Consider the following 144179-nt stretch of genomic DNA (forward strand, 5'->3'; position numbering starts at 1 on the left):
ACCATAAGGCTGAACATTTATGCCCCCAAACTTTCGTGGTTAGAGGCACTGCGCGCACAGGGCGGCGTCATTGTTGCCAACATATGCGGGCCCTACAGGCGGGGACGGTGCCAAGGTCCCTGCGCTGGGTGGCGTTAGAGGAAAGAAAAAAAATTTAAAAAAGAAAAAAGCAAGAAGGGTCATAGAATAATTCACTGTACACGGAGGATATGATCATGGCACATTGTAAGAAATATGTAATTTAGAAAAAACTCCTACTTAAGAATAGAGAATCATTTTAAGCGCAGCAATAAAACTATTACTAAAAAGTGATGCATTTAAGGACACTTACAACGGGAATGCTCACGCCTAAGTATGTTTTTAGCTCATTATGAATATTCCTAACAGTACTGAAATAGCGGGGCTTCATTGATAAAATGAGTGCTTCCCAGGTTATATTATAGCAAATGCTGGCCTTTTGCCCTGGCCCTTTCTGTTTCTCCATTCTTTTATTTAAAAAATGCCACCCTCAAGTGGTGGACTGTGTTAAAACAGAAGTCTCAGTTAGATGATGAGAACAAAGGTGGCTGGTTTTAAGAATGGGTTTATGGTAAGTGCAATGACCCAGCCAGCATGACCTGATGAATGCAAGACATGGGGGTATCTGATAAACAAGAGAGACATGAAAAACATTTCGAGGACATAAACAATCTATAACAATTTGGATCATGTACAACAACTAGTAGCCGTTTAAAACAACAACACAGCTCACTCATGTTATTTGTGAGACTTCAACTAAACTAAGAACACCGAACCCTCATGAAGCACGTGACACGACATCTGAAGCTACAACACTCAATTTTACTAGTAAACTACTGCCCTGATAACATGGCAAAACACTAAAGTTTATAGTTCTCATTTTAAGTATGGAAAGTATACTATTACTGCTTCGGTACACTGTAATGCCCAACAGCTTAGTAGTACCTCTTGTTAATAAAGTATAAAATAGACCCTTATTACACAGGCGGCAGCTGTACATTTCTAAGGCCATCACTCAGAATTGAGGACCATCCTAATGTTTGCATGATTTAAAAGCAAGGTCTTAAATTGGGATGAGCCAAAAATAAAATAGTCATGAGATTCTGTGTCGCAGCATAAACTGCAACAATATCTGCAACTTTTATTTATACAACGCTTACTACACCTGACAAGGCGTTAAAGCGCTTTTTGGCTTGTTGCACACTACCCAAGTAGCCAAGGTGGATTAGTAGAGGGAAAATATAAATTGTTATTGGAAGTGGAGGGCATATGTGCCTGTTAGTTGGATGACTAGGAAAACGGTGGGAAGAATTTGGAAAGGGTTATTTGGGAGTCCATAGTAGCAGGAGACGTTTAGGACGAGTCAGAATGTGGAGGTAGGGGCATAGTTTGAAAGACGCTTAGGATGATTAATAAAGTAGTGGTTAGGGTGAACATTATTTTTTCCTTCACAGTAGGTGGAAAATATATAAACATATAGATACATATCCATACATTCAAGGTAAACATACTTAGAGATGTAAACATATTAAACATATGCAAAAAAATCTGTTTGTTCTACAGTATATAAGGACCAATATTTACATGCATCAATAAATATTTACAAACAGGCACTTTATTTTCTGCTGTTGATACATTTTGTTTTAATTATATATGTAGATAAATAGTTTAGCACTTACATATGTTCCGTGTAGAATGTACTGATATTTGGAAAAAACAAATCTATGTACATTGACCTGCATGTGTATGTTAAGGCTAAGATAGGATTACAGATATATATCACATATATGACAACATGAAGTAATGTAGATGCTCACAGGAAACCTTGGCGCATTTTGCGAGGTTGCTTTCTGGCCGAAACGCATCATGGTGCTGGATCATTAAATGGATTTCACAGCAATTTCACCATGAGTGAGTGTCTACATTTGTTAGTGTTTGGCGTTGAGATACTTGCTGGTGTGCTCCGCCGGTGCAACACTCCACCCCTTTAAGGTACTGGAGGTTCCAGAAGAGCATTGTTTCACATACATATATATATATACACATATATATACACACATATATATATATATATATATATATATACACACAGACACGCACACACCCTACACTTTATGGTTTAATTTAAAATAAATATATGAACTTCTGACTTGGTGGTGCTGCCGGTTCTTTCTGCGACCGTTTACAAGTATAGTGCAGTGACCGTATTGCATTGGATGTGCACCCGGAGACGAGCGTGGGTCACGGTGTCTGGGTGCAGCATCTGATTGATTTACAGGACCCTACTCTACTTGATTGGATCTGGCATGCTTTTGAGGAGGCAACTGCGGGAGCAAGTCTCTTTGAACCTGACAAGCAATGTGTTACTTGGGCAGTTGTGGCGGACTGCCAGTGAAGGAAAACGCCAGATGACACTGACTTGAGTGGAGCTACCCCTGCGGCTACGTGGTGTTCGTGGTTACCAAGTACATGAAATCCCCATGTAACATGGTGAGCGGGAAATTGAGAAATGGGTGGTTTAAATGGGGGACCTTTTCTGTAACGCCTTGGAGGAGAGACATGGGGCAAGGGTGTACCCACCGCTCCTCTTTCCTACAATTACCGACAGGCATTGCCAGAATCTAAGGATAAATTGTTAACATAAAGAGAGAAGGATCGAAATTTGACCGTAAACAATGGCAGAGAGGCTGACAAAAAGTGAACAGGCATTTAAAACCCTATTTGATAATGACAGCATAAGGGAATGGATGGGGTGCTTATGTCTGGAAAACAAAATGTGACCCCCCCAGTAAACTATTAATGGAACTGGAACAAGCCAGAATAATGGAGGTTAATAAAAGGTGGGAAAAACTACATGGAGGAAATATATAGAGTGTGGGAGAGTCCCCAGGGGTTTGAGGATCTTTGTCTTGCCAACATTAAAGAATATGGATCCAGACATAATAGCAGGTAGACACAGTGGAATGCTCCATGAAATGAATGAATACACATTGTACAAGCAGAATGTAAATTAGAAAGAACACTACAGAGGATTAAATAAATTGAAAATGCTTTGGAAACATGACCGATCTCCGAGGACGTGAAGAATGCATATGGGTTATGGATAAAAGGTTAGAGAAACATGAAAAGGAAGTACAAATGAAGAAATCAAAGAAATGTAATAGAGACAATACAGATTATGCCACAGGTAGGATATACACATTTGCGAAGAGGTTCGACACCTTTACTAGACAAACTATGGATAAAACCATTGAGCAAGATAAAGCCCCCTCAAGTTCTGATAGTTCAGGTCACAGTTCGGGGGACGAAGTTTCAAAATCAATGGAACCAAAATTGGACTTTTCAATAGAGATGCACCTTTACAATATGGAAACAAGGTGGTGTGGGAGGAGAACACAAAGCATGAGCACAAAGAGGAAGAGGAAAGGGCAGAAGAGGAGGAGACAACGAGAATTAAGGAAATCATGAAGATCTGATCTACAAATTGGAGGATAAACATATTAATTTGTTAAATAAAGGACTGAGTTTCTGCCCTGTGGCATGGATGGATCTGGCGGTGGTCAGAATTGACCTGTATAAGTTCTCCAGAAAATAAAAACTCAAGGAATCCTATGCATTAAAAAGCCAGAAGCCCCATATCCTGAGCCACCAGGATATCTCCTCCATTAGTACTACGGATATGGCCTACTTGAGAGCTCTATCAAGTTTGGAGGAGGAGTCTGAGGGAACCTCACAAACATCAGCCCTGGGGAATCTATCAGATCAGGAGTTATGTCAAGCCTTTGTAATCCAAAATCACATTTTTGTCCCCGACTACCTGCTGGGAATAAGATAGATGTGTTCCGAGAGGTAGCAATAGAAGGATGGACTAAAACTGCCCTTAAATCACAGATCTATGATTACACCAATATAACAAGAGGATTGGTCTGCAACCCAAGACCTGCAAAATGACAACACAATCATAATAAAAGCATTTGACGAGGAAGGCAACATAGTGTTTGGATAGTCGTACACATTAAATCAAAGAAGCCAAACGACAAGTTGGTGACACAGCAAGTTACTTAAAATTGGAGAGGAATCCGATGGAGGTTTATACCAAGATATATCATCAAAAACTACAAAGTTGGTTTGAGAAAGGTCTGTTAGAGGAAGAAGAACTAAGATATCTCAAGACAGATCATCCAATTACCCCAAAGATATATTTCTTACCATAAGTACATATAGATCACTTTAATCCACCTGGATGACCAATTGTGAGCTTGATAGGGTAATTGTTAGAGAACACCTTTTTATTTGTGGATATCTTCATACTCCCCCTTATGTTCCCAACTTACTAACCTACCTCAGGGACTCAATGGATTTTCTGAATAGAATTAACAGCATATCATGGTAGAAGAAATATTTAATGGCCGCAATACATGTTGTGTCCCTTTACACTTCTATCAAACCTAAGGATGGGTTGAAAGCCTGCAGATATTTCCTGAGTTCCAGGTCCATAATTCTATTAGAACACAATGAAATGTTAATAGAAATGCTACAGTTGTGTGCAACGCTTTATATCTTTTTGTTTGATGAAAATTACTATCTACAAAAGAGAGGAACTGCGATGGCCACGTCCTTTGCCTTGACATATGCAACACTGACAATGGTGTGGCGGGAGGCAGAGACTGTTTTCGACAGAGGATAATCAAAGGACCTTGGAATGCGTGGTTCTATGGGCACATTATATCAATGACTTATTTTTAATCTGGAAAGGGGAACAAAAAGATTTGGTAGAGTTTATTAACAACAATCCCCAATGTCTGAACTTCACCTATGAGATACGTGCAACAAACATCAATTATCTAACACTGGAATTTATATAAAAGATGGTAAGATATGCACTAAAATCCACAGGAAACCAACAAGTTGTAGCATGTGTTACATGCCAACACCAGACACCCCCGGGGTTTGAAGTGGAGTGTCTTATATGGTGAACTTTTGAGAGCCAGACGTAACTGCTCAGAGGATGAGGAATTTAAGGTACAGGCCACAGATATGTGTACAAGATTCACCTGCAGAGGATATCCCACATCAGTACTTGCAGATGCCATGACAAGAGCTAGGAGGCGTAAACGAGGTGAATTATTGATACCAAAATCAAAGCTTGCCAATGATACAGACTGTGACAATGAGATTAAATATATTATGTGTTCTGATGCTGTGAGACAGGAAACGAAAACTGTTGAAAATAAACTCAAATTTACTATTAATGGATGAGACTGTGAGAGAAATATTGCCAGACTACCCATTGATCACCTATAACAAAAGCAACTTCATTGCGTGATTATTTAACAAAAAGTTATATAGCACCACAAAACAAGAATGGCTCAAACTGGTTAAAATAAAAACTACTGGGCTTTTGGAGATGCTTTAAATGTAAAGCTTGTTTATTTGGCAAAAAGGTGGCAATGTTTAAATTACGTAATGGACAGGTGATGAAGATCAAGAAATGGATAAGCCGTGAGATCTCGTACGTGATCTATGTGTTGGAGTGCGGTTGTAGAAAACAGTACGTGGACAGCACAGTTAACAAATTGAAATTACGCATACTACAGCATCTCAGAGCCCTTATCAATAAAGACACAACCCACTCCATGGCTAAGCACATTTGGGAACAGCACAGTGGTGATGGATCTGGATTAAGGTATTATGGCATTGAACATATTACCACAGACCCTAGAAGAGGTGATTGAGAATTACTGTTACTCAGATTGGAATCAAAGTGGATGATCCTGATGGGGACCAAAATACCATGGGGACTTAATGTACATTTATAATGGCAAGGGGAAAACTAATGATACCAAGCTATAATGACAGGAAAACTCCCAGACACTTCAACATGGGTGTAGTTCAAATGGGTGTATCTTGAGTAATTGTTGGTACCATACTTTTTTCGTTTTGTAAATTTTGAATCAGGATATGGGAGCTGTACCGAGTCCTTTAGCCTGGGGGCTGGTACCACCGGGTGAAGATCATATGTGCCATTTATCCTTCATTTTCAGTGCATGCTGATTTCCTGAACGGAATTAAGGACATCAACAGTATAACATGATTATGCATTTTTTAACTAGAGACTGTCCAAGATATTGGTGTTGTTGCAGCAAACAAATTGGGTTATTACGGAGTAAATAGTAATGATAAATTGGGTACTTTACCAATAATCCGCCTAATGTAGAGTTTTCTTTTGTTAAAAATGCCATTGTGAAAAGAATATTGACACCAGGAATGAGTTGAAATGAGAATCACATGTTGATGAGTACTTTACCATGATTTAGTTTGCAATTTCTGTTCAATTTCCCTTGAATTTTCAACATGTTGATATGCGCATACTTTTCAAGCATTGGGTTACGATGGGAAAATGGTATGAGGAAATGTGTACTTTCCCAATGATTAGCTTATTATGCTGTTCCCCTTTATGAGTAATTGTAAAAAGATTGATTTAGGAAATAAGCAGAATTTATAATCATGTGTTGATTGGGTACTTCACCATTATTATATTTTCTTGTTTGAATGTCAAAATGTTTACAGTATTTTAGTGTACACCTATGCTTGGCATTCATTTGGAAACCAAATTAGTGAAAGCTTAGCGGTCTAGTGCTAGCTGTTTTTTAATTGGTGGTTGAATGAACTCCACTGTTTATAGACACTGTGGAATTATGAAACTATGGATAGTTGAAGGCTCCGGCTGAAACGCGTCGCCATTTTTCCTCGCACAATGTACTTTATGGTTTAAGTTGAAATAAATATATGAACTTTGGACTTATTGGTGCTGCCAGTTCTTTCTGCGACTGCTTCCCTTGGGTGAATTAATGGGAGGAAGTTGTGGAGGTACGAATATCTATCTCTATATCTCTGTCTATAAATATATATATATATATATATATATATATATATATATATATATATATATATATATACCCACACACACCCTAGCGGTGGTTGCCACTAGGTAGTTATAGTTAGAACTATGTTTCCATAAAAACAGCATTTTTTGACTTGCCTACATCTTTGGCACTGTTTGACGAATCTTCACAAACTTTTCCCCCCAAAAAGTGTGCCAGCGATTTTTGATGTGCACAGAAAATTTGGGGGTGATCCGTCAAGCGGGGACCAAGAAAAGGGGAGAGGGGTCAAAAAAGTTGTTTCCCATGTTAAATCCCATAGGACTTTTGAACACGACTACAGCCCGAACCTCTAGACAAAATTACACCAAATTTGGCAGAAATGTAGCTTTATGTACGCAGATTACTCTTTCGCTCATTTGGTTTTAAGTATGCTCAGTAGTTTTTGAGAAATTTAAGGAAATCCAAATTTGTATATCTCTGGCCACAACAACTTTGAGAATAATGACGAGCTTATGAAGGGAAATGTACAGCTCTGACTGGCTGCCAACACTTCAACCAGGAAGTGTTGGCAGCCATCTTGGGACTCTGTTTCAGCTGAGTCCCTCAAAAAAAAAAAATTTGAAAAAAAGAAAAGGGGCCAGGGTAGAGACACAGTGACCCCTCAGCTCTGGTGCTGGGGTCTAGGGCATAAAAAAAAGCATAAAAAAAGAAAAAGTTTTTAAGCAAAATTTGTGGCAAAAAAATAAAATAAAAACAAGTGCAGGCTCCAGTGGTTGTTTTTTGTTTTTGAAAGCCCCAGGTGGGCCAGGTCCCAGGGGCAAAATAAAATATAAGGAGGGTGTGCATGGGCCCACCTTCCTGGGCTTTTCAGTGCCCTGGGGACCGCCAACTCCCCGGGGCTTGATTTTATTTGAATGCAGGGTGAGGGGTGCGGGCACTCTGCCCCCCACCTGCAGCCCCCGACAGCCCTGGGGTCCACCACCTCCCAGGAGTTGGCGTGGCCCCCCTCGAGGAGCCTATGATGGCTATGGGGACCATCACCACCCAAGGGCAGTTCCTGCTATGTCCGCTTCCTAGTGATGGAACATTCACTTTTCTTTCCAATCACATCCGTGGGTTGATTATGATAGGTATGTCTGGAAGCATCATAGTAAGGAGTCTTCTATGGCCTAAAAGGTTAAGGTCACAGACCCTCATGCTGAAAGTTGAGGGCTCTAGTCCAGGAATGTCCCTGGTCATTTTCCTTCTTTAATTTCTTTTAAACTTCAAAAGTTTAAAAGGTTCATACTGAGAGGTGATTTCACTCATTTTAATTGCCAAATAAATTTTTCTTTTCATTTTGTTTAGAAAAATCTCATTCATCAAGGCCTAAAAACTCTATCTCGCTCCCTCCCTTTCTCACTCTCTCTCAATTTCTCTTTTTCAATCTTTCTCCCACTCACACACCCACTCAGACCCTTGCACACCCACTTACAGACCCACTCAGACTCTCACACACTCACTCACAGACCCACTGAAACTCACACACCCACTCACAGACCCAGACACTGATGCACATACTAAGACTGTGTTGCACCCACTCTAACCCCCCAGATACACCCTCTCACACCCAGAAAGACAGGCTGTGGCCAACTCCCGCCGCGCATGGCCAAAGGGCCGTGTGCAGTATGGGGTTGGCCGCAGTGTCTGGCCACAGACCTGGCCTTACAGCCAAACCCCGCCGTGCCCGGCGCAAGGTTGGGTGCTTACAGGGGTTGGTAATAAAAATTACTATACGTAAAAAAAAAGTAGAAATTCACAAAAAAAAGAAAAATAAAGGTAACAGGAACGTTATACTTACGCTTACATTTTGCACCGTGCAAAACCATGGAAATTCACCTGTTAAGAGTTATCTCTAATTAGCCCACAAATTATGGCACTCACGACATCTTTGATAACATCATTGATAACGTCAATATAATATTTGCAGTAAAATGTTTGGCCAAAACACTGTGGATGGCGGGGGCACGAGTTATAGTTACCTTAGGGCACATGTTATAGTTACTTGAGATAACCAACTATAAAGTGAAAGTTTGTGGTTTTGTACGTTTAAAATGCAAACCTAACTATAACATCCATGTAACTTGTGTTTTTTTCCCAGTATACATACATATTACATTTGAGGTGAGCAAATCTAGAGTGTCGCTGGTGTTGCAGGGTGCTCCTTACTAGAGCTGCTCTCCACCTAAACTTAGGAACTACCCAGAGTTCTCTATTCTTTTTTGCATAATTTATGCATCACTCTAACCCTGAAAGGGATTTGTTTTGACTTAAACTGGGTGCTCCCTTGTGTCTGGACAAAGCTAAACGTCTCTGATGAGCTCTAATGAGAGCGAAACACGTGTCAGGGGTTGCTTTTATTCATTCCAGATTGGCTTGGACGGTACTTTACCAGCCTAATACTGTGCCTGGAGTGGTAAATGGCTTTTGTCATTTTACAGCTCGGCAAGGTTGACACTGTGTCAAGCCTATGCTTGAAGACTTTGCTGTACAAATGGCAAAAGACTTTGTCACTATCTAGCTCAGCGTGGACAGCACTGTGCTGATCCAATGCTTAAAGACTTTGCTAGATAAACAGACATTTGAGGTGAGCAAAGCTAGAGTGTCGCTGGTGTTGCAGGGTGCTACTTACTAGAGCTGCTCTCCACCTAAACTTGGTAACTACCCAGAGTTCTCTATTCTTTTTTGCATACATATTAATATATATGTTCGGTGGCATGAGTAGCTGCAGATACACATGATGTGCACAGTCCGCCGTCTGGTGTTGGGCTCGGAGTGTTACAAGTTGTTTTTCTTCGAAGAAGTCTTTTCGAGTCACGAGACCGAGGGACTCCTCCCCTTTCGGTTCCATTGCGCATGGGCGTCGACTCCATCTTAGATTGTTTTTTTTCCGCCATCGGGTTCGGACGTGTTCCTTTTCGCTCCGTGTTTCGGGTCGGAAAGTTAGTTAGAATCTCGGAAAAAATCGTCGCTATTGTTTCGTTCGGTATCGGGTTAGTTAGAACAAATCGACACCGAATCTTGAAGAGCTCCGGTGGCCCTTCGGGGTAATTTCGATCCCCCGTCGGGGCCTGGTCGGCCCGACCGCGTGCGACTTCAAGACTGATGGAACGGACCCCGTACCGCTTCTGTCCTAAATGCCATAATAAATATCCGTATACGGATCAGCATCTGGTCTGTAACTTGTGCCTGTCCCCCGAGCACAAGGAGGATACGTGTGAAGCCTGTCGAGCGTTTCGGTCGAGGAAGACGCTCAGAGACCGAAGAGCCAGGAGATTGCAAATGGCGTCCACGCCGACAGGACAACAATGGTTCGAGGACGAAGAGGAAGCGTTCTCCATCCACGAGTCGGATTCCGAAGAACTCGACGCCGAAGAAACGTCAACCGTGAGTAAGACGTCGAAACAAAAAGCTCACGAAAAGACTGACAAAGCCCAGGGGACGCCACCGCCAACAGGCCATGGCTTAACCCGAAAAGTAGGTGACCGTCCATCGGCACCGAAAAAGGGCGAGCTGGTGTCGAAGTCATCCGACTCCGGTCGAGATACAGGCACGCAGCAATCTCGGGCCCAAGAGAGTGGCGCAGAAAAGATTCGGCACCGAGACAGCGGCACCGAGCTTGGTCGGCACCGAGAAGGCACGACGCAGAAAAGAAAAAAGATTTTGTCGGAGCCGAAAAAATCAGTAGAAAAGGTTTCGGTGCCGAAACATCCGGCATCCGAACCGAGATTTAGTTCCTACTCAGAGGAACAAGGACTGTCCTCTCAAATGAAAAAACACAGATTTGAAGAGGAATTACAAACAATAGAGTCAGATCACACGCAAAAAACAGCTCTTTATTCAAAAAGATACAGGGAGGATCAGCACTCTTCCCCCAATCCAGATGAAAAGGAAACTTGCCTTCCAACAAGGAGACAAGCAACCACAAGCAAAGGTGGTAAAGAAAGTAACTCCACCACCTTCTCCACCACCATCAACTCATGCATCACCAGCGCAAACTCCACCATTAACACACTCACCAGCTCATACCACAATGAGCCAGGATGATCCAGATGCATGGGACCTCTACGACGCTCCAGTATCGGACAATAGCCCAGAGTCGTACCCAACTAAACCGTCTCCACCTGAGGACAGTACATCATATGCACAGGTGGTCGCTAGGGCAGCCGAATTCCACAATGTATCACTATATTCAGAACCTATTGAGGATGACTTCCTCTTTAACACTCTGTCCTCCACCCATAGCCATTATCAAAGCCTTCCCATGCTCCCAGGAATGCTAAGGCACTCGAAACAAATATTTCAGGAGCCAGTTAAAGGCAGAGCCATAACTCCAAGGGTGGAGAAAAAATATAAGGCACCTCCCACAGACCCTATATTTATTACAACACAACTGACACCGGACTCAGTAGTTGTGGGGGCAGCTCGTAAGAGAGCCAACTCGCATACATCAGGCGACGCACCACCTCCGGACAAGGAGAGCTGCAAATTTGATGCAGCGGGAAAAAGGGTTGCAGCACAAGCAGCAAATCAGTGGCGTATCGCCAACTCGCAAGCACTCTTGGCGAGATACGACAGGGCTCATTGGGATGAAATGCAACATTTCATCGAACACCTACCCAAAGAGTTCCAAAAAAGAGCGCAACAGGTGGTGGAAGAGGGACAAAGTATCTCGAACAATCAGATACGGTCTTCCATGGATGCAGCGGATACAGCTGCAAGGACAATAAACACTGCAGTCACAATAAGGAGGCACGCATGGCTGCGCACATCTGGGTTCAAACCAGAAATACAACAGGCTGTGCTCAATATGCCGTTTAATGAACAGCAATTGTTTGGGCCGGAGGTGGACACTGCCATTGAAAAACTAAAAAAGGACACCGATACAGCCAAAGCCATGGGCGCACTGTACTCCCCGCAGAGCAGAGGCACATTTCGGAAGACACCTTTTAGGGGAGGGTTTCGAGGTCAACCCACAGAAACCAACACCTCACAAGCAAGACCACCTACCTACCAGGGACAATATCAAAGGGGAGGTTTTCGGGGACAATACAGAGGAGGCCAATTCCCAAGAAATCGGGGAAAATTTCAAGGTCCCAAAACCCCTCAAAATAAACAGTGACTCACAAGTCACACAACCCCTTCACACAACACCAGTGGGGGGAAGACTAAGCCAGTTCTACAAATCTTGGGAGGAAATAACAACAGACACTTGGGTCTTAGCAATTATCCAACATGGTTATTGCATAGAATTTCTCCAATTCCCTCCAAACGTCCCACCGAAAACACACAATGGGGGTCATTCTGACCTCGGCGGTAAAAGCCGCTTACCGCCGGTCAGAAGGCCGCCACAATACTGCTGCGGCCGCGGTCAGCCGCCACGGACATTCTGACCCACAACTGCAAAACCTCCGAAAATCCGCCCTCCACTGCAGTCCGCCACATCAGCGGCCAGCGGTAAACTGGAGAAGACCAAACCTCCACCGCCACGCCAACAGAAATACGCCCATCCCATTATGACCCGCAAATCGACGCGGCGGTCATTCAACCGCGGTATTCCATTGGCGGTACACACCGCCGCGGTCAAAATACACACACCTTTACAAACCCCTACCACATTGGACAATTTGAAAGGCACACACCTGAAACACATACACACACCACTCCCACACATCCAATACCATATAAAACACACACCCACATCACCCACAAACCCCTACCAACAAAAACCAGAGACGAAGGAGAGAGAGACACATCAGAGAATAGAGAGCCAGACACACAGAGGCACACCACAACATCACACACACCACATAGAAGCAAAAAGCACCACACACCAACACACACATCATCACATACACCACCCCACACCTCATACACACCACCCCATGGCACCACAAAGGCACCCACGCTTTTCAGACCAAGAAATCCGGGTCATGGTGGAGGAGATCATAAGAGTGGAATCCCAGCTCTTCGGCTCACAGGTCCAGCACACCACCATAGCAAGGAAGGCGGAGCTCTGGCAGCGGATCGTGGACAGGGTCAACGCGGTGGGACAGCATCCCAGAAATCGAGAGGACATCCGCAAACGATGGAACGACCTACGGGGGAAGGTGCGCTCGATGGTCTCGCGACACAACATCGCAGTGCAGAAGACTGGCGGGGGACCCCCACCCACTCCACCCGAATTCACAACATGGGAGCAAGAGGTACTAAACATCCTGCATCCTGATGGCCTCGCTGGAGTACACGGAGGAATGGACTCTGGTAAGTACAAGGCCAACCACTTCACCCCCCCCCAGCATGCTAACCCCCACCCTCACCCCCAACCCCCCAGCACACATCCTCCCTGAGAATGTCTCCCCAGCACAACCCACCCAACACCAACCCCTGCATGCCACCCCCAAACTATGGACACCCATCACCTAAGCATGACCACTGCACATACCCATCCCCCCCCCCACAAAACACCCTCACAACACCTCCCCCAAGGGAATGCCAGCACTGGGGGACATGGGCACCCATAAAACGCAAGCTAATGCACACACAGAAACAATAACCATACCCTCTTACCCCATGCAGGACCCGAACGACAACACACCGGTCAGGAGGGACCAGAAATGTCCATCCCACCCCCGGAACAGGCCCCTAGTGATGACAGCAGCTCTGTCGACCTGGAACCTGACGACCAGCCCGGACCATCGGGGACCTCTGGGCAGTCGGTTCCCCTCACCCAGACACAGGCCACTGCAGACCCAACCCCCTCTGGGAACAACAGCACAGCTCCCACCCAGCGGGCCCATGCCTCTGTCTCTAGGACAGGTCAAGCAGCGGTGTGTCTACCACTACAGGGCCCCCAGGGTAACCCACCAACCCAACAACAACAGGGACCTGGGGGCAGTGGGAGTGGGCACACCGTCCAGGGGACAGAGGCCCAGAGAAACAGGGCAACTCGGAGGGCTGCTGTGCGACAGGGGGGGGAGGAGAGGCCCAGGGAACCCACTCTCCAAGAGGCCCTCACCACCATCATGGCAGCCTACCACCACTCACAAGAGACGATGGCGACGGTACTGGCCAGGTTCCAGGAGATCCAGGCACAGCAGGAGCAACGCTACATGGGGTTCAGCGACCAACTCAGCAACATCTCAACCGCTATGGGGAGCATAGTCCAGGCCCTGAACCGTATAGAGGACACGTTTCGGGACCATGTGGCATCACACAGGGCCCCTGTCACTAGCCAGGAACAGGAACAGCCTACCACCTCCGCCGGCGCTAGTGGACAGGAGGCCCCACCACAACGACAGCCCACCAGAACCCCACCTCCTGCTGAACAACAACCGCCCCGCAAAAGGAGCCTGAGATAAAAAAAAACGACAGAGTAGGATGTCAAGTCCCCCGCCAGCATCACATACCCCCGGAAGTCCTCCCACTGTTCCACATTGCCACCCTGTCAAACCTTGAACTGCCCCTGCTCCATCCTGCCACAGGCATATGGACAATGCACCTGTGAGACTGAGAACTGGACTCCGCCATGGACATTACTCCACCCCCACCCATCACTGTTTCACTATCATGTACCAATATCTATGCACTAATAATAAATCACACATTGCACTGAAATCAATCAGGACTCAGCCTGTCTTATTTACAAATGTATGACACATTGCATATCAATTACGTATTATTAACATTGTGAATTACACATACCGAGGTAACTTAGCATTAGTCCATGGGCCAACCAAGCCGAGGTCACGCAGTGGCTCATACAGCACAGAAAAGGGAAGGGAAAATCAAACATCATGTTTATAGTTCTGGGGGGAAATCGACAAAGTTGAGATGCAGGAGGCTTTCAGGAAATGTAAAATGGCATGGGTGATTATTACCTGTGTGCTACTGGAAATACTGTTCTATTACTCTGTCCCTGTTGTCTGTGTCGTCCTCTGAGTCTTCCTCCTCTTCACTCTCCGCAGGCTCCACAGCTGCTTCAACACCACCATCTGCACCATCCTCCTGCAGGAAAGGAACCTGACGTCGCAATGCCAGATTGTGAAGCATACAGCAGGCCACGATGATGTGGCACACCTTCTTTGGTGAGTACATCAGGGATCCCCCAGTCATATGCAGGCACCTAAACCTGGCCTTCAGGAGGCCAAAGGTCCTTTCGATGATCCTCCTAGTTCGCCCATGGGCCTCATTGTACCGTTCCTCTGCCCTGGTCCGGGGATTTCTCACTGGGGTCAGTAGCCAAGGCAGGTTGGGGTAACCAGAGTCACCTATTAGCCACACACGTTGTCTCTGTAGCTGCTCCATCACATAGGGGATGCTGCTATTTCGCATCACGTACGCGTCATGCACTGACCCTGGGAACTTGGCATTTACATGGGAGATGTACTGGTCAGCCAAACAGACCACCTGGACATTCATCGAATGATAACTTTTTCTGTTTCTGTACACCTGCTCATCGTCTTTTGGGGGTACCAAAGCCACATGGGTCCCATCAATGGCACCAATGATGTTGGGGATATGTCCAAGGGCATAGAAATCACCCTTCACTGTAGGCAAGTCACCCTCCTCTGGGAAAATGATGTAGCTCCGCATGAGTTTCATCAGGGCAGACAACACTCTGCTCAAAATCTTTGAAAACATAGGCTGAGACATTCCAGATGACATGGCCACTGTGGTCTGGAATGACCCAGTTGCCAAAAAATGGAGGACTGACAAAACCTGCACCAGAGGGGGAATCCCTGTGGGTTGGCGGATGGGGGACATCAGGGCTGGCTCCAGCTGGGCACACAGTTCATGGATAGTGGCACGGTCAAGTCTGTATCGAAGTATTATATGGCGTTCTTCCATTGTCGACAGCTCCACCAGCGGTCGGTACACGCGAGGATTCGTCCTTCTCCTCGCAAGTCCCAGCGGACGGTGCCTAGGAAGGACTACATGGAGCACAGAGTCAGGCAAACCACAGGTACGTACAGACAGCTTGCACAGTTAAAGAATGGCAATGGGTTGAAAGGCGTGTATGTGTGGCAATGCAAGGCCTAGGCCTGTGTGTCGCAGTCAAAATTAAGCCATGTAGGCCCTTGAAATGGCGGCTGCCTGACCTGTGAAGTGGGACAATGGGATGTGAGGTCAATGCGCTGGCGGGGCACACCGTGGCGGTAGGCGGTCGAAGACCGCGGCGCAAAGCCGCATTGGTTAACATTGAACCCTATGGGTTTCAGGAGCCAATGACGATGTGCGCCGGCGGTCGCGGTACGCACCGCCGCAGTACGCACCGCCGCGGGCGTGACCGCCATTTCCTAGCTGATTGATCACTCGAGACCTGATCATCCACAGGAGAGGACCTATACTGCAAGTGCTGCTGTGACCTTGGTCTGGAAGTGACAATGGCTGCTGCGACTGGGGAAAGGGCCCCTGCCTTCACGTCTGAAGAGTTGGAGAAGCTCGTGGATGGGGTCCTCTCCCAGTATGCGCTACTCTACGGTCCTCCAGACCAACAAGTGAGTACACCGGGTGCACATGGAATGGGCTATGCCTGTGTGGATTGGGGTGGATGTAAGTTGGTGGGGTGGGGGGCGAATGAGGAGTGCAACGCCCAACAGATGAGAGCATGTGCCATATGGCAAAGTTGGTGGGGGGGGCCAATCACATCTAACATGCAGGTCATTGATGATTTCCTCCTTTCCACCCTGTACATGTCAAATAGGTCAGCGCCCATCAGAAGATCGAGATTTGGCGTGTCATCGCCAAGGAAGTCCGGAACTTGGGGGTCCACAACAGACGGGGCACCCACTGCCGCAAGAGGTGGGAGGACATCCGCCGCGGAACAAGGAAGACCGCAGAAACACTGCTGGGGATGGCCTCCCAACCTAGGAGGGGTGCCAGTCGCACCATGACCCCCCTGATGTCCCGGATCCTGGCGGTGGCCTACCCTGAATTGGATGGGCGCTTTAAGACATCACAGCAGACACAAGGGGGTGAGTATCAGCACATTCTCCTATCTTTCTGCGCAGTGGAGGCGTCTGGGTGGGGAGGAGGGCTGTGGGTGACATTAGGCCAGGGCGCTTTCTGTAGTGTAGTCCTCTCCCTTAGGCATGGCCCTGTGCCCCCGGCCCCCACCTCTGTAGGGTGACAAGTACAGCCATTGAAGGTCCAGCATCTCCCATGTGCGCGTTTGACGTCTCTTGGCCTGTTGTCCTAGTCAGTAGTACTGAGTAGTGTACCCCGAATGCGCAGCTTAGTGCATTATGCTCCTGTGTCTGTCCTCTCCGCCAACGGTGTTGACATTGCATGCACTCAACCTGGTCTTCTTTTTTCTCCCCCCACCCTTTCTCTTCATCTTCTTGTGCATGTGTGCATTAGCATCATCAGGCGGAGGAGATTTGGCATCGGAGCACGAGGGAGCTGCAGGACACAAGGCCCCGGTGGGCCCAGGAACAGACACCAAGGGCACCAGTGATCCGGAGGGCGAGGGGAGCACCACGACGGGGACCGCTGGTGAGAGCAGCGACACGTCCTCGGATGGGAGCTCCCTAGCGGTGGCGGCAACATCCGTGCCCCCGCCTCTACAGGTACAGCCGCCACCCAGCGCACCAGCCCCGCCCTCCCAGCAGCCCCTCAGTCTTCGCTCCGTACCCGTTCGCCCAGGAAGGCGCGCGTCTCCTTCGCCCCAGGCACCTCAGCCCCTGCCCCTGTTGCCCCTGCTGCCCTCAGTGCGGAGCTCATTGACCTGGTAAGGACGCTCATTGTTGGGCAGACGACCCTTTTGAATGCCATCCAGGGTGTGCAAAGGGAGGTGCAACAGAGCAATGCGTACCTGGAGGGCATTCATTCGGGTCAGGCTGCCCATCAACGAGCGTTCACTGCTCTGGCCTCAGCACTGACAGCAGCCATTGTCCCTGTTTCCAGCCTCCCTCTTCTTACTGCCTCCAGCCTTTCTCTGTCTCCTGTTCCTCAGCCTATCCCATCCACACCATCAGACCAGCCTGCACACACCTCAACACCCAAGAGCAGCTCATCCAGACACAAGCACCACAGATCCCACAAACACTCACCCAAGCAACACCCAGATGCAGACATTCCAACAGTCACAACCACCTCTGTGTCCCCCTCCTCCTCGTCTCCCTCCTCCCTCCCTGTGACGTCTACACTCACACCTGCATGCACCCCAACATCAGCCAGTGCTTCCATCACCACCTCACCCTCCATTACAGTCCACACTCGTGCAGTCACCACCCCCACTGCCATGTACACGTCCCCTGTGTCCTCTCCCACTGTGTCTGTCACCCCCTCTTCCAAGACACACAAACGCAGGCAGCCACCCACCCAACAGACATCCACCTCACGACAGCCTACAGCACCAGCACCTTCACCCAATGACAGCACACCTGACTCTCCTACAACCACCTCCTCTTCCTCCACTCCCATCACCACTTCTCCTACCCTTTACCTTGGCCCTAAAAAACTTTTCATGGCTAATCTTGACCTCTTTCCCTCCGATGAGCTCCCCCCTCCATCTGCAAAGAGTCCCAAGAGCACCGCAGCCACCACCAGCCCAGCTTCGCGTGTCACTGTTGTGCATGGGATCTGGAGTCCACCCTTTGCCAGCAGTGACACATCGATCAGCAGCAAGGACACGTCCAGCCCCCCCCCCCGGCAAGAGGAGCCGCAAAAACAAGGGCCGCCATGCGAGGACCGACAGGGCTGCCCCCAAGGAGCAATGTGCGGCCACTTCACCAGCCACACCATCTAGGGGAGGCAAGGGCCCGAGAGCCCCATCAAAGGAGCGGAAGGGCAGCAGGAGCGCGGAGAAGGTGGACCCCACATGTCACATCCCAGCTGGGAAGGAGGACACTAAGGAGGCCAGGAGTCCGTCCCCGAAGGGTCCAGAAACGTCACGGTCCGAGGGGGACTGAGCAGGGAGTCCAGGCCAGGTCTGGCTCCCTTGACCTGCTGGATGAGCAACGCTGAACAGGGCCCGCCGTGGAGAAGAGCACCGCTGAACAGGGCCCGCGGTGCAGAAGAGCACCGCTGAACAGGGCCCGCCGTGGAGAAGAGCACCGCTGAACAGGGCCCGCCGTGGAGAAGAGCACCGCTGAACAGGGCCCGCGGTGCAGAAGAGCACCGCTGAACAGGGCCCGCGGTGCAGAAGAGCACCGCTGAACAGGGCCCGCCGTGGAGAAGAGCACCGCTGAACAGGGCCCGCCGTGGAGAAGAGCACCGCTGAACAGGGCCCGCGGTGCAGAAGAGCACCGCTGAACAGGGCCCGCCGTGGAGAAGAGCACCGCTGAACAGGGCCCGCCGTGGAGAAGAGCACCGCTGAACAGGGCCCGCCGTGGAGAAGAGCACCGCTGAACAGGGCCCGCTGTGGAGAAGGGCACCGCTGAACAGGGCCTGCCGTGAAGATAGGCACCGCTGAACAGGGCCCGCCGTGGAGAAGAGCACCGCTGAACAGGGCCCCGCGGTGCAGAAGAGCACCGCTGAACAGGGCCCGCCATGGAGAAGAGCACCGCTGAACAGGGCCCGCCGTGGAGAAGAGCACCGCTGAACAGGGCCCGCCGTGAAGATAGGCACCGCTGAAGAGGGCCCCGCCGTCTCAAGCACCGCTCCGCTGGGCCCTTCATCTCAAGCACCGCTCCGCTGGGCCCCGCCGTCTCAAGCACCGCTCCGCTGGGCCCTTCATCTCAAGCACCGCTCCGCTGGGCCCTTCGTCTCAAGCACCGCTCCGCTGGGCCCTTCATCTCAAGCACCGCTCCGCTGGGCCCTTCATCTCAAGCACCGCTCCGCTGGGCCCCGCCGTCTCAAGCACCGCTCCGCTGGGCCCCGCCGTCTCAAGCACCGCTCCGCTGGGCCCCGCCGTCTCAAGCACCGCTCCGCTGGGACCTTCATCTCAAGCACCGCTCCGCTGGGCCCTTCATCTCAAGCACCGCTCCGCTGGGCCCTGCCGTCTCAAGCACCGCTCCGCTGGGCCCCGCCGTCTCAAGCACCGCTCCGCTGGGCCCCGCCGTCTCAAGCACGGCTCCGTTGGGCCCCGCCGTCTCAAGCACCGCTCCGCTGGGACCTTCATCTCAAGCACCGCTCCGCTGGGCCCTTCTTCTCAAGCACCGCTCCGCTGGGCCCCGCCGTCTCAAGCACCGCTCCGCTGGGACCTTCATCTCAAGCACCGCTCCGCTGGGCCCTTCATCTCAAGCACCGCTCCGCTGGGCCCTTCTTCTCAAGCACCGCTCCGCTGGGCCCTTCTTCTCAAGCACCGCTCCGCTGGGCCCTTCATCTCAAGCACCGCTCCGCTGGGCCCCGCCGTCTCAAGCACCGCTCCGCTGGGCCCCGCCGTCTCAAGCACCGCTCCGCTGGGCCCCGCCGTCTCAAGCACCGCTCCGCTGGGACCTTCATCTCAAGCACCGCTCCGCTGGGCCCTTCATCTCAAGCACCGCTCCGCTGGGCCCCGCCGTCTCAAGCACCGCTCCGCTGGGACCTTCATCTCAAGCACTGCTCTGCTGGGCCCTTCATCTCAAGCACCGCTCCGCTGGGCCCTTCTTCTCAAGCACCGCTCCGCTGGGCCCTTCTTCTCAAGCACCGCTCCGCTGGGCCCTTCATCTCAAGCACCGCTCCGCTGGGCCCTTCATCTCAAGCACCGCTCCGCTGGGCCCTTTATCTCAAGCACCGCTCCGCTGGGCCCTTCTTCTCAAACACCGCTCCGCTGGGCACCGCCGTCTCAATCACTGTTTATGGTTCACTGTGCCCACCATGCCTCCTCCTTGGCCAGTGGAGACTGTCATCCACCTGATGGACTGTGGCTTTGCACTCCCCAGGATGGTACAGTGGGCAGCCCACCCACTGTAGAGACATTGAGAGACTGTGGCTTTACAATCCCCAGGATGGTACAGTGGGCAGCCCACCCACTGTAGAGACATTGAGAGACTGTGGCTTTGCACTCCCCAGGATGGTACAGTGGGCAGCCCACCCACTGTAGAGACATTGAGAGACTGTGGCTTTGCACTCCCCAGGATGGTACAGTGGGCATGGTGGCTCCTCGTGGATCTGGCGTCGTGGACTCATGTGGCTGTGGTGCCCCCCCCTTCCCTTCCCCCTGAGGTGCCTGTAGTTTTTACATCTGATGCCCCTGCAGTGTTCTCTCCAAAGGACTCAGGTCTCCTGTGTGGGCTTTGCCCTTGTTTCTCAAAACTTTGCCCCACGGACATGATGAATTCGTAGGATGTGCAGGACTTGTTACTTCAGTTATACACTGATGTGTATGTCATTTGTTTTCTTGTGAATATCTTTCATGGTTGTACGATAATTTTCAGGAGCTTTTTGGTACATAAATATTTATTCCAATTTTGATTATGTCCTAGCATTTTTCAGGGGTGTTTGGGTGGTGTCACTGTGACTTGTTGCTCTGCATTGGTGTGTACATAGTTGGGGGGGTCGCATATGTGTGTGCCCGTAACCTTTCGTCCTCCCCCCTCCCGTGTGTCGTAGGTGCAGTACTCACCGTTGTCGTCTGCGCCGGACTTCGTACTCGTGGTAGATGAGAAGGTAGACGAGAGCAGGTAGGATGTTTAATTCGGGTTCCACGCTGTCCTCCTTCCTCCTGGAGTGCGTAGTGGTGTGCGTTTTCCCGTTCGTAGTCTGTTTCCACCGTGTTTTTATCGGCGGTGCTCCCGCCCCGGAAAAGGTGGCGGATTGGTGAGTTGTGATAGTGTGGGCGGTACATTGTCTGCCGCCTGGCTGTTAGCGCTGACCGCCGCGCTGTTTGTTTGTACCGCCGTGGCGGGCGGAGTGTTAAAGTGGCTGTCTGTGTTGGCGGTTCCCGCCAGGGTCAGAATTCCAAATTTTTTACCGCCAGCCTGTTGGCGGGTTGGCCGCCGCTTTAACACCGACCGCCAGGGTTAGAATCACCCCCAATATGTCAAAACAGCATATAGATCTTCTAGGACTAGAAGTTCAAGCATTACTGCAAAAGGACGCAATAGAATTAGTACCAAGTCTACAGAAAAACACAGGAGTTTACTCACTGTACTTTCTAATACCAAAAAAGGACAAAACTCTGAGACCAATACTAGATCTCAGAACACTAAATACCTACATCAAATCAGACCACTTTCACATGGTCACATTACAAGACGTAATCCCACTGCTCAAACAGCAAGACTACATGACAACATTAGACCTAAAAGATGCGTATTTCCATATACCGATACATCCTTCACACAGGAAATACCTAAGGTTCGTATTCAAAGGAATACATTACCAATTCAAAGTGTTGCCATTCGGAATAACAACCGCGCCAAGAGTCTTTACAAAATGCCTAGCAGTAGTAGCTGCACATATCAGAAGGCAGCAAATACACGTGTTCCCTTACTTAGACGACTGGTTAATCAAAACCAACACGCTAACAAAGTGTTCATATCACACAAAGTATGTCATACAGACCCTTCACAAGCTGGGTTTCTCCATCAACTATGCAAAGTCACACCTTTTGCCGTGCCAAACACAGCAATACTTAGGAGCGACAATCAACACAACAGACGGGATAGCCACTCCAAGTCCACAAAGGGTTCAAACATTTCACAAGGTAATACAGGCCCTGTATCCAACACAAAGATACAAGCAAAAATGGTATTAAAACTCCTAGGCATGATGTCTTCATGCATAGCCATTGTCCCAAACGCAAGGTTACACATGCGGCCCTTACAACAGTGCCTAGCATCACAATGGTCACATGCACAGGGTCAACTTCTAGATCTGGTGTTGATAGACCGCCAAACATACATCTCGCTTCTATGGTGGAACAGTACAAATTTAAACAAAGGGCGGCCTTTCCAAGACCCAGTGCCACAATACGTCATAACAACAGATGCTTCCATGACAGGGTGGGGAGCACACCTCAATCAACACAGCATCCAAGGACAATGGGACATACATCAAAGGCAGTTTCACATAAATCACCTAGAACTGTTAGCAGTATTTCTAGCGCTAAAAGCATTTCAGCCCATGATAACCCACAAATACATTCTTGTCAAAACAGACAACATGACCACAATGTATTATTTAAACAAACAGGGGGGGACACACTCAACACAGTTGTGTCTCTTAACACAAAAAATATGGCATTGGGCGATTCACAACCACATTCGCCTAATAGCACAATTTATTCCAGGGATCCAAAACCAGCTAGCAGACAATCTCTCTCGGGATCATCAAGAAATCCACGAATGGGAAATTCACCCCCAAATACTGAACACTTACTTTCAAATTTGGGGAACACCCCAAATAGACCTATTTGCAACAAAAGAAAACTCAAAATGCCAAAACTTCGCATCCAGGTACCCACACCAGCAATCCCAAGGCAATGCTCTATGGATGAACTGGTCAGGGATATTTGCGTACGCTTTTCCCCCTCTCCCTCTCCTTCCATATCTAGTAAACAGATTGAGTCAAAACAAACTCAAACTCATACTAATAGCACCAACATGGGCAAGACAACCTTGGTACACAACACTACTAGACCTTTCAGTAGTACCTCATGTCAAGCTACCCAACAGACCAGATCTGTTAACACAACACAAACAACAGATCAGGCATCCAAACCCAGCATCGCTGAATCTAGCAATTTGGCTCCTGAAATCCTAGAATTCGGACACTTAGACCTCACACAGGAATGTATGGAGGTCATAAAACAAGCAAGAAGACCTTCCACTAGACACTGCTATGCAAATAAATGGAAAAGATTTGTTTGTTACTGCCATAACAATCAAATTCAACCATTACACGCATCTCCAAAAGATGTAGTAGGATATTTACTACATTTGCAAAAATCAAATCTAGCTTTTTCTTCCATAAAGATACATCTCACCGCAATATCTGCTTACCTGCAGATTACTCACTCAACTTCACTATTCAGAATACCAGTCATTAAAGCGTTTATGGAAGGCCTGAAGAGAATTATACCACCAAGGACACCACCTGTTCCTTCATGGAACCTCAACATTGTCTTAACAAGACTCATGGGTCCACCTTTCGAGCCCATGCATTCTTGTGAAATGCAATACTTAACGTGGAAAGTTGCATTTCTCATTGCCATCACATCTCTAAGAAGAGTGAGTGAGATTCAGGCATTTACCATACAAGAACCATTTATTCAAATACATAAAAATAAGATAGTTCTAAGAACAAATCCAAAATTCTTACCAAAGGTTGTCTCACCGTTCCACTTAAATCAAACAGTAGAATTACCAGTGTTCTTCCCACAGCCAGATTCCGTAGCTGAAAGAGCACTACATACATTAGACATCAAAAGAGCACTAATGTACTACATTGACAGAACAAAACTAATTAGAAAGACAAAACAACTATTTATTGCCTTTCAAAAACCTCATACAGGAAATCCAATTTCAAAACAAGGCATTGCTAGATGGATAGTTAGGTGCATTCAAACCAGCTATCTTAAAGCAAAAAGAGAGCTGCCTATTACACCAAAGGCACACTCAACCAGAAAGAAAGGTGCTACTATGGCCTTTCTAGGAAATATTCCAATGAACGAAATATGTAAGGCAGCAACATGGTCTACGCCTCATACATTTACTAAGCACTACTGTGTAGATGTGTTATCTGCACAACAAGCCACAGTAGGTCAAGCTGTACTAAGAACCTTATTTCAAACTACTTCAACTCCTACAGGCTGAACCACCGCTTTTGGGGAGATAACTGCTTACTAGTCTATGCACAGCATGCGTATCTGCAGCTACACATGCCACCGAACGGAAAATGTCACTTACCCAGTGTACATCTGTTCGTGGCATTAGTCGCTGCAGATTCACATGCGCCCACCCGCCTCCCCGGGAGCCTGTAGCCGTTTAGAAGTAGATCTTCAACATTTGTACATTTGTAAATATATTACTTTAACCTTCATTTTGTACATACGTATTCATTCCATTGCATGGGCACTGTTACTAGCATACACAACTCCTACCTCACCCTCTGCGGGGAAAACAATCTAAGATGGAGTCGACGCCCATGCCCAATGGAACCGAAAGGGGAGGAGTCCCTCGGTCTCGTGACTCGAAAAGACTTCTTCGAAGAAAAACAACTTGTAACACTCCGAGCCCAACACCAGACGGTGGACTGTGCACAGCATGTGAATCTGCAGCGACTAATGCCACGAACAGATGTACACTGGGTAAGTGACATTTTCCATAAAATCATTTTTTGTTATTTAATAATATTATTTGTTTTTTTTTATTTATTTATTTAGGATTTATCTATTTAGGACACATAGACCCAGAGCCCAGAGACCTTCGCTCTGCCACCATCACCCTTATACAGACCCTCCGCATCCGCGGAGACCACAGCGGAGGCAGTTCCTTCACTCACCTTGCCGCCAAGTCCTGGAACAGCCTTCCCCTTCCATCTCTGGACATCACCCTTGCTGGATGAACTCAGGAAGAGACTCAAGACCTGGCTCTTCGACTGAGCCCTCCTACCTAGCGCCTCGATACCCTCACCGGTGATTAGCTACCCTATACAAGTCCTGATTGATTGATTGACTGATTTAAGTAATAAGTGTTGTGAATAGTTTAACATTTACAAATACTTTCTGTAAAATCGTATATATATGTTGTGATTTGTGCTATCATAATAAAACAGAAACCTAGAAGCCTATAGTGAAATACTTATATGTTATCTATGCAATGACCTTTATACATATATATGTCAACCGAGAGCTCGCAACACAACATCTGGTGCTTGCCTGTACTCTTCTGGTCCGGCAGTATTTCTCGTACCACCAAAGGTCAGATTAACAAAGATATTAGCAGATAGCCTCAATTTCGAGTTAAGCATGAATTTACACTAGTCAATGGATTTACTCACAAATAAAATGACAATGGTGTGAGTAAATCTCCTCTGGAGTGCAGGAGTATGTGTAACGTTTTAGGGCAGAGACAACTGCAAAAGCTGGTGATCAAGCAAAACTTCTCATGTTTGTGTCTACTAAACCATTTGCATGTAGGTCCTGTCCCAAAAAAGGTCAGTTCGCAAGCAAAAAGTGAAGGAAATCTGTTTTCAAGTTGGGAATGGATATGGGCTTTTATGCATTCAAATTAATAAAAATGCACTGGCTCCATTCAGTTTCATAATTTACACGTGTATTTCTCGGATGTGGCAACACTTGCAGCTCCCAGGAGGAATAGTGCCGTTCTTTCTCAACTCCTAGAAAGTTAGAAACTTGTTCCAAACATGGTAGCAACTCTATAGGTTAATTTTTCAACCTTCGTTGTGACACTGACCAGTCTGCTGGAAAGAAATGTCAGCAAATCATGATCTGTAATATTAGGTTCTTTTCTCAATCAGATTATTAAATAAAGGACAGAATTAAAGGATAATGTATTAATCATAAGTGATTATTTTGCAGTAGGAAGAAACCCTGGAGGGAATCTCCCACTTACATCATGTCACCCCAAGACTAGCGAGGAAACCAGAGTGCACCACTGAAGCTGGGAGCTACCTGTCCCTATGGGTGTCAGCTAGCCAAGCCTGGCTACTATTGCCCTTGCCATGAGACCGTGAACTTCCTCTTGCTCCAGTTCCTCCACCTACCTCTTCGTCTCTCCCTAGGCTGAACCATCGGTCACCATTCCCTTGCCTCCTCTGACCATCCTTAGCCCCATTTTGCAAGCTGTCCACTATGGAGTCCAGTTAAATGGCGAAGGGGCAAAGGTCAACTTCCCTACTTGGTCCTGCTAGGGCCAGGTATAGCTTTGGGTCTGAAAGCATTTGCTTTCTTCATCTCCATCGCCTATCCATTCCTTGAACATCCCACGCTATTAGATCCCTCACCATCTTATTAAATCTATTCACATTATTTCCAAATGTTCTCTACACCCGCTCATACACTAGTATGGCATGTGATGTAACGTGAGGTCATTAGCAGTGCAAGGGTGGCAGTTATGGTTGTCCAGCGCTTCTTTGTTTTCAGTTACTTTTTAGTGTGTGGCAATAGCCAATAGGTCAGCAGTCGGCCGTTCCAACCATTCATCACTCTTATTTTAATGGCACTGAAGGAGAGCCAGAACACATCATAGCGTCCATTTGTGAGGTTTGTGGCTGTAGCTTCCAAATTCCGTTTAGTACTCTCACCTACTTTAGGTAAACGCAGGATGGTGCCAAACTACATCTCTGGTGCCGGGCAAGCTAGGGTTGTTGGCACTAACCTCCCGTGGGTGGCAATGCAGAGGAGAGAAGACTGCGAACCAACACCCCATAATCCGGACAAAGTGTTGAAGCAACCCGATTTCTCAAATTGTACCTCCCCACCTTTGGGTAAGCCAGGGGTGATGATATGGGGAGATAATAAGCAGCACCATCCTTCGGAAAGGATGGAGTGCTGGAATTTAACCTGTCACCTGCCACACCTGGATATGCAGGCAGAGTAAAGGGGCTAGCACATACCGCATCTACCTTTCAGCAAGGGGTGTAAGAAATTCAAACCTGCACAAAATTTCCAACTCGCCACCCTGCACTTGCAACGTGAGGGAAGGGGATCAAAGCTTCAAACCTACTCTTGGACAAGGCTAGCGCTAGAGGTGAGGGAAATAAATGTACCTTCACCACCACTGAGCAAGGCACAAGGGTATTCTACAAACTACCAATAACCTTAATTGAAAAGGGAAGAAAAATATTTATTCCCGATTGTCCAATAAAGAGGCACAAGACCCCTAACGCCCCTTACGAACCACACCCACCACTTAACTGAGGGCAGGGTCCACCACCAACCTTCTTTGTCGAACGCCTTTGTAGGACAATAACCCTGGCCGTTGTCAAAGCTGGGCAGAAAGAAAAAAAAACATTGGCAAAGAGAAATAAGTTACTTCCCGCCAGTAACTCTCTTTCTTGTGGATACTCTCACAGGAGATTCCTCACCTCTACAATACCCCCAAGCACCAGCTTGGATCTGGAAACCCTCACACAGCAGTGATCAAGCACGCGGCTCCACTTTGACCTGTCTACAAGTGACAAAAGCAGCCACACATAAACGCCAACCCTTCAAACTGACTTTACTAACTTTATATACTCCCTCGGATGCAGAGCCAAAAAAAAAAAAACAACCACTATGCAGATCGCCATCTTCAGACCTTTTTAGATGGAAAAAGAGCATTCCTCAGAATGGGAAAGTGGGAGGGAAGTAAGGAATCAGCAGTTATCCACCAGAAACAATGTTACGGAAGGTAAGTAGCTTGTTCTTCTGATGGATACTTCTAACCACAGATTCCAAAACTTTAGAAAAGATACTAAAGCACTACCTCCCACAACGGCTAGTCTGTGGAATGGGCTGGGACCAAAATTTCCTGCAAAGGCCAAATTGTTGAAATATCTTTCCCATGGGCCTCACTGTGAAAGTAGCAGTGCTTTGTGAACGTTCGTACTGACGTCCAAGCTGTGGCCTGACAAGTGTCACAAACAGACATTCCACATGCCAATACAGAAGTAGCAACCTTGGCCATTGTGGAGTAAACTCACAGTCAGTCTTTTCAAAGTCTGCTTCTTGGCCAATTTGTGTGAGATCTTAATGCAGAGGATCGTCCACCTTGACAAAGTCAGTTTCTGCTCAGCCTTCCCTTTCTTTTTCCCGAGAACTCCACTTGATGGTCTTTGGTGGGATTGATGTAGAAGTGCAAGTTTCTTTTGAGGCCCAACCCAAGGAGTCTTTTCTCCTCTTTCCAGGGGTGAGGCAAAGCAAAGAACATTGGGAGGATGATAGACTGCCCAATGTCGTTTGCAAAAAGGGCGTCTAAGTTCTCAACACCTATTTGTCTGGAAAAAAGGTGGTGTAAGGTTGCTTCATTGAGAGAGCCTGAAGCTCGCTCGCGCAGCAAGCTGAAGCGATCGTGACAAGAAACACAGTATTCAGAGCCAGAAGACACAATAAGCAGCTGTACATCGGGGGGAAACATGAGAAAGTTAAGACATAATTAAAATCTCACGATGGCATCACAAAAGATTTAAGGAGAAACATAGGAATCAAACCTTTTCGAAACCTCATCATAACAGGCGATTTAAACAAGGAAGGCCAGTCAAGCAAACAGAAAAAGGCCAAAACCACTGACAAACAAACTTTAATTCTGCCACTGCAATTCCTTGCTTGGCCAAAGACAAAACTAACAATAATACATCAGACAGTTTGGCTGGTAACAGGTCTGTGTTGCAGACCCCACATCAGGCCACTGATTTATCCCAGTGCCCGGTGTAAATAGACTTTGCAGAAAGTTGTTGTGCAGCAAGGATTGCATCTACAACATTAGGAGGGCAGTTGAATGCAGTAAAGCCACTCATGTGTCTGCCCAAACTCCATGCTTGAAGGTGTAGATTGTACAGGCTTGGTTACAGAACCCTGCCATGCTGCTGTGACAGAAGATCCTCCCAAAGAGGAATCATGATCAGGGGACAGATACTCATGCCCAGAGGTTCTGGGTACTAAACTCTCCTGGCCCAATCCAGAACTAATAGGATGACTTGGGCCAAGTCATTCCTGATTATTTTTAGAACTCGAGGCAATAGAAGCAGAGGTGGAAAGGAATCCCGTGCTCCACTCTAGTCTGAATGTGTCTTCTAGAGAGAGTGTTCATGGAAACTCCAAAGCGCAGAAGTTTGGACACTGGTCATTCTTGACGTGAAGGGCCTCTTGGTATGGAAGCCAGGAACCCACACCACCCTGCTTGTTGCAGTATCACAAGAAGATGGTGTGGTCAATGAGGATCTACACCAGCTCGCCTTTGATGGATGACAGGAAGGCCTTGCCACAGGCGATTGACCCGCAACTCCAACAGGCTGATGTGGAGTCGGGGTTCTGTCTGAGACCACAGCTCTCTGATCTCAACCTTGGCAAGATGACCACTCCAAACCAGCAGCAGAGGATCCGCCACTACTGTTAGTTGGGGGAGGAGGGAGATGGGTAGAGGTGGGGGAAGGTGGGTAGAAGGGGTCTGCCGCTGGTTCAATTACAGTTGAGAAGCTAACACTGCAGATCTTTTGCAGTCTCTTTCAGAACCTGGATGGAATCTGAAAAGCTCCCATGGTGCTGGGCCTACTGAGACTTTAGGTTCCACTGCAGAGCTTGCATAGGCCAATGAGCAGGATTCAGGAGACCAAAAAGCCTCAGAGCTACTCTCACTAAGACTCAGGACCAAGGCTGAAACATCAGGATCATAGCCCGAATGTTTGGACTTGTTGTGATGGGAAAGATATCCAAGATGGCTCCAATATATGTGCGCTTCTGCAATGAAGTCAGGTGTGACTTTGGCATATTGTGAACCTCAAATATATCTATAATAATAGGACAAAAGCTTTCTTTCTTGTTTGGCACAAGGAAATAGCAGGAGTAACAAACAGTCCTTACTTCTGAAGCCAGTACACTCCTCTATGGCCCTTAAGGCCAGAAGAGCCTGCACATCCTGAAACAAAATGTCAATGTGTGCCTCAAAGTTGCTTTGTTGTGGGTTGACGTTGCAGTGGGTTGAAAAGGAAAGGAAGGGCCACAGTCCGTCTGAATGACTTGAAGGACCCACCTGTCGGACATGATCCTTCGCCACCCTAGGAAAAAGTGTTGGTGTTGCATCCAGGCTCTTACAGAGGGGTTGTGTACCTCCGACGGGCAAGCTAAAGTGGCTCAGAGGCTGCTGCAGGGTTGGGGAACTGGGATGATCACTGTCCCTGATGACCTGTACGTTGTCTGCCCAAACCCCCAGCCAGGAACAAGTGGGTTGAATGTTGTGGGGCTGAGGGGTGCCTGGGCCTGTATGCCAACCCTGTGGAGTAACAAAGAAAGTAATGAATTTGCTGTGAAAACTGCCTATCAGGCACTGAAAGGGCCAAGAAATCACTCTGTGGCTCAGCTCTCCTTTAAGCATTTCAGGGGCAAGATCAGTCAAAAGGTATAGCCATAAAGGATGCCTGTACATCCCTAAAAAAGACTATGGATCTAATCCAAGCATAACAACAGAGTAATTAGTACCATCCAGGCCACACCTAATGACTTTTTTGCCTACATGCTGACCATCCTTAATGGCCCGCAAGTCTTCAGATATTCCTTGCAAGAATTTTCTGATCATATCTCAGAAGGAGTGAGTATATTGTCCAAGTAGGCAACTGGCATTGACGGTTTCAAGGCTAGCATGGCCAGCAATAACATCCATTTCCTTAATGCCTCAATTCTTTTTGACTCCCAGCCTGTCGGGGTCAGGGAGAATGAACTGGGGTTCACATAGCTGGTAAAAGCTTGAACCACCAGGCTTTCTCGAGTTGGAGGTCAAGTCAGAAAATTATGATTGCCTGGTGCCAGTCTATGGCTAACCTGTTTGAAGGGCAAGAAGTCTTTCCACAAGTGTCCATCAATGTGTAAGGGCTTCATTGAATATTAGTAAAGTTGCAGAAGAATCCGGCCCAGGCTGTAACACCTCTATAAGGGCATTAGTCTTTATCTCTACAGTAGAGAGTTGTAGGTCCAAAACGTCAGCTACACGTCTGCTCTCCACAGCAAAGGGAGCACTTTCTTCCATTGGTGGCCCAGGAAAAATCAACCCAGTGTCAGGGAAAGTATCCAGACCACTACCCTCCTGCAAGGCCATGTAGAGATTGCTGTAATCATAATACAGGGACACGTTATCTCCATCATCTCCATTGTCATCTCCAAAAGCTGTGTGACTCTGATCAGACAAAAAGTTGGTGGAGCACCAGAGGGCCTCCCAGCGGCAAAGGCAGTGTTCTATGTGATTCTAACAAAGAGTACCGGGTGCATCAAACTGTATTTGGGGCACAACCTTAGTCCAGTCTGAGACAGGTTCAGCTTGGAGTCAGACACCAGTATTGGTAGAGGGACCTCCACTGGCAGAGCAGGCGTCAGTCGAAAGGACTGGAGCAGAATTTGGCATCGGAGTGGAGGTTGGCACCAAAGCCGGTTTGGAACCCGAATCAGGCAACAGAGGCACACACAATGCAGAGTAAGGATCTGCCGAAAGTAAACTGAGTGGAGGCCCCGGCATATCCTCGGGCCCGAAAAATCACTAAAGAGGACCAGAAAAATGGTAAAGATGCACAGCATGGCATCCCTAAAGGCTTCAATTTGTTGCAACACCACAGATTACACAGGGACCTCTGTATGCATCAAGACCAATTGCGGAGTCAGCATCTTTGTAGAGCAGGAGCAAGACAGAGTGGCATGTTGGCACCTTTGCAATTTCACTGGCAATAGAAAGTGGTGGGATAGGGAAAAATCTCACCTGGTTTTTGTGTGTTCAACTTTAATTTGGACTTACCTGCAGATTTCGGCTTTAATGAGGACGCACTTCGACAGACTGCTAACTCTACTTTGAACAGGAGCGGGAGTAGCGTGGTTTCACCCAGCGTTCATCAACATACAGCTTTAGTTCCTGTTTCGGATTGTATTCATATTCATAAGGGTGCATTCTTCATACAACTTGAAGTAGTGTCCTGAGCCCAAACATCAAAGGCATGAATCGTGCAGGTCTATTATGCATATTTCTTTGTGACACTCCCAGCCTATTGTTTTCGAGGGGACATAGTCCCTTGCACACTGGTTAAGATTTTTTTTCGAAAAAAACCTCGGCAAGTCGGCAAGGGAAAAAAAATAGAGTGGAGCTCTAGATTAGTTTTCAAAGACGTAGAAGGAAAGGAACTGGTGTCAGCGTGCACGGATGGTGCTCATATGTAGCTCCATTCATCACTTCCAGACAAAATGAAGTACGCATGGCACCACATATCAGCACGGAAGAGAAATTCTGTGTAAAAGTTTCCAGATCCAGTCCGGCGGCCTGGGACATTCCAAATGTGAGGTCTCTACAGTCAGAAGTATCTATCAGAAAATAAGTTTGATGACTGCACTAGAGTGCTGACAAATGCAATTCAAAAGCCTATCGCAGTGCAAAATATATATTTTTTAAATTGCATTTTGTATGGCTGAGATAAAGGACTAATGTGAGATGACTGGTTGTATGTTTCAGGAATAAAATGATAAAACAGTCTAACCTGTATTCTGGTGATGGCAGAAGGATAAAGCTAACAATACACCAGAAAGAAGGGAAGACTAAAATAATCTTCAGGGCTGATCCAAGATGTGATTGCCAATGTCTCAAGTCAACGGCTGAAAATTGCTCAGTCAAAGAAGCCAACAGCTGAAGTAGGATGAACCAAAGTCCCTTGGTGAAAAAATGCAACAGGAAATGTAAGCTATGATTTCAGCAAGTAACACCACACATTAAACCTACAACTCAGAAGAGATATGTTGAAAATGGCACTCTTTTCAGGGTCACCCCAAACGTTTTGCCTTCATCTCCCTCTTTATTGACCTCGTTTTTGTTGGCTTTAGGACTCTGAGCACTTTACTGCTGCTAACCAGTGCTAAAGTGCATGTGCTCTCTTCTCTAAACATGGTAACATTGGCTCATACCTAATTGGCATATTTCATTTACGTATAAGTCCCTAGTAAAGTGCACTACATGTGCTCAGGGCCTGTATTTTAAGGGCCTCATTATGGGTCTGGCGGTCAACAAACCGCCAGACTCGCCGTGGCACCCATGACCACCAAATTAAGAGTTTGGTGGTCAGACAACCAAACGACCTCAGTCTCCACCGTGAACAATGTTCCTGACGGGCTGACAGTGGTGAAGGTTGGAATCAGCCAGGGAGGCGCTAAACACACCACCGCCCTGCTGATTACAACTTGGTTCTCCGCCAGCCCCTTCATGGCGGTTTCACTGCCATGAAAAGGCTGGTGGAGAACAGGTGCAGGGGGGCACAGGGGAGCCCCTACACTACCCATGGTATGTGCAGTGCAGGGGTCTCCCAGCCCAGCACCCCCGCAATGAACACCGTCTGCTGTGCAGACAGTGTACACCATGAGGGTGCTGGTGCCCCCTAGAGGTAGCAGCACTTCCGCCGGCTCGATTCTGTGCTGGCAACAATGCTGCCACCACTTTCCTGCTAGGCTGCCTAGTGGGAAAGTCATAATGCACCAAGCGGGGAGGTCGCCAGTTAGGCGGCAACCTCCCCATCGAAAACTCGTCCGCCGAACTCGTAAACGGCCCCTAAAATGTTACTAGTGGGCCTGTAGCACAAATTGTGCCACCCACTTAAGTTGCCCCTTAACTATGTCTCAGGCCTGCTATTGCAGAGCCTGTGTTTGCAGTTTTAAGGCCTCCTCCAAGGCCCAAACCTTCCTTTTTAATATATATACACACATCACCACTAAGGTAGGATCTAGACAGTCCAAGTGCAGGGTGCAGTGTATTTAAAAAGTAGAACATGTACATTTAGGTATTCCAGGTGCTAGTAGTGAAAAACTCTTAAATTCGTTTTTCACTACTGCAAGGCCTATATCTCCCATAGGATAACATTCAGATTGCCTCATTACATTTTATAAGATTCATTTTCAACTGGGAAGACTGGGACCCACAGGTTTTGTGATTTGAAATTGTGATTCCAGAAACACCACTTATGAATAAGTCAGACTTTAAATTGTAATTCTGAAAAGGCCACTTTTAGAAAGTTGGCATTTTCTTACTTTAGTCATTTGGTGCCTACTGCCTGTCTCCAATACACATTTGGGGTGGGGGTGACAGCTGGTCTTGTGCATACCCTCTAGACAGCCACACACAGAGGGAGCTTAGGTGTGACTGATGGGCCATCCTGGGCAGGATGGGAGGGACGGACTGACATCTGAAAAGGTTGTTTCCTGTCCCCACACAAAGACCTGCATGCCCCCTTGTAGTGAGTCTGGGGCCAGGACAGGAAGGAAGGACCTCTGTTCATTCCAAAGACCTTTCTTTAAAGTCTCCCCCACTTAAAAGGCACAACTGTGTTTAAGTACTGGACCTCTAAAATCACCAACTCAGTACACTTCTAGATCTGTGGGTAATCTGCCAGGATGAAGGACTGCTGCTGTACTACAAGGACTGCCACTCTGCTGATATGCTACTTGCCTGGGAGTGCGAAGGACCAGACCTACATCTCTACCACTCAGAGAAACTTCAAGGGCCAGATAACTGGTCTGCTGTTTTCTGAAGTCTCAGGGACACAAAAAACTTCAACTCATTCTGTTACAGCACCTGGACTTTGCATTCTGCAAGTCATGCCCTGCCAAGTGGTGCCAATCCAGGCCCTTGGAAGTGGGTATAAAGTGCTGCTTCAACCAGAACCCCTGTATCATCATTGGAAACACTGCAACTTCACCTTTGCGTGAGTCGGGACCCATGCATCCTCGTCGTTGTGGACTGGACTTGGTGCATAGACCTCAAAACCAGCGCATCGCTTTTGGAATTGAAGCATCGCCTACTGCGGCAGCAGCAGCACCAGCCTCGCATTTGGAACCAGAGTGTCGCACTTGGAACCGACGCATTGCTACAGTTGCATGGAGAAAATCAACACATCTTGTCCACTGTGTGGCTCAACACCGATGCATCACTTTAAGTTGCATCTTCTATCCTCGACGAAGCATCCAGGATCAAGGTACTTTGGTTCAGTGGGCCCAAGTGGGTCCCTGTATCCTGCCCATGCTCAATCCCGGTCCAGCATGACCCGATATACCATTTAAGCACTCATTTCTTCTAAGCGCTATTTTACTTTTTTTCTTTAATTTTATTCTTTAAAAATTCATTTCTCAACTTCTACTTATTGGATTTTTTGTCTTTTTTTCCTTGTTTTATTTATTTAATCAAGCTCTATTTTTCTAAACTGGTGTCAATTATTTCTGTGTGGTGTTTTCACTGTTTGAAGTGTTGAACAAGTACTTTACACATTGCTTCTTAAAGCCTGACTGTGCTGTGCCAAGCTAACAGAGGGTGAGCACAGGTTAACCAAGGGTGTGTTTGTGAGTGGCCCTTACTAGGTTTGTGGTTCCTGCTTGGACAGTGTGCATACCTCTGTCAACCAGAAACCGAATTTCTAACAAGCAACATTTCTAAAAAACAGAGAACAATAAGCGTAAAGGATAGGTATGACTTATTGGGTGTAACAGTGGCTACATCACAAAACCCGCAAATGACACAAAATTCACACGCAGAGGTATGTCCTTAATCTTAGTTCTCAACTCTGCCATACTCACCTAATTTCAGTTCTAACCCTGCCATATACTATTTCAGACATCAAAAAATTTTCACACATGCAGTGAGGCAATAGGTATTGTGAGATAGCCTGAAGTTAAAGTTAACACCTCTTTCCATAAGAAAAACATTTTTCAACCTGAATAACTTCCCACCTACTCAACCAATTCGAATCAACCAAGGGGAAGTGGCCTCAACATGCAACCACGTACAGTGCCAAATCTGGTGAGGTTGGCTAAAGGGATCAAATCCAGTCATTTGTACATGGAATTCACTATATGTGAGATCTTGAGCAAAATAACACTGAAGAAAGGCACACCGTATTTTGCAATCATATAATGCTTAACTACAGTGCCTTTCTTTGGTTTGGTGCATTTATGTTTAACTATGCTTGAGTTATTAAGCAAAATCAAAGTGACAAGTGTGCACACTCCAGTGTGGTATATTTCCGTAAATATTTGTGACACTGATAAACACATCATGAAAAACAGGTTCAGGACATTGCACATGCACAAATCCTACGCAAGTGCTTTGTATATTTACTGTAAATGTCCACAATCGTTACTTGTTACAGATATTGCAAATGAAAGTGTGCACAATGCATACATAGCCCTTAGCACAATCATATAGGGCACCAGGTATGTTGGTTTAGGCTAAACCAATGTTCGCGAACATGAAAGAAAACAGCAGTGGAGGGCCCAACTGATACACCTACCACATAAACATACAGCCCAGAAGTTATCCTGAACTCTAAAAACAAATATTGAGTGGACTAAAATGACATACTGCTTTACAAGTCATGTTCTGTACCCATAAAAACACTAATGGATGTTCCCAAACTAAGTACCACTGCAAATGTGGAATGACCTAAGCACATGGGTGGCTCACGTTACACCCATAGCAAACATGTACAGTTCTGGTGCGTTTAAAAAAGTGAACCAATTTTTGCAACCAGAGATTATAAAATATCACTATAGTGTGTGCCAGCTTCTAAATGTGCACCACTCAAGGTGTTTATGAACTCCTTGTATAGGAAACAAATTGCAATACTGACATGTTTGCAAACATCTGTTTGAGAAAAAATAAAAAATAAACAAATATGACGCAACACACAACCATTAGAAGAGCTGAAAAACGAAATTTAATGGAAAGCTAAGGCTGACTTCGTGTTAATATACAGTACAACACAAAAGCTACAGAAGGCAAATTACAGTTATGGTATTACTTCAACATTATCACTTTCCCTCCTCGTAACAGAAAACCTATTTTAGTATAGGTAGTATCATTAATAAGCCTTATACATGGATTGAAAGCACCCTTTTTAGTACAAAAAGGTGTAACATCACACAGAGCATGTTGTAATGCACAATATCATCTCGTGATTATAGATACATAACACCAATCACGTCTTCATCACAGACATTTTAAAAAATCCAATACCTTCTCACACAAATAAATGCACAATCACATCGCTCTAGCTACTCTGCCAGACAATCTTACAAATCTTACAGACTCAGGGGGTGATTCTCACCCTGGCGGGCGGCGGAGGCCGCCCGCCAGAGTTCCCCCCTCCAAAATACCGCTCCGCGGTCGAAAGACCGCTGAGGGTATTTTGGGTTTTGCACTGGGCTGGCGGGCGACCGCCAAAAGGCCGCCCGCCAGCCCAGTGCAAAACACCCTTCCCACGAGGACACCGGCTCAGAATTGAGCGGCGGAGTGGGAAGGTGCGACGGGTGCAGTGGCACCCGTCGCGTATTTCAGTGTCTGCAAAGCAGACACTGAAATACAAAGTGGGGCCCTCTTACGGGGGCCCCTGCAGTGCCCATGCCATTGGCATGGGCACTGCAGGGGCCCCCAGGGGCCCCACGACACCCCATACCGCCATCCTGTTCCTGGCGGGCAAACCGCCAGGAACAGGATGGCGGTATGGGGTGTCAGAATCCTCCATGGCGGCGCAGCGAGCTGCGCCGCCATGGAGGATTCATTTGGGCAGCGGAAAACCGGCGGGAGACCGCCGGTTTTCCGCATCTGACCGCGGCCAAACCGCCGCGGTCAGAATGCCCTGCGGGGCACCGCCAGCCTGTTGGCGGTGACCCCCTCAGTCTTTCATTCCATCTCATTTTCACTTTTCACTTCCGGTGTCAGGGTAGGAGCTCAGGTTAAATCTGTACATTACTTGGGGAATTTGCTATTTTTCGCCTTGTGCCAGAAGCAACAACTAGTGAACCTTGACTTACCCCAACTACCCAAACACACACAATTTGTAAGACTTCAGCTGGGGAGGGCCGCGTGAACTAGGTGCATGATCTAGGAGCCGTAGTGACCGTCTCCTCAGACCTGGGTCAGCATTAAAAACAATGTGCAAACCATAAATCTCTATTCAGCAGGAATCCTCACCTAAGAGGCTTAATTCTGTCAGTAAACGCGAGAGCGAGAAACCGCTGCAACGTCTCTGGGAAAATCCGCTCATTCAATTTAAATAAATTAGCAGCAGTTGGACAGATATTGTGCGATATGTAAAATCCGGAGACAGTTTTCTTCCAAGACAAAGCACATTACCAAAATGCTGTTCTCTGCAACAGTACAAAAGCGCACAAGCTACAAAGCAAGCTTTATTCTTGCCCCAGACACATCTACGCTTGGAACTGAAATGGAAAGGTTATGCTTTTAAAAATGTGTGAACTCACCCACAACGTTCACACAATGACAGCAGGTTTATTTTATGTTATCATGTTACCCATATATGCACACAGGGCACAAGTCATAAAAAAAAAAGAAGTGGGAGATCTAACCAAGTTAGGCAGTATGCAAGTGACATCATGGCATGTGACATCACGGTGTGTGACATCGCACGCTGCATCACAGGAAGTGGCAACACAAACCATGACTTCAAAGGAAGTGACATCACAAAAAGTGACTTCAGATCTTAAGACCCCACACATATGTTTTGCCAATCTATCATGAGTACATTTTAGTGCATTACAACTATACGTGCAAACACTCCTGATTTAGGCAAGAGACTCATACTTTTGTAAGCTACACATAAAACAATGTTGTCTTTTGTCAGCGTAAAGATTCCTTTACCCAAGGATTAAATGAACTAGCTCCGCACCAGCCTACTCTACCAAGCATAATACTCCATATGCAGCACATTTCCATGTAGATATCATTGCTGTAACTGCCTGCACTCTCCAGAGGTGTGACTGCTCTCCAATGCAAAGTATGCTTACCGAGTGCTAATCCACCACTTAATGTGTCTGTGGTGTGTATCTGCACTCACTTTATTAAAGGAGTTGGGGGCTCATTTTTCACCAATAGACCATGACTCAAAGCAAGATAGAAAGACATAAAGGGAAGAAAGAAGAAAACAATAGGAAAAAACTGATGAAGTCTGAAAAGGGGATATAAAATAACCAACAAGAATAAACAAGTGTAGAGTGGTGCAAGAAAAATGTTACTGGAACCTTTGCATTTAGTAATAGAGCTGTAAGAAACACTTTGAGACTGTGCATTTATGTTTTTACAAATTAGGAACTGCCTCCAAAATGTCACCTCCACATTTAGCAGAAGACATATCTTGTGTTCATATTGTTTGCATAACTATATCTAAACCACTCCGACATTCGCCATTGCAACCTGAAATCAGTACAATGAGAATATCCTCATAAAGACTGGACCATACATTTCAAAATAAGAGGTATCAGCTCCACACCAAAATAAGGCTGTCACCCAGTATCCAAGGATGAGAAGGAAACGGTGATAAAGTCAACTCACAAGAAAAGGGCATGTGCAATTCCAGTCCAGACTAGCAATTTCAAGAAAATATTGTCCTTCAGATGGACACATTGCTAGTTTGTGTAGACAAACGACTGAGGTGGAGAGATGTAAGAGCAACTAGAAACACCACAAGTCATGGCCAGCAATCCGAATCTACACTAAACTACACTCACTAATTAGAACTTTGCATATTCTAGACATGTTACACTGCCATCATAGTGCACTGGAGACAGCCCAGTTGACCTTCTTGTTTATAGAAACACTGACTTATCAGCTCTTCTATTCACTGTAACCTTACCCTAAAGGAGCCAGTCCTACGTAAGGTTACACAATTTTTCATGTCATACATAGCATATGTCTGAATTACATCAGTCTCCCAGACCTAAGAGCATCGTGACAAAGCTACCATGTGTTATTGTGTTCTAATACAGTACATCACAAACTTCGTAGCATCTCTGCAGCAGGTAGTGAGAAGGGCATGGAACAAGACCATCCATACCGCATCAGGGTAACAACTAGGCAAAAACCTAACATGGGCATATCCAGTACTCTCAAATTGCCAGATCTACAAAAAAAAAAAAAAAAAACATTGGCTTCCTTTCACAGAAAACAGCTCTTCTACAATTAGTGATTAGAACTGGTAAATAGAGCGCATCATTTCAAATGTTTGGAATCATTTTTTGTTGTGGTGTGAAAGATTTAGATAGTTCTGCACAAAACTGAAACATCTGGGTCTTGGAGGAGCAAACAGGATTATGCAAGGCAGTCCTTACTTGATGTGAAAAATGCAGTTGCATAATGAATGAAAGAAGACGCAAACTTGATTTCTAAAAGTTGGCAAATAGGTGTGCATCAATATGTGGTACTAACCAAACAGGAAACCATCAGTTCAAGCTGAGAAGGGTAACATACATATATCAGTAAGTGGAAGCTGAACTGAGGCTTAGCTGTGAGTGGTAGGTATAGAACTCTTTTGTGTGATTTAATCAATTATAATTTTGTTCCATTATAAGTTGCACATGTCAAGTGACCTGTATGTGGCTTCTGCCTGCCATCCATGATCCAACCTCATGCGCTAAGAATTAAAGACAAAGCATTAACCTTTGATGTTTAACAGGAGTAATAAAGAGTTGTCTATCTAGTGCTGAAATGAACAATATGAAATCAGAAACCCTGGGATCAAGCCCTGCTCCCCCTTGACTACAATGTTTGATCCTAGGAAAACCTCTCTTGTGTTTGATTTAATAGGCTGTAATGTTGCACCACGTACAATAAGAATCTAGGCCACATATAGGATGCACTTGACACTTAAATCTCATGTGGCTTCTGCCTGCCAGCCACACTCTAACATCATGTGTCAAGAATTAAAGACAAAATATTAATCTTTGATGTTAAATAGGAGAAATAAACAGATGTCCATGACTTCCGTATGCCAGGAGAGGACCACAGTGATGACTGAGCGTTGCGCCCAGGTGCACTGCTCTATCAAGACAGCAGTCACCCTGTGCAATGCTGTGACCTAAAGGGGTCGTTTCCCTCTGTGTGCTGTTAGGAAACCTGTATGCCAGTAGGGGGCCCTGATGAAGTGAGAGGGCTGTTGCCCTGGAGCAGTGGGCAGTCATGAAGGAGAAGCAAGCCATTATCACTGCTGGGCCACAGACACGTTCCAAGGCACTTCGAACTACCACTCCAGTGAGAGTCGGTAATGGGCCTCCAGGCCTCAGGAGCATCTTGCTCTGACTGACACGCTACGGTGCTGAGGAACTATGACTTTCTCAAAGCCATCATGTAACTTTTAAGGCTTGAACTCGCTAGCAGAGCCTAGCTGGAATGTTACCTCACGTAAATGGGGAATAACCATGATCCTTTGACCGGGAAGTGGGACTCAAGAGTGACCCAGGAAATGCTTGTGTGCCTGCCTTAAGAAGCCTGTATATATAACTTGTACACATAATATGTAGGTGGATGCACAAGAACGCCCATGCACCAGTGCTTAATTTGTGCTTGTTGTTTCGGGTGCTGAGCACCGGCACTTATTTTCGAGGGCGGGCTTATTCTTCTGCCTCAAGCATTTGCTGCGAGCAAAAGACACATATGGGAAAGGCTGAGGAAGGGAAAAACTAAAAAGCGTCACAAAGGGAGCAAGTGGAAAGCTGCAAGAGAGAGCTGAAGGGACAGGAAGTGGCTTCACATGGATTGAAGAGGCCTGAGATGGCTTCAAGATTACGTCGCCTCAGTATTCCGTGTTCACACATTTAATTGCAGCAGCCGCATGTTTCAGAGGAGGGCTTTGGGCACCGGCACCTACTTATTTACAAATTAAGCACTGCAATGCACCACCCATGTAATGCCCATCTGGTGTACAGTAATGTTTACAAGTCTTTGTAAATATGGGTTTGTGTCAAAATACATAGGTATATGCACAGGAACGTCCAGGCACCAGCCATGTAATGCCTACCTGATGCAAGGAAATGCAGGCAGGGCAAATTGCTGCCTGGTGTTCGTTTTAGTTCTTTTTTTTTCCTCATAAACCCATACAAATGGGATTTGTACAGTTGTAAATCCCCAAATAGATTTGGTGTCACGGTTTTGCCAGAAAAATGAAGCAATCCCTATTGTAAAATCTGTGCCTCAACTTATACATTTTTTTTTTTTTTTAAACACTCTGCCACAAAGAAATTGGCATCAAGGAGAAACATGACAGTAAATCTGTTCTGCTTAACTGGTTACAAAGCCTGAATGAAAAAATATCTTATGGGGTGAAGTCACCTGCTGCAAAGATGTTTGTGTTACCAGGAAACTGAAGGAAACAATAATAATGGCAAGGTAACTCCGGTGGTTTATATATTTGATGGAGCGAATTGTGCATGGTCCAGTCCCAGTCTTGACTCAAAGCAGCATAGGGAGTTAGGGAATCATTAGGACCTTGGCGGTCCAGCACCGCCACGCCTGCGGTCCCGGTCAGACCACTGACAGCGTGGCAGTGCAGGACCACCAAATTGTGACCATTGCAGTAAACTGGCTGCACCACCTGTACCGCCAGGGGGATGGGACTACCTGGCCGAAGGTTGACCAACTTCGGCCCGGCGGTCAACCTAACACCACCCGCAGTATAATAAGTATCCTTACTGCCAGGAATTCCGTGGTGGCAGCCCTGACAGTAAGGATACTGGCAATAGAAATATTGGTCACCACTACAGAACTCCCCAAATACTCCATGTAGGAGACCCCCTCCAAGTAGTGACACCCCCTACCCCCTGATCCCAGTACTGATCCCCTCTCTCCCGATCCCCTTACTGACCCCCCACACGCACACATACATACAAGCACACATCCACGCTCACTCATTCACACACAGACGGCCACAACACTCCCCCGGACCACTGCATACACGCATGCACACAGACACTTGCGCACACAAACACATACACACAACACCCCTAACCCTCTCCATTCTCACACACACACACACACCCATTTACACACACAACACTCAACACCCCCTCCCCTGTCAGACGATCACCTTACCTGGTGGTCACAGAGGTCATTAGGGAACAGGGTCCATGGAGCTTGATCCGTCGCCAACACAGCACCGTCAAGCCATTTACAATGTTGTAATATGGCGGGCGGTGCTGTGGTGACGCGGCGATGGCGACTGAGCAAGCTCCACTAGATCGCCGACCGCCAGTATGGCCGCTGGCGGCTTCCCCACCAAATAGTGGCAGAGAGCAGCCAGCAGCCGTAATATGGCCTTCTGGTGGCGGGCGTGACTTCGACAGTCTACTAAAAAGACCGCCAAAGTCATAATGAGGGCCTTAATGTGTCTCCTGCAAAGCACATTATGCAATATGCAGATGAGAGATTTTTATTTTCTGTAGATCGTTAAGTAGGCCACTGCTTTCAACAGACACGTGCAGTTAATAATTTGTAATCCTTCTAATATTGCACAGGGTGATAGCAAGGATGATTTGTGACTCCAATATTGAGTAATCCTTATGGTCCCAGGCAACACATCCCGTACACCGATCTACACATACATACGATCCACCGCCAATGCAACATGTATGTGTGATGTAAAGCACTCCAACGCCCTGCACTGGGATGAGTAGCGCTATAAAAGAAATAAACAATTGTGTTATTTAAATTGGTATTTTATGTGAATACTGGGACAGACCAGCACAACTGACATTCTTACAGTGAATGCATATCTCTTATATACATGGACTGAACAAAGTGTGCCTCTTAAGTAGGTGTGAAAGGCTAACAAGATATGTGCCTTTGTTTCCCCTCCACGCAACTGCATCTAGGCTCCAGATAACTCCAAGCCAGCTCCAGATAGCTCCCAGCCAGGATACTTAACAAAAGGAAGCCTGGTGGCCCCTTTACTTAGACTTTTGTTATAGCCCCAGCTAGAGTCTGAAACAGGAAAGCCCCCAAGCAGTTTATTCACGGTTCGAAAGCAGACAATGTGCAGGATCTGCTGAATGTGTCCCGGTGTTTGAAAATTATACCAGGATGAGGTAAGCATATTTAACAGTGGGGTCCAACTTCTTGGCAGGGTTGACGGCGTCCACCTTGTGGAAATAGTGGGTGGACGCAGTCCATCTGCATGTACTCCTAACTTGTGCCCCTTATATAAAGTGCCTTCTACCATTAATAGGACACTGAAGCAGTTTCTTAACCTGGGTGCTTTATTCATATGGCATAGAAATTTCCACTGACCAGTTGTGTATGTCTGCTTAGTTATCTATGGTTAGTAATGTTAAATATCTAGTTTATCCCAATGGTTCAGATTGGTTAAGGAGAAAGTGAAATGAGTTTGATCCTGCTAAAAGTCTTTGCAGTGTGTTGTGTGTATGGATGGGTATACAGAAAGACTTTGTTCAAGGTCGGCTTTAGCGCTAGTGGTGCCTTGAACGACAATCATTTATGGTGCCCCCGCAACTACCTCCTCCTTGGATTCCCTCACTACCACCCTTCAAGAGCACCCCTCATCTCTCTATAGCCCTTCTCTCAACTGCATTTCATTTGTTTTATAGTGCTACTCGTAGCAGCGCAGGGTATCAGAGCATCCAACATCACACACACACTACACAGAAACAACGAATCGTACATATGCAAACCAGCCCATAGGAAACATTACACAAGACAATGAGGATCACAAGGTGTAAGAATCACATGTCATCCATACGGGTAGGCAGTATATTTTTAAGAGTGTTCAGTTTGGAGAAGCACAAAACCAGGATGTAAAACTTACCACAGTGGTTGGGGTTGGCTTTACTGTTAAGAATGTATTTCTACGTAAACAAACCCTTTTTAGCACCTTTGGATAATAAAAGACTAGGGAAAAACATAACGTTCTAGCTTATACCAAGCAGTTGGCATGCAGCTCTGTGATTACAGTTCATAGCTCACTATGCTATATTAGGATTCTAACTTACGAACTGCAAGTAACAAAAGGATGTCTGTGACAAAAGCAGCAACCCACTGAGCCATCGACACAAAATTCAGTCCTGTGATCTGCATGATACAAATTCTTTGCACCAGGCACTACTTCATGATTAGTCAAAACTGCCACTAGACAAAACTTCGATCTCTCTCCAGCAGGAACACTAATCACCAGAGTTAGCTTTATATTTTATTGTTGCCTGAAAACTGCTGGACACACAAGGGACTCTGCATCAGGTTTTTTTAAACCTATACGTTATTTCTAAAGATGACGCTAAACCGCCACCCCAAAGCTCAGCACCAGGTGCAGCTGCACCAGTGGCACCAACCTCAAGCCAGTCCTGATTTTTGTTGAGCTGCGTGGTCATACAGATTGTCTTCGAAGTAACATTGCTAATCAGGCTCAGATAACTGAATCACTACAACGGGACTCAAGCGCAATAAACTTTCACATAAATATTTTGTAGGAAATATTATGAATTTCAATTGTGGTTCTGTTGCAACGATAAGAATATAATCTTTCTTTTTTTTTAAAATGATTCCTTTCTAGACACAGAAAACCTCTCACTTACTTACTTAAGTAAAGCGTGCCGCCAGTGGACTCCAGATTTCATTTGCCATAGCTGCTTACTCCTTATTTGCAGCTGTACCATCTACTGCATGTTTTGTTTTAGTTTGTTCTCCGTTAGTGCTCAGTAAGTCAGTTATAAGATCAGCTGCCAAAATAGTTAAAGAGATATCAAAATATTCTTTAGGACTTCATGAAAAATGCTAAGATCAGACAATGAGGTTATTTGCTTCCAGAGGTGTCAGGCATTTTTCTGCCATGATGTCAGAATTGAGGGTGCGGGCCTTTAACTTCTGGTATAACCTGAGGCAGAAGGGCTATAAGCCTATTAGAAAATTCCACCGACTGAGGGTAGACCGTTCTAAACTAAAAAAAGTGAGAAACAAAATGAGAATCATTGGAATGTTGGAGCTCCAGGCTGACACCAGCCACAATGAGCCCAGAGCTACTCCATTGTCTTCAGAGGAGCTCCCTACATTCCAATGTTCTGATTCCCTTTAACAAACAAAAGACGTTCCTCTCTGCTGTCCACAGCCAATGAAAGCCTTGTCTATCCAGAGATATAATGTCACATCCCCAACTCCTTCCCCTTATGGCCTGCAACTGCCAAGCACATTACTAAGGACTGGGATGAGGAAGAGTGGACTAACCTTCATAGAATTACTGGTAAGTAAACCAAATATTACCTCCTTGTCCAGTCAATACTTTATGATGAATGCCCAAGCATGTAAAAAAGCAATCTAGGCCTACATGGGTATTAAGAATAATAAAAACAGAAAGAGACCTTCGTCAATGACACCCATGACTCTGTTGTGTTTGAAAACAGAAACAATCTCCTTTCTAAAGCATATCAGAAAGAAGTATAAACCCAAAATCACCACAATGTAAATCATTACTCTGGATATGATAATGTTGACAGTAGTGCCCAAGTAGCAACCCTTAAAAGTTTCAAAATGTATGTACCATAAGGCTCTGCCCATACTGCTGGCATGCCTCTGGTTGATCAGGTCTGAATCCTTCCAGGACAAGGCAATTCCCTTTTCCTGCAAACTGTAGAAACAGTGAAGCAGCCCCAGCAGCCCAAGGAATATACAGAAGATGTTAAACCTTTTCATAGAAGGTAAAAGTTCACATATAAATCTACCGTTCTCAAAGAGGCCACGCTTTCCAGATTGAACCAACCAGCTCTTCTCACAGATAGACCATGTTGAGCTTCCTGTTCTGGTATAGAAGGAGCGGGCATGAGTTCAGATAGGATAATATCCTGATCCAGATGGAAAAGAGGGATAAACAAAGGACCTAGGCCCTGATTTAGATATTGGCAGGCAGATCACTCCATCAAAATGGTGACGGATACCCCATCCGCCAAAGTCTAAATTTCATCATGTCCTATGGGATTTTGATTCCGGCGGATGGGAAATCCGTCACCGTTGTGACAGAGTAACCCGCAAGCCAAAATCTAATTCAACCCTTAGACCCAAAACCAGTACATCCTGGAAGATTCCTGTAAGTGGAGGTTTACAGGAAAGTTAACATTGTTCACTCTCTGAGCAGGAATTGTGGCCAGAAGAAAGAAGTCTTTCCAGGCCAATAACCAAAAAGGGACTGTTTGTAAATGCTGAAAAGGATGACATTAAAGAGCAGACACAACTGACAAAAAACCCTAATTAGGCATCACATTACTCAACAAAGTATGAGACAGATAAAATATCTTCAATAATCTCATTACATGAGGCTCCTACGCACCAGCCTCCCTTGAAGGTTCTCTTGATGCTTTAGTGACCGCGTACTGAAGTGTTCGAGTGATGGCAGCCAAGACAGAAGCAAACCCCATCTCAGAAACAGTGATAGTGTCTTCTTTGTTGCATGAAAAAAGATCCACCCCACTCCACACACCGCTTCTATCTGCCAAAAGGGGATCATTGGAGAATATAGTGGGGGTTATAGCAGAACCGTCTGTCTTGCAGTATTGCAGTAAAGTGTTTATTTCTTGTCTTCTTGCCAGTGTCCTGAAAGAAGATGCACAGATTTAGTACTTTTCTATAAAAGCTGCAACGGTTTAATAATCCTCCCAGGTTTGGAGACTGGATGTTGGCAGCACTCATGCAGTAATGCTACCTCGCCAGTATTAAATCCTTCTGTTTGTACATTGAGGTGCAGGTGTAGTATTTTTTCTAATTTCTCTGTGATTTTGTTTTTGAAAACTGTTGGAGGCTCGTGGAATGGTGGCAGTGAGGTACGAGGAGGTTGTAGAAGGGGTAAGCTTTGTTGCTGCATATTTATACTAATATGGCTGCTGATAACAAAAACAATCACCATATAATTTGCTTCTCTCTGAATAACGACAACCACAGCCTCAAACCAATGAAAACTGGAAAAAAAGAAATTCTGAATGTTAACTGTGATGATGGAGTAAAGAGGTCATTCTGTGGTGGCATCTTCACCACCTTGTGGTCCTTGCTGGAGACAGGTGATTTAAACGTGTATGTGGATGCAGATTAAACATAGGAGGATCAATTTTCACCAGCTTCTTCCAGTGATAAATCAGCACAAAAAACCCTGTGAGAATTCTCCACATTTTGCATGCCTCTCCTCATAATATATTTAAGATTTCTCCTGGATACCCAACACAAAACACAGTTGCAGACATTCCCAGTAGTTTGCATTGAAAGCTGTGCCAGGCACTGGTTTCGAGGCTTCTGAGAATGTCTTGTGACTTGTAACCCGGTTCCTCCATTTTGCCAATGTGGAAATGTATATAGTGTACGTTTGCACGCTGGGGGAATGCAGACTGAGGATCAGATGCACATTTCTTTTAGTGTTCCTTTTTATCCACGCAAAAAACATCCACTGGTGACACTTCTTCTTCTACCCCTTCCAATGCTTGAAGGAGTCTTTAGTTCTTTTCCTGACACAATTCCCTACCATTTCCAGGTAGGGAAATGTTTGGTTTGCAGTTTGTGAATGCCCACACCCTCAGAAATGTGTGACCAAACATCCAGGGCAAAGCACACCTTGACCTGCTCACCCCCACCCTTTGCATGTGTTTTTACACTGCAGGTTTCTTGTGGCCACTATGAATTTCTGAGATTTATAGCTGCACATTGCTTTCTGACTTTGGCTTAAACTAATTACCAAGAAAAAAGCTGCGTACGTTGCTGTTGAATTTCTTGTGAATCTTTCTCAGCAAGGATGACAGTCTTTAGTTTTGATTTTTTTTAAACAGTTAGACTTTCAGTTGCCCACCGAACAAGCCAATGGAATAGTTAGACTTGGCAACCAAGTATTTCTAATTCAAAGTTGTTTTTCAGCGCTCTAAACTAGGAGGCCCCTCTTGAGATTTAAAGCACTGGGTGTTTTCCTAGTTACTAAGGCACTTCGCATCACTACATGAAGCCAAGTGAATGAGAGGAGGTTAGGAGGCTGACAGCTTGCTCCTGAACTTCTGCAATAGATTCATCTGAAATTCGAAATGGAATTTATTGTTTTCGACTAACAAGCCATGACAACATTAACATATACACATACTATTCATAAAAGTGGTAGCACCACATTGACAACATACAACCAAAGACCATTACATGTTTTTTACACTTTACAGGCTGATTCACATAAAAACATTCTTAGCTCATGTTTATGATTCTCCATGCTGCCCACACGTGTTGTTATGCTGATTTTATAGGACCCTCTGGCCCATGAGGGTACCCTGGCACTCAGCAGTTATGCAGGGCTTACCTCCAAGGGCCTTACTCTAAGGACCAGGTCTTCAGCTTCTTCGGAATTCAAGAAGCAGTGATGTGGCTCTAATGTGATGTGGGAGGTCCTTCCATGCTTTAGGAGTGATGTGTGCGAGGGCACGACCTCCTGCTCTGTGTGTGTGTGGTATGTGTGCTAGAGTCCAGCTGAGTGGGGGTGCCTACAGGGATTGGTAGAACTGTGCCCAGCTGTTCAGGACCTGTGTTGTGTAGTACTTTTTATGTGTGGGCAGGAGCTTGAACTGTCTTCACTGATGTATAGTGAGCCAGTGTAGTTCTCTTCGGTGCGGTGACATGAGACTAGCATGGGAGCCTAAGGACCAGTCTGGCAGCTGTGTTCTAGATGGTATGAAGCCTTTTTGTGAGTTGGTTGGGTATTCTTTCATAGATGTTGTTCCAGTGCAGTCTCGAGGTGATAAGGGTTTGAATGACGATTTTCTGGTGTTATTGGATGTAGCCACCTGAATATCTTTTTCCGCAACCTAAGGTTGTGGAAGCAGGTTGAGGTGCTGGTGTTGATCAAGGTAGTCATGTGCAGCTTATTTTCAATAATGCTATGAGGTTTCCTTCTTGTGTGTGAGTAGTGTGGGTTGGGGGTTAGTTCCTTGGTCCATCCGCCACCAGGAGGAGTTCCACAGCACGGCATCCTTTGCGAAGATTATCAGTTGTGTCTTGCTCATCTTAAGTTTGAGGCTGTTGAACTTCATTAAGTTAGCCACTTCAGTCATGCACAAGGTGAATTTGTTCCTGGAGTTGTGTGGAATTGGTATAGGTGAGTATGCCAATGTTGTGCGTGCAGATGACGTTAGTCTGTGGCACCCTGTAGCTGTTTAAATAGATTCGGCTTAACGACGAACCCTGCGGGACTCCACAAATGAGTTTCCAGGCTTCTGGGAAGTAAAGTGGCATGTTGAATTTTTTGTTCTTCTAATAAGAAATTTAGCTATCCACTGAAGGGTCCCCCTTGGATGCCAGCTTTGTGAAATCATCTGATCATAATGGAATGGGATACTGTGTCAAAAGCTGTAGAGAGATTGAGTGATAATCTAGTTACCATGGCACCGACGAGCACTAACCATTGCTTTAATGATAATCTTATTACCCTGGCACCGACGAGCACTAACCGTTGCTTTAATGATAATCTTGTTACCAAGGCACTGACGAGCACTAACCATTGCTTTAATGATAATCTTATTACCCTGGCACCGACGTACAATAACCATTGCTTTAATGATAATCTTATTACCCTGGCAGCAACGAGCACTAACCGTTGCTTTAATGATAATCTTATTACCCTGACACTGACGTGCAGTAACCATTTTTAATGGTAATCTTATCACCCTGGCACCGACGTGCAATAACCATTTCTTTAATGGTAATCTTAGTACCCTGGCACCGACGTGCACTGACCATTGCCTTAATGGTAATATTATTACCCTGGCACCAACGTGCACTAAGGATTGCTTTAATGGTAATATTATTACTCTGGCACCGATGTGCACTAACCATTGCTTTAATGGTAATATTATTACCCTGGCACCGATGTGCACTAACCATTGCTTTAATGGTAATCCTGTCACCCTGGCACTGACGTGCAATAACCATTGCTTTAATGAGAATCTTATTACCTTGGCACCAACGTGCAATAACCATTGATTTTAATGATAATCTTGCACCCTAGCACTGACGTGCACTAACCATTGCATTAATGATAATCTTAGTACCCTGCTACCAATGTGCACTAACCATTGTTTTAATGATAATCTAATTACCCTGGCACCGACTTGCACTAACCATTGCTTTAAAGCGATTTTTATTACCCTGGCACAGACAAGCACTAACCGTTGCTTTAATGATAACATTGTTACCCTGGCACAGACGTGCGCTAACCAGTGCTTTAATGATAATCTTATTACCCTGGCACCGACGTGAGGTAACCATTGCTTTAATGATAATCTTATTACACTGGCACCAATGTGTACTAACCATTGCTTTTAATGGTAATCTTGTTACCCTGGCATAATTATTGCTTTAATGATAATTGTATTACGTTGGCATCGACGTGCAATAACTATTGATTTTAATGATAATATTGTTACGCTGGAACTTGTGTGCGATAACCATGGATTTTACTGGTAATCTTGTTACCCTGGCACAGAGGTGCAGTAATCATTGTTTCTAATGGTAATCTGTTTGATAATTGTTTAAAGAATGTGATATTATAAGAACGTGACAGTTAGTAAGAAAGAAATTCCTAAACAAAGACACACAAGTGCAGCAGACTGATGGCTTTAATCATGAATGCAAACTTCTTGAGGAACCTAAAGGAGAGATGCCAAAAGACAGGCCATCTAGACCCACGCATGTACTTACAAGAGGTACACTAATTGTACGGGGATACACGTCTGTGAATTGTGCCAACTTTATATTGATTGTTGAATATCGATTTGAAAATGGAGACTGACGACTAGGTTCAGGAATGTAAGCTCTGGGTAAGGTCACCCAACAGGAATCTTTTGACTTATCTGGTAGCAGGAACCCCAAGTGCTCCTTTCAGCTAGATTTCAGTTTTGCTCACTGAGAGTTTGTTGAAGGCCCCATGAATACATTTTAGCAAACCACTCTCACTTGTGGTTTTGATCATGGAGATTTCAGTGAGACCAATGGCCCCCCTCAATTTCCTTGTTTAAGGTATTACACCTTTCTGCCTGTCCCAATTCAGTTTGTTCACTGACTGAGGCAAGTAGTGATACACGAATGTTTTTTTAAACAGTGATGAAGTGCACAGGTTTCTCAGAATCCTCCCTGTATTTGGAAACTGTGGGCATTACAGAACATTTATCATATAAATAATCGATTGATACACCCACAACTGGGTGACCCCTCAATAGAGGGCGGGTGGATGTTTTGGTATTTGCTTGATGGCACCCCAATCAAATTAAATTAATAGCTGCTTGTGTTTTATGCAGCAAGGCTGGTGGATTATGGATATTGCTTTTAATGATGTTAACCATAAATTCATGCCCCTGCCCCTTCCTTTGTTAGGTAGAAGAGCCCCCAACTGTTTTTATTTACACTGGCCTTTGAGATCCGCCTTTCGAGGGTAACAGTTCTACTAGATTATCACGCGAGGATCACTGCTGCCTTCTGCCCACAGATGGGCACCTAGCCACGACCTCCACAGAGGGTATAGGTCAGTGGATCACAGAAATGTCTGCAACTCCCATTTTCCCATCCGAAATGATGACATTGGTTACTTTGCATGAGGCCTCTCCATAATTGTGTTGCCACTCTTGTCAGCCTCAGCTGTAATCCTTCTGTAATGAGGTTTGAATGCCTAAAGGTTCTTGCAACAAGAAATAACATTTTGTTTCAACATTAGCGATGAATATGCAGTTGTGATCTATTGCACATTCAAACCATAACAGATGTTTGTGGATTGATTTTGAATTTCTATTTCTGTAATCTGAAAACCCAGAACTAGTTTAGATCTGTAAATGTTTGAGCTATGAAAAAGCTTGAACATCCTGTGATGGACAATGTTTACAAATGTGCTGGATAAGGTGGAGTGTCAGCTGTACAGGTTTCAGGGCTTCAAGGGCTCCCATGAATCTGGCCCAGAAACATAAAAATGGCCGTCAGAGAGAAGGACCATTATTAGGTGAAAAGGGCCTGGAGTTGTAGCGGTCAATGATGTCTGGATGTAACATGCTGGTGGGTACAGAATGTATAATCCAAAGGGGATGTGATCAAGTAGGAAGGGGTTATCTGGGGTCATGAGGACACCACACAAGGTGGCACAATATTCACTGTAATTACATGAAGGTTAATGCCAATTAAGACCCACTTCCTGTTCCTTCTTCCTCTTGTAGCACTGATTCAACAGAAATGACTATGTCCTCCCCACCACCAACATCAATGGAGGAGGACAGAATACAGCAGATCGTGAAAGAATATGTGAGTGATATTATATCTTCCAAGGCTTTTGTTTGCACTTGAATATCTGGAGAATGTTGGGAAAAGGGAGGGCAGTACTACTTTCACCCAGCAGCAGTCCTGTGAGAGAGCCTGAGATACAGAAGGAGACCACAGGGATGGGCCTGAGAGGCAGAAGGAGACCACAGGGACGGGACTGAGAGACAGAAGGAGAGAGACCACAGGGGTGGGCCTGAGAGGAAGAAAGAGAGGGACCACAGGGGCGGGCCTGAGAGGAAGAAAGAGAGGGACTACAAGGACGGGCCTGAGAGGAAGAAAGAGAGAGACCACAGGGACGGGCCTGAGAGAACGAGAGAGAGAGCGAGCACAGGGAGGGGTCTGAGAGCAAGAGAGAGAGAGCACTGGGAGGGGTCTGAGAGGAAGAAAGAGACCACAGGGAGGGGTCTGAGAGGAAGAGAGAGTGCACAGGGAGAGGCCTGAGAGGAAGAAAGAGAGAAACCACAGGTGCAGACCTGAGAGAAAGAGAGAGTGAGCACAGGGAGGGGTCTGAAAGCAAGAGAGAGAGAGCACTGGGAGGGGTCTAAGAGGAAGAAAGAGACCACAGGGAGGGGTCTGAGAGGAAGAGAGAGTGCACAGGGACGGGCCTGAGAGGAAGAAAGAGAGAGACCACAGGTGCAGACCTGAGAGAAAGAGAGAGTGAGCACAGGGAGGGGTCTGAGAGCAAGAGAGAGAGAGCACTGGGAGGGGTCTAAGGGGAAGAAAGAGACCACAGGAAGGGGTCTGAGAGGAAGATAGAGAGAGAGCACACAGGGAGGGATCTGAGAGGAGGAGAATTAGAGAGCACAGGGAAGGGTCTGAGAAGAAGAGAGAGAGAGCACTGGGAGGGGTCCGAGAGAAAGAGAGAGAGCATGGGGATGGGTCTGAGAGGAAGAGAGAGCGTATGGGGAGGGGTCTGAGGGGAAGAGAGAGAGCATGGGGGCGGGGTCTGAGAAGAAGAGAGAGAGCACAGGGAGGAGTCTGAGAGAGAGAAAGAGAGAGAGACAGAGAGTGAAGAGAGAAGGCCTGCAAGGAAGAGAGAAAAGACAAGCTTAGAGTGAATGAGACAGGATAGGTGAGGGTAAAAGATTGGGGAATGCATATGGAGAGAGATTTGATAGTGATAGCACAAAGAAAGACATTGAAAATGAGGGGATGCAGGAAGAGGAAATAACAATTAGGAAGAGAATTGGAGCTTATCAGAGTGGGAACGGTCGAAAAGAAACGGGAGGATATGAAGAGATACAAATAGAGAAGAGGGGAGTATTTGAAAGAGCATGTGGAAGAAAGAAAAGTAGACAAGAGATGTGATGGAAAGTCCTGGTGAATCAGAAATATTATTAAGCATTTGGGCAAGACAATAAATAAAAAATGGATGAGAGATGAAAATGTGGAGAGTGGAAAGGCAAAAATGATATAGTTATAAAAGAGAGACATTGGAGTAAAAAAGGAAGAATGGTGAGAGAAAATGGAGGAGAGAAACAGAAAAGTGAGTAGAAAAGGCCGCATCCAGCAGACCCACCACAAATGGCAATGTGCTTACAACTTAACACATCACAAATGAGTATCATGCTGATGTCCTATGATTCCACAATACATTGTTAGAGCAAATACTTGCTATGGACATATTTAGTACATTTAGTAGTTGCTGTGAATGGCAATTTATGTAAATGTTCCCTTTATAATTTACTATTGAAACAGGTTTTTTGATAAATGGGTAGGGAAGGATACCCTCCTGAAATTGCTTTTAGGTAGGTGGGTCTGTCTCACTCCCTTGCTATGGCTGAGGTCAGGTATTAACCCCCACCACACATTAGATACTTCCTGTCCCATAGAACAGCCAGAGGAAACACAAGGACACTGATGGCTTTGAGGGGTGAGCATAAAGGCCCTCGGTGGCCAGTGGTGAAAGAGGGCATCACCAGTGATGGGAATGGGCACGGCTGTGGAAGTGAGCAGCACCCCATTTAATAAATTGTGGGTATCAGCCAGTCACCCTTTTTTACACAAATTAAGCTCTGCATTTCACCGGCCCACCCCTCTGGTCAATGAGCCACAAATGATGTGAAGATGTAGCTCAGCAGATGTACAACCGAGGGAAAGCTGTGGACATGTTTCAATTACTTGCTGATGAGCCCTTTCCTCTTTATTTCAGTCATTAAAACATGAGGAAAGCCAACCTTTAGTAGTGCTCAGGTAAGTTGTTCTATAATAAGGGCTACACCAGTTGTTAAAGGACCTAAACCTGAGTTACAGACCCGAGCCTCAGACAAGTGCCTATAATGAGGGTGAGGGCCTTTAACTTCTGGTATAACCTGAGGCAGAAGGGCTATAAGCCTATTAGAACATTCCACCGACTGAGGGTAGACCGTTCTAAACTAAAAAAAGTGAGAAACAAAAAGAGAATCATTGGAATGTTGGAGCTCCAGGCTGACACCAGCCACAATGAGCCCAGAGCTACTCCATTGTCTTCAGAGGAACTCCCTACATTCCAATGTTCTGATTCCCTTTAACAAACAAAAGACGTTCCTCTCTGCTGTCCACAGCCAATGAAAGCCTTGTCTATCCAGAGACATAATGTCACATCCCCAACTCCTTCCCCTTATGGCCTGCAACTGCCAAGCACATTACTAAGGACTGGGATGAGGAAGAGTGGACTCACTCTCATAGAATTACTGGTAAGTAAACCAAATATTACCTCCTTGTCCAGTCATTACTTTATGATGAATGCCCAAGCATGTAAAAAAGCAATCTAGGCCTACATAGGTATTAAGAATAATAAAAACAGAAAGAGACCTTCATCAATGACACCCATTACTCTGTTGTGTTTGAAAACAGAAACAATCTCCTTTCTAAAGCATATCAGAAAGAAGTATAAACCCAAAATCACCACAATGTAAATCACTACTCTGGATATGATAATGTTGACAGTAGTGCCCAAGTAGCAACCCTTAAAAGTTTCAAAATGTATGTACCATAAGCCTCTGCCCATACTGCTGGCATGCCTCTTGTTGATCATCTCTGAATCCTTCCAGGACAAGGCAATTCCCTTTTCCTGCAAACTGTAGAAACAGTGAAGCAGCCCCAGCAGCCCAAGGAATATACAGAAGATGTTAAACCTTTTCATAGAAGGTAAAAGTTCACATATAAATCTACCGTTCTCAAAGAGGCCACGCTTTCTAGATTGAACCAACCAGCTCTTCCCACAGATAGACCATGTTGAGCTTCCTGTTCTGGTATAGAAGGAGCGGGCATGAGTTCAGATAGGATAATATCCTGATCCAGATGGAAAAGAGGGATAAACGAACCTAGGCCCTGATTTAGATAATGGCAGGCAGATCACTCCATCAAAATGGTGACGGATACCCCATCCGCCAAAGTCTAAATTTCATCATGTCCTATGGGATTTTGATTCCGGCGGATGGGAAATCCGTCATCGTTGTGACAGAGTAACCCGCAAGCCAAAATCTAATTCAACCCTTAGACCCAAAACCAGTACATCCTGGAAGATTCCTGTAAGTGGAGGTTTACAGGAAAGTTAACATGGTTCACTCTCTCTCTGAGAAGGAGTTGTGGCCAGAAGAAAGAAGTCTTTCCAGGCCAATAACCAAAAAGGGACTGTTTGTAAATGCTGAAAAGGATGACATTAAAGAGCAGACACAACTGACAAAAAACCCTAATTAGGCATCACATTACTCAACAAAGGATGAGACAGATAAAATATCTTCAATAATCTCATTACATGAGGCTCCTACGCACCAGCCTCCCTTGAAGGTTCTCTTGATGCTTTAGTGACCGCGTACTGAAGTGTTCGAGTGATGGCAGCCAAGACAGAAGCAAACCCCATCTCAGAAACAGTGATAGTGTCTTCTTTGTTGCATGAAAAAAGATCCACCCCACTCCACACACCGCTTCTATCTGCCAAAAGGGGATCATTGGAGAATATAGTGGGGGTTATAGCAGAACCGTCTGTCTTGCAGTATTGCAGTAAAGTGTTTATTTCTTGTCTTCTTGCCAGTGTCCTGAAAGAAGATGCACGGATTTTGTACTTTTCTATAAAAGCTGCAACGGTTTAATAATCCTCCCAGGTTTGGAGACTGGATGTTGGCAGCACTCATGCAGTAATGCTACCTCGCCAGTATTAAATCCTTCTGTTTGTACATTGAGGTGCAGGTGTAGTATTTTTTCTAATTTCTCTGTGATTTTGTTTTTGAAAACTGTTGGAGGCTTGTGGAATGGTGGCAGTGAGGTACGAGGAGGTTGTAGAAGGGGTAAGCTTTGTTGCTGCATATTTATACTAATATGGCTGCTGATAACAAAAACAATCACCATATAATTTGCTTCTCTCTGAATAACGACAACCACAGCCTCAAACCAATGAAAACTGGAAAAAAAGAAATTCTGAATGTTAACTGTGATGATGGAGTAAAGAGGTCATTCTGTGGTGGAATCTTCACCACCTTGTGGTCCTTGCTGGAGACAGGTGATTTAAACGTGTATGTGGATGCAGATTAAACATAGGAGGATCAATTTTCACCAGCTTCTTCCAGTGATAAATCAGCACAAAAAACCCTGTGAGGATTCTCCACATTTTGCATGCCTCTCCTCATAATATATTTAAGATTTCTCCTGGATACCCTACACAAAACACAGTTGCAGACATTCCCAGTAGTTTGCATTGAAAGCTGTGCCAGGCACTGGTTTCCAGGCTTCTGAGAATGTCTTGTGACTTCTTGAAAACTGTTGGAGGCTCGTGGAATGGTGGCAGTGAGTTACGAGGAGGTTGTAGAAGGGGTAAGCTTTGTTGCTGCATATTTATACTAATATGGCTGCTGATAACAAAAACAATCACCATATAATTTGCTTCTGTCTGAATAACGACAACCACAGCCTCAAACCAATGAAAACTGGAAAAAAAGAAATTCTGAATGTTAACTGTGATGATGGAGTAAAGAGGTCATTCAGTGGTGGCATCTTTACCACCTTGTTGTCCTTGCTGGAGACAGGTGATTTAAACGTGTATGTGGATGCAGATTAAACATCGGAGGATCAATTTTCACCAGCTTCTTTCAGTGATAAATCAGCACAAAAAACCCTGTGAGAATTCTCCACATTTTGCATGCCTCTCCTCATAATATATTTAAGATTTCTCCTGGATACCCTACACAAAACACAGTTGCAGACATTCCCAGTAGTTTGCATTGAAAGCTGTGCCAGGCACTGGTTTCCAGGCTTCTGAGAATGTCTTGTGACTTCTAACCCGGTTCCTCCATTTTGCCAATGTGGAAATGTATATAGAGTACGTTTGCACGCTGGGGGAATGCAGACTGAGGATCAGATGCACATTTCTTTTAGTGTTCCTTTTTATCCACGCAAAAAACATCCACTGGTGACACCTCTTCTTCTACCCCTTCCAATGCTTGTAGGAGTCTTTAGTTCTTTTCCTGACACAATTCCCTACCATTTCCAGGTAGGGAAATGTTTGGTTTGCAGTTTGTGAATGCCCACACCCTCAGAAATGTGTGACCAAACATCCAGGGCAAAGCACACCTTGACCTGCTCACCCTTTGCATGTGTTTTAACACTGCAGGTTTCTTGTGGCCACTATGAATTTCTGAGATTTATAGCTGCACATTGCTTTCTGACTTTGGCTTAAACTAATTACCAAGAAAAAAGCTGCGTACGTTGCTGTTGAATTTCTTGGGAATCTTTCTCAGCAAGGATGACAGTCTTTAGTTTTGATTTTTTTTTAAACAGTTAGACTTTCAGTTGCCCACCGAACAAGCCAATGGAATAGTTAGACTTGGCAACCAAGTATTTCTAATTTAAAGTTGTTTTTCAGCGCTCCAAACTAGGAGGCCCCTCTTTAGATTTAAAGCACTGGGTGTTTTCCTAGTTACTAAGGCACTTCGCATCACTACATGAAGCCAAGTGAATGAGAGGAGGTTAGGAGGCTGACAGCTTGCTCCTGAACTTCTGCAATAGATTCATCTGAAATTCGAAATGGAATTTATTGTTTTCGACTAACAAGCCATAACAACATTAACATATACACATACTATTCATAAAAGTGGTAGCACCACATTGACAACATACAACCAAAGACCATTACATGTTTTTTACACTTTACAGGATGATTCACATAAAAACATTCTTAGCTCATGTTTATGATTCTCCATGCTGCCCACACGTGTTGTTATGCTGATTTTATAGGACCCTCTGGCCCATGAGGGTATCCTGGCACTCAGCAGTTATGCAGGGCTTACCTCCAAGGGCCTTACTCTAAGGACCAGGTCTTCAGCTTCTTCGGAATTCAAGAAGCAGTGATGTGGCTCTAATGTGATGTGGGAGGTCCTTCCATGCTTTAGGAGTGATGTGTGCGAGGGCACGACCTCCTGCTCTGTGTGTGTGTGGTATGTGTGCTAGAGTCCAGCTGAGTGGGGGTGCCTACAGGGATTGGTAGAACTGTGCCCAGCTGTTCAGGGCCTGTGTTGTGTAGTACTTTTTATGTGTGGGCAGGAGCTTGAACTGTCTTCACTGATGTATAGTGAGCCAGTGTAGTTCTCTTCGGTGCGGTGACATGAGACTAGCATGGGAGCCTAAGGACCAGTCTGGCAGCTGTGTTCTAGATGGTATGAAGCCTTTTTGTGAGTTGGTTGGATAGTCCTTCATAGATGTTGTTCCAGTGCAGTCTAGAGGTGATAAGGGTTTGAATGACGATTTTCTGGCGTTATTGGATGTAGCCACCTGAATATCTTTTTCCGCAACCTAAGGTTGTGGAAGCAGGTTGTGGTGCTGGTGTTGATCAAGGTAGTCATGTGCAGCTTATTTTCAATAATGCTATGAGGTTTCCTTCTTGTGTGTGAGTAGTGTGGGTTGGGGGTTAGTTTCTTGGTCCATCCGCCACCAGGAGGAGTTCCACAGCACGGCATCCTTTGCGAAGATTATCAGTTGGGTCTTGCTCATCTTAAGTTTGAGGCTGTTGAACTTCATTAAGTTAGCCACTTCAGTCATGCACAAGGTGAATTTGTTCCTGGAGTTGTGTGGAATTGGTATAGGTGAGTATGCCAATGTTGTGGGTGCAGATGACGTTAGTCTGTGGCACCCTGTAGCTGTTTAAATAGATTCGGCTTAACGACGAACCCTGCGGGACTCCACAAATGAGTTTCCAGGCTTCTGGGAAGTAAAGTGGCATGTTGAATTTTTTGTTCTAGTACGAAATGTACCTATCCACTGAAGGGTCCCCCTTGGATGCCAGCTTTGTGAAATCATCTGATCATAATCGAACGGGATACTGTGTCAAAAGCTGCAGAGAGATTGAGTGATAATCTTGTTACCATGGCACCGACGAGCACTAACCATTTATTTAATGATAATCTTATTACCCTGGCACCGACGAGCACTAACCGTTGCTTTAATGATAATCTTGTTACCATGGCACCGACGAGCACTAACCATTGCTTTAATGATAATCTTATTACCCTGGCACCGACGTACTATAACCATTGCTTTAATGTTAATCTTATTACCCTGGCACCAACGAGCACTAACCGTTGCTTTAATGATAATCTTATTACCCTGACACTGACGTGCAGTAACCATTTTTAATGTTAATCTTATCACCCTGGCACCGACGTGCAATAACCATTTCTTTAATGGTAATCTTAGTACCCTGGCACCGACATGCACTGACCATTGCCTTAATGGTAATATTATTACCCTGGCACCAACGTGCACTAAGGATTGCTTTAATGGTAATATTATTACTCTGGCACCGATGTGCACTAACCATTGCTTTAATGGTAATATTATTACCCTGGCACCGATGTGCACTAACCATTGCTTTAATGGTAATCCTGTCACCCTGGCACTGACGTGCAATAACCATTGCTTTAATGAGAATCTTATTACCTTGGCACCAACGTGCAATAACCATTGATTTTAATGATAATCTTGCACCCTAGCACTGACGTGCAATAACCATTGCTTTAATGATAATCCTATGACCCAGGCACCGACGTGCACTAACCATTGCATTAATGATAATCTTAGTACCCTGCTACCAATGTGCACTAACCATTGTTTTAATGATAATCTAATTACCCTGGCACCGACTTCCACTAACCATTGCTTTAATGCTAATTTTATTACCCTGGCACCGACAAGCACTAACCGTTGCTTTAATGATAACATTGTTACCCTGGCACCGACGTGCACTAACCATTGTTTTAATGTTAATCTTATTACCCTGGCACAGACGTGCGCTAACCAGTGCTTTAATGATAATCTTATTACCCTGGCACCGACGTGAGGTAACCATTGCTTTAATGATAATCTTATTACACTGGCACCAATGTGTACTAACCATTGCTTTTAATGGTAATCTTGTTACCCTGGCATAACCATGGCTTTAATGATAATTGTATTACGTTGGCACCGACGTGCAATAACTATTGATTTTAATGATAATATTGTTACGCTGGCACTTGTGTGCGATAACCATGGATTTTACTGGTAATCTTGTTACCCTGGCACAGAGGTGCAGTAATCATTGTTTCTAATGGTAATCTGTTTGATAATTGTTTAAAGAATGTGATATTATAAGAACGTGACAGTTAGTAAGAAAGAAATTCCTAAACAAAGACACACAAGTGCAGCAGACTGATGGCTTTTATCATGAATGCAAACTTCTTGAGGAACCTAAAGGAGAGATGCCAAAAGACAGGCCATGTAGACCCACGCATGTACTTACAAGAGGTACACTAATTGTACGGGGATACACATCTGTGAATTGTGCCAACTTTATATTGATTGTTGACTATCGATTTGAAAATGGAGACTGACGACTAGGTTCAGGAATGTAAGCTCTGGGTAAGGTCACCCAACAGGAATCTTTTGACTTCTCTGGTAGCAGGAACCCCAAGTGCTCCTTTCAGCTAGATTTCAGTTTTGCTCACTGAGAGTTTGTTGAAGGCCCCATGAATACATTTTAGCAAACCACTCTCACTTGTGGTTTGGATCATGGAGATTTCAGTGAGACCAATGGCCCCACTCAATTTCCTTGTTTAAGGTATTACACCTATCTGCCTGTCCCAATTCAGTTTGTTCACTGACTGAGGCAAGTAGTGATACACGCATGTTTTTTTAAACAGTGATGAAGTGCACAGGTTTCTCAGAATCCTCCCTGTAGTTGGAAACTGTGTGCATTACAGAACATTTATCATATAAATAACCGATTGATACACCCACCACTGGGTGACCCCTCAATAGTGGGCGGGTGGATGTTTTGGTATTTGCTTGATGGCACCCCAATCAAATTAAATTAATAGCTGCTTGTGTTTTATGCAGCAAGGCTGGTGGATTATGGATATTGCTTTTAATGATGTTAACCATAAATTCATGCCCCTGCCCCTTCCTTTGTTAGGTAGAAGAGCCCCCAACTGTTTTTATTTACACTGGCCTTTGAGATCCGCCTTTCGAGGGTAACAGTTCTACTAGATTATCACGCGAGGATCACTGCTGCCTTCTGCCCACAGATGGGCACCTAGCCACGACCTCCACAGAGGGTATAGGTCAGTGGATCACAGAAATGTCTGCAACTCCCATTTTCCCATCCGAAATGATGACATTGGTTACTTTGCATGAGGCCTCTCCATAATTGTGTTGCCACTCTTGTCAGCCTCAGCTGTAATCCTTCTGTAATGAGGTTTGAATGCCTAAAGGTTCTTGCAACAAGAAATAACATTTTGTTTCAACATTAGCGATGAATATGCAGTTGTGATCTATTGCACATTCAAACCATAACAGATGTTTGTGGATTGATTTTGAATTTCTATTTCTGTAATCTGAAAACCCAGAACTAGTTTAGATCTGTAAATGTTTGAGCTATGAAAAAGCTTGAACATCCTGTGATGGACAATGTTTACAAATGTGCTGGATAAGGTGGAGTGTCAGCTGTACAGGTTTCAGGGCTTCAAGGGCTCCCATGAATCTGGCCCAGAAACATAAAAATGGCCATCAGAGAGAAGGACCATTATTAGGTGAAAAGGGCCTGGAGTTGTAGCGGTCAATGATGTCTGGATGTAACATGCTGGTGGGTAGAGAATATATAATCCAAAGGGGATGTGATCAAGTAGGAAGGGGTTATCTGGGGTCATGAGGACACCACACAAGGTGGCACAATATTCACTGTAATTACATGAAGGTTAATGCCAATTAAGACCCATTTCCTGTTCCTTCTTCCTCTTGTAGCACTGATTCAACAGAAATGACTATGTCCTCCCCACCACCAACATCAATGGAGGAGGACAGAATACAGAAGATCGTGAAAGAATATGTGAGTGATATTATATCTTCCAAGGCTTTTGTTTGCACTTGAATATCTGGAGAATGTTGGGAAAAGGGAGGGCAGTGCTACTTTCACCCAGCAGCAGTCCTGTGAGAGAGCCTGAGATACAGAAGGAGACCACAGGGATGGGCCTGAGAGGCAGAAGGAGACCACAGGGACGGGACTGAGAGACAGAAGGAGAGAGACCACAAGGGTGGGCCTGAGAGGAAGAAAGAGAGGGACCACAGGGGCAGGCCTGAGAGGAAGAAAGAGAGGGACTACAAGGACGGGCCTGAGAGGAAGAAAGAGAGAGACCACAGGGACGGGCCTGAGAGAACGAGAGAGAGAGCGAGCACAGGGAGGGGTCTGAGAGCAAGAGAGAGAGAGCACTGGGAGGGGTCTGAGAGGAAGAAAGAGACCACAGGGAGGGGTCTGAGAGGAAGAGAGAGTGCACAGGGAGAGGCCTGAGAGGAAGAAAGAGAGAAACCAGAGGTGCAGACCTGAGAGAAAGAGAGAGTGAGCACAGGGAAGGGTCTGAAAGCAAGAGAGAGAGAGAGCACTGGGAGGGGTCTAAGAGGAAGAAAGAGACCACAGGGAGGGGTCTGAGAGGAAAAGAGAGTGCACAGGGACGGGCCTGAGAGGAAGAAAGAGAGAGACCACAGGTGCACACCTGAGAGAAAGAGAGAGTGAGCAAAGGGAGGGGTCTGAGAGCAAGAGAGAGAGAGCACTGGGAGGGGTCTAAGGGGAAGAAAGAGACCACAGGAAGGGGTCTGAGAGGAAGATAGAGAGAGAGCACACAGGGAGGGATCTGAGAGGAGGAGAATTAGAGAGCACAGGGAAGGGTCTGAGAAGAAGAGAGAGAGAGCACTGGGAGGGGTCCGAGAGAAAGAGAGAGAGCATGGGGATGGGTCTGAGAGGAAGAGAGACCGCATGGGAAGGGGTCTGAGGAGAGGAGAGAGAGCATGGGGGCGGGGTCTGAGAAGAAGAGAGAGAGCACAGCGAGGAGTCTGAGAGAGAGAAAGAGAGAGAGACAGAGAGTGAAGAGAGAAGGCCTGCAAGGAAGAGAGAAAAGACAAGCTTAGAGTGAATGAGACAGGATAGGTGAGGGTAAAAGATTGGGGAATGCATATGGAGAGAGAGTTGATAGTGATAGCACAAAGAAAGACATTGAAAATGAGGGGATGCAGGAAGAGGAAATAACAATTAGGAAGAGAATTGGGGCTTATCAGAGTGGGAACGGTCGAAAAGAAACGGGAGGATATGAAGAGATACAAATAGAGAAGAGGGGAGTATTTGAAAGAGTATGTGGAAGAAAGAAAAGTAGACAAGAGATGTGGTGGAAAGTCCTGGTGAATCAGAAATATTATTAAGCATTTGGGCAAGACAATAAATAAAAAATGGATGAGAGATGAAAATGTGGAGAGTGGAAAGGCAAAAATGATATAGTTATAAAAGAGAGACATTGGAGTAAAGAAGGAAGAATGGTGAGAGAAAATGGAGGAGAGAAACAGAAAAGTGAGTAGAAAAGGCCGCATCCAGCAGACCCACCACAAATGGCAATGTGCTTACAACTTAACACATTACAAATGAGTATCATGCTGATGTCCTATGATTCCACAATACATTGTTAGAGCAAATACTTGCTATGGACATATTTAGTACATTTAGTAGTTGCTGTGAATGGCAATTTATGTAAATGTTCCCTTTATAATTTACTATTGAAACAGGTTTTTTGATAAATGGGTAGGGAAGGATACCCTCCTGAAATTGCTTTTAGGTAGGTGGGTCTGTCTCACTCCCTTGCTACGGCTGAGGTCAGGTATTAACCCCCACCACACATTAGATACTTCCTGTCCCATAGAACAGCCAGAGGAAACACAAGGACACTGATGGCTTTGAGGGGTGAGCATAAAGGCCCTCGGTGGCCAGTGGTGAAAGAGGGCATCACCAGTGATGGGAATGGGCACGGCTGTGGAAGTGAGCAGCACCCCATTTAACAAATTGTGGGTATCAGCCAGTCACCCTTTTTTACACAAATTAAGCTCTGCATTTCACCGGCCCACCACTCTGGTCAATGAGCCACAAATGATGTGAAGATGTAGCTCAGCAGATGTACAACCGAGGGAAAGCTGTGGACATGTTTCAATTACTTGCTGATGAGCCCTTTCCTCTTTATTTCAGTCATTAAAACATGAGGAAAGCCAACCTTTAGTAGTGCTCAGGTAAGTTGTCCTATAATAAGGGCTACACCAGTTGTTAACGGACCTAAACCTGAGTTACAGACCCGAGCCTCAGACAAGTGCCTATAATGAGGGTGAGGGACTTTAACTTCTGGTATAACCTGAGGCAGAAGGGCTATAAGCCTATTAGAACATTCCACCGACTGAGGGTAGACCGTTCTAAACTAAAAAAAGTGAGAAACAAAAAGAGAATCATTGGAATGTTGGAGCTCCAGGCTGACACCAGCCACAATGAGCCCAGAGCTACTCCATTGTCTTCAGAGGAACTCTCTACATTCCAATGTTCTGATTCCCTTTAACAAACAAAAGACGTTCCTCTCTGCTGTCCACAGCCAATGAAAGCCTTGTCTATCCAGAGACATAATGTCACATCCCCAACTCCTTCCCCTTATGGCCTGCAACTGCCAAGCACATTACTAAGGACTGGGATGAGGAAGAGTTGACTCACCCTCATAGAATTACTGGTAAGTAAACCAAATATTACCTCCTTGTCCAGTCATTACTTTATGATGAATGCCCAAGCATGTAAAAAAGCAATCTAGGCCTACATAGGTATTAAGAATAATAAAAACAGAAAGAGACCTTAATCAATGACACCCATGACTCTGTTGTGTTGGAAAACAGAAACATTCTCCTTTCTAAAGCATATCAGAAAGAAGTATAAACCCAAAATCACCACAATGTAAATCACTACTCTGGATATGATAATGTTGACAGTAGTGCCCAAGTAGCAACCCTTAAAAGTTTCAAAATGTATGTACCATAAGCCTCTGCCCATACTGCTGGCATGCCTCTTGTTGATCATCTCTGAATCCTTCCAGGACAAGGCAATTCCCTTTTCCTGCAAACTGTAGAAACAGTGAAGCAGCCCCAGCAGCCCAAGGAATATACAGAAGATGTTAAACCTTTTCATAGAAGGTAAAAGTTCACATATAAATCTACCGTTCTCAAAGAGGCCACGCTTTCCAGATTGAACCAACCAGCTCTTCCCACAGATAGACCATGGTGAGCTTCCTGTTCTGGTATAAAAGGAGCGGGCATGAGTTCAGATAGGATAATATCCTGATCCAGATGGAAAAGAGGGATAAACGGACCTAGGCCCTGATTTAAATATTGGCAGGCAGATCACTCCATCAAAATGGTGACGGATACCCCATCCGCCAAAGTCTAAATTTCATCATGTCCTATGGGATTTTGATTCCGGCGGATGGGAAATCCGTCATCGTTGTGACAGAGTAACCCACAAGCCAAAATCAAATTCAACCCTTAGACCCAAAACCAGTACATCCTGGAAGATTCCTGTAAGTGGAGGTTTACAGGAAAGTTAACATGGTTCACTCTCTCTCTGAGAAGGAGTTGTGGCCAGAAGAAAGAAGTCTTTCCAGGCCAATAACCAAAAAGGGACTGTTTGTAAATGCTGAAAAGGATGACATTAAAGAGCAGACACAACTGACAAAAAAACCTAATTAGGCATCACATTACTCAACAAAGGATGAGAAAGATAAAATATCTTCAATAATCTCATTACATGAGGCTCCTACGCACCAGCCTCCCTTGAAGGTTCTCTTGATGCTTTAGTGACCGCGTACTGAAGTGTTCGAGTGATGGCAGCCAAGACAGAAGCAAACCCCATCTCAGAAACAGTGATAGTGTCTTCTTTGTTGCATGAAAAAAGATCCACCCCACTCCACACACCGCTTCTATCTGCCAAAAGGGGATCATTGGAGAATATAGTGGGGGTTATAGCAGGACCGTCTGTCTTGCAGTATTGCAGTAAAGTGTTTATTTCTTGTCTTCTTGCCAGTGTCCTGAAAGAAGATGCACGGATTTAGTACTTTTCTATAAAAGCTGCAACGGTTTAATAATCCTCCCAGGTTTGGAGACTGGATGTTGGCAGCACTCATGCAGTAATGCTACCTCACCAGTATTAAATCCTTCTGTTTGTACATTGAGGTGCAGGTGTAGTATTTTTTCTAATTTCTCTGTGATTTTGTTTTTGAAAACTGTTGGAGGCTCGTGGAATGGTGGCAGTGAGGTACGAGGAGGTTGTAGAAGGGGTAAGCTTTGTTGCTGCATATTTATAATAATATGGCTGCTGATAACAAAAACAATCACCATATAATTTGCTTCTCTCTGAATAACGACAACCACAGCCTCAAACCAATGAAAACTGGAAAAAAAGAAATTCTGAATGTTAACTGTGATGATGGAGTAAAGAGGTCATTCTGTGGTGGCATCTTCACCACCTTTTGGTCCTTGCTGGAGACAGGTGATTTAAACGTGTATGTGGATGCAGATTAAACATAGGAGGATCAATTTTCACCAGCTTCTTCCAGTGATAAATCAGCACAAAAAACCCTGTGAAAATTCCCCACATTTTGCATGCCTCTCCTCATAATATATTTAAGATTTCTCCTGGATACCCTACACAAAACACAGTTGCAGACATTCCCAGTAGTTTGCATTGAAAGCTGTGCCAGGCACTGGTTTCCAGGCTTCTGAGAATGTCTTGTGACTTCGGACCCGGTTCCTCCATTTTGCCAATGTGGAAATATATATATTGTACGTTTGCACGCTGGGGGAATGCAGACTGAGGATCAGATGCACATTTCTTTTAGTGTTCCTTTTTATCCACGCAAAAAACATCCACTGGTGACACCTCTTTTTCTACCCCTTCCAATGCTTGAAGGAGTCTTTAGTTCTTTTCCTGACACAATTCCCTACCATTTCCAGATAGGGAAATGTTTGGTTTGCAGTTTGTGAATGCCCACACCCTCAGAAATGTGTGACCAAACATCCAGGGCAAAGCACACCTTGACCTGCTCAATCCCACCCTTTGCATGTGTTTTAACACTGCAGGTTTCTTGTGGCCACTATGAATTTCTGAGATTTATAGCTGCACATTGCTTTCTGACTTTGGCTTAAACTAATTACCAAGAAAAAAGCTGCGTACGTTGCTGTTGAATTTCTTTCTTTCTCAGCAAGGATGACTGTCTTTAGTTTTGAATTTGTATTAAACAGTTAGACTTTCAGTTGCCCACCGAACAAGCCAATGGCATAGTTAGACTTGGCAACCAAGTATTTCTAATTCAAAGTTGTTTTTCAGCACTCTAAACTAGGAGGCCCCTCTTTAGATTTAAAGCACTGGGTGTTTTCCTAGTTACTAAGGCACTTCGCATCACTACATGAAGCCAAGTGAATGAGAGGAGGTTAGGAGGCTGACAGCTTGCTCCTGAACTTCTGCAATAGATTCATCTGAAATTCGAAATGGAATTTATTGTTTTCGACTAACAAGCCATAACAACATTAACATATACACATACTATTCATAAAAGTGGTAGCACCACATTGACAACATACAACCAAAGACCATTACATGTTTTTTACACTTTACAGGATGATTCACATAAAAACATTCTTTGCTCATGTTTATGATTCTCCATGCTGCCCACACGTGTTGTTATGCTGATTTTATAGGACCCTCTGGCCCATGAGGGTATCCTGGCACTCAGCAGTTATGCAGGGCTTACCTCCAAGGGCCTTACTCTAAGGACCAGGTCTTCAGCTTCTTCGGAATTCAAGAAGCAGTGATGGGGCTCTAATGTGATGTGGGAGGTCCTTCCATGCTTTAGGAGTGATGTGTGCGAGGGCACGACCTCCTGCTCTGTGTGTGTGTGGTATGTGTGCTAGAGTCCAGCTGAGTGGGGGTGCCTACAGGGATTGGTAGAACTGTGCCCAGCTGTTCAGGACCTGTGTTGTGTAGTACTTTTTATGTGTGGGCAGGAGCTTGAACTGTCTTCACTGATGTAAAGTGAGCCAGTGTAGTTCTCTTCGGTGCAGTGACATGAGACTAGCATGGCAGCCTAAGGACCAGTCTGGCAGCTGTGTTCTAGATGGTCTGAAGCCTTTTTGTGAGTTGGTTGGATATTCCTTCATAGATGTTGTTCCAGTGCAGTCTAGAGGTGATAAGGGTTTGAATGACGATTTTCTGGTGTTATTGGATGTAGCCACCTGAATATCTTTTTCCGCATCCTAAGGTTGTGGAAGCAGGTTGTGGTGCTGGTGTTGATCAAGGTAGTCATGTGCAGCTTATTTTCAATAATGCTATGAGGTTTCCTTCTTGTGTGTGAGTAGTGTGGGTTGGGGGTTAGTTCCTTGGTCCATCCGCCACCAGGAGGAGTTCCACAGCACGGCATCCTTTGCGAAGATTATCAGTTGGGTCTTGCTCATCTTAAGTTTGAGGCTGTTGAACTTCATTAAGTTAGCCACTTCAGTCATGCACAAGGTAAATTTGTTCCTGGAGTTGTGTGGAATTGGTGTAGGTGAGTATGCCAATGTTGTGGGTGCAGATGACGTTAGTCTGTGGCACCATGTAGCTGTTTAAAGAGATTGGGCTTAACGAGGAACCCTGCGGGACTCCACAAATGAGTTTCCAGGCTTCTGGGAAGTAAAGTGGCATGTTGAATTTTTTGTTCTTCTAGTAAGAAATGTACCTATCCACTGAAGGGTCCCCCTTGGATGCCAACTTTGTGAAATCATCTGATCATAATGGAATGGGATACTGTGTCAAAAGCTGCAGAGAGATTGAGTGATAATCTTGTTACCATGGCACCGACGAGCACTAACCATTGCTTTAATGATAATCTTATTACCCTGGCACCGACGAGCACTAACCGTTGCTTTAATGATAATCTTGTTACCATGGCACCGACGAGCACTAACCATTCCTTTAATGATAATCTTATTACCCTGGCACCGACGTACAATAACCATTGCTTTAATGATAATCTTATTACCCTGGCACCAACGAGCACTAACCGTTGCTTTAATGATAATCTTATTACCCTGACACTGACGTGCAGTAACCATTTTTAATGGTAATCTTATCACCCTGGCACCGACGTGCAATAACCATTTCTTTAATGGTAATCTTAGTACCCTGGCACCGACGTGCACTGACCATTGCCTTAATGGTAATACTATTACCCTGGCACCAACGTGCACTAAGGATTGCTTTAATGGTAATATTATTACCCTGGCACCGATGTGCACTAACCATTGCTTTAATGGTAATAGTATTACCCTGGCACCGATGTGCACTAACCATTGCTTTAATGGTAATCCTGTCACCCTGGCACTGACGTGCAATAACCATTGCTTTAATGAGAATCTTATTACCTTGGCACCGACGTGCAATAACCATTGATTTTAATGATAATCTTGCACCCTAGCACTGATGTGCAATAACCATTGCTTTAATGACAATCCTATGACTCAGGCACCGACGTGCACTAACCATTGCATTAATGATAATCTTAGTACCCTGCTACCAATGTGCACTAACCATTGTTTTAATGATAATCTAATTACCCTGGCACCGACGTGCACTAACCATTGCTTTAATGCTAATTTTATTACCCTGGCAACGACAAGCACTAACCGTTGTTTTAATGATAAGATTGTTACCCTGGCACCGACGTGCACTAACCATTGTTTTAATGTTAATCTTATTACCCTGGCACAGACGTGCACTAACCAGTGGTTTAATGATAATCTTATTACCCTGGCACTGACGTGAGGTAACCATTGCTTTAATGATAATCTTATTACACTGGCACCAATGTGTACTAACTATTGCTTTTAATGGTAATCTTGTTACCCTGGCATAACCATTGCTTTAATGATAATTGTATTACGTTGGCACCGACGTGCAATAACTATTGATTTTAATGATAATCTTGTCACGCTGGCACTTGTGTGCGATAACCATGGATTTTACTGGTAATCTTGTTACTCCAGTATTGGAACTTTCATAGATTCACATGCTTGAATCATTCCCCGTCGTCGAGATGGGAGTCCGGGTATAATTTTCATAAGTAATGTTAAAACATATTGAAGAGAAAAAGGCCCTAGGCCTCTTCAATTTGATAGTCTATCAGAGTCATTTTGTGAAAAGGACCAAACTTGATCCTCCACCAATCAGGCGACAGCACCCTTCAGAACCTCCTGAGAGAAGCTCTAGCACCTCAGATTTTCTACTGCACGTCGTGCTAGGGCGTCTCCTCAGAGCTCTGCTCTGTTTTCACACCTTTATTCAGCTCTTTTTCTCTCAGAGAAACTCAATTATTTTGATTTGTCAGCTATTTTTCAACTATGTCTGACAAGGAAAAGAAAAGTCTCTTTAGAGACTGCAAGACTTGTGGGAAGAAAAGACTTCATTTTGAAGATCCTCATCAAGATTGCATTTACTGCCTCTATCCAGATCATTCAGCCAAGGACTGTAAGATTTGCCGTACTTTTTCTTCTAAGACCTTAAAGGATAGAGAAGGCAGATTACTAATATGGCTGCAGAAACTGAAGCATAGGAAGGATCCAGTTTCTGATTCTGAGAGTGAGGAATCTTCCACTTCCAAGAGATCAACTAAAAGGGCAAGAGCACGCTCTAGATCTCCCTCACAAACCTCAAGGAAAGCCCTCAAAAAGACTGCTTCAGGGTCTTATAAGGGTCGCAGCCCATCTTCTTCCCCAACTAGACTCTCAAGTAAAGAGGGGAAAAAACATTCTTCCAGTTCTGAGAGGCACAGGAAATCCTCATCTGTTCCTTTCAAAAAGCCATCTTCTGTGACTGGAAAAAAGGCCTCGTCAACGGATTCCCCGTCGACGGCACCGTCGGTGGGCTCATTGCCGATGACTCCAGTTACTTTAGGTGTTCCGTCGTCCACGGCTCCGTCGGCGACAGCGTCGATGAGTACACCACCGTCGACGAGAACTACAACGACGACTTCAGCGTCGACGACCGTCTACACCTCGTCATCGTCGACGGCGCCGATGTCAGTGTCAGCTTTACCGTCGACGACGACTTCGTCCACGGTAGACTCGTCGGCGAAGCTTGCGGCTATTAAAATAACAGTGCGTCCAGCATCGACGACACCGTCTACGACAAAGTCAGTATACACGTTGTCGACGAGATCATCGACGACACCGTCGACGAGGAAAAATACCAAAAAAGAACAGAAAAACTAACTCCAACCCACACTTCACCTAGTAAGGTATCCTCCCTGGTACCAGTACATCTTTTGGAGGGAGATGAAGATTCAGACGAAGATGGGCCTTTTGGTACCGCCCACAGCCCCTCTGAATTGAATGTAAAATATCAGGAAGAGGAATATGAGGAAGCTTATGATCCCCAGTCTTCCTTGGAGCATCAGCAGTATCAACAGGGAACGTACATCCCTTCCGACTTGCTTACTGGCCTTAGAGCCATGTTGGTGGATTATAACAGAAGGTTTCCTCCACAAGGAGAACAGCCTCATCCATCGCCCATTTCTGGTCCTTCTACTCCACATCAAAGACCGACGTCTTTGCATCTCACAGATGTGGCTACCCCAGACATGACAATTCCCCAGGACACTGACATTTCAGATGGAGATCAAGAAGAAGGAGAGCTCATAGATACTCACTCAGAGTGGGACGAGTATATTATTCCTGCTCCATCTTCTCCTTCTCATTCGAAGGTGGAGTCCCCACCTGAAGACATTGGAGGTTTTCACAATCTCTTAGAGAGGGCAGCCAAGCGTTTTGCATTACCGCTACCTACAAAGCAAACAGATTGTTTCCTTTATGATTTTAAAGAGCCCTTCCAGAAGTCTGTGCGTTCCATCCCGATGGTGAACTACTTGTGGGAAGAAGGCCTTAAAGTCATGACTAATCCAGCAACAGTCACAGCAGTTTTACCACGTCTGGATAAAAAATACAAAGCTCCCGATGATGCCCCAACATGCTTGACAGGCCATCCTTCTCCAGATTCGGTAGTAGCTCAAGCGGCTCAAAGAAGATCAAAGAATCCTTCTGCTCCGATTTCCGCGCCCCCAGATAAGGAGGGTAGAAGGCTAGATAACATAGGAAAAAGATTCTCTTCTATGGCCAGCCTAGTGCTTAGAGCTGCTAACTCCTTCGCTATTTTGTCTCGATACGACAGACAGCTTTGGGCAGATATTGCACCTTTCATTAGTCAACTGCCGGAAGATGTAAAATCAGAGGCAAATAAGACTGTGCAAGAGGGTCAACGCGCGTCTGCAGAGCTTATAGACTGCGCAATGGATATAGCGACCACTGCTTTCAGACAGCTTGCAGGCGCTGCTGTATTGAGAAGAAAGGGCTGGCTCAAAGCCACCTCATTTCGTCCAGAATAAGATCCTAGACTTACCCTTTGATGGCCAAGCGTTATTTGGGAAACATGTGGTTGAAGCCCTACAGTCAATTAAAACAGACACGGACACTGCAAGGTCACTAGGGACCCTGCAATATCGGAAATCGTCCTTTCGCCCTAGGGGGCGCGGCCAGCCCTCTTACAGAGGAGGATATCAACAACAGAGATACTCTTCCTATCCATCATCTTCAGACAATTTCGGCCATACTATTCCCAAAGACAACCGACTCAACCAGCCTATAATAGACCGGCAGGTCGTGGACGCTCAACCCGCCCTGCTAAGGATGCAGCTCGTAGAACCTGATGTCTTCGAGGCGCCGGCTACGCCCAGTCTTCCTCCTGTCACCCTGGGCGGAAGAATTTCTTTATTTCTCAGTCAATGGCAAACCATTACGTCAGACAAGTGGGTCCTACAATTAGTGGAACGGGGCCATACTTTAGAATTTGTCCAGAAACCTCCCTCCAACCCTCCCCGCAGGACTCCTTCAAGATACCCTCAACAACTCAAAGAAGAGGTCTACAAGCTCCTTCTCAAGGGAGCTATAGAGAAGGTGCCTCGGGATCAATGAGGAACAGGATTTTATTCCAGGTTCTTCATAATTCGAAAAAAGCTGAAGGATTGGAGACCGATCCTCGATTTAAGGCAACTAAATGTATACCTAAAGAAGCAATCGTTTCGAATGATCAGCCTGCAAGACGTCCTTCTGCGTCTCAATCAAAGAGATTTTATGTCATCGCTAGACCTCAAGGACGCATACTTCCACATACCAATCCACCCTGCCCACAGAAAATTTTTGAGATTTACCGTAGCCATTGAGCCATTATCAATATCGCGTCCTTCCCTTCGGGCTCAAATCAGCCCCAAGAATATTTACCAAATGCCTAGCACCAGTGGCAGCCTTTCTCAGGAGAAAAAAGCACCAGGTCTTTCCATACTCAGACGACTGGTTAATAAAGGCAAAGACTTACACAAGAGCACACAAGTCAACAAAAGAGTGCGTTTCCTTGCTGACCAATCTCGGGTTCACGATCAACTGGGAGAAGTCCAACCCTCTACCAGGCCGCAGTATTACTTTTCTGGGAGCAGAACTGAACACGGACTCCGGCATCGCATGTCCCACGTTAGAGAGATAACAAAGGTTACTAACCCTAGGGAGCTTCATACACAAAAGACGAAAGGTTACAGTCCGTCTCTTCAAATCTCTATTGGGCATGATGTCTTCATGCATACCTCTGATCCCTCTGTGTCGGCTAAAGATGCGCCCCTTGCAGGAGCAGCTAAACCGTCAATGGCTTCAAGTATCAGGAACTTTCGAAGACCAGATACAAATTACTCCGACAATGATCAAAACTCTCAAGTGGTGGTCTCAAAAGCATCATCTCTCTATCGGTCTCTCGTTTCTTCAACAGCCAGCCCCGTGGACCATAACAACAGATGCCTCACTGGAAGGCTGGGGCGCAGTATTACAGGACCTGAAAATAAGTGGCAAATGGCCAACTCGTCTGGCATCAAGGCATATCAATTGGCTAGAATTCAGGGCAGTGCACCTTGCCTTACAAGCGTTTCTCCCAAGAATCCATGGATCGCGAGTGGTGATAAGAACGGACAACACCACTACGATGCACTATCTCAACAAACAAGGAGGGACAAGATCTCTCACCCTCTCCAAGGAAGCCCAAGCGATCTGGAACTGGGCCTCGCAGCAAGGCGTCACAATATCGGCGGTGCACTTGCCGGGAATAAACAACAAGGCAGCAGATACACTCAGCAGGCAGAAATCGGATTGCCACGAGTGGGAACTAGACCAGACGTGACTCACCCAGATTTTTTCTCAGTGGGGAACATCAACAGTGGATCTGTTTGCGAAGAAGGACAACGCCAAATGCCAGTTCTTCGCAAGTTGGCATCACCAAAAGGGATCTGGGGGGAATGCGTTTTCGATAGTCTGGTCAGACATCTTTGCTTACGCCTTTCCTCCCATTCCATTGATCCCAAGGGTCCTCACGAAGATGAAAACAGAACCGTGCACTCTCATACTGATAGCCCCGTACTGGCCGCACCAACATTGGTTCACAGAGCTCCTCATTCTCTCAGTCAAACCTCATATTCCGCTGGAGCCGTTACCTCATTTACTAACAACGGCCAAGTTCGACACCCCGATCCGCAGTCAATGCGGTTAGTGGCATGGCTCCTCACCACAGAGAATTTGCGCATTTGAATATCCCGCAGGACTGCAGAGATATTTTGTCACAGGCCAGAGCGGATAGCACGAACAAGGCGTATCAGTGTAAATGGAAGAGATTCTGTGCCTGGTGTCATCAGTGTCAAATCGACCCTTTTCTTTCACCACCACAAGAGATTTTGCCTTATCTCTTAGAGTTAGCTCGATCTGGCCTAGCACATTCGTCCATTAAAGTTCATGTAGCAGCCATAGCTGCATACAGGCGTTTAGATGACACACCCTCGCTCTTCTCTTCTTGGCTGATTAAGAGATTTCTAAAGGGATTGTTCAGGGTTTACCCTCCTTTCAGACCTCCACCTCCTTCGTGGAACCTGAACATTGTTTTGGCACAACTGATGAAGCATCCTTTTGAACCGATCCACCGTGCTTCCCTCAAACATTTATCGTGGAAGGTTGCCTTATTGATAGCTCTTACATCAGCTAGGCGGGTCAGTGAGGTACAAGCGCTCTCCATCCAAGAGCCATTCCTACAGTTTAAACAAGATAGACTACTAATGCGCACTAACCCGCATTTTATTCCAAAGGTTCCGTCAGACTTTCACATTAACGAGCCTCTGGTCTTCAAGTCTTTTTTCCCTCATCCATCTACTCCAGCGGAGAGAGCATTACACTCTCTAGACGTGAAAAGATGCGTTCAATTTTATTTGGACAGGACAAGAGCTTTTCGGCGCTCTAATCAGCTATTTGTGGCGTACAGTGCCCCTAGGAAGGGGCACCCACTATCCAAGCAGAGTATTTCAAGATGGATCGCCTCTGCTATTCGCTTCTGCCATCAGGCAGCGGGCAAACCTTTGCAGTCATCTGTGCATGCTCACTCGACGAGAAAAGTCTCATCGTCAGCGGCACTGTTTGCCGGAGTGCCACTACAAGACATATGTAGGGCAGCAACATGGAAGAGCTGTCATACCTTTACTAAACACTATTGCTTGGAGTCCCTCTCGCACGGAGAGGTAGCAGTGGGCCAAGCGGTTCTCAGGAATCTCTTCAGGTGAAGATGAGCCATTTCTCCTACATCCCTCCATCCTAGAAAAGGTATGCACATTAAAAAAAAAAAAAAAAAAGAGAAATGTATCTAAAGATAATAGAACACTATCATAATCCCATAAGTGAGCGGGTTTTCAGATACTGAACAGCTTACATTACTGTCTTATGTTTTAATACTGGTTTGTTATTTAAATTTCATCATGTATCTTCACAGGAATATCCCTATTTATATTAGAGATAAAAAGATACTTATATGTTTATGTATATATGCGTGTGTATAGATAGATGTGTATATATGTATATGTATATATAGAGATATATGTAGGGACATATGTCAGTACACTCATATACTTCATCAATTTATACATGATGATGATAAGGTTTTTGTGGCCTAAGATAACCTGTTTATTAAAGGGGTTGTCATTTTTCAATGTGCATAGTTATTGCTTTCTACTCTGATTCAAGCATGTGAATCTATGAAAGTTCCAATACTGGAGTAAGAAAATAAGTTACTTACCTGTAACTGTAGTTCTCCAGTATTGGAATCTTTCATAGATTCACATGCGACCCACCCACCTCCCCGGAGAAGCTCACTTCACCTCTTTCTTTCTAGTAGTACATATACTCATAGTAATATACGCACTTGTGCGTTGAAAATCTGAGGTGCTAGAGCTTCTCTCAGGAGGTTCTGAAGGGTGCTGTTGCCTGATTGGTGGAGGATCAAGTTTGGTCCTTTTCACAAAATGACTCTGATAGACTATCAAATTGAAGAGGCCTAGTGCCTTTTTCTCTTCAATATGTTTTAACATTACTTATGAAAATTATACCGGGACTCCCATCTCGACGACGGGGAATGATTCAAGCATGTGAATCTATGAAAGATTCCAATACTGGAGAACTACAGTTACAGGTAAGTAACTTATTTTCTTACCCTGGCACAGAGGTGCAGTAATCATTGTTTCTAATGGTAATCTGTTTGATAATTGTTTAAAGAATGTGATATTATAAGAACGTGACAATTAGTAAGAAAGAAATCCCTAAACAAAGACACATAAGTGCAGCAGACTGATGGCTTTTATCATGAATGCAAACTTCTTGAGGAACCTAAAGGAGAGATGCCATAAGACAGGCCATCTAGACCCACGCATGTACTTACAAGAGGTACACTAATTGTACGGGGATACACGTCTGTGAATTGTGCCAACTTTACATTGATTGTTGACTATCGTTTTGAAAATGGAGACTGACGACTAGGTTCAGGAATGTAAGCTCTGGGTAAGGTCACCCAACAGGAATCTTTTGACTTCTCTGGTAGCAGGAACCCCAAGTGCTCCTTTCAGCTAGATTTCAGTTTTGCTCACTGAGAGTTTGTTGAAGGCTCCATGAATACATTTTAGCAAACCACTCACACTTGTGGTTTGGATCATGGAGATTTCAGTGAGACCAATGGCCCCACTCAATTTCCTTGTTTAAGGTATTACACCTATCTGCCTGTCCCAATTCAGTTTGTTCACTGACTGAGGCAAGTAGTGATACATGCATGTTTTTTTAAACAGTGATGAAGTGCACAGGTTTCCCAGAATCCTCCCTGTAGTTGGAAACTGAGGGCATTACAGAACATTTATCATATAAATAGCCGATTGATACACCCACCACTGGGTGACCCCTCAATAGTGGGCGGGTGGATGTTTTGGTATTTGCTTGATGGCACCCCAATCAAATTAAATTAATAGCTGCTTGTGTTTTATGCAGCAAGGCTTGTGGATTATGGATATTGCTTTTAATGATGTTAACCATAAATTCATGCCCCTGCCCCTTCCTCTGTTAGGTAGAAGAGCCCCCAACTGTTTTTATTTACACTGGCCTTTGAGATCTGCCTTTCGAGGGTAACAGTTCTACTAGATTATCACGCAAGGATCACTGCTGCCTTCTGCCCACAGATGGGCACCTAGCCACGATCTCCACAGAGGGTATAGGTCAGTGGATCACAGAAATGTCTGCAACTCCCATTTTCCCATCCGAAATGATGACATTGGTTACTTTGCATGAGGCCTCTCCATAATTGTGTTGCCACTCTTGTCAGCCTCAGCTGTAATCCTTCTGTAATGAGGTTTGAATGCCTAAAAGTTCTTGCAACAAGAAATAACATTTTGTTTCAACATTAGCGATGAATATGCAGTTGTGATCTATTGCACATTCAAACCATAACAGATGTTTGTGGATTGATTCTGAATTTCTATTTCTGTAATCTGGAAACCCAGAACTAGTTTAGATGTGTAAATGTTTGAGCTATGAAAAAGCTTGAACATCCTGTGATGGACAATGTTTACAAATGTGCTGGATAAGTTGGAGTGTCAGCTGTACTGGTTTTAGGGCTTCAAGGGCTCCCATGAATCTGGCTCAGAAACATAAAAATGGCCGTCAGAGAGAAGGACCATTATTAGGTGAAAAGGGCCTGGAGTTGTAGCGGTCAATGATGTCTGGATGTAACATGCTGGTGGGTACAGAATGTATAATCCAAAGGGGATGTGATCAAGTAGGAAGGGGTTATCTGGGGTCATGAGGACACCACACAAGGTGGCACAATATTCACTGTAATTACATGAAGGTTAACGCCAATTAAGACCCACTTCCTGTTCCTTCTTCCTCTTGTAGCACTGATTCAACAGAAATGACTATGTCCTCCCCACCACCAACATCAATGGAGGAGGACAGAATACAGCAGATCGTGAAAGAATATGTGAGTGATATTATATCTTCCAAGGCTTTTGTTTGCACTTGAATATCTGGAGAATGTTGGGAAAAGGGAGGGCAGTGCTACTTTCACCGAGCAGCAGTCCCGTGAGAGAGCCTGAGATACAGTAGGAGACCACAGGGATGGGCCTGAGAGGCAGAAGGAGACCACAGGGACGGGCCTGAGAGACAGAAGGAGAGAGACCACAGCGGTGGGCCTGAGAGGAAGAAAGAGAGGGACCACAGGGGCAGGCCTGAGAGGAAGAAAGAGAGGGACTACAGGGACGGGCCTGAGAGGAAGAAAGAGAGAGACCACAGGGACGGGCCTGAGAGAACGAGAGAGAGAGCGAGCCCAGGGAAGGGTATGAGAGCAAGAGAGAGAGAGCACTGGGAGGGGTCTGAGAGGAAGAAAGAGACCACAGGGAGGGGTCTGAGAGGAAGAGAGAGTGCACAGGGAGAGGCCTGAGAGGAAGAAAGAGAGAAACCACAGGTGCGGACCTGAGAGAAAGAGAGAGTGAGCACAGGGAGGGGTCTGAAAGCAAGAGAGAGAGAGCACTGGGAGGGGTCTAAGAGGAAGAAAGAGAGCACAGGGAGGGGTCTGAGAGGAAGAGAGAGTGCACAGGGACGGGCCTGAGAGGAAGAAAGAGAGAGACCACAGGTGCAGACCTGAGAGAAAGAGAGAGTGAGCACAGGGAGGGGTCTGAGAGCAAGAGAGAGAGAGCACTGGGAGGGGTCTAAGGGGAAGAAAGAGAGAGAGCACACAGGGAGGGATCTGAGAGGAGGAGAATTAGAGAGCACAGGGAAGGGTCTGAGAAGAAGAGAGAGAGAGCACTGGGAGGGGTCCGAGAGAAAGAAAGAGAGCATGGGGAGGGGTCTGAGAGGAAGAGAGAGAGCATGGGGAGGGGTCTGAGGGGAAGAGAGAGCATGGGGGCGGGGTCTGAGAAGAAGAGAGAGAGCACAGGGAGGAGTCTGAGAGAGAGAAAGAGAGAGAGACAGAGAGTGAAGAGAGAAGGCCTGCAAGGAAGAGAGAAAAGACAAGCTTAGAGTTAATGAGACAGGATAGGTGAGGGTAAAAGATTGGGGAATGCATAAGGAGAGAGAGTTGATAGTGATAGCACAAAGAAAGACATTGAAAATGAGGGGATGCAGTAAGAGGAAATAACAATTAGGAAGAGAATTGGGGCTTATCAGAGTGGGAACGGTCGAAAAGAAACGGGAGGATATGAAGAGATACAAATAGAGAAGAGGGGAGTATTTAAAAGAGTATGTGGAAGAAAGAAAAGTAGACAAGAGATGTGGTGGAAAGTCCTGGTGAATCAGAAATATTATTAAGCATTTGGGCAAGACGATAAATAAAAAATGGATGAGAGATGAAAATGTGGAGAGTGGAAAGGCAAAAATGATATAGTTATAAAAGAGAGACATTGGAGTAAAGAAGGAAGAATGGTGAGAGAAAATGGAGGAGAGAAACAGAAAAGTGAGTAGAAAAGGCCGCATCCAGCAGACCCACCACAAATGCCAATGTGTTTACAACTTAACCCATCACAAATGAGTATCATGCTGATGTCCTATGATTCCACAATACATTGTTAGAGCAAATACTTGCTATGGACATATTTAGTACATTTAGTAGTTGCTGTGAATGGCAATTTATGTAAATGTTCCCTTTATAATTTACTATTGAAACAGGTTTTTTGATAAATGGGTAGGGAAGGATACCCTCCTGAAATTGCTTTTAGGTAGGTGGGTCTGTCTCACTCCCTTGCTATGGCTGAGGTCAGGTATTAACCCCCACCACACATTAGATACTTCCTGTCCCATAGAACAGCCTGAGGAAACACAAGGACACTGATGGCTTTGAGGGGTGAGCATAAAGGCCCTCAGTGGCCAGTGGTGAAAGAGGGCATCACCAGTGATGGGAATGGGCAAGGCTGTGGAAGTGAGCAGCACCCCATTTAACAAATTGTGGGTATCAGCCAGTCACCCTTTTTTACACAAATTAAGCTCTGCATTTCACCGGCCCACCCCTCTGGTCAATGAGCCACAAATGATGTGCAGATGTAGCTCAGCAGGTGTAAAACCGAGGGAAAGCTGTGGACATGTTTCAATTACTTGCTGATGAGCCCTTTCCTCTTTATTTCAGTCATTAAAACATGAGGAAAGCCAACCTTTAGTAGTGCTCAGGTACGTTGTCCTGTTATAAGGGCTACACCAGTTGTTAAAGGACCTAAACCTGAGTTACAGACCCGAGCCTCCGACAAGTGCCTATAATGAGGGTGAGGGCCTTTAACTTCTGGTATACCATGAGGCAGAAGGGCTATAAGCCTATTAGAACATTCCACTGACTGAGGGTAAACCGTTCTAAACTAAAAAAAGTGAGAAACAAAAAGAGAATTGTTGGAATGTTGGAGCTCCAGGCTGACACCAGCCACAATGAGCCCAGAGCTACTCCATTGTCTTCAGAGGAGCTCCCTACATTCCAATGTTCTGATTCCCTTTAACAAACAAAAGACGTTCCTCTCTGCTGTCCACAGCCAATGAAAGCCTTGTCTATCCAGGGACATAATGTCACATCCCCAACTCCTTCCCCTTATGGCCTGCAACTGCCAAGCACATTACTAAGGACTGGGATGAGGAAGAGTGGACTCACCCTCATAGAATTACTGGTAAGTAAACCAAATATTACCTCCTTGTCCAGTCATTACTTTATGATGAATGCCCAAGCATGTAAAAAAGCAATCTAGGCCTACGTAGGTATTAAGAATAATAAAAACAGAAAGAGACCTTCATCAATGACACCCATGACTCTGTTTTGTTTGAAAACAGAACCAATCTCCTTTCTAAAGCATATCAGAAAGAAGTATAAACCCCAAATCACCACAATGTAAATCATTACTCTGGATATGATAATGTTGACAGTAGTGCCCAAGTAGCAACCCTTAAAAGTTTCAAAATGTATGTACCATAAGCCTCTGCCCATGCTGCTGGCATGCCTCTGGTTGATCAGCTCTGAATCCTTCCAGGACAAAGCAATTCCCTTTTCCTGCAAACTGTGGAAACAGTGAAGCAGCCCCAGCAGCCCAAGGAATATACAGAAGATGTTAAACCTTTTCATAGAAGGTAAAAGTTCACATATAAATCTACCGTTCTTAAAGAGTCCACACTTTCCAGATTGAACCAACCAGCTCTTCTCACAGATAGACCATGTTGAGCTTCCTGTTCTGGTATAGAAGGAGCGGGCATGAGTTCAGATAGGATAATATCCTGATGGAAAAGAGGGATAAACAAAGGACCTAGGCCCTGATTTAGATATTGGCAGGCAGATCACTCTATCAAAATGGTGATGGATACCCCATCCGCCAAAGTCTAAATTTCATCATGTCCTATGGGATTTTGATTCCGGCGGATGGGATATCCGTCACCGTTGTGACAGAGTAACCCGCAAGACAAAATCTAATTCAACCCTTAGACCCAAAACCAGTACATCCTGGAAGATTCCTGTAAGTGGAGGTTTACAGGAAAGTTACCTTGGTTCACTCTCTCTCTGAGCAGGAGTTGTGGCCAGAAGAAAGAAGTCTTTCCAGGCCAATAACCAAAAAGGGACTGTTTGTAAATGCTGAAAAGGATGACATTAAAGAGCAGACACAACTGACAAAAAACAATAATTAGGCATCACATTATTCAACAAAGGATGAGACAGATAAAATATCTTCAATAATCTCATTACATGAGGCTCCTACGCACCAGCCTCCCTTGAAGGTTCTCTCGATGCTTTAGTGACCGCGTACTGAAGTGTTCGAGTGATGGCAGCCAAGACAGAAGCAAACCCCATCTCAGAAACAGAGATAGTGTCTTCTTTGTTGCATGAAAAAAGATCCACCCCACTCCACACACCGCTTCTATCTGCCAAAAGGGGATCATTGGAGAATATAGTGGTGGTTATAGCAGAACCGTCTGTCTTGCAGTATTGCAGTAAAGTGTTTATTTCTTGTCTTCTTGCCAGTGTTCTGAAAGAAGATGCACGGATTTAGTACTTTTCTATAAAAGCTGCAACGGTTTAATAAACCTCCCAGGTTTGGAGACTGGATGTTGGCAGCACTCATGCAGTAATGCTACCTCGCCAGTATTAAATCCTTCTGTTTGTACATTGAGGTGCAGGTGTAGTATTTTTTCTAATTTCTCTGTGATTTTGTTTTTGAAAACTGTCGGAGGCTCGTGGAATGGTGGCGAGGTACGAGGAGGTTGTAGAAGGGGTAAGCTTTGTTGCTGCATATTTATACTAATATGGCTGCTAATAACAAAAACAATCACCATATAATTTGCTTCTCTCTGAATAACGACAACCACAGCCTCAAACCAATGAAAACTGGAAAAAAAGAAATTCTGAATGTTAACTGTGATGATGGAGTAAAGAGGTCATTCTGTGGTGGCATCTTCACCACCTTGTGGTCCTTGCTGGAGACAGGTGATTTAAATGTGTATGTGGATGCAGATTAAACATAGGAGGATCAATTTTCACCAGCTTCTTCCAGTGATAAGTCAGCACAAAAAACCCTGTGAGAATTCTCCACATTTTGCATGCCTCTCCTCATAATATATTTAAGATTTCTCCTGGATACCCTACACAAAACACAGTTGCAGACATTTCCAGTAGTTTGCATTGAAAGCTGTGCCAGGCACTGGTTTCCAGGCTTCTGAGAATGTCTTGTGACTTCTAACCCGGTTCCTCCATTTTGCCAATGTGGAAATGTATATAGTGTACGTTTGCACGCTGGGGGAATGCAGACTGAGGATCAGATGCACATTTCTTTTAGTGTTCCTTTTTATCCACGCAAAAAACATCCACTGGTGACACCTCTTCTTCTACCCCTTCCAATGCTTGAAGGACTCTTTAGTTCTTTTCCTGATACAATTCCCTACCATTTCCAGGTAGGGAAATGTTTGGTTTGCAGTTTGTGAATGCCCACACCCTCAGAAATGTGTGACCAAACATCCAGGGCAAAGCACACCTTGACCTGCTCACCCTTTGCATGTGTTTTAACACTGCAGGTTTCTTGTGGCCACTCTGAATTTCTGAGATTTATAGCTGCACATTGCTTTCTGACTTTGGCTTAAACTAATTACCAAGAAAAAAGCTGCGTACGTTTCTGTTGAATTTCTTGGGATTCTTTCTCAGCAAGGATGACAGTCTTTATTTTTTTTTTTTTTTTAAACAGTTAGACTTTCAGTTGCCCAAAGAACAAGCCAATGGCATAGTTAGACTTGGCAACCAAGTATTTCTAATTCAAAGTTGTTTTTCAGCGCTCTAAACTAGGAGGCCCCTCTTGAGATTTAAAGCACTGGGTGTTTTACTAGTTACTAAGGCACTTTGCATCACTACATGAAGCCAAGTGAATGAGAGGAGGTTAGGAGGCTGACAGCTTGCTCCTGAACTTCTGCAATAGATTCATCTGAAATTCGAAATGGAATTTATTGTTTTCGACTAACAAGCCATGACAACATTACCATATACACATACTATTCATAAAAGTGGTAGAACCACATTGACAACATACAACCAAAGACCATTACATGTTTTTTACACTTTACAGGATGATTCACATAAAAACATTCTTAGCTCATGTTTATGATTCTCCATGCTGCCCACACGTGTTGTTATGCTGATTTTATAGGACCCTCTGGCCCATGAGGGTATCCTGGCACTCAGCAGTTATGCAGGGCTTACCTCCAAGGGCCTTACTCTAAGGACCAGGTCTTCAGCTTCTTCGGAATTCAAGAAGCAGTGATGGGGCTCTAATGTGATGTGGGAGGTCCTTCCATGCTTTAGGAGTGATGTGTGCGAGGGCACGAGCTCCTGCTCTGTGTGTGTGTGGTATGTGTGCTAGACTCCAGCTGAGTGGGGGTGCCTACAGGGATTGGTAGAACTGTGCCCAGCTGTTCAGGACCTGTGTTGTGTAGTACTTTTTATGTGTGGGCAGGAGCTTGAACTGTCTTCACTGATGTATAGTGAGCCAGTGTAGTTCTCTTCGGTGCGGTGACATGAGACTAGCATGGGAGCCTAAGGACCAGTCTGGCAGCTGTGTTCTAGATGGTCTGAAGCCTTTTTGTGAGTTGGTTGGATATTCCTTCATAGATGTTGTTCCAGTGCAGTCTAGAGGTGATAAGGGTTTGAATGACGATTTTCTGGCGTTATTGGATGTAGCCACCTGAATATCTTTTTCCGCATCCTAAGGTTGTGGAAGCAGGTTGTGGTGCTGGTGTTGATCAAGGTAGTCATGTGCAGCTTATTTTCAATAATGCTATGAGGTTTCCTTCTTGTGTGTGAGTAGTGTGGGTTAGTTCCTTGGTCCATCCGCCACCAGGAGGAGTTCCACAGCACGGCATCCTTTGCGAAGATTATCAGTTGGGTCTTGCTCATCTTAAGTTTGAGGCTGTTGAACTTCATTAAGTTAGCCACTTCAGTCATGCACAAGGTGAATTTGTTCCTGGAGTTGTGTGGAATTGGTGTAGGTGAGTATGCCAATGTTGTGGGTGCAGATGACGTTAGCCTGTGGCACCATGTAGCTGTTTAAATAGATTGGGCTTAACGAGGAACCCTGCAGGACTCCACAAATGAGTTTCCAGGCTTCTGGGAAGTAAAGTGGCATGTTGAATTTTTTGTTCTTCTAGTAAGAAATGTACCTATCCACTGAAGGGTCCCCCTTGGATGCCAGCTTTGTGAAATCATCTGATCATAATGGAATGGGATACTGTGTCAAAAGCTGCAGAGAGATTGAGTGATAATCTAGTTACCATGGCACCGACGAGCACTAACCATTGCTTTAATGATAATCTTATTACCCTGGCACCGACGAGCACTAACCGTTGCTTTAATGATAATCTTGTTACCATGGCACCGACGAGCACTAACCATTGCTTTAATGATAATCTTATTACCCTGGCACCGACGTACAATAACCATTGCTTTAATGATAATCTTATTACCCTGGCACCAACGAGCACTAACCGTTGCTTTAATGATAATCTTATTAACCTGACACTGACGTGCAGTAACCATTTTTAATGGTAATCTTATCACCCTGGCACCGACGTGCAATAACCATTTCTTTAATGGTAATCTTAGTACCCTGGCACCGACGTGCACTGACCATTGCCTTAATGGCAATATTATTACCCTGGCACCAACGTGCACTAAGGATTGCTTTAATGGTAATATTATTACTCTGGCACCGATGTGCACTAACCAATGCTTTAATGGTAATAGTATTACCCTGGCACCGATGTGCACTAACCATTGCTTTAATGGTAATCCTGTCACCCTGGCACTGACGTGCAATAACTATTGCTTTAATGAGAATCTTATTACCTTGGCACCAATGTGCAATAACCATTGATTTTAATGATAATCTTGCACCCTAGCACTGACCTGCAATAACCATTGCTTTAATGATAATCCTATGACCCAGACACCGACGTGCACTAACCATTGCATTAATGATAATCTTAGTACCCTGCTACCAATGTGCACTAACCATTGTTTTAATGATAATCTAATTACCCTGGCACCGACGTGCACTAACCATTGCTTTAATGCTAATTTTATTTCCCTGGCATCGACAAACACTAACCGTTGCTTTAATGATAACATTGTTACCCTGGCACCGACGTGCACTAACCATTGTTTTAATGTTCATCTTATTACCCTGGCACAGACGTGCACTAACCAGTGCTTTAATGATAATCTTATTACTCTGGCACCGAAGTGAGGTAACCATTGCTTTAATGATAATCTTATTACACTGGCACCAATGTGTACTAACCATTGCTTTTAATGGTAATCTTGTTACCCTGGCATAACCATTGCTTTAATGATAATTGTATTACATTGGCACCGACGTGCAATAACTATTGATTTTAATGATAATATTGTTACGCTGGCACTTCTGTGCGATAACCATGGATTTTACTGGTAATCTTGTTACCCTGGCACAGAGGTGCAGTAATCATTGTTTCTAATGGTAATCTGTTTGATAATTGTTTAAAGAATGTGATATTATAAGAACGTGACAGTTAGTAAGAAAGAAATTCCTAAACAAAGACACATAAGTGCAGCAGACTAATGGCTTTTATCATGAATGCAAACTTCTTGAGGAACCTAAAGGAGAGATCCCAAAAGACAGGCCATCTAGACCCACGCATGTACTTACAAGAGGTACACTAATTGTACGGGGATACACATCTGTGAATTGTGCCAACTTTATATTGATTGTTGACTATCGATTTGAAAATGGAGACTGACGACTAGGTTCAGGAATGTAAGCTCTGGGTAAGGTCACCCAACAGGAATCTTTTGACTTCTCTGGTAGCAGGAACCCCAAGTGCTCCTTTCAGCTAGATTTCAGTTTTGCTCACTGAGAGTTTGTTGAAGGCCCCATGAATACATTTTAGCAAAACACTCTCACTTGTGGTTTTGATCAAGGAGATTTCAGTGACACCAATATCCCCACTCAATTTCCCTGTTTAAGGTATTACACCTATCTGCCTGTCCCAATTCAGTTTGTTCACTGACTGAGGCAAGTAGTGATACATGCATGTTTTTTTAAACAGTGATGAAGTGCACAGGTTTCTCAGAATCCTCCCTGTAGTTGGAAACTGTGGGCATTACAGAACATTTATCATATAAATAACCGATTGATACACCCACCACTGGGTGACCCCTCAACAGTGGGCGGGTGGATGTTTTGGTATTTGCTTGATGGCACCCCAATCAAATCAAATTAATAGCTGCTTGTGTTTTATGCAGCAAGGCTTGTGGATTATGAATATTGCTTTTAATGATGTTGACCATAAATTCATGCCCCTGCCCCTTCCTTTGTTAGGTAGAAGAGCCCCCAACTGTTTTTATTTACACTGGCCTTTGAGATCTGCCTTTCGAGGGTAACAGTTCTACTATATTATCACGCGAGGATCACTGCTGCCTTCTGCCCACAGATGGGCACCTAGCCACGACCTCCACAGAGGGTATAGGTCAGTGGATCACAGAAATGTCTGCAACTCCCATTTTCCCATCCGAAATGATGACATTGGTTACTTTGCATGAGGCCTCTCCATAATTGTGTTGCCACTCTTGTCAGCCTCAGCTGTAATCCTTCTGTAATGAGGTTTGAATGCCTAAAAGTTCTTGCAACAAGAAATAACATTTTGTTTCAACATTAGAGATGAATATGCAGTTGTGATCCATTGCACATTCAAACCATAACAGATGTTTGTGGATTGATTTTGAATTTCTATTTCTGTAATCTGAAAACGCAGAACTAGTTTAGATGTGTAAATGTTTGAGCTTTGAAAAAGCTTGAATATCCTGTGATGGACAATGTTTACAAATGTGCTGGATAAGTTGGAGTGTCAGCTGTACAGGTTTCAGGGCTTCAAGGGCTCCCATGAATCTGGCCCAGAAACATAAAAATGGCAGTCAGAGAGAAGGACCATTATTAGGTGAAAAGGGCCTGGAGTTGTAGCAGTCAATGATGTCTGGATGTAACATGCTGGTGGGTACAGAATGTATAATCCAAAGGGGATGTGATCAAGTAGGAAGGGGTTATCTGGGGTCATGAGGACACCACACAAGGTGGCACAATATTCACTGTAATTACATGAAGGTTAATGCCAATTAAGACCCACTTCCTGTTCCTTCTTCCTCTTGTAGCACTGATTCAACAGAAATGACTATGTCCTCCCCACCACCAACATCAATGGAGGAGGACAGAATACAGCAGATCGTGAAAGAATATGTGAGTGATATTATATCTTCCAAGGCTTTTGTTTGCACTTGAATATCTGGAGAATGTTGGGAAAAGGGAGGGCAGTGCTACTTTCACCCAGCAGCAGTCCTGTGAGAGAGCCTGAGATACAGAAGGAGACCACAGGGATGGGCCTGAGAGGAAGAAGGAGACCACAGGGATGGGCCTGAGAGACAGAAGGAGAGAGACCACAGGGGTGGGCCTGAGAGGAAGAAAGAGAGGGACCACAGGGGCGGGCCTGAGAGGAAGAAAGAGAGGGACTACAGGGACGGGCCTGAGAGGAAGAAAGAGAGAGACCACAGGGACGGGCCTGAGAGAACGAGAGAGAGAGCGAGCACAGGGAGGGGTCTGAGAGCAAGAGAGAGAGAGCACTGGGAGGGGTCTGAGAGGAAGAAAGAGACCACAGGGAGGGGTCTGAGAGGAAGAGAGAGTGCACAGGGAGAGGCCTGAGAGGAAGAAAGAGAGAAACCACAGGTGCGGACCTGAGAGAAAGAGAGAGTGAGCACAGGGAGGGGTCTGAAAGCAAGAGAGAGAGAGCACTGGGAGGGGTCTAAGAGGAGGAAAGAGACCACAGGGAGGGGTCTGAGAGGAAGAGAGAGTGCACAGGGACGGGCCTGAGAGGAAGAAAGAGAGAGACCACAGGTGCAGACCTGAGAGAAAGAGAGAGTGAGCACAGGGAGGGGTCTGAGAGCAAGAGAGAGAGAGCACTGGGAGGGGTCTAAGGGGAAGAAAGAGACCACAGGAAGGGGTCTTAGAGGAAGATAGAGAGAGAGCACACAGGGAGGGATCTGAGAGGAGGAGAATTAGAGAGCACAGGGAAGGTTCTGAGAAGAAGAGAGAGAGAGCACTGGGAGGGGTCCGAGAGAAAGAGAGAGAGCATGGGGAGGGGTCTGAGAGGAAGAGAGAGAGCATGGGGAGGGGTCTGAGGGGAAGAGAGAGCATGGGGGCGGGGTCTGAGAAGAAGAGAGAGAGCACAGGGAGGAGTCTGAGAGAGAGAAAGAGAGAGTGAAGAGAGAAGGCCTGCAAGGAAGAGAGAAAAGACAAGCTTAGAGTGAATGAGACAGGATAGGTGAGGGTAAAAGATTGGTGAATGCATATGGAGAGAGAGTTGATAGTGATAGCACAAAGAAAAACATTGAAAATGAGGGGATGCAGGAAGAAGAAATAACAATTAGGAACAGAATTGGGGCTTATCAGAGTGGGACAGGTCTTTATGATTCTCCATGCTGCCCACACGTGTTGTTATGCTGATTTTATAGGACCCTCTGGCCCATGAGGGTATCCTGGCACTCAGCAGTTATGCAGGGCTTACCTCCAAGGGCCTTACTCTAAGGACCAGGTCTTCAGCTTCTTCGGAATTTAAGAAGCAATGATGTGGCTCTAATGTGATGTGGGAGGTCCTTCCATGCTTTAGGAGTGATGTGTGCGAAGGCACGACCTCCTGCTCTGTGTGTGTGTGGTATGTGTACTAGAGTCCAGCTGAGTGGGCGTGCCTACAGGGATTGGTAGAACTGTGCCCAGCTGTTCAGGTAGGCAGGACCTGTGTTGTGTAGTACTTTTTATGTGTGGGCAGGAGCTTGAACTGTCTTCACTGATGTATAGTGAGCCAGTGTAGTTCTCTTCGGTGCGGTGACATGAGACTAGCATGGAAGCCTAAGGACCAGTCTGGCAGCTGTGTTCTAGATGGTCTGAAGCCTTTTTGTGAGTTGGTTGGATATTCGTTCATAGATGTTGTTCCAGTGCAGTCTAGAGGTGCTAAGGGTTTGAATGACGATTTTTCTGGTGATATTGGATGTAGCCACATGAATATCTTTTTCCGCATCCTAAGGTTATGGAAGCAGGTTGTGGTGCTGGTGTTGATCAAGGTAGTCATGTGCAGCTTATTTTCAATAATGCTATAAGGTTTCCTTCTTGTTTGTGAGTAGTGTGGGTTGAGGGTTAGTTCCTTGGTCCATCCGCCACCAGGAGGAGTTCCAAAGCAAGGCATCCGTTGCGAAAATTATCAGTTGGGTCTTGCTCATCTTAAGTTTGAGGCTGTTGAACTTCATTAAGTTAGCTGCTTCAGTCATGCAAAAGGTGCATTTGTTCCTGGAGTTGTGTGCAATTGCTGTAGGTGAGTATGCCAATGTTGTGGGTGCAGATGCCGTTAGTCTGTGGCACCATGTAGATGTTTAAAGAGATTGGGCTTAACGAGGAACCCTGCCGGACTCCACAAATGAGTTTCCAGGCTTCTGGGAAGTAAAGTGGCATGTTGAATTTTTTGTTCTTCTAGTAAGAAATGTACCTATCCACTGAAGGGTCCCCCTTGGATGCCAGCTTTGTGAAATCATCTGATCATAATGGAATGGGATACTGTGTCAAAAGCTGCAGAGAGATTGAGTGATAATCTTGTTACCATGGCACCGACGAGCACTAACCATTGCTTTAATGATAATCTTATTACCCTGGCACCGACGAGCACTAACCGTTGCTTTAATGATAATCTTGTTACCATGGCACCGACGAGCACTAACCATTGCTTTAATGATAATCTTATTACCCTGGCATCGACGTACAATAACCATTGCTTTAATGATAATCTTCTTACCCTGGCACAAACGAGCACTAACCGTTGCTTTAATGATAATCTTATTACCCTGACACTGACGTGCAGTAACCATTTTTAATGGTAATCTTATCATCCTGGCACCGACGTGCAATAACCATTTCTTTAATGGTAATCTTAGTACCCTGGCACCGACGTGCACTGACCATTGCCTTAATGGTAATATTATTACCCTGGCACCAACGTGCACTAAGGATTGCTTTAATGGTAATATTATTACCCTGGCACCGATGTGCACTAACCATTGCTTTAATGGTAATAGTATTACCCTGGCACCGATGTGCACTAACCTTTGCTTTAATGGTAATCCTGTCACCCTGGCACTGACGTGCAATAACCATTGCTTTAATGAGAATCTTATCACCTTGGCACAGACGTGCAATAACCATTGATTTTAATGATAATCTTGCACCCTAGCACTGACGTGCAATAACCATTGCTTTAATGATAATCCTATGTCCCAGGCACAGACGTGCACTAACCATTGCATTAATGATAATCTTAGTACCCTGCTACCACTGTGCACTAACCATTGGTTTAATGATAATCTTATTACCCTGGCACCGGCATGCACTAACCATTGCTTTAATGCTAATTTTATAACCCTGGCACCGACAAGCACTAACCGTTGCTTTAATGATAACATTGTTACCCTGGCACCGACGTGCGCTAACCATTGTTTTAATGTTAATCTTATTACCCTGGCACAGACGTGCACTAACCAGTGCTTTAATGATAATCTTATTACCCTGGCACCGACGTGAGGTAACCATTGCTTTAATGATAAACTTATTACACTGGCACCAATGTGTACTAACCATTGCTTTTAATGGTAATCTTGTTACCCTGGCATAACCATTGCTTTAATGATAATTGTATTACGTTGGCACCGACGTGCAATAACTATTGATTTTAATGATAATATTGTTAGGCTGGCACTTGTGTGCGATAACCATGGATTTTACTGGTAATCTTGTTACCCTGGCACAGAGGTGCAGTAATCATTGTTTCTAATGGTAATCTGTTTGATAATTGTTTAAAGAATGTGATATTATAAGAACGTGACAGTTAGTAAGAAAGAAATCCCTAAACAAAGACACATAAGTGCAGCAGACTGATGGCTTTTATCATGATTGCAAACTTCTTGAGGAACCTAAAGGAGAGATGCCAAAAGAAAGGCCATCTAGACCCACGCATGTACTTACAAGAGGTACACTAATTGTACAGGGATACACGTCTGTGAATTGTGCCAACTTTATATTGATTGTTGACTATTGATTTGAAAATGGAGACTGACAACTAGGTTCAGGAATGTAAGCTCTGAGTAAGGTCACCCAACAGGAATCTTTTGACTTCTCTGGTAGCAGGACCCCCAAGTGCTCCTTTCAGCCAGATTTCAGTTTTGCTCACTGAGAGTTTGTTGAAGGCCCCATGAATACATTTTAGCAAACTACTCACACTTGTGGTTTCGATCATGGAGATTTCAGTGAGACCAGTGGCCCCACTCAATTTCCTTGTTTAAGGTATTACACCTATCTGCCTGTCCCAATTAAGTTTGTTCACTGATTGAGGCAAGTAGTGATACATGAATGTTTTTTTAAACAGTGATGAAGTGCACAGGTTTCTCAGAATCCTCCCTGCAGTTGGAAACTGTGGGCATTACAGACCATTTATCATATAAATAACCAATTGATACACCCACCACTGGGTGACCCCTCAATAGTGGGCGGGTGGATGTTTTGGTATTTGGCACCCCAATCAAATTAAATTAATAGTTGCTTGTTTTTTATGCAGCAAGGCTTGTGGGTTATGGATATTGCTTTTAATGATGTTAACCATAAGTTCATGCCCCTGCCCCTTCCTTTGTTAGGTAGAAGAGCCCCCAACTGTTTTTATTTACACTGGCCTTTGAGATCTGCCTTTCGAGGGTAACAGTTCTACTAGATTATCACGCGAGGATCATTGCTGCCTTCTGCCCACAAATGGGCACCTAGCCAGGACCTCCACAGAGGGTATAGGTCAGTGGATCACAGAAATGTCTCCCATTTTCCCACCCGAAATTATGACATTGGTTACTTTATATGATGCCTTTCCATCATTGTGTTGCCACTCTTGTCAGCCTCAGCTGTAATCCTTCTGTAATGAGGTTTGAATGCCTAAAAATTCTTGCAACAAGAAATAACATTTTGTTTCAACATTAGCGATGAATATGCAGTTGTGATCTATTGCACATTCAAACCATAACAGATGTTTGTGGATTGATTTTGAATTTCTATTTCTGTAATCTGAAAACCCAGAACTAGTTTAGATGTATAAATGTTTGAGCTATGCAAAAGCTTGAACATCCTGTGATGGACAATGTTTACAAATGTGCTGGATAAGGTGGAGTGTCAGCTGTACAGGTTTCAGGGCTTCAAGGGCTCCCATGAATCTGGCCCAGAAACATAAAAATGGCCGTCAGAGAGAAGGACCATTATTAGGTGAAAAGGGCCTGGAGTTGTAGTGGTCAATGAGGTCTGGATGTAACATACTGATGGCTACAGAATGTATAATCCAAAGGGGATGTGATCAAGTAGGAAGGGGTTATTTGGGGTCATGAGGACACCACACAAGGTGGCAGAATATTCACTGTAATTACATGAAAGTTAATGCCAATTAAGACCCACTTCCTGTTCCTTCTTCCTCTTGTAGCACTGATTCGACAGACATCAGCATGTCCTCACCACCACCACCAACAGTGGAGGAGGACAGAATACAACAGATCATGAAAGAATATGTGAGTGATATTATATCTTCCATGGCTTTTGTTTGCACTTGAATATCTGGAGAATGTTGGGAAAAGGGAGGGCACTGCTACTTTCACCCAGCAGCAGTCCTGTGAGAGAGCCTGAGATACAGAAGGAGACCACAGCGATGGGCCTGAGAGGCAGAAGGAGACCACAGGGACGGGCCTGAGAGACAGAAGGAGAGAGACCACAGGGGTGGGCCTGAGAGGAAAAAAGAGAGGGACCACAGGGGCGGGCTTGAGAGAAGAAAGAGAGAGACCACAGGGACGGGCCTGAGAGAAAGAGAGAGAGCAAGCACAGGGAGGGGTCTGAGAGCAAGAGAGAGAGAGAGCACTGGGAGGGGTCTGAGAGGAGGAAAGAGAGCACTGGGAGGGGTCTGAGAGGAAGAAAGAGACCACAGGGAGGGGTCTGAGAGGAAGAGAGAGTGCACAGGGACGGGCCTGAGAGGAAGAAAGAGAGAGACCACAGGTGCGGACCTGAGAGAAAGAGAGAGTGAGCACAGGGAGGGGTCTGAGAGCAAGAGGAGAGAGAGAGAGCACTGGGAGGGGTCTAAGGGGAAGAAAGACACAACAGGAAGGGGTCTGAGAGGAAGAGAGAGAGAGAGCACACAGGGAAGGATCTGAGAGGAGGAAAGTTAGAGAGCACAGGGAAGGTTCTGAGAAGAAGAGAGAGAGAGCACTGGGAGGGGTCCGAGAGAAAGAGAGAGAGCATGGGAGGGGTCTGAGAGGAAGAGAGAGAGCATGGGGAGGGGTCTGAGGGGAAGAGACAGAGCATGGGGGGGTCTGAGAAGAAGAGAGAGAGCACAGGGAGGAGTCTGAGAGAGAGAAAGAGAGAGAGACAGAGAGTGAAGAGAGAAAGCCTGCAAGGAAGAGAGAAAAGACAAGCTTAGAGTGAATGAGACAGGATAGGTGAGGGTAAAAGATTGGGGAATGCATAAGGAGAGGGAGTTGATAGTGATAGCACAAAGAAAGACATTGAAAATGAGGGGATGGAGGAAGAGGAAATAACAATTAGGAAGAGAATTGGTGCTTATCAGAGTGGGAACGGTCGAAAAGAAACGGGAGGATATGAAGAGATACAAATAGAGAAGAGGGGAGTATTTGAAAGAGTATGTGGAAGAAAGAAAAGTAGACAAGAGATGTGGTGGAAAGTCCTGGTGAATCAGAAATATTATTAAGCATTTCAGCAAGACAATAAATAAAAAATGGAAGAGAGATGAAAATGTGGAGAGTGGAAAGGCAAAAATGATATAGTTATAGAAGAGAGACATTGGAGTAAAGAAGGAAGAATGGTGAGAGAAAATGGAGGAGAGAAACAGAAAAGTGAGTAGAAAAGGCCGCATCCCGCAGACCCACCACAAATGGCAATGTGCTTACAACTTAACACATCACAAATGAGTATCATGCTGATGTCCTATGATTCCACAATACATTGTTAGAGCAAATACTTGCTATGGACATATTTAGTACATTTAGTAGTTGCTGTGAATGGCAATTTATGTAAATGTTCCCTTTATAATTTGCTATTAAAACAGGTTTTTTGATAAATGTGTAGGGAAGGATACCCTCCTGAAATTGCTTTTAGGTAGGTGGGTCTGTCTCACTCCCTTGCTATGGCTGGGGTCAGGTATTAACCCCCACCACATATTAGATACTTCCTGTCCCATAGAACAGCAAGAGGAAACACAAGGACACTGATGGCTTTGAGGGGTGAGCATAAAGGCCCTCGGTGGCCAGTGGGGAAAGAGGGCATCACCAGTGATGGGAATGGGCAAGGCTGTGGAAGTGAGCACCACCCCAATTAACAAATTGTGGGTATCAGCCAGTCACCCTTTTTTACACAAATTAAGCTCTGCATTTCACCGGCCCACCCCTCTGGTCAATGAGCCACAAATGATGTGCAGATGTAGCTCAGCAGATGTAAAACCGAAGGAAAGCTGTGGACATGTTTCAATTACTTGCTGATGAGCCATTTCCTCTTTATTTCAGTCATTAAAACATGAGGAAAGCCAACCTTTAGTAGTGCTCAGGTAAGTTGTCCTATTATAAGGGCTACACCAGTTGTTAAAGGACCTAAACCTGAGTTACAGACCCAAGCCTCAGACAAGTGCCTATAATGAGGGTGAGGGCCTTTAACTTCTGGTATAACCTGAGGCAGAAGGGCTATAAGCCTATTAGAACATTCCACCGACTGAGGGTAGACCGTTCTAAACTAAAAAAAGTGGGAAACAAAAAGAGAATCATTGGAATGTTGGAGCTCCAGGCTGACACCAGCCACAATGAGCCCAGAGCTACTCCATTGTCTTCAGAGGAGATCCCTACATTCCAATGTTCTGATTCCCTTTAACAAACAAAAGACGTTCCTCTCTGCTGTCCACAGCCAATGAAAGCCTTGTCTATCCAGAGACATAATGTCACATCCCCAACTCCTTCCCCTTATGGCCTGCAACTGCCAAGCACATTACTAAGGACTGGGATGAGGAAGAGTGGACTCACCCTCATAGAATTACTGGTAAGTAAACCAAATATTACCTCCTTGTCCAGTCATTACTTTATGATGAATGCCCAAGCATGTAAAAAAGCAATCTAGGCCTACATAGGTATTAAAAATAATAAAAACAGAAACAGACCTTCATCAATGACACCCATGACTCTGTTTTGTTTGAAAACAGAAACAATCTCCTTTCTAAAGCATATCAGAAAGAAGTATAAACCCAAAATCACCACACTGTAAATCATTACTCTGGATATGATAATGTTGACAGTAGTGCCAAAGTAGCAACCCTTAAAAGTTTCAAAATGTATGTACCATGAGCCTCTGCCCATGCTGCTGGCATGCCTCTGGTTGATAAGCTCTGAATCCTTCCAGGACAAGGCAATTTCCTTTTCCGTGAACTGTGGAAACAGTGAAGCAGCCCTAGCAGCCCAAGGAATATACAGAAGATGTTAAACCTTTTCATAGAAGGTAAAAGTTCACACATGAATCTACCGTTCTCAAAGAGGCCACGCTTTCCAGACTGAACCAACCAGCTCTTCTCACAGATAGACCATGGTGAGCTTTCTGTTCTGGTATAGAAGGAGCGGGCATGAGTTCAGATAGGATAATACCCTGATCCAGATGGAAAAGAGGGATAAACAAAGGACCTAGGCCCTGATTTAGATATTGGCCGTCAGATCAGTCCATCAAAATGGTAACGAATACCCCATCCGCCAAAGTCTAAATTTCATCATGTCCTATGGGATTTTGATTCCGGCGGATGGGATATCCGTCACCGTTGTGACAGAGTAAAACGCAAGCCAAAATCTAACTCAACCCTTAGACCCAAAACCAGTACATCGTGGAAGATTCCTGTAAGTGGAGGTTTACAGGAAAGTTACCCTGGTTCACTCTCTCTCTGAGCAGTTGTGGCCAGAAGAAAGAAGTCTTTCCAGGTCAATAACCAAAAAGGGACTGTTTGTAAATGCTGAAAAGGATGACATTAAAGAGCAGACACAACTGACAAAAAAAACGTAATTAGGCATCACATTATTCAACAAAGGATGAGACAGATAAAATATCTTCAATAATCTCATTACATGAGGCTCCTACGCACCAGCCTCCCTTGAAGGTTCTTTTGATGCTTTGGTGACCGCGTACTGAAGTGTTCGAGTGATGGCAGCCAAGACAGAAGCAAACCCCATCTCAGAAACAGTGATAGTGTCTTCTTTGCTGCATGAAAAAAGATCCACCCCACTCCACACACCGCTTCTATCTGTCAAAAGGGGATCATTGGAGAATATAGTGGGGGTTATAGCAGAACCGTCTGTCTTGCAGTATTGCAGTAACGTGTTTATTTCTTGTCTTCTTGCCAGTGTCCTGAAAGAAGATGCACGGATTTAGTACTTTTCTATAAAAGCTGCAACGGTTTAATAATCCTCCCAGGTTTGGAGACTGGATGTTGGCAGCACTCATGCAGTAATGCTAGCTCGCCAGTATTAAATCCTTCTGTTTGTACATTGAGATGCAGGTGTAGTATTTTTTCTAATTTCTCTGTGATTTTGTTTTTGAAAACTGTTGGAGGCTCGTGGAATGGTGGCAGTGAGGTACGAGGAGGTTGTAGAAGGGGTAAGCTTTGTTGCTGCATATTTATACTAATATGGCTGCTGATAACAAAAACAATCACCATATAATTTGCTTCTCTCTGAATAAGAACAACCACAGCCTCAATCAATGAAAACTGGAAAAAAAGAAATTGTTCATGTTAACTGTGATGATGGAGTAAAGAGGTCAGTCTGTGGTGGCATCTTCACCACCTTGTGGTCCTTGCTGGAGACAGGTGATTTAAACGTGTATGTGGATGCAGATTAAACATAGGAGGATCAATTTTCACCAGCTTCTTCCAGTGATAAATCAGCACCAAAAAAACTGTGAGAATTCTCCACATTTTGCATGCCTCTCCTCATAATATATTTAATATTTCTCCTGGATACCCTACACAAAACACAGTTACAGACATTCCCAGTAGTGTGCATTGAAAGCTGTGCCAGGCACTTGTTTCCAGGCTTCTGAGAATGTCTTGTGACTTCTAAACCGGTTCCTCCATTTTGCCAATGTGGAAATGTATATAGTGTACGTTTGCACGATGGGAGAATGCAGACTGAGGATCAGATGCACATTTCTTTTAGTGTTCCTTTTTATCCACGCAAAAAACATCCACTGGTGACACCTCTTCTTCTACCCCTTCCAATGCTTGAAGGAGTCTTTAGTTCTTTTCCTGACACAGTTCCCTACCATTTCCAGGTAGGGCAATGTTTGGTTTGCAGTTAGTGAATGCCCATACCCTCAGAAATGTGTGACCAAACATCCAGGGCAAAGCACACGTTGACCTGCTCACCCCCACCCTTTGCATGTGTTTTAACACTGCAGGTTTCTTGTGGCCTGTAGGGGATCCCACTATGAATTTCTGAGATTTATAGCTGCACATTGCTTTCTGACTTTGGCTTAAACTATTTACCAAGAAAAAAGCTGCGTACGTTGCTGTTGAATTTCTTGTGAATCTTTCTCAGCAAGGATGACAGTCTTTAGTTTTGAATTTTTTTTAAACAGTTAGACTTTCAGTTGCCCACCAAACAAGCCAATGGCATAGTTAGACTTGGCAATCAAGTATTTCTAATTCAAAGTTGTTTTTCAGCGCTCTAAACTAGGAGGTCCCTCTTTAGATTTAAAGCACAGGGTATATTCCTAGTTACTAAGGCACTTCGCATCACTACATGAAGCCAAGTGAATGAGAGGAGGTTAGGAGGCTGACAGCTTGCTCCTGAACTTCTGCAATAGATTCATCTGAAAATCAAAATGGAATTTATTGTTTTCGACTAACAAGCCATGACAACATTAACATATACACATACTATTCATAAAAGTGGTAGCACCACATTGACAACATACAACCAAAGACCATTACATGTTTTTTACACTTTACAGGATGATTCACATAAAAACATTCTTAGCTCATGTTTATGATTCTCCATGCTGCCCACACGTGTTGTTATGCTGATTTTATAGGACCCTCTGGCCCATGAGGGTATCCTGGCACTCAGCAGTTATGCAGGGCTTACCTCCAAGGGCCTTACTCTAAGGACCAGGTCTTCAGCTTCTTCGGAATTCAAGAAGCAGTGATGTGGCTCTAATGTGATGTGGGAGGTCCTTCCATGCTTTAGGAGTGATGTGTGCGAGGGCACGACCTCCTGCTCTGTGTGTGTGTGGTATGTGTACTAGAGTCCAGCTGAGTGGGGGTGCCTACAGGGATTGGTAGAACTGTGCCCAGCTCTTCAGGTAGGCAGGACCTGTGTTGTGTAGTACTTTTTATGTGTTGGCAGGAGCTTGAACTGTCTTCACTGATGTATAGTGAGCCAGTGTAGTTCTCTTCGGTGCAGTGACATGAGACTAGCATGGAAGCCTAAGGACCAGTATGGCAGCTGTGTTCAAGATGGTCTGAAGCCTTTTTGTGAGTTGGTTGGATATTCCTTCATAGATGTTGTTCCAGTGAAGTCTAGAGGTGATAAGGGTTTGAATGACGATTTTTCTGGTGTTATTGGATGTAGCCACCTGAATATCTTTTTCCGCATCCTAAGGTTGTGGAAGCAGGTTGTGGTGCTGGTGTTGATCAAGGTAGTCATGTGCAGCTTATTTTCAATAATGCTATGAGGTTTCCTTCTTGTTTGTGAGTAGTGTGGGTTGAGGGTTAGTTCCTTGGTCCATCCGCCACCAGGAGGAGTTCCACAGCAAGGCATCCTTTGCGAAAATTATCAGTTGGGTCTTGCTCATCTTAAGTTTGAGGCTGTTGAACTTCATTAAGTTAGCCGCTTCAGTCATGCAAAAGGTGAATTTATTCCTGGAGTTGTGTGCAATTGCTGTAGGTGAGTATGCCAATGTTGTGGGTGCAGCTGACGTTAGTCTGTGGCACCATGTAGATGTTTAAAGAGATTGGGCTTAACGAGGAACCCTGCCGGACTCCACAAATGAGTTTCCAGGCTTCTGGGAAGTAAAGTGGCATGTTGAATTTTTTGTTCTTCTAGTAAGAAATGTACCTATCCACTGAAGGGTCCCCCTTGGATGCCAGCTTTGTGAAATCATCTGATCATAATGGAATGGGATACTGTGTCAAAAGCTGCAGAGAGATTGAGTGATAATCTTGTTACCATGGCACCGACGAGCACTAAACATTGCTTTAATGATAATCTTATTACCCTGGCACCGACGAGCACTAACCGTTGCTTTAATGATAATCTTGTTACATGGCACCGACGAGCACTAACCATTGCTTTAATGATAATTTTATTACACTGGCATCGACGTACAATAACCATTGCTTTAATGATAATCTTCTTACCCTGGCACAAACGAGCACTAACCGTTGCTTTAATTATAATCTTATTACCCTGACACTGACGTGCAGTAACCATTTTTAATGGTAATCTTATCATCCTGGCACCGATGTGCAATAACCATTTCTTTAATGGTAATCTTAGTACCCTGGCACCGACGTGCACTGACCATTGCCTTAATGGTAATATTATTACCCCGGCACCAACGTGCACTAAGGATTGCTTTAATGGTTATATTATTACCCTGGCACCGATGTGCACTAACCATTGCTTTAATGGTAAAAGTATTACCCTGGCACCGATGTGCACTAACCATTGCTTTAATGGTAATCCTGTCACCCTGGCACTGACGTGCAATAACCATTGCTTTAATGAGAATCTTATCACCTTGGCACAGACGTGCAATAACCATTGATTTTAATGATAATCTTGCACCCTAGCACTGACGTGCAATAACCATTGCTTTAATGATAATCCTATGTCCCAGGCACAGACGTGCACTAACCATTGCATTAATGATAATCTTAGTACCCTGCTACCACTGTGCACTAACCATTGTTTTAATAATAATCTTATTACCCTGGCACCGAAGTGCACTAACCATTGCTTTAATGCTAATTTTATTACCCTGGCACCGACAAGCACTAACCGTTGCTTTAATGATAACATTGTTACCCTGGCACCGACGTGCGCTAACCATTGTTTTAATGTTAATCTTATTACCCTGGCACAGACGTGCACTAACCAGTGCTTTAATGATAATCTTATTACCCTGGCACCGACGTGAGGTAACCATTGCTTTAATGATAGTCTTATTACACTGGCACCAATGTGTACTAACCATTGCTTTTAATGGTAATCTTGTTACCCTGGCATAACCATTGCTTTAATGATAATTGTATTACGTTGGCACTGACGTGCAATAACTATTGATTTTAATGATAATATTGTTACGCTGGCACTTGTGTGCGATAACCATGGATTTTACTGGTAATCTTGTTACCCTGGCACAGAGGTGCAGTAATCATTGTTTCTAATGGTAATCTGTTTGATAATTGTTTAAAGAATGTGATATTATAAGAACGTGACAGTTAGTAAGAAAGAAATCCCTAAACAAAGACACATAAGTGCAGCAGACTGATGGCTTTTATCATGAATGCAAACTTCTTGAGGAACTTAAAGGAGAGATGCCAAAAGACAGGCCATCTAGACCCACGCATGTACTTACAAGAGGTACACTAATTGTACAGGGATACACGTCTGTGAATTGTGCCAACTTTATATTGATTGTTGAATACTGATTTGAAAATGGAGACTGACGACTAGGTTCAGGAATGTATGCTCTGAGTAAGGTCACCCAACAGGAATCTTTTGACTTCTCTGGTAGCAGGACCCCCAAGTGCTCCTTTCAGCCAGATTTCAGTTTTGCTCACTGAGAGTTTGTTGAAGGCCCCATGAATCCATTTTAGCAAACCACTCACACTTGTGGTTTCGATCATGGAGATTTCAGTGAGACCAATGGCCCCACTCAATTTCCTTGTTTAACGTATTACACCTATCTGCCTGTCCCAATTTAGTTTGTTCACTGATTGAGGCAAGTAGTGATACATGCATGTTTTTTTAAACAGTGATGAAGTGCACAGGTTTCTCAGAATCCTCCCTGCAGTTGGAAACTGTGGGCATTACAGACCATTTATCATATAAATAACCGATTGATACACCCACCACTGGGTGACCCCTCAATAGTGGGCAGGTGGATGTTTTGGTATTTGGCACCCCAATCAAATTAAATTAATAGTTGCTTGTTTTTTATGCAGCAAGGCTTGTGGGTTATGGATATTGCTTTTAATGATGTTAACCATAAGTTCATGCCCCTGCCCCTTCCTTTGTCAGGTAGAAGAGCACCCAACTGTTTTTATTTACACTGGCCTTTGAGATCTGCCTTTCGAGGGTAACAGTTCTACTAGATTATCACGCGAGGATCATTGCTGCCTTCTGCCCACAGATGGGCACCTAGCCAGGACCTCCACAGAGGGTATAGGTCAGTGGATCACAGAAATGTCTCCCATTTTCCCACCCGAAATTATGACATTGGTTACTTTGCATGATGCCTCTCCATCATTGTGTTGCCACTCTTGTCAGCCTCAGCTGTAATCCTTCTGTAATGAGGTTTGAATGCCTAAAAATTCTTGCAACAAGAAATAACATTTTCTTTCAACATTAGCGATGAATATGCAGTTGTGATCTATTGCACATTCAAACCATAACAGATGTTTGTGGATTGATTTTGAATTTCTATTTCTGTAATCTGAAAACCCAGAACTAGTTTAGATGTATAAATGTTTGAGCTATGCAAAAGCTTGAACATCCTGTGATGGACAATGTTTACAAATGTGCTGGATAAGGTGGAGTGTCAGCTGTACAGGTTTCAGGGCTTCAAGGGCTCCCATGAATCTGGCCCAGAAACATAAAAATGGCCGTCAGAGAGAAGGACCATTATTAGGTGAAAAGGGCCTGGAGTTGTAGTGGTCAATGATGTCTGGATGTAACATGCTGGTGGGTACAGAATGTATAATCCAAAGGGGATGTGATCAAGTAGGAAGGGGTTATTTGGGGTCATGAGGACACCACACAAGGTGGCAGAATATTCACTGTAATTACATGAAGGTTAATGCCAATTAAGACCCACTTCCTGTTCCTTCTTCCTCTTGTAGCACTGATTCGACAGACATCAGCATGTCCTCACCACCACGAACAACGGTGGAGGAGAAATGAATACAGCAGATCGTGAAAGAGTATGTGAGTGATATTATATCTTCCATGGCTTTTGTTTGCACTTGAATATCTGGAGAATGTTGGGAAAAGGGAGGGCACTGCTACTTTCACCCAGCAGCAGTCCTGTGAGATAGCCTGAGATACAGAAGGAGACCACAGCGATGGGCCTGAGAGGCAGAAGGAGACCACAGGGACGGGCCTGAGAGACAGAAGGAGAGAGACCACAGGGGTGGGCCTGAGAGGAAGAAAGAGAGGGACCACAGGGGAGGGCTTGAGAGAAGAAAGAGAGAGACCACAGGGACGGGCCTGAGAGAAAGAGAGAGAGCACAGGGAGGGGTCTGAGAGCAAGAGAGAGAGAGAGCACTGGGAGGGGTCTGAGAGGAAGAAAGAGAGCACTGGGAGGGGTCTGAGAGGAAGAAAGAGACCACAGGGAGGGGTCTAAGAGGAAGAGAGAGTGCACAGGGACGGGCCTGAGAGGAAGAAAGACAGAGACCACAGGTGCGTACCTGAGAGAAAGAGAGAGTGAGCACAGGGAGGGGTCTGAGAGCAAGAAGGAGAGAGAGCACTGGAAGGTGTCTAAGGGGAAGAAAGAGACAACAGGAAGGGGTCTGAGAGCAAGAGAGAGAGAGAGCACACAGGGAGGGATCTGAGAGGAGGAAAGCTAGAGAGCAGAGGGAAGGGTCTGAGAAGACGAGAGAGAGAGCACTGGAAGGGGTCCGAGAGAAAGAGAGAGAGCATGGGGAGGGGTCTGAGAGGAAGAGAGAGAGCATGGGGAGGGGTCTGAGGGGAAGAGAGAGAGCATGGGGGGGTCTGAGAAGAAGAGAGAGAGCACAGGGAGGAGTCTGAGAGAGAGAAAGAGAGAGAGACAGAGAGTGAAGAGAGAAGGCCTGCAAGGAAGAGAGAAAAGACAAGCTTAGAGTGAATGAGACAGGATAGGTGAGGGTAAAGGTTTGGGGAATGCATATGGAGAGAGAGTTGATAGTGATAGCACAAAGAAAGACATTGAAAATGAGGGGATGCAGGAAGAGGAAATAACAATTAGGAAGAGAATTGGTGCTTATCAGAGTGGGAACGGTCGAAAAGAAACGGGAGGATATGAAGAGATACAAATAGAGAAGAGGGGAGTATTTGAAAGAGTATGTGGAAGAAAGAAAAGTAGACGAGAGATGTGGTGGAAAGTCCTGGTGAATCAGAAATATTATTAAGCATTTCAGCAAGACAATAAATAAAAAATGGATGAGAGATGAAAATGTGGAGAGTGGAAAGGCAAAAATGATATAGTTATAGAAGAGAGACATTGGAGTAAAGAAGGAAGAATGGTGAGAGAAAATGGAGGAGAGAAACAGAAAAGTGAGTAGAAAAGGCCGCATCCCGCAGACCCACCACAAATGGCAATGTGCTTACAACTTAACACATCACAAATGAGTATCATGCTGATGTCCTATGATTCCACAATACATTGTTAGAGCAAATACTTGCTATGGACATATTTAGTACATTTAGTAGTTGCTGTGAATGGCAATTTATGTAAATGTTCCCTTTATAATTTGCTATTAAAACAGGTTTTTTGATAAATGTGTAGGGAAGGATACCCTCCTGAAATTGCTTTTAGGTAGGTGGGTCTGTCTCACTCCCTTGCTATGGCTGGGGTCAGGTATTAACCCCCACCACACATTAGATACTTCCTGTCCCATAGAACAGCAAGAGGAAACACAAGGACACTGATGGCTTTGAGGGGTGAGCATAAAGGCCCTCGGTGGCCAGTGGGGAAAGAGGGCATCACCAGTGATGGGAATGGGCAAGGCTGTGGAAGTGAGCAGCACCCCAATTAACAAAGTGTGGGTATCAGCCAGTCACCCTTTTTTACACAAATTAAGCTCTGCATTTCACCGGCCCACCCCTCTGGTCAATGAGCCACAAATGATGTGCAGATGTAGCTCAGCAGATGTAAAGCCGAGGGAAAGCTGTGGACATTTTTCAATTACTTGCGGATGAGCCATTTCCTCTTTATTTCAGTCATTAAAACATGAGGAAAGCCAACCTTTAGTAGTGCTCAGGTAAGCTGTCCTATTATAAGGGCTACACCAGTTGTTAAAGGACCTAAACCTGAGTTACAGACCCAAGCCTCAGACAAGTGCCTATAATGAGGGTGAGGGCCTTTAACTTCTGGTATAACCTGAGGCAGAAGGGCTATAAGCCTATTAGAACATTCCACCGACTGAGGGTAGACCGTTCTAAACTAAAAAAAGTGAGAAACAAAAAGAGAATCATTGGAATGTTGGAGCTCCAGGCTGACACCAGCCACAATCAGCCCAGAGCTACTCCACTGTCTTCAGAGGAGCTCCCTACATTCCAATGTTCTGATTCCCTTTAACAAACAAAAGACGTTCCTCTCTGCTGTCCACAGCCAATGAAAGCCTTGTCTATCCAGAGACATAATGTCACATCCCCAACTCCTTCCCCTTATGGCCTGCAACTGCCAAGCACATTACTAAGGACTGGGATGAGGAAGAGTGGACTCACCCTCATAGAATTACTGGTAAGTAAACCAAATATTACCTCCTTATCCAGTCATTACTTTATGATGAATGCCCAAGCATGTAAAAAAGCAATCTAGGCCTACATAGGTATTAAGAATAATAAAAACAGAAACAGACCTTCATCAATGACACCCATGACTCTGTTTTGTTTGAAAACAGAAACAATCTCCTTTCAAAAATCACCACACTGTAAATCATTACTCTGGATATGATAAAGTTGACAGTAGTGCCAAAGTAGCAACCCTTTAAAGTTTCAAAATGTATGTACCATGAGCCTCTGCCCATGCTGCTGGCATGCCTCTGATTGATAAGCTCTGAATCCTTCCAGGACAAGGCAATTCCCTTTTCCTGTAAACTGTGGAAACAGTGAAGCAGCCCTAGCAGCCCAAGGAATATACAGAAGATGTTAAACCTTTTCATAGAAGGTAAAAGTTCACATATAAATCTACCGTTCTCAAAGAGGCCACGTTTTCCAGACTGAACCAACCAGCTCTTCTCACAGATAGACCATGGTGAGCTTTCTGTTCTGGTATAGAAGGAGCGGGCATGAGTTCAGATAGGATAATACCCTGATCCAGATGGAAAAGAGGGATAAACAAAGGACCTAGGCCCTGATTTAGATACTGGCCGACAGATCACTCCATCAAAATGGTGACGAATACCCCATTCGCCAAAGTCTAAATTTCATCATGTCCTATGGGATTTTGATTCCGGCGGATGGGATATCCGTCACCGTTGTGACAGAGTAACCCGCAAGCCAAAATCTAACTCAACCCTTAGACCCAAAACCAGTACATTGTGGAAGATTCCTGTAAGTGGAGGTTTACAGGAAAGTTACCTTGGTTCACTCTCTCTCTGAGCAGTTGTGGCCAGAAGAAAGAAGTCTTTCCAGGTCAATAACCAAAAAGGGACTGTTTGTAAACGCTGAAAAGGATGACATTAAAGAGCAGACACAACTGACAAAAAAAACGTAATTAGGCATCACATTATTCAGCAAAGGATGAGACAGATAAAATATCTTCAATAATCTCATTAAATGAGGCTCCTACGCACCAGCCTCCCTTGAAGGTTCTCTTGATGCTTTAGTGACCGCGTACTGAAGTGTTCGAGTGATGGCAGCCAAGACAGAAGCAAACCCCATCTCAGAAACAGTGATAGTGTCTTCTTTGTTGTATGAAAAAAGATCCACCCCACTCCACACACCGCTTCTATCTGCCAAAAGGGGATCATTGGAGAATACAGTGGGGGTTATAGCAGAACCGTCTGACTTGCAGTATTGCAGAAACGTGTTTATTTCTTGTCTTCTTGCCAGTGTCCCGAAAGAAGATGCACGGATTTAGTACTTTTCTATAAAAGCTGCAACGGTTTAATAATCCTCCCAGGTTTGGAGACTGGATGTTGGCAGCACTCATGCAGTAATGCTAGCTCGCCAGTATTAAGTCCTTCTGTTTGTACAATTGAGGTGCAGGTGTAGTATTTTTTCTAATTTCTCTGTGATTTTGTTTTTGAAAACTGTTGGAGGCTCGTGGAATGGTGGCAGTGAGGTACGAGGAGGTTGTAGAAGGGGTAAACTTTGTTGCTGCATATTTATACTAATATGGCTGCTGATAAAAAAAACAATCATCATATAATTTGCTTCGCTCTGAATAAGAACAACCACAGCCTCAACCAATGAAAACTGGAAAAAAAGAAATTCTGAATGTTAACTGTGATGATGGAGTAAAGAGGTCAGTCTGTGGTGGCATCTTCACCACCTTGTGGTCCTTGCTGGAGACAGGTGATTTATATGCGTATGTGGATGCAGATTTAACATAGGAGGATCAATTTTCACCAGCTTCTTCCAGTGATAAATCAGCACCAAAAAAACTGTGAGAATTCTCCACATTTTGCATGCCTCTCCTCATAATATATTTAATATTTCTCCTGGATACCCTACACAAAACAAAGTTGCAGACATTCCCAGTAGTGTGCATTGAAAGCTGTGCCAGGCACTGGTTTCCAGGCTTCTGAGAATGTCTTGTGACTTCTAAACCGGTTCCTCCATTTTGCCAATGTGGAAATGTATATAGTGTACGTTTGCACGATGGGAGAATGCAGACTGAGGATCAGATGCACATTTCTTTTAGTGTTCCTTTTTATCCACGCAAAAAACATCCACTGGTGACACCTCTTCTTCTACCCCTTCCAATGCTTGAAGGAGTCTTTAGTTCTTTTCCTGACACAGTTTCCTACCATTTCCAGGTAGGGCAATGTTTGGTTTGCAGTTAGTGAATGCCCACACCCTCAGAAATGTGTGACCAAACATCCAGGGCAAAGCACACCTTGACCTGCTCACCCCCCACCCTTTGCATGTGTTTTAACACTGCAGGTTTCTTGTGGCCTGTAGGGGATCCCACTATGAATTTCTGAGATTTATAGCTGCACATTGCTTTCTGACTTTGGCTTAAACTAATTACCAAGAAAAAAGCTGCGTACGTTGCTGTTGAATTTCTTGTGAATCATTTTCAACAAGGATGACAGTCTTTAGTTTTGAATTTTTTTTAAACAGTTAGACTTTCAGTTGCCGATCAGACAAGCCAATGGATTAGTTAGACTTGGCAACCAAATATTTCTAATTCAAAGTTGTTTTTCAGCGCTCTAAACTAGGAGGCCCCTCTTTAGATTTAAATCACTGGGTGTTCTCCTAGTTACTAAGGCACTTCGCATCACTACATGAAGCCAAGTGAATGAGAGGAGGTTAGGAGGCTGACAGCTTGCTCCTGAACTTCTGCAATAGATTCATCTGAAATTCGAAATGGAATTTATTGTTTTCGACTAACAAGCCATGACAACATTAACATATACACATACTGTTCATAAAAGTGGCAGCAGCACATTGACAACATACAACCAAAGACCATTACATGTTTTTTACACTTTACAGGATGATTCACATAAAAACATTCTTAGCTCATGTTTATGATTCTCCATGCTGCCCACACGTGTTGTTATGCTGATTTTATAGGACCCTCTGGCCCATGAGGGTATCCTGCCACTCAGCAGTTATGCAGGGCTTACCTCCAAGGGCCTTACTCTAAGGACCAGGTCTTCAGCTTCTTCGGAATTCAAAAAGCAGTGATGTGGCTCTAATGTGATGTAGGAGGTCCTTCCATTCTTTAGGAGTGATGTGTGCGAAGGCACGACCTCCTGCTCTGTGTGTGTGTGGTATGTGTACTAAAGTCCAGCTGAGTGGGGGTGCCTACAAGGATTGGTAGAACTGTGCCCAGCTGTTCAGGTACGCAGGACCTGTGTTGTGTAGTACTTTTTATGTGTGGGCAGGAGCTTGAACTGTCTTCACTGATGTATAGTGAGCCAGTGTAGTTCTCTTCGGTGCGGTGACATGAGACTAGCATGGGAGCCTAAGGACCAGTCTGGCAGCTGTGTTCTAGATGGTCTGAAGCCTTTTTGTGAGTTGGTTGGATATTCCTTCATAGATGTTGTTCCAGTGCACTCTAGAGGTGATAAGGGTTTGAATGACGATCTTTCTGGTGTTATTGGATGTAGCCACCTGAATATCTTTTTCCACATCCTAAGGTTGTGGAAGCAGGTTGTGGTGCTGGTGTTGATCAAGGTAGTCATGTGCAGCTTATTTTCAATAATGCTATGAGGTTTCCTTCTTGTGTGTGAGTAGTGTGGGTTGGGGGTTAGTTCCTTGGTCCATCCGCCACCAGGAGGAGTTCCACAGCAAAGCATCCTTTGCGAGGATTATCAGTTGGGTCTTGTTCATCTTAAGTTTGAGGCTGTTGAACTTCATTAAGTTAGCCACTTCAGTCATGCACAAGGTGAATTTGTTCCTGGAGTTGTGTGGAATTGGTGTAGGGAAGTATGCCAATGTTGTGGGTTCAGATAACGTTAGTCTGTGGCACCATCTAGATGTTTAAAGAGATTGGGCTTAACGAGGAACCCTGCGGGACTCCACCAATGAGTTTCCAGGCTTCTGGGAAGTAAAGTGGCATGCTGAATTTTTTGTTCTTCTAGTAAGAAATGTACCTATCCACTGAAGGGTCCCCCTTGGATGTCAGCTTAGTGAAATCATCTGATCATAATGGAATGGGATACTGTGTCAAAAGCTGCAGAGAGATTGAGTGATAATCTTGTTACCATGGCACCGACGAGCACTAACCATTGCTTTAATGATAATCTTATTACCCTGGCAACGACGAGCACTAACCGTTGCTTTAATGATAATCTTGTTACCATGGCACCGACGAGCACTAACCATTGCTTTAATGATAATCTTATTACCCTGGCACCAACGTACAATAACCATTGCTTTAATGATAATCTTTTATTTATTTTTTATATATTTTTATTAACATTTTTATTAACATTAACATTTTGCTGTCATACACATACTGTTCATGGCTTGATGGCCACCGGCCACCGTTCTGTTCACCCTCAACCTTGTAGACATCTTATCTCTTGCTTGTATATACTATTAATTGTTTTGTTTTGCCTTCTAGCCTTGTTTAATGTTTAGTTTTACTACGTACTCAGTCTACTCGGGTCTACTGATCATATATACATCTTGTGGATGCACCATATTGTCCTTTCTACTGCAAAGTCTACATGACAGACTTTAACTAACAGAGGGAAAAAAAAAAAGGAAAAACAGTAACTTTACGTGATGGCACCAGTGTTAGCGGGCGAGAGCATCTGCAGGGAAGGATCATATACTTCTCCACCGGTTTGTGGGATGGGACTCCTGTACCTTCCCGGCTGGTTCCAAGGGGGGAGGGTATCCGACCCGTTCAGCTCCTACCTATCCCTCATGTCTGTTCCATATCCCACATTGTCTATTATTATAATTTTTTTTCTTTTTCCTTTCCCTTTTTTTATATAATTTCGTTTTTTTAATTTCCATTTTCCATTTTTGTGGTTTGGGGTGCTCGTCCTCGGGGTGTAGTCGGCCCTGTTTTACCCCGCATGTGTAGCCTCAGGTCTTCCCTATACACCATGCCCCGGCTGATATGACTTTGTTGCCATCTCCCTTATCCTACTCCCGTTCCTGTCTCTTCTACATCCTCCCCTCTTGTTGGGTCATCTACCATCACTATGCGGTTCCATTTCATCAGTACTTCCTCCCAAGCCGGCGCGATAGGAGTCTGTCGGAGGCCCCGCGCCTCCTCGCTAATCAGGACCTGCAATTCTGCCCTCGCCCATTTCGTAACATCCTGTCTCCATACTTTCAGTAGAGGGCATCTGGGCAATTTCCAGCCCAATGTGATCAACCTTCTATAAAGGGCCAGGGCTAGGTCGAGGAATCGACCACCTACCTTCCCACGTGGGCGTCCTGCTCCAAGACCCAGGAGGCACAGCGTCGGGGCCAGGGACAGATCCAATTCAAACAATTTATTCAGGTCAGTCAGTACCGCTCCCCAACCCCGTTGGAGTTCTGGGCAACTCCACACCATATGGTCAAAGTCTGAATCCATGTCCTCTCATCTGGGGCATGACCTTGGGGTGCCACCATATATCAGGGACAGTCGGTGTGGGGTAAGGTACGTTCTGTGAATATAATTGTATTGGATGTATCTTAGTCGTGTGTTTTGTGAGACCGTCCGGGGGTACGCCTGTATTCTCTTCCATTCCGTGTCAGTTAGGTCCCTACTCACTGTCCTTTCCCATTTCTTCCTTTGTGTTTGGAGCGGGTCCAGGGCGTGTTCATTTTGGGCCCGGTATAATCTAGTAATTAGGGGGGCCTCGCCCCCTCATACCAATATTAGGTGTAATATCTGGTGGGTAGGGGGTTCCGCATTAACTGTTTCCCAGTGTTCCTTCAGATTGTGGAGCAACCTCTGGTATAGAAGGAATTGTCCCTGTGGTACCCCATTACTCTCCACCAGGTCGGCAAAGGATCTCAGCACCCCATCCCAAAATAGGTCCCCCAGTGTCTCCACGCCCGCCTTTTTCCATGTTCCCAACCTGGGGCCCATTTGACTTCTCTCAACAGCTCCCAGCATCAGCACCGAGGGTGGTAGGGCGGGGGAGTAGGGTGGACCCACTCCTACACGTTTCGCGCATTTCTTCCAGCACAATGCAGCGACTCTCGTCATGAGGCTGTCAGTATGGTGTGCCACCCGCCGGTTGATCAAGCGTGCAATAATCAGATCCATACCTTTCACCCCGCCGGTAGTGCATCTGTCCAGCTGACCCTCTCCGGTGAACCATCTGGAAACCCACTGCAGCTGGGATGCTAGGTAATAGGACTCAAAGTCTGGGGCTCCTAGGCCCCCCGACTGAGTCGGTCTACAAAGAATGGAAAGCAATGTGCGCCTACGGCCTCCGTCCCATACGAGCTCCCGAAGCAGGGTATTCAACTCACGGAACCATGCCGATGGGATCAATAGCGGCAAGTTAGCGAAATACGAAATAATAAAGGAGACGGGGTAACATGATCATTTTAGCAAATGATATTCTGGCCATTATAGACCATTTCAGGGAGTGGCAGAATCCGACAGATGCCCTCAAGGAGCGAAATACCCTCCCGATGTTACCGTCCCTGAGGTCCCACAGCTCAGATACACCTGGATGCCCAGATACTTAAAGGTGCGGGATGACCACACCATGTCCTCTGGACACGTGGTGGGGCGCTCACACCTTGGCAGAATGGGGAAGACAAATGTTTTACGCCTATTGAGGTGCAGTCCCGACAGGGTACCAAATTGTTCCAAGTTACGCAGGGCCCAAGGGAGACCAGATTCTCCATCCCTGAGATAGATGAGAATGTCGTCAGCGTACAATGAGATGACGTGCTCTGTTTGCCCCCACTCCACTCCTCTACCAACTCCGTCCATCCTCAACCTGGCGGCCAGAGGCTCAATGGCAAGGGCGAACAATACTGGGGACAGAGGCCTGGTTCCCCTATAAATGGGGTAGGTATCTGATACTGTCCTACCCATCTTGACCCTTGTCAACGGAGCACCATACAATAGGTCCACACCTCCCCCAGGCCCATCCGCAGCCTCACCACCCTGAGGTAGTCCCAGCGGACCGGGTCAAAGGCTTTCTCAAAGTCCACCGCTAGTAATACTCCCGAAGTAGGTTTCTTCTCTATGGGCATGTGTAGTATGGCGAATAACCGCCTGAGATTCAGGGAGGTACTGCGTTTCGGAACAAATCCGTTCTGATCTGTGTGTACTAAAGTTAGTATACACTGGAGCAGGCGGTTGGCCAGAATCTTACTAAGGATTTTGAAATCATTATTCAGCATTGATAAGGGGCGGAAGTCAGTTACCGATGCTTCTTTAGATTTCAGTTTGGGTAGGGGGACCACTAGTGCTTCCCTGAGCAAGTCTGGCAACCTGCCGTGATGCAATGCCTCTGTGTGCATCTCCACTAGTTGTGGGGTCAACAGCGTTGTATATTTTTTGTAAAAGTTCATTGGAAGGCCATCCGTCCCCGGAGTCTTCCCTGAGGCTAGCTGCGAGATGGCCTCCTGCACTTCTTCCGCTGTCACCGGCCCTCCCAGTCTGTCACGTTCCTCATGCGTCAGGGTGGTCAGGGGGAGTTGGCGTAAGAAACCGTCAGGTTCCTCTGTGTTGAGCTCGCCTGGATCCCTATACAAGTGGGTGTAGTATTCTTTAAATGCGTCATTTATAGGGCCCGGTTTACATCTCTGCTCCCCCTCACTGTCTCTTACACTTGTGATGGGTTCACTATCCCCTCCTGGTCGCACTAAGCACGCCAGCATCCTACCCGATCTGCCCTCCTCAGATTGCAATGAGGCTAGGTATTTTTGCATATTATGGCAGCGTAGTTGTTCCTCAACCTGGGAGTGGGACTTCCTCACTCGTTCATATTCCTAATTCTGGCCCCTCCCCGCTCCCTCTACGTTCCCACTCGTGTAGATTCTTCTCGAGACTGGTCAACTCCTGCTCCAATGCTCGTCTCACCCCCACCGTCTGTCCCATACAGTGACCTCTCGTTGCTACTTTAAGCGTTTCCCACTCCGTAGATCTAGAGGAGGTGGACCCCTTATTAATTTTAATATGGTCTGCCAGGTATGAGCGGAGGTCATCCCTGTATGCTTGATCTTCTAGTGAAGCCGGGGACAGTCTCCACATTGGGATGGGGGGCCTGTCTTTGGTTACTCTCCATGTGATCAATAAAGGGCTGTGGTCAGATAGGGTACGACCAAGATATTCAGAGTGGGTCATTCCCCGTACCATGTTTGCTGTGCACACCACTCTGTCTATCCTAGTGTGCACCCGGTGGAGACCTGAGAAATATAAGTAGTCTCTATCAGAGGGGTGTTGTTCTCGCCAAGCATCCACCAAGCCCCAGGAGTCCAACCACTCCCTCAATCTCCTGGATACCTTGTGTGTTGCCGCCCCTGGCATCAGTGGGGTGGAGCGGTCCATGTTCACATCTAGAATACTGTTAAAGTCCCCACCTATTATCAGTTCTTCTGTCTGCTGCCGGGTGAGTTGACTCGAAAGGTGCGCCATGAAGGTGACCTGATCCTGATTGGGAGCGTAAATACTATCTAGGACAATCGAGGTATCATGCAGCTTCCCACTGACTATCACAAATTGGCCCTCATGGTCTATTATTGGTTGAGACTACCTCGAATGGCACCCTGCCCGGACCCAAATCAGCACACCCCGTGCGTACGCGGAATATTCCGTGGCGAACACCTGCCCTCTCCACCTGCGTCTCAGTTTCTCTGCTTCCCCTGTCGCCAAGTGGGTCTCCTGTAGCATCGCCACCTGGATACCCCTTCTTTTTAAATAGGACAATATTCTATGTCTTTTGGCTGGAGACCCCATTCCCCGTATGTTCCACGTTATGAAGTTATACTCTGCCATGTTGATGTGTCATAAGCATTGCCATTTCCCCATCCCAACCCGGTGGCCCAATCCCCCCCAGATGTTATCGCATGCCCTACACCATCACACCCTGCACCACAGGTACCATCTGAGCTTGTAATAATAAAACCCAACCTCCCCTCCCCAGGGCGCCCCTCAAACAGTAGGTTGCCCAAAGAACTGTGCAACAGTGCAACATATTCAACAGTTTAGTGCTAGTTCTCGCCAGACTGGTGGATGGTCAAGAATCCGGTGGGGGGTGGCGTGCTCAGGGGGGCCCTAAGCTCATGTAACTCTCCTCACCTAGAGGCCAACTGTACCGTTCAGTTATCCAAGTTCATCTGCCGTCTGTGGAGTCACTTTCGGGGCACGCGAGCCCACCATGGAGGACCCCGCTGTGTCATCTGATTCACCTCCTGATCCCTCAGGAGGGGACCCCTCTCTGCTCATGGAAGACGCCGCCTCCAGGGCCGCTTTCTTTCCCAACTCCCTCTGTGCCTGTGTTGGTGCCGTGCAGTTGCAGTTTCTGCTCCGCTGCCTCCTCGGGCCCCTGCCCTCAGCTCGTACCTTCGTCATGCGCTGCCCAGGACGGCTTCCGCGTGCTTCCAACCAGTCCCACGCCTCATCGGGGATTGGAAGAATGTTGTCTTGTCCTCAAGAGCTACCCTCAGCCTCACCGGGAAGAGGAGTGAGTACTGTATTCCCTCATCTCTGAGGGCCCTTTTAACCGCCAAGAACGAGGCACGTTTGGACTGCACTTCGAGTGTGAAATCCGGGAACAGCGTCACTTCCCCATTCACCACCTTAAAAGGGCCTGCTTCTCTGGCCCGCTGTAGCAAGGTATCCCTATCCCTGTAGTGAAGCAGTCTAGCAACTACCACTTGGGGTGGTCTACCCGGCACCAGGGTCCTCGAGGGCACCCGGTGCGCCCGTTCCAATGCAAAGAAGGGGGTCAGCCTGTCCGGTGCCACGGCTATGCGCAGCCACGCCTCAAGGAAATCCACCATATACGAGCCCTCCGCTCCCTCCGGAAGTCCTACGACCCGTACATTGTTCCTACGGTTTCTCCACTCAGCGTCTTCTGCTCTTTGTTCTAGCCGTGTTACTCTGTCTGTGAGGTTCATCACTGTGGCTGTTAGATCTTTTTGTGCCGGTGCTATTACAGTCAGGGTGGATTCCGTTTCCTTGACTCTGTCGGCTAGCTTCTGGTGGTCCACCCTCAAGAGGCCCACTTCGACTGCGACTTGATTAATGTCATGCGTCCACGCTGTTTTTGTGTCCTCAATTGCACTCAGGATTTTGTCCAGGGTATTCTGCACTTTAGATTGCAGTGGGTCCTGGGGCTCCCCACCACCGCATTCCACGGACGGGGTTCGATCCATGGTTTTACCCTTGTGCCTGTTCTTGGAAGACATCGGGGATATTGTGGGTCGCGTCCACAGGCTTACAGCGGGGGCCTGCCAGCTGTTTCAACACCTCTCCAGCGCTTTTGGTGACCTCACCGTTCCCTCTTCCCTTCCGCGTTTATCGGTTGTTCTCCCAAAGAACGACTATTCCATGCTCACCAGATCCCATCTCAAGTAGGATGCGTGCCCAGCAGGGTCATGAAGCTCACACGAGGCTTATCTCTCCCGTCCTCCCAGGCCCATCGGATGGTCCGTGCCACCACTTCCCTGTCTCTGCAGGGCGAGAAGCTATGTTCAGTTAGGTCTACCTCTGGTGTTACTAGAGCCGCTCCGTTCCCTCCGTCCGTCTCCGCTCCCGGCAGCCGCCCGATTTCTCCATTCTGTGTTCCCCTGGGGGTTGCAGTGGCAGTCTTATGGTGGTTAGGTAGGGACTCGTCCTCCTTTGTATGGGCAGCGTTATTGCCTCCTTATATTCATTATTTACCTTTTGTTCACCTTTGTTCAATTTATTATTTACCTTATTTTTATTTTACCTCCTTTCTTTTCCACACATTCTACTTCAGGCCATGAATAGGGTTATTCCGTCTGCTCCAGTGTGGAGCTACTTCGAGCCTGTGTGCATTGTCCGAGTCATCGCTGTTTGCACCTTCGTCCGTTTTGCAGTATGGCACAACGCCTTCAGTTTTCGCTTCTCCCAGGCTTCAGGGCTCGACCTTCCTTTACCGGGCCTCGACAGCGTAGCACGCGTGGGTTCTTCTCCCCTCGTGGTGTGCTGCACATGCAGCGCTACTGTCGCGCTGGGACTCTGACCTCACACCGGGACCCCTGCGATCTGTCTTAGCGGGACCGGAGCACCTTCCCCCCGCGGTAGGCACACCCGGTGGTCAGTCGCACCGCACCTGGGTGCGCACGGCAACTTTGGTCCACGGTCACGGGGTAGGGCACTAGGCTACTGTTGCCTCGTTCCTGTTTCACCTCAAGCGAGCAGCCCCAGGCGCTCAAGGCACCTCGCCCGGCTCCTCGTCAGGCCCGCCGCTTCGCACCCACAGCAGCGGCATCTGCGTTAGGGCGCGCCTTCAGTTTTCGCTTCTCCCGATCTCTTGGGCTCAGTCTTTCTTTACCGGTCCTCGGCTGCGCCGTGTGCGGGAATTCTTCTAACTTTCCTCACCTCGTGGTGAGTTGCACTTGAAGCGTTCAGAACACACCGGACCTCCGACCACACTCCGGGTTCCCCACTGTTTATATTAGCAGGGATGGAGCAACTTCCCCCCGTGGGTGGCATGCTCGGCAGTCAGTCGCACCTCGCCCGGGCGCGCACAGTAACTTTGATCCCGGGTCTCAAGGTGGGGCGCCAGGCCGCCGGCTCCTCGCACCTTTTCCACTTCCAGCAAGCACCCTCGGGCGCTCAAGGCAGCGCGTCTGGTTCCCTGACTGGTCAGCTGCTCCCCAACAGCAGCGGGAGCGTGGGTGGCCCCTAGGTCGGGGTTATTTTTATCAAATAACTTGTGGGCCCCTTCACGGCAAAAGGTTTATGCGGCCGCCATCTTCGGCTGCTCGGCCCCGCCCCCTGCTTTAATGATAATCTTATTACCCTGGCACCAACGAGCACTAACCGTTGCTTTAATGATAATCTTATTACCCTGACACTGACGTGCAGTAACCATTTTTAATGGTAATCTTATCACCCTGGCACCGATGTGCAATAACCATTTCTTTAATGGTAATCTTAGTACCCTGGCACCGACGTGCACTGACCGCGTCAAGTTAATAATGTGTAAGAGGGTCTTACAAATGTTGGCAATCCCTCCTGTGTGGAAAGGTATGGACTCTTGTCTATACCTAATGTTAGAGGTTGATTCAGGAGTCTAACAACGTATGAGCAAGGCCACTGGAATTATGTGGTATGGGACGCTAAATTATGAGACAGGGTCGACTAAATTATGCTACTAGAAAATGCAAATGATGTGGTGTAATGTGGCACATTTTGCGATAATTTTACTTATTATTTTGACATTTTTATATGTTAACACTCTCTTGGCAAAGGTTTTGCCGCTTTAGTACCAGTTTAACACCCAAGTACAGCAAAAGGCAAATGAAAGGTGACTAATCAAAGCAGCAGGGTCTGGTACAAGAGGTGCACACACCGCAGGAGAGCTAAAGCTTGATGCCGATATCCATATATGAGAATTTCAACTGCAGAAACTTCACTAGATATATTTGGGCCAGATTGCAATGGTTGCTACCATTGTACTTGCTTTCTGGTGAATCCTCGAAAGTGTACTCATTCAAATGACAGAACCTTGCAAGGGTCCTGTATTGTTATTTTTCTTCATCACCTCCCATAGTACTTGGATGTGGTTGTCATTCCCCAGACTCCCTTTTTGGAAAGAAGTGACTATTTGCAGGAACGCCGGCCAAACAGTTCAGAATCTCTACTATTTAGCCAGCAGCTGGATAAAAAGTGAAGCATGTCTGCTGTTTGCAGGGATGCCGGCCAAACAGTGCAGAATCTCAACTATTTAGTCAGCTGCTGGGTAATTAGTGGCTTTTGTTCTGCTATTTGCAACGCCGGCAGCCAAACAGTGCATAATCTCAATTATTCAGCAAGTGGGTAGGTAAATAGTGACGTTTTTGCTACTATTTGCAAGGCCACGGCCTTACAGTACAGAATCTCTATTATTTAACTGGCGTATGGGTAACTAGTGATGTTATTCTGCTATTTTCATGGCTTTTGCCCAAACAGTGCAGAATCTCCATGTAAACAGTGAAGTTTTTTGCTATTTGCATGGCTGCCAGCTGAACAGTGCAGAATCTCTACTATTTAGCCACCAGCCTGGTAAATAGTGTTGTTTTTCTGATATGTGCAAGGCTATTAGCCAACCAGTGAAGAATCTCCACTATTTAGCCAGCAGCTGGCATAAATAGTGATATTTTTCTGCTATTTGCATAGACACCAGCTCAATAATGCAGAATCTGCACGATTTGGCCAGTGGCCTGGTTAAATAGTGTACTACATTTGCTATTTGCATGGGCGCCAACCAAACAGCACAGAATTTCTACTGTTCTAGCAAAGACTGGATAGATGGTGAGGTGTTTCCGCTATTTCCATGGCCCCTGCCGAAATGGTGCAGAATATTTACTATTTAGCCAGAGGGTGAGTACCTAGGGAAGTCTTTCTGCTATTTGCACAGTTGCAGGCCAGACTGTGCAGAATCTATTATTTAGCCAGCAACTGGGTAAAAGGTGACATTTCTATGTGATTCTCAAGCCCCCCTGCAAAATAGTAAATAATTTCTACTATTTCCCCAGCGACCAAATGAGTAGCAGAGACAATTCACTTTTTACCGGCAGCCTGGTAAGTAGCTGCTAACTTTTCAGAATTGAACCATGATTCTCAGTTAAATGTGGTCACAGTTGCAGGCACTGAAAGCACCACTGAACTTTGGTAGGGAAGCCATCCGAATGTATTGTTGCTGTCACAGGGACACAAGATCACCCCGAGGTTATCTAGAGTGACCAAAGCAACTGGAAAATCTCAGCATGCTCTTGATCTGATAAATGCATACAGCAGTCTTCATATATATTAGCTGTAGAATTACCAAAGTTATCTAAGTAATAAATGGGGCAATGAAAAAAGTCATAACTGATTTAATGAGCCATTCACAGTTTCACTCTACCAGCGTACATATACCTGTATATGTTTACTTACTTGTGCATTATATATTTCGAGACAAGCATAAGCTGCAAGCACAATCATCCAGGTAGACACTCATGCTGGAGGTAGGTTGGGGAGCCACACACCTGTTCCAGACTGACCTTTGCACCCACTGGGAGTCTGGGGGATCCTGATACCTGCAGAAGCTGGGTGGATGGGCAATAGCACAGGCAAATACAACCCAGACAGGTTTACAATGAAAGACAGCAGAAGTAAGCCAAGGTGCAACCTGAACAAGACGCAGGAGTTCTAAACCTCCAACTAGGGCCATGACGGTTTTCTCTGAAATCTCCTGCAATCAAATAGGCTTGGTCAATGTGAATATACTTCTTATGGCTGGAACAGCCTTCTAGTTGTCCTGTACTCCTTACCATGATGACAAACGTATTGTTACAGTCCAGTCAGTGGATCATATCAAAATATATTATCGTGCTATGGCAGGTGTTGGGGGCTGTGTTTCAACGACTCAGTCAGCTGTGGATGTAAATTGGTTAACCAGTGGGTCTGAGCCAGTTCTAAACCAAGTTGGAATGCAGTCAATATGTATTTATTTCCTAATGATATACACTGTATATTTATTTCAGAATTTTTTTAACTTATTTATAGTTGTATGATTTTTGTGGTCAGTTTGGTTGAATATGATTATGTGTTTTCCTGTCCTCGTGACAGTTAGATTGAGATCCTAGATGTCAAACTATACTCGTCATGTCCATCAAGGCTACAGAATATACAATATTGATTTGTGAATTAATGTATTTTGCTCTTTCATGCTCCCAAGTAAGAATGTTGCAAACTTGAGAACTCCTCATAATTAATTATGTTTTCCCTTGGCTCTCTTTTTATGCAGCTGAAAGACGCACAAGCCTGCAACAAAAACTTAAAAGCAGAGGTGAGTCTGTGTGCATAGCTTTGTGCTGAACATTCAATTATCAAGTTAATGTGTAAGAGGGTCTTACAAATGATGGCAATCCCTCCTGTGTGAAATGGTATGGACCCTTGTCTATACCTAATGAGGGAGGTTGATTCAGGAGTCTAACAGTGTAGGAGCAAGGCCACTGGAATTATGCAGTATGGGAGGTTAAATTATGAGACAGGGTTGACTAAATTATGTTACTAGAAAATGAAAATTATGTGGGGTAATGTATCACATTTTGTGATAATTGTACTTATTATTTTGACATTTGTACACGTTAATACTGGTTTTGCTGCTTTAGTACCAGTTTAACACCCAGGTAGAGCTAAAGGCAAATGAAAGGTGACTAATCAACCTTTGTGGAGAAAAGATCCACTGTGTTAATTATTATTCATATTCTTCCCACCACAGTGAGTTTTTTTTAACCTAAATTGATAGAAAGCCCAAAATATTTTTTCTTTATCCATTATATTAATGGCTGAAGGTTTAAATAAAATAATTAATGCTCTGCGTTTAGACGGTGGCCTCAGTAGTTTATTAGAGCTTAGGGGTCCTCTAAGCATCTTTTGAGAGGTTTCCAAATTTAATCCACACAGACACCCAAGGGATAATTTTAGCAGAATATGTTTTAAGTTATTTAAATGGGCGCTTTAGAAATGATACTCCAGCCTTAGGCACATTTAGGATAGGAAAGAAATTGCCTAATAGATTATGGGGGTCATTACGACCTTGGCGGTATAAGGCGCTTACCGCCATGCAGAAGACCGCCAATACACTGCCGCGGCCGCGGAATTCCGCCACAGCTATTATGACACACATCTCGGAATCCGCCGAAATTTAGACACCCACACAAGACCGCCACACCAAAGGTCAGCGATAAACATGCGGAAACAAATCCTCCACCTCCACGCCAACAGAAACACGCCCATGCTATTACGACCCACGAATCCACGCGGCGGTCTTTCAACCGCGGTATTCCATTGGCGGTACACACCGCCGCGCTCAAAATACACACACATCTACAAAACACCGCCACATTGGACAATTACAAATACACACACCTGATACACATACACACACCACTCCCACACACCCAACACAATATAAAACACACACCCACATCACACACAAACCCGTACGACCACAATTTCTGAGAGAAGGCCAGAGAGAGACAGCACAGAATAGAGAACCCCATCACACAGAGGCACACTACACCATCACCCACACAACACCCATGCACAAAACACCACATACCACAACACTCACCACACTCATCAACACATACACCACCCCACACATCACACACACCACCCCATGGCATGCCAAAGACACCCCTGCTTCTCTGAGGAGGAGCTCAGGGTCATGGTCGAGGAAATCATCCGGGTAGAGCCACAGCTATTTGGCTCACAGGTACAGCACACATCAATAGCCAGGAAGATGGAGCTATGGCAAAGAATAGTCGACAGGGTCAACGCTGTGGGACAGCACCCAAGAAATAGGGAGGACATCAGGAAGAGGTGGAACGACCTACGGGGGAAGGTGCGTTGCACGGTATCCAGGCACCACATTGCGGTACAGCGGACTGGCGGCGGACCCTCTCCTACTCCCCCACAACTAACAACATGGGAGGAGCAAGTCTAGTCCATCTTGCATCCTGAGGGCCTCGCAGGAGTCGTTGGAGGAACGGACACTGGTAAGTTAAATTTTAACTATCATATCCCCCACCCTACCTGCATGCTATCACACACCCCCACCCTCACACCCTCCCCTATCACTCCAAATCCTCACCTATCTACCCATGACACCAACCACCCATCCCAACCCCAAGACCTGCATGACATAACTAAGCATGGATATCCATCACTAAAGCATGCCCACTGCACAGACCCACAACACCCCCCAACCATCACCACACAAGCCCCCACACAGGAATGCCTGCACTGGGGTACACGCACACCCAAACATTGCACATCATGAAACACACACATGCAATAATCATGTACTCATACCCCCGCAGGAACCCGAAGGAACGTCACCACACCAGAGGGTCCAGACAACACCACTCCACCCCCAGAAGAGGCCCACATTGACGACAGCAGCTCTGCCCCACTGGATCTTGATGACCAGCCCGGACCATCGTGGGCCTCAGGGCAGTCGGTTCCCCTTGCCCAGCCACAGCCCAACACCGAACTGCCAGCCTCTGGGAACACCAGCACAGCACCCACCCAGCGGGCCCAAACCTCCCTACCCAGGACAGGTCAATCAGCGGTGTGTCCACCACTACAGGGCACCCAGGCTAACCCAACACCCCAACAACAACAGGGACCTGGGGCAGTGGTAGTGGGAACACGGTCCAGGGGACGGAGGCACAGGAACACAGGGGAACTGGGAGGGCTGCTGTGCGACAGAGGGAGGACAGGCCAAGGGAACCTACTCTCAACGAGGCCCTCTCCTCCATCATGGGAGCATACCACCACTCCCAGGAGACGATGGCTACGGTACTGGGCAAGTTGCAGGAGACCCTGCGTCTGCAGGAGGAACAGTATTTGGGGTTCAGGGAGGAGCTCAGGACCATCTGCTCCACCCTGGGCACCATTGTAGGGGTGCTGACAGACATTCAAAAGACCTTGAGGGACACCGTGGCACTCCAAGGGGCCCCTGACACTAGCCACGACGATGAACTGCCCACCACCTCCGCCGGCGCTAGTGGACAGGACGCCCCGCCACAGGACCAACACACCAGCACCCCATCCCCTGCAGACGGACAACCACCACGCAAGCGGGCCCTGAGATCCAGGAACAGAACAGAGCAAGATGGCAAGACCCCCGCCAGGAAATAAGACCAGCCTGATCGTCCTCCCACTGTCCCACTTTGTTACCCTGTCCAAATCGGAACTGCCCCAGCTTCACTTCCAATGGCCAGATGTGGAATGTACCTGTGAGACTAATAGACTGGACTCTGCCATGGACATTCCTCCACCATCACTCATCCCCATTTCACAACCCCCCTTCATTGTTATGCACTTAAATAAACACCCTTGAAACACTAATAAAACTGGAGTGAGTCAATGATTGTGAACTTTGTATTGTCAATTACAGCGTTAAAAAAGGTTACCCATTGGAAGGCCAACATATCAATGTCACACATCACAAGCCTTTCAAGGGTGCAAGCTGTTGACACGTAGGTTACCACATTTGTGAAACTGAAATGGAAGGGGACAACTCAGTTAACAAATAGGGAGTGAAATGTAGGTACAGGATAGAGGTAGACATGTGAAAGTTAATATTATGTGAAACATGAAAATGTACTCACCTGTGTCTCACTGAAAATATTGCTGTATGACTGACTCCCTGTTGTCGTTTTCATCTTCATCAGCTTCATCCTCATCACTGTCCACAGGCTCCCCCGCTGCAACAACACCGTCATCTGGATCATCCTCCTGCAGAAAAGGCACCTGGCGTCGCAATGCCAAGTTATGGAGCATGGAGCAGGCGATGATGATGTCGCACACCTTCTTCGGTGAGTAGAATAGGGATCCACCTGTCATATGGAGGCACCTGAACCTGGCCTTCAGGAGGCCGAAGGTCCGCTCGATCACCCTCCTAGTCCGCCCATGGGCCTCATTGTAGCGTTCCTCTGCCCTGGTCCTGGGATTCCTCACTGGGGTCAGTAGCCATGACAGGTTGGGGTAACCAGAGTCCCCCAATAGCCATACACGGTGCCTCTGGAGTTCACCCATCATATCAGGGATGCTGCTATTCCGCAGGATGTAGGCGTCATGCACTGAGCCAGGGAACATAGCATTTACCTGCGAGATGTACTGGTCTTGTACTGGTCTGCCAAACAGACATAGAATAGAATAGAATGATAACTCTTCCTGTTCCTGTACACCTGTTCATTCCTGCGAGGGGGGACCAGAGCTACATGGGTCCCATCAATGGCACCTATGACGTTGGGGATATGTCCAAGGGCATAGAAGTCACCTTTCACTGTAGGCAAATCCGCCACCTCAGGGAAAATGATGTATCTCCTTACGTGTTTCAGCAGGGCAGAGAATACTCTGGACAACACGTTAGAAAACATAGGCTGGGACATCCCTGATGCCATGGCCACTGTTGTCTGAAAAGACCCACTTGCAAGGAAATGGAGCACTGACAGCACCTGCACGTCAGGGGGGATTCCAGTCGGATGGGGGATTGGTGACATCAGGTCTGGCTCCAACTGGGTACATAGTTCCTGGATTGTGGCACGGTCAAACCGGTAGGTCACGATGACATGTCGCTCTTCCATTGTCAACAGGTCCACCAGCGGTAGGTACACCGGCGGATTCCACCATCTTCCAATATGTCCCAACTGACGGTGCCTAAGAAGGACAACAGCGAAGAAACTGTCAGCATTCCTCCAGGTATGTACCCACAGTCACACACAGGACTACAACAGACAATTAACCCATCCGGGAAAGGTTTTGAGTGTAGGCCTCGGTATGTGTGACGCAGTAGTAATTGAAGCCATGTGGGCCCCTGAAATGGCGGCTGCCTGACCTCTAAACTGGGACAATGGAATTGTGGGGTAACTGCGCTGGCGTTGGACACCGTCGCGGTAGGCGGTCATAGAGCGCGGCGCAATGCTGCATTGGTTAACATTGGACCCTATGGCTCCCAGGAGCCAATGAACAGGTGCGCTGGCGGTGATGATGCGCCCCGCCGCGGACGTCATCGCCACGGACGTCACCACCATTTTCTATCTGTTCAATCACTAGATACCTGACCTTCGACAGGAGAGGATCTACACTGCTAGTGCTGCTGTGACCTCGGTCTGGAAGCGACGATGGCTGCTGCGTCTGGGGAAAGGGCCCCTGCCTTCACTGCACAGGAGTTGGAGAAACTTGTGGATGGGGTCCTCCCCCAGTACACCCTACTCTACGGTCATCCAGACCAACAGGTTAGTACACAGGGAGCACGTTGGATGGGCTAGGCTTGGGTGGAGAGGGCTGGGTGGATGAGGGAAGGGGGCAGAGTACATAGAACAGTTATGCATGGGGATGAATGGGCCACAGGGACAGAGTTGGGAGGGGGCCAATCACAACGACGGTGCAGTAGGTAATGACTGTTCCTCTTTCCTTGTGCATGTCATGTAGGTCAGCGCCCACCAGAAGAGGGACATTTGGCGTGCCATCGCCAAGGAAGTCCGGACCCTGGGGGCCCACCAGAGATGGGGCACCCACTGCCGTAAGAGATGGGAGGACATTCGCCGCTGCAGCAAGAAGACGGCGGAGGCTCAGCTGGGGATGGCTTCCCAACGTGGGAGGGGTGCCCGTCGCACCATGACCCCCCTGATGTTCCGGATCCTGGCGGTGGCCTACCCGGAGTTGGATGGGCGCTTAAGGACATCACAGCAGACACAAGGGGGTGAGTACAACCTCATCCTATTGACTTTGCGTGCAGTGGTGGTGTCTGGGTGGGGGTGGTGGGCTGTGGGTGTCCCTAGGCCAGGGCGAGTTAGGTAGGCAAGGCCCCTCCGTTATGTAGGCCATGTGGCACTCTACCCCAGCTCAAAAAAGAGGCAAGTTGATCTATAGTTTCCCCTTTGCCATCCATGTGGGCAGATTACTACCATTGCCATGTAGGCCATATCCCAGAAATAGCATGTGCAGAGGGCAGGAGCACGGCGTAATGCATGGGACTGCTGCGTTTGTCTTGTCCGCCAACGGTAGCGGTATGCCATGCACTAAAACTCTCTTTCTTCTGTCTCCCCCCTTTTCCTGCTCTCCCTGTCCTTTTGTACATCAGCATAAACAGGCGGAGGTACAGTGGCACCGGAGCACGAGGGAGCTGCATCCCACATGGCTATGGAGGGCCACACCACAGACTCTGAATTCACCAGTGGGACGGAGGGCGAGGGGAGCTTCACGTCGGCCACCAGATCACCAATCAGCGACACGGACTCGTCCGCCGATGGGAGCTCCCCTGTGGTGGCGGCACCATCTGTGTGCCCCACTTCTACAGGTACAGCCGCCACCTCCCCTACCAGCACCGCCCTCCCAGCAGCCCCTCAGCGTGTGTCCCGTGCCCGCTCACCCAGGAGGGTGGGCATCACCTTCGCCCCAGGCACCTCAGGCCCTGCCCCAGTCACCCCTGCTGCCCTCAGTGAGGAGGCCATTGACCTCCTCAGGTCACTCACTGTTGGGCAGTCTACCATTGTGAATGCCATCCAGGGTGTAGAAAGGGAGTTGCAACATGGTAATGCATTCCTGGAAGGCATTCATTCTGGTCAGGCTGTCCTTCAGAGAACCCTGCAATCTCTGGCTTCAGCACTGATGGCAGCCATTGTCCCTGTGTCCAGCCTCCCCCCTCCAACTTCCTCCACCCAGACCCAATCCCCTGTACCCCAGCCCATCCCAAGCACACCTACAGACCAGCAGGCACACAAGTCAACACCCAAAAGTAGCTCAAGCAAACATAGGCACCACACACACCACAGGCACTCACACAAGCATCACACCCATACAGACACAGCAACATCCACTGTCTCCACTGTGTCCCCCTCCTCCTCTTCTCCCTCCTCCCTCCCAGTGTCGTCTACACACACACCTGCATGCACAGCATCTACAGGCACTAGGACTCGCACCAGAACACCCAGCACCACAAGCCGCTCACCTGCACTCACCACCTCCACTGCCATTTACACGTCCCCTGTGTCCCCTCCCAGTGTGTCTGTGACGCCCCCTCCCAAAGTACACAAACGCCGGCAATCACTCACCCAACATCCATCCACCTCACGACAGCCGCCAGTACCTGCACCTGCACCCAAAACACCTAAAGTGACACCTCCTACAACCACCTCCTCTACCTCCACTCCCAGACCCCTCCAGCTACCCATCCCAGTGTCCGTCAGAAACTGTCCCTCTGTCAAATTGACCTGTTTGCCCCCCCCCCCCTCCAGTTCATCAGTCCCGTTGTAGCGCCTCAGCCAAAAAGCCTCCAGTACCAGTGGTGCGTGTTCCAGGTTTTTGGAGTGCACAGTCCACCAGGGCAGGCAGTAGGACCCGGAGCCAAGGCACTGTCAGCCCACCCCCTGTAAAGGCACCGAAATTGGAGAGTGGACGACGGGACAGTGTCAAGACTCCTGGTGGGACAACAAGTGAAATGGGATCGAAGGCAATTGGTGAGTCAGCTGTAACTCCAAAGAAGGTGGGGAAGGTTACGAGGAAGTCTGCCCAGCCTGTTGTGAGTGTCACGGCGGAGAAGTGCGCCATCATTTCCGGCGGTCCAGACACAACCGCCAGCACGTCCTTACTGGTCCAGAGACCACTGCCAGAGTCAGTGCCCAGGAGGGCCCAAGTATCGTTACTGGTCAGGAGACCACCGCCAGAGTCAGTGCCCAGGAGGGCCCAAGTATCGTCACTGGTCAGGAGACCACCGCCGGAGTCAGTGCCCAGGAGAGCACAAGTATCGTCACTGGTCAGGAGACCACCGCCGGAGTCAGTGCCCAGGAGGGCCCAAGTATCGTCACTGGTCAGGAGACCACCGCCAGAGTCAGTGCCCAGGAGGGCCCAAGTATCGTCACTGGTCAGGAGACCACCGCCAGAGTCAGTGCCAGGGAGGGCCCAAGTATCGCCGGAGTCAGTGCCCAGGAGGGCCCAAGTATCGTCACTGGTCAGGAGACCACCGCCAGAGTCAGTGCCCAGGAGGGCCCAAGTATCAGTATCGTTACTGGTCAGGAGACCACCGCCAGAGTCAGTGCCCAGGAGGGCCCAAGTATCGTTACTGGTCAGGAGACCACCGCCGGAGTCAGTGCCCAGGAGGGCCCAAGTATCGTTACTGGTCAGGAGACCACCGCCGGAGTCAGTGCCCAGGAGGGCCCAAGTATCGTTACTGGTCAGGAGACCACCACCGGAGTCAGTGCCCAGGAGGGCCCAAGTATCGTCACTGGTCAGGAGACCACCACCAGAGTCAGTGCCCAGGAGGGCCCAAGTATCAGTATCGTTACTGGTCAGGAGACCACCGCCAGAGTCAGTGCCCAGGAGGGCCCAAGTATCGTTACTGGTCAGGAGACCACCGCCAGAGTCAGTGCCCACGAGGGCCCAAGTATCGTCACTGGTCAGGAGACCACCGCCGGAGTCAGGGGCCAGGAGGGACCAGGATCCCACAGCCCCACTGGGCGATGATGGAACATCAAGCCACACCCCAATGTCCAGTGTGGAGTTCGTCATGCCACACCCCAATGTCCAGTGTGGAGTTCGTCATGCCACACCCCAATGTCCAGTATGGAGTTCGTCATACCACACCCCAATGTCCAGTGTGGAGTTCGTCATGCCACACCCCAATGTCCAGTGTGGAGTTCGTCATGCCACACACCAATGTCAGTATCTGAACCGCCATCTCAGGCCACCGCTGAACAGTCCATAGCCAGCCATGGCAAAGCACCGCTGAACAAGGCCAAGACCGCCATGGCGAAGACCGCTGAACAATCCATAGCCAGCCATGGCAAAGCACCGCTGAACAAGGCCAAGACCGCCATGGCGAAGACCGCTGAACAAGGCCAAGACCGCCATGGTGAAGACCGCTGAACAGTCCATAGTCAGCCATGGCAAAGCACCGCTGAACAAGGCCAAGACCGCCATGGTGAAGACCGCTGAACAGTCCATAGCCAGCCATGGCAAAGCACCGCTGAACAAGGCCAAGACCGCCATGGCGAAGACCGCTGAACAAGGCCAAGACCGCCATGGTGAAGACCGCTGAACAGTCCATAGCCAGCCATGGCAAAGCACCGATGAACAAGGCCAAGACCGCCATGGCGTAGACCGCTGACCAAGGCCAAGACCGCCATGGTGAAGACCGCTGATCAGGGCAAACACCGTGTGGGTATGAATAGGCCGCCACATCAGGCATCCTTCTCCCATGTGCAGCTGGGACAGTGACAGGACAGGAACTTTCACGGGGAGACTCATCCAGTCTGGCCACCAGTCCCACCCAGTACCAGTTGAGAACTGCATCTACTTGCGTCAATGTTGCTTTGCACTCCCCAGGATGGTCCAGTGGGCAACCCACCCACTGTAAAGACTTGAGAGACTGTGGCTTTGCACGCCCCAGGATAAAGCAGTGGGCAAACCACTCACTGTAGAGACTTGAGAGACTGTGGCTTTGCACGCACCAGGATAAAGCAGTGGGCAAACCACCCACTTGTGAGACTTGAGAGACTGTGGCTTTGCACTCCCCAGGATGGCACAGTGGGCAAACCACCCACTGTAGAGACTTGAGAGACTGTGGCTTTGCACTCCCCAGGATGCAGCAGTGGGCAAACCACCCACTTGTGAGACTTGAGAGACTGTGGCTTTGCACTCCCCAGGATGGCACAGTGGGCAGCCCACCCACTGTAGAGACTTGAGAGACTGTGGCTTTGCACTCCCCAGGATGGCACAGTGGGCAAGCCACCCACTGTATAGACTTGAGAGACCGTGGCTTTGCACTCCCCAGGATACAACAATGGGCATGGAGCCCCGTAGTGGATCTGGCTTTGCAGTCATGTGGCTGAGGTGCCCCCCCTTCCCTTCCCCCTGAGGTGCCTGTAGTGTTTCTATCTGATGCCCCGGCAGTGTTCTCTCGGATTTTGGTCAGGTATCTATTGTGGGCCTCGCCCATGCATTTTTGGACTGTTGGTGCACGGACATTGTTGTGTACATATCTGCACTACTTCTTGTATTGTATATATAATTATGACAGATTTCGAGATATGATTCAGTATATTTGTATATGACATGTATATTGGCACATTACAATATTTGAACGGATCTCGCTTTGTCTTTGCATTCTTCCGGGGGGATTGTGGGTTGTTCATGTGATATTTTTTACTGCATTGGTGTGTATGTTGTAATATGCGAGGGTGGGGGTGTTTGGTGGGTGTCCCCCTAACATTTGCCTCCCCCCTTCCCCGTGTCGTAGATGCAGTACTCACCAGCAGAAAGACATGGGCAGGTAGGATTTGGAGTTCCAGCTCCATGCAGTCGTCGTTCCTCGTGGAGTGTGTTGAGGTGAGCGTTTTCCCATAGCAAAGGCTGTTTCCGCCGTGTTTTTATCCACGTGAATCCGCCCCGGAAAAGGTGGCGGATTAGTGTGTTGTAATAGTGTGGGCGGTACATTGTCTCCCGCCTGTCTGTTGGCGGTGACCGCCACGCTGTTTGTCTGTACCGCCGTGGCGGGCGAAGTGTTAAAGTGGCTGTCTTTGTTGGCGGTTACCGCCAGGGTCGTAATTCCCTTTTTTTTCCGGCAGCCTGTTTGCGGTATTTCCGCAGCTTTAACACCGTCCGCCAGGGTCGTAATGACCACCTATATGTTTGTTTCAGTTGAGCATCTACATTTGAGATTTAGGATTCCAGACAGTGAGTAGTGTTCACCTTCAACTGGTAACACAACTTGCTATACATTCAAGTTTTGACATAAAGTGTCACCTCTTTGTCTAAATTCTTCCCATAGAATTCAGAGCAACTTGAATAGTTAAATGTTTTATCTCAATTTCAAATTTCAGGATCATCTCATTTTATACATTTTAGGTTAGGATCTCTGTTGCAGTCCAATAAAGAAATATGTCCACATTCCTTACCCTCTCTGAATTCAATGGTGAGATGAACAAATTGTTTCTTATAGGTATCTATATCTATAAGAGATCTTCTGGGGAGGGTTGCTTCAGTGAAGAATGTCAAATAATGAAAGCAGACTATCACCCTAAGCTTTTAAAATAAGCCACTCTACTCTCATTTTTAGAATAAGTGCAACTGTTGCACTGTCAATATAGACATTTAGTTAATTTAAATAAGATCATCTTTTACAACAAAAAAAAACAACTGGAAGGTGATGGTGGAGATAATTCAACGGGTAAATTCACAATGATCAAATTGGTCCCTTGTTAGTCACATAGCTTGTGCCAATCAGATATCCTTGGTTTGTGCTATTCCCAAGACATCTTGGACACACTTCTTTACTACTATCTACAATTACAATAGCAATGTGGTAAAAGAAAGGACCACTTCTTAAGAGTCCAAACTTCTGTTTTTTGATGTATCAAAACATAATTTCATAAACAATAAGAAACATGAAATTATTTTGTGAAACTGGCCAGACAATTTACCTACCAAAATGGTATGGCTAAATTCAGAATGGTGTGCAACTATTTTTCTCACTTTTGTCTTATGGGTCATAGTTTTATGGTCACTTCTCTGAGCAAATTGCCAATTTTCAAAAGAGGTGTCTGTGGTGACCTGGGTAACCATATGCATCTCCTTCAAGCAGTAGCACACACTCCTTCAGCTACCCTACTAAACTTGAGACCATTGTTTTACACTGTGGATGATCGCTCAGTGTTTGTTTTTGCTATTTTGAGGAGTTGTGGGTGGTTCTCAATAGGGTGGATCATTCAGCTTTGAGGAGCAAAGCACGCAATTAGATCATTCTAAAGAGGCAGTTTTGTATTTTCCAAATTCTTTCTTGGGAACAACTGGGGAATATCTGATAAATGTCCTGTATGTAGCAAATCTACCACAAGCTTTTAATTGAAAAATGTTTTTTCCTCCCAGGTTGAGCGTTAATTACTCCAGTATTGGAACTTTCATAGATTCACATGCTTGAATACTTCCCTGTCGTCGAGATGGTAGTCCCCGGTGGAATATATAACCAGGCCTGAAGATGCATGCACTCAATACAATAACCCATCCTAGTTGTTTTGTAAAATAGACACAAATTCAAACTTGAGCCAATCAGATTGCCTCACCCCTTTAGAACCTCCTGTGAGGAGCTGCCTTCCCTCAGATTTTCCACTGCACGTTGTGCTGAGGAGTCTCCTTTGAGCTCTGCTCAACATTTTCTGTCAGAAGACCTGTTTCTACAACTTTTGGATATTTCTATCTACTCTGGTAATTCAAACTGGCTTCCAAGTCAGAGACACCAAAGAAAGGCCTTTTCAGATCATGTGCCTTATGCCTAAAAAAGAGATTATATATGGAGGATCCACATGAGGAGTGTTATTACTGCCTGTACCCCAGCCACAAGACTAAGGACTGCAAAATCTGCAGGACGTTTTCTACCAAGACCCTGAAGGACAGGAAGGGTCGTCTTCTTTTGTGGCTGCAAAGAGGTAAGACTGGACACTCTGCCTCTAATGAGGACAGTGCCTCTTCTTCTATTTCTGCCCCCAAAACACCTCTTAAAAGAAAACAAGAAAGTTCTGAGAGGCAAGAGCCACCTAGGAAAAAGACATCAAAGCATGGCTCACCACAGAAGAAAGGACTGGTTGCAGAATCCCTAAAAAAAGTAAAGAAAACTGCTTCAGAGCCTGCCACTCCTCCTCCTAAAGTGCTTCACAAATTCAAGAAGCCTAGCTCTGCTCATCGTTGATGATACCCTCGTCGACAACCGCTTCATCTGTGACGCCAGTGGTGGTAACCATCTCTACTTCGACGGCAGCTGCTTCTGGATCTTTGTCAACGGCAGTATCATCTTCGTCGACTGCACCTCCGTCAACGACAATTCTGATGATGCCTCCGTCGATGGCGCTCTCGTCGACAGTTCAACCGTCGTCGGCGATAATGTTTCCAGCACAACGGTATCGTCGACGACCCCGTCAAAGAAAAGTGTTTTTTTGCCCTCAACACCAGGATTGCTTCCAATGAAAAGGGAAAGACCATCTACACTACTTCTGGGTCAACCTGCGCAACATACTCCACTTAAAAAGCTCTCTAAAGCTCGCTTAACACCTTCTGTTACATCTCCGAGCAAAGTTTCAAGACTCTTATCATCTAGGTTTTTAGATGAGGATGAGGGCTAAGATCAAGATGCAATGTTTGGAGTAGCTAGGAGTCCTTCGCAGCTTCACGTGAAATGCCAGGAGTATCCAGACGACGATTCATATTATGGCCAACAGTACTATGACCCAGCTCCACAACAGCAGGAAACAGTATCTCTGCCCTCCGGTCTGGTGTCCGACCTCCAGGCTATGCTGGCGGATTACAGACAACGCTTCTACCCTCAACCGAGGAAAGATCCCACGCCAGCAGTTTCTGCTCCAGCTACTCCGGCACCTCTGTCAGCTTTTCCTACGACACCACAAGTTCCTCTTCAGGCTTTGCAGAGTCCTCAGGTCCAGGCCTCTTCTGATGAGGCGGCAGGGGAAGGAGAAGTTTTATCCAACCAGGATGAATGGGATGAGTATGTTCTCCCGGAACCCCCTTCTCCAGGGGCCACTGGCAGTCGAATCTCCTCCTAAGGATATTGGCTCTTTCCATACCTCTTAGAGAAAGCTGCAATGAGGTTTGAGCTGCAATTACCATCTACGCAGCAGGACTGCTTTGTGTATGATTTTAAAGACCCGCACAGAAAATCAGTTAGGGCTATCCCAATCATCGACCATGTCTGAAGTCAGGGGCTAAAAATTATGAAAAACCCAGCGACAGTACCAGCGGTGTTACCTGAGCTAGACAAGACATATAAGGCAACAGAAGACGCTCCTGCGTGCGTAGTGAGTCACCCTAAGCCAGACTCTGTGGTTTCACAGGCTGCCCAGAGATGCTCCAAGAACCCTTCAGCGCCTTTATCAGCCCATCCTGATAAGGATGGAAGGCACCTGGACAATATTGGGAAGAGGTTCTCTTCTATGTCAGCAATTGTGGTCCGTGCGGAAAATTCATTGGCACTTCTGGGCAGGTACAACAGGCAGCTGTGGTCTGACATCTCCCACTCTGTAGAACAACTCTCGACAAGTGGGTTCTGGACATCATAACTCATGGCCATCTACTAGAATTCACTTCCAGGCCTCCCGAAACTCAACTTTCCGGGGAGCGCCAACAACATCTGCATCTTCTCCTCCTAGACATAGCAAGCATGTTGTCCAAAGGGGCGATAGAGTTGGTACCATCTTCACAGTTAGGAAGAGGTTTCTACTCTCGATTCTTCCTCATCAGAAAGAAGTCCTGTCTGTGGAGACCCATCCTGGATCTGAGGCATCTCAACAAATATCTGAAAAACAATCCTTTCGAATGGTAACTTTGAAGGATGTACTGCAGCTTCTCAACAGAGGCGACTTAGGGCCTGATTACGACTTTGGAGGAGGTGTTAATCCGTCCCAAAAGTGACGGTAAAGTGACGGATTTACCACCAGCCGTATCACGAGTCCATTATATCCTATGGAACTCGTAATACGGCTGGTGGTATATCCGTCACATTTGGGACGGATTAACACCTCCTCCAAAGCTGTAATCAGGCCCTTAATGGCTTCCCTAGATCTTCAGGATGCGTATTTCCATGTTCCCATTCACCCCAAGCACAGGAAATTTCTGAGATTCATGGTAGCCGCCCACCACTTTAAGTTCAGAGTGCTACCCTTCGGGCTCAAATCCGCCCCCAGGATTTTCACAAAGTGCTTAGCCCCAGTGGCTGCATATCTGAGACATCTCAAGCACCAGGTATTCCCATATCTGGACGATTGGTTACTAAAGGCTCTGAATATTTCTGCTCTATGTCACTCCCTCAAGACCACGTTACGTCTTTTCCAACAACTAGGTCTCACTCTCAACAGAGACAAGTCAAAGCTCCAGCCTACCAGAAGGATAGTGTTTCTGGGTGCTATATTGGACACAACTCTTACAAAAGCCTTTCCTGCAGAAGAACGCCAATTCAAGCTTTTGACCGTGGCAAAATTAGTTGGAACAAAAAAGTCTCTTTCAGTTCGGAGGTTCAAATCATTACTGGGGATGATGTCTTCCTGTATCAACCTAATTCCACACTGTCGTCTTCGGATGCGCCCTCTACAGGAAGAGCTCAACAAACAGTGGAAGCAGGCGCAAGGGTCCTTCGGAGGCATCATTCACGTAACGCCAAGAATGGTCCACTCCCTCCGGTGGTGGTCAACGCCTGCAAACATTTCGGTTGGTCTGGAGTTCCTGAATCAAATCCCTCGGTTCACCATCACAACGGATGCTTCGATGGAGGGATGGGGAGCATGTCTGCAAGATCTGCAAGTCAGCGGCAGGTGGCCCAATTCTCATGCAACGCTGCATATCAACCTCCTCGAACTCAGAGCTGTGTATCTTGCACTACAAGCTTTTCTACAGAGAATCCGAGGTTCGTCAGTGCTGGTCCGGACGGACAATACTACCACCATGCACTACTTAAACAAGCAAGGCGGAACTCAGACTCGCTTACTCTCCACAGAAGCTCAGCTCATCTGGACCTGGTGCATTCAGAATTCAGTGCACATACGGGCGGAACATCTTCCAGGAGTCAGCAACACCACACCAGACTCTCTAAGCAGGCTGAGCACATCTTCACACAACTGGGAACTGAACCAAACAATGCTGGATGCAGTCTTTCGCAGGTGGGGGACACCGAACCTGGACCTCTTTGCGATGCCTCAGAACGCGAAATGCCGGTTTTATGCAAGCTGGCATCCCCAGCCAGGGTCGTGGGGAAATGCCCTTTCGATAGCATGGTCAGGGATTTATGCTTACGCCTTTCCTCCGATACCCCTTCTTCCTCGGGTCATCAGCCAGATCAAATCAGAGCCCTGCCAGATAATTCTAATTGCTCCAGCTTGGCCACGTCAGTCGTGGTGCACGGAGCTTCTGTTGCTATCCTCGTGTCCTCCCATCAAACTAGCACCCATTCCAGACCTGCTCACCATCAGCCAGGGCCAAGTGAGGCATCCGGATCCCAAGCATCTCAGGTTATGTGCATGGCTCCTGAGTTCAATGAATTCGGCCATCTAAACATTCCCATGGACTGCCTAACAGTTTTAGCTAAAGCTCAGGCAGACAGCACCAATAAGACATTAAAATGGAAGCGGTTTTGTTTATGGCGTTCTGCGAATGTTGTACATCTGCTTACATCTGCTGCAGAACAGGTTTTACTGTACCTTCTCCAGATGGCGATCTCTGGTCTCGCCCATGCTTCCATTAAGGTCCACTTAGCTGCTATCCCCAGATATAGGCGACCATTCATAGGACCGTCTCTCTGGTCTCATCGGCTGATAAAGCAGTTTATGAAGGGCTTATTCTGATCCTTTCCTTCAGCCAAACGACCTCCTCCATTTTGGCAACTGAATACAGTCTTAACTCAATTGATGAAGGAGCCATTTGAACCTATTCATAAATCAGATATTAAGTATCTTCCATGGACGGTAGCGCCCCTCTTAGCGTTGACATCAGCTTGCAGAGGAAGCAAGATTCAGGCCTTTACCATCCAAGAGGTTTACAGACGACACGGTCATCCTATGGACAAACCTGAAGTTCATCCCAAAGATGCCAACTGATTTCGACATGAACAAGCCTGTGGTCCTAAAGGCTTTCTTTCCTCGACCCCAGACTGTGGCAGAAAGATCGCTGCATTCTTTGGGCATCAAGCAATGCCTTAAATTTTATTTGCAGCGCACATCCTCAATCAGAAGATCCAGTCAGCTGTTTGTGGCATTTAGTGTGCCCAGGAGAGGGCTTCCTGTTGCTAAACTAACCATCTCCAGATGGATTTCCAATGCCATAGCCTTTTGCCACCTGAAAGCTGGTCGCCCGCTGGACAGTAAATTTTGTTCACATTCTACACGTGCATTGTCCACTTCTTGTGCACTCTTCTCCAGAGTGACCCTTCCAGACATCTGTTGTGCAGCCACATGGAGAACAACGCACGCCTTCACGAAGCACTACTGCCTGGATGCTGAATCGCTCCATGATGCCGCAGTGGGTCAAGCAGTTCTTAGACATTTGTTCAGATAAGGTGAGCTGCTTGTTTTCCCTCCATCCGCTTCAGATTTAATCACATTTTCTAGTTATTTATTTACTTACCTTTCTGGCATATATATATATATATATTTGTGTTTACAGCATCATTTTATTGCTATGCATGTAACTGTCTGAAATTATTTATAATGAATGACATAGACAGTATTTCTTGCTACAGAAAATGTGTTATTTACTGCTTGTTATTCTATTCAAGCATGTGAATCTACGAAAGTTCCAAAACTGGAGTAAGAAATACGTTACTTGCCTGTAACTGTAGTTCTCCAGTATCTGACACTTTCATAGATTCAAATGCGGCCCGCCCGCCTCCCCGGGGTGCTCACCTTCTCTCTTTTCAGTGGGCTGGGTTCTTTCAGCACAAAACGACTAGGATGGGTTATTGTATTGAGGCCTACTTCATGTATTGTGTGCATACATCTTCAGGCCTGATTATATATTCCACCAGGGACTCCCATCTCTACGACGGGGAAGTATTCAAGCATGTGAATCTATGAAAGTGTCCAATACTGGAGAACCACAGTTACAGGTAAGTAACTTATTTCATATGTATCATGCTTGAGATTTGCAGATGACCTTACAAAAACGGATTATTCTTGTGTGGGTTACAGCAGACATTAAGGGTGTTAGAGAACAACTAAAACAAAGACCAAGACAATGGTGTTCTCATCGATGACTACACAACCCTTTATCTAGCTTTGTGGTTCCAAAATAGCGCAAGTCTCTTATTATAAATATTTAGTATTGGGGGCGTGGCCGAGGCGTCAAGATGGTGGTCGCACTTTAGAAGTGCTCCCGACCCCTCCTTGCTTAAGCCCTACAAACCCTCGTCCCTCCTTCTGACTTTGGTGCCTCAGGTGCCTGGGGCAATCGGGGGCAATAATTGTGGGGTCACGGCTGGCGATCGGACCCCCCACGAGGCAGAACTTGAGGGGTGAGGCGCTCTTGTGCAAAATGGCAGCTGCCATCGGACTGGCGCATTGAGGCGCTGCCCTCGCTATCGGGGGCAGCTGGGACCGGGCTGTCTGGCACGACAAGAGAGGCAGCGGCGACGTGCCTGTGCGGCCAGACGACATATCCTGCAGTCCCCCTGACTGACCTGGGGCCTAGGTGCGGCTTGGAGTGGGGTCGCACCTGATAAGAAGCACCAATGCCCGGCCGCTTTGGCAGTGAGAAGGGACCACTGTGGCAGTGATAAAGGGCGGCTAGGGCCTGGTCGTCAGAAGGATCCAGGGGACCAGTCGGGCCCCAGGGTGATTGGACTGGCTGAGGTGGCGGCCCTCGGAGGCGGCAGCGGACGAGTGCGCTGCTGCCTGGAAGGGTAGGAGAGGGGTGACAGCCTCGGAGTGAAACGGCAACCCTGTCCGGAGGCTGTGCGCCCAAACAGGGGAACGCCTGGCGGGTGCTCCAGGTGCGGACCATCGGCTGGGTCTGCCTCACAGCGAGCGGATCGGAGGAGCGTTGCTCGTTTGGAGACTGGGCCCAGAGAACCCCCGGCCTTCTTCAGTAATAGAGGTGGGGGGTGTGACTGTGGAATTGGACTGTGGGGTTTGTTACCCTCCTCTTTCCCCCTCTGAAATAAATGACAATGGTGGATCCCATTCCTGAGAGGCCTGGCTGAGGCTGATGGGGGCCCACAGGCAGCAAAGGAGGCCTGCATTGAGATGGTGGTCCCTCTTCCAGAATGATCTGGCTGGAGTCACAGGGGGTCCAACAGTGGAGGTGGGGCCTGCGCTGGGGAGCATTGGCCCCCAAGAAGACGTTGGAGGGGTCCGGATCCCGGCAGCCTGCAGTGCTGATTGGTGAAGGAGAGGCAGCGGCGCAGTCAAGGAGAGGTGGAAGGCACAGTGTGTCATGACCACACAAACTTGCCAAGTCAAATCAAAGAAGTGCATGAGAAAAGCAAAGAGATATCCTCAGTGGAGACAGCAAAGCCCAAACTGGAAGAAGGTTTGCAGAGTAATCTTGCGCTTATTTCAAAGGAAGAATGAAGAAGAGAAGATCCAAGATGGCCGCTGTGAGTCCTGAAGGTTAGTTACAGTTCTAGTCTTGCAATCGGTTGGTTGCTAGGTTACGAGCTCTCCAGCTGGAAGCCTTGCACTTCAACTGAGGTCTGACAGGAATCAGCTGTGTGGAGAGAGAGCGCGCTTCAGAACAGAAACTCCTGTGAGGTAAAATTACATTTGAAGATTATATTACAGAAAACGGATAAATATTATCAAGGTTTATTCGAAGAGTTTGATAGTAGACCGTTCCCGTGGAAGTCGGCAAGGCTACAGAGTTAATGTTTTAATTAACCTTATGTTTACAAGGTTCTTGTTTAAGATATTAAAGTCAAAGAAAAAACGAACTTTAAAAGAGCAAGTATCTACAAATGTCAAGGTGATAAACGAAGGCCAAGTTTAAAGGAGAAACGAACTGTTAACAAATAAGCATTTACAAATTCAATGGTAGAGTTTAAAAGAGAAACGAACTTAAATAAACAAGCATTTAAAACTACAAGTTATCGACAGATGTCGAAGTAAGGAAGGAGAAACTAACTGTAATAAACAAGCATTTACAAATACAAGTTATCAACAAATGTCGAAGTAAGAAAGGAGAAACGAACTTTAATAAACAAGCATTTACAAATACAAGTATTGACAGAAGTCACAATAAGACAGGAGAAATTAAATAACATCAGCTGATTTGAAGAACGCATTATCACCAACTATATATATATATATATAGCAACATAAAACCAATCTCTAACAAAGGTTGAGAAGTTCTTCCAGAATCAGTAATAAGCATTTTTTTAAGAAGAGCTATCATTTATAGAGAGAAGCAAGGCTACAGAGAACTCAGGGTGAGTGAAGAAATAATAGAATTAAAGAGAATTAAGTGTTGAGAGTAGAAAGTGAAAAACTGATGTTGTATGTCCCTAGTAATTGCGACTGTGACTCTTGCAGGTGCTGTATCCTATCTTAGATGTGAAGAGGCAGACTGAGTACTGGCGTTCATCATCTCTGTGGCAGTCTCTCTACCATCCCATTCCCCTTTCCCTCTCCGGGGTACTCAGCACGAAGGATTAATATTCGTTGTGAGTAGCTCGGGTCGGGACTGAGGAGTTATCTTCTGCTTCTGAGGAAATCGAATTGAAGTATCCTGACAGATTGAAGTGCCTTCACCCTAATTTTAGGGAAAAAACTGATTTCCTCCTGAGCAGAATAGCAGAAGGAATTGATATAAAAGCATTAGCCACCGTTTTGGAAGGGTTACAGAAACAATTAAATAACACCATAGAAGAAACAGTCCAAATAAAACAGCGAATAAATGAGTTAGGGAACACCGCTAAATCAAATGAATCTGTGTTTTCACAAATCCCTAGCCCTTCACAGTCTGCAGGTATATCCACTCAAGTAATTCATGCAGTTTCCCCTATTATTCCTTTGGCTCAACCCGAGCGCTTCGGTGGGGATCCAAATAAGGCGCAGATTTTTCTGACCCAATGCTTATTGCATTTTTTATGTAGACCAGTCATTTTTTCCGAAGACCAGTCCAAAGTGGCATTTATATTGTCTTATCTGACAGGAGAAGCGGCCGCATGGTCCATGCCAATAATTTCCAGAAATGATCCTGTTTTATATAATTTCCAAAATTTAAAGGAAGAGTTCTTAAGAATATTTGATCGGCGAACTGCAGCTCAAGCCACTGACAATGAACTACTGGAAATCAGGCAAGGTAATAAAGATCTAGTAGCCTATCTGGCCCATTTCAATAAACTCATTGTAGAGACTGCCTGAGTCAAAAAGAGCCGCCATATTTTATCGTGGACTGAGAGATGAATTGAAAGATGCCTTAGCACAAGTTCCAAATAGACCCACCGAAATTTCGGAGTTAATTGATCTTGTGTTACAGATTGACCACCGGTTAACTGAACGAAGAGCAGAAAAGAGAAGAGAGTATCGACCATTTCCCCTGAGAATTGATTGTGTAAGAAATGATCATACGAGAGCCGGAGAAGGGATAACGATAGAAGAACCAATGCAAATTGGTTCCATCCGAGGTCCTTTATCTAAGGAAGAAAAAGAGAAAAGAAGAGTGAATCAACTATGTTTATATTGCGGTGCATCTGGGCATTTTATTAAAAACTGTCCCAAGAAACCCAAAGCTCTTCAGTCGGGAAAAGGCCAGCTTCATCAGTAGAGGGAGTTGCCCTGATGAAAGCAGAACCCAAGACAACTCCTTTAGATCAATGAGTGGCGAATACCTTACAAACCGCAGCGCCACCTTTGGTACAAACAGTATCAGTTAAGACCCTTGAGAAGGAAATTCAAGGGATCTCAGTTATGATAGACTCTGGAGCTATGGGCAACTTCTGTGATATCAAATACGCTTGTAAAATGGGTATTCGATTTATCAAGAAATCTACTTTGGAAGTAGTAAGAGCTGTGGATGGAACCAATCTTTCTTCAGGACCCATTTTCCATGAGACCGAACCAATTCAGATGCAAGGTTTTGGTGGACATCAGGAGCAGATAATCTTTAATTTGATAGATGCTCCACAATTTCAACTCATTTTGGGTCTGCCCTGGCTTACAGAACATAATCCACAAATTGGTTGGAGCAAAAGAACGATCAAGATGAATTCCTCTTACTGCAAAGAGAATTGCTTTCATGATGGAGTGGAAGTGTCCACCAAGTCCCAAGCGGCCTGTTTATCATCACACTCTTCAGTGATCTGTGCACTAAAGACAGCAGAAATCCCAAAAGAATATGAGGATTTAGTCGCCGTTTTTGATGAAAAGGAGGCTGAGAAATTGCCACCACATCGACCCTACGACTGCAAAATTGAACTGGAGCCAGGT

The sequence above is a fragment of the Pleurodeles waltl genome, chromosome 8, assembly GCF_031143425.1.
Source record: "Pleurodeles waltl isolate 20211129_DDA chromosome 8, aPleWal1.hap1.20221129, whole genome shotgun sequence".
Lineage (NCBI taxonomy): Eukaryota > Metazoa > Chordata > Amphibia > Caudata > Salamandridae > Pleurodeles > Pleurodeles waltl.